Source organism: Lithobates pipiens, unplaced genomic scaffold (genome assembly GCF_037356315.1).
Source record: "Lithobates pipiens isolate NorthernLeopardFrog02 unplaced genomic scaffold, aLitPip1_a1.2 Scaffold_10, whole genome shotgun sequence".
NCBI classification, from domain to species: domain Eukaryota; kingdom Metazoa; phylum Chordata; class Amphibia; order Anura; family Ranidae; genus Lithobates; species Lithobates pipiens.
In genome coordinates, this window is record NW_027507686.1 from 136,362,592 (window position 1) to 136,506,770 (window position 144,179).

Consider the following 144,179-nt stretch of genomic DNA (forward strand, 5'->3'; position numbering starts at 1 on the left):
GTTGTGAGAAATCAGAAATAAATTAAATGGAAATAAATTATCATGGCTTGATACCATCAAGCAGGTGTCCAAAAAAAAAAAGGAATTACCTGAATGCTAGTGAGACTGGGCAATAGAATCAATCAATAGTAGCTTGTGGGCTTAAAAATATAGAGTATCTAATGTCTCCAAGATGTAATATCAAGATTAGTATTGCCAGTCATGTCAAAACAAGCAGCCAGGCACCACATATCTTCTCCATTAAACAGTTCAAAGAGCACTGGCTCATCAATCACTTGCTCTACAGTGGAAAAAATAGAGACTTGTGAGCACACTAAAGCTGCAACATTCAGCGCCTAATGAAAATCTAATACAAAACGGACCATCAGTGTTTCAGGAACACAGCGATTTATCAAGGTGACAGTCAGATTGTTTATTACTATTATTATTTTTTTTTCACTTTTTTCACTGCTTTTTTTTTTCTGTGAAAAAAGTAAACTATTAAGGCTAATGAGGGGGCATTTCTTAGCACAAGAACATATTAAAGATAGCTAAAAGAAACAATTTAATTATAATATTAAAAAGCCATAAAACTCGCCTTAACTTAGCCTTTACAAAAATGGGAAAGTTTTGCTAAAATCCTCCCAATTTTTCTTAAGATTTTTGGGAGATAACATAGTTTCACTCATCCCTTTCCACAAGCCAAACCGCATTGCCCAAATTCAATTGCCAATGGCAGGGACCCTTAATTAAATGCATTTGAAAAGCTGCAGAGAAAAGAGAAAAAGTCCTCATCATCATTAGCTACCCTTGAGTGCATGCTGACAGTACGTAATGGGTGATAAGATTGCACAGACAGCTTAAGTCTTCATCTCTCTGCTGGTTCTCATAATGGGTACATTTATATTAATACCAGGAAGACTATAATTTTTCTTTCAAATGTCATACATTTAAAAGCATTAAAATGAAACTCCACATTTGCTTATGAAAACAGCAATATTTTCTAGGTCAATGTATTACATTGAAAGAGTTTTAACAAACATTATAACAAATTTCTAACAGTTTTTGCTCTGCAGATACTGAAACATGTTATTCCAGTAGCTTCCTCAAACTAAAGGAATTAGGAATGCTAAATGGGAATGGTAGTGGAGGGTGCGGCATAAAATGTCCCCACCCGCCACATATGGGATACTGGCAGACCAAATAGTTAATAATTTAAAAAAAAGCAGTTTAACATATTTTGTCATTGTTATACTTACCTGTGATTGGCCAAACTCTGCCATCAATGGTCAAGGCACGAGCAGTCAACTGTAAAAGAAGAAAAGGGCATCATTATTTGTGCAGTCGGCGGGAATTTGAAGAAAAAAGCACTTTTGCAGCTGTTCTTACTGTGCAAGTTGATGGAGTGGGCTGGTTCAGCGGACAGGGAGAGTTGGATGCTGCACTGCCTCGCTTTGCCTCTGGCCTCTTCAACATCAGTCAAAGCTCTCCCTCCTTCTGAAGATGTGTCACAGCTCCCTCCGGTCTTTCCCAGTCCTCCTGGCACTGATCTGCTGCTGCTTCCGGGACACTCTCTTCGTGATGCCACTACTTCTCTCAGTTGGTATCCCCTTCCATCACCGTGTCATCAGACACTCCCTGCAATGATTGCCGAAGAACTCCAGGCCCTCCTTAGGTCTCAGCTTCTTGAGCATGTGCAGAGCCACCTGTGACGCAGAAAAGGATCACTTCTAAGCGGCCACGCAGTTCAAAAACCCCGTCCCGGGCCAGGGATGGGGGATGCAGAGTGAGATCAACCTGCAGAGGTAGAGGTAAAAGGCAAATTATTCAACGTGATGACTACCCTAATGACACTTTTCACAATTTGTCCACTTACACAGCTCCATTGATTGATGATAACATACTGGTTGGCAATCTGATACCTGCGCTGCCTGACAACAATACTATTGCTATGATTACTGATACCATGCAAGCTTCTACAACTTCTGAAGTTGCCACTAAAGACAGGGCCATTACCCTTCAGTGTCCACTACACCAATGTCAAGAGGTGAGCCTTTTGATGCCTCTATGTTCAGAGAATTTTCCATATCTAATTCAATGACTAAATTGATGCCTTCTTCTGTATTGACGCAATCCTCTGCTTTGGGGCTTGCATCAGTTTGGGGAGAATCTCCCTAATGATACTAGTTTGCATATTGTACAAAATGTTTCTGTACCTGCACCTATGGTGTCTGCGGGGCCTTCCTCTCTTGTGCCAAAAGCTTGCATGAAAGAAGTTCTTTCCTGTGAACTTTCTCTGGTGGGGGTTTCACCTCAATAATACCGTTAAAGAGAGAATATGGAAAGAATATATCAAAATCCTGTCCTTACTTCCTACTACTAGAAAGAATAGAATTGGGAAGAGAGAGGGTGATAAATTTGATGATGACAGAAGTAGGAATTCTGTTGCTCATAGCTTTAATAACCGATTACAAGCTTTCAGTGTTTTTGTCCAGTGTTATGGGGGAACGACATCCAGATTTATGTACTGGTCTCTTCTATCTTGGAAGCATACAAGAATTTTCAAGGACTTTCATGGTTTTCTTATGACAAATTTTTGGTCAAAAACTTTCGGTGCACCATTCTTTGAAATGGGTCATGAAAGACATTGGCCTTTGGTTGAATCTGTTATTGCCTCAAAATTTTCTAAACCCTCTGTACCTGCGGCGGAACAATACGGCAAGGGCTTATGTTTTAACTTTAATGAGGGTCAATATAAATGGCCTCACAATTGAAAATACAAGCATGAATGTGCTCATTGTACCGAAGCACACCCTGCTGTGCACTGCTTTAAAAAATTAGTCCTTAGCACAGCTCCTACTTCTAGGGATATTTTTCTCAAAAGTGGCAACGCTGGTAAACTTGGTAAGCATGTTGCTGTAGCTTCAACTTTCTCCAAATCACAAGGCAGTGGACAGTAATAGAAGCAGTATAGTCAGTGTAGCATGAAGCAGCATGAAGCAGTATAGTCACTGTAGTCAGTGTTTATCTGGTGCTCATAATGGAGTAATCCTTATGGGTATAGTCTGTGGCTGTAAAAGCTGGATGGTGATGGAACCATAGTTTGGATGGTTGGAAAAGAAAGGGGCATTAAGGGTTAAAAAGGAAGACATGTAAGGAAAAAACAGGGGGAGGTGCCAACCTGGGTGTAGTATTAAAATTATCACTTTAATTGGATAAGATTAAAAACAGTTACAAAATAATAGAAGATGCATGCTCGTCAAAGTAAAGTGCAGTTCTGGCATTCCACATGGCTCTGTGGGTCCCACCACTGTTCCGGATAGCTGGAAAGGATTGAGCAGCTGGCTGGTAGGGATGAGCTTGGTGTTCGAGTCGAACGCATTTTCGACACGAACACCGGCTGTTCACCGTTCAGATAAGCCAGAACTCTATGGGCTGTTCGTGCCAAATTCGTGTGGAGCTCACGGCCCACAATGCACTGCGCCATTGCAGTGCATTGCTGGCTCATGATTGGCCAAACATGCTCTGTGACCCTGCATGCTTGGCCAATCACAGCTCCAGCAGCAAGGAGAGGCATAATTATAGCTCAGGGGGTTTAGTACATGCCCCACACTATATAAGGCCGCCAGCATGGTGGCCTTGTGTAGTGTATTCTGGCGTGTAGGGAGAGAAGGATAGGCAGGGACAGTTTGTTCTTTTCTCAGGCATCTGCAGGAGTTAGTGGGTGTTGTGTGCCTCCAGCGCAGTATACACCTGTATCTACCCTTTATTGCTGTTGTTCTCTAATACAGCCATCTGCAGGAGTTAGTGGGTGTTGTGTGCCTCCAGCACAGCACAATATACACCTGCATCTACCCTTTATTGCTGGTGTTTTATAATAAAGGCATCTGCAGGAGTTAGTGGGTGTTGTGTGCCTCCAGCACAGCACAATATATCTGTATCTACTCTTTATTGCTGGTGTTCTCTAATACAGCCATCTGCAGGAGTTAGTGGGTGTTGTGTGCCTCCAGCACATTATACACCTGTATCTACCCTTTATTGCTGGTGTTCTATAATAAAGGCATCAGCAGAAGTTAGTGGGTGCTGTGTGCCTCCAGCACAGCACAATATACACCTGCATCTACCCTTTATTGCTGGTGTTCTCTAATACAGCCATCTGCAGGAGTTAGTGGGTGTTGTGTGCCTCAAGCACAGTATACATCTGTATCTACCCTTTATTGCTGGTGTTCTATAATAAAGGCATCAGCAGAAGTTAGTGGGTGCTGTGTGCCTCCAGCACAGCACAATATACACCTGCATCTACCCTTTATTGCTGGTGTTCTCTAATACAGCCATCTGCAGGAGTTAGTGGGTGTTGTGTGCCTCAAGCGCAGTATACACCTGTATCTACCCTTTATTGCTGTTGCTCTCTGATACAGCCATCTGCAGGAGTTAGTGGGTGTTGTGTGCCTCCAGCGCAGTATACACCGGTATCTACCCTTGATTGCTGCTGTTCTATAATAAAGGCATCTGCAGGAGTTAGTGGGTGTTGTGTGCCTCCAGCACAATATACACCTGTATCTACCCTTTATTGCTGTTGTTCTCTAATACATCCATCTGCAGGAGTTAGTGGGTGTTGTGTGCCTCCAGCACAGCACAACATACACCTGCATCTACCCTTTATTGCTGTTGTTCTCTAATACAGCCATCTGCAGGAGTTAGTGGGTGTTGTGTGCCTCCAGCACATCACAATATACACCTGCATCTACCCTTTATTGCTGTTGTTCTCTAATACAGCCATCTGCAGGAGTTAGTGGGTGTTGTGTGCCTCCAGCACAGCACAGTATACACCTGTATCTACCCTTTATTGCTGGTTTTCTATAATAAAGGCATCAGCAGGAGTTAGTGGGTGTTGTGTGCTTCCAGCACAGCACAATATACACCTGTATCTACCCTTTATTGCTGGTGTTCTATAATAAAGGCATCTGCAGGAGTTAGTGGGTGTTGTGTGTCTCCAGTGCAGTATACACCTGTATTTACCCTTTATTGTTGGTGTTCTATAATAAAGGCATCTGCAGGAGTTAGTGGGTGTTGTGTTCCTCAAGCACAGCACAGTATACACCTATATCTACCCTTTATTGCTGGTGTTTTATAATAAAGGCATCTGCAGGAGTTAGTGGGTGTTGTGTGCCTCCAGCACAGCACAATATACACCTGCATCTACCCTTTATTGCTGGTGTTCTCTAATACAGCCATCTGCAGGAGTTAGTGGGTGTTGTGTGCCTCCAGCACAGTATACACCTGTGTTTACCCTTTATTGTTGGTGTTCTATAATAAAGGCATCTGCAGGAGTTAGTGGGTGTTGTGTTCCTCCAGCACAGCACAGTATACACCTATATCTACCCTTTATTGCTGGTGTTCTCTAATACAGCCATCTGCAGAAGTTAGTGGGTGTTGTGTGCCTCAAGCGCAGTATACACCTGTATCTACCCTTTATTGCTGTTGCTCTCTGATACAGCCAGCTGCAGGAGTTAGTGGGTGTTGTGTGCCTCCAGCGCAGTATACACCGGTATCTACCCTTGATTGCTGCTGTTCTATAATAAAGGCATCTGCAGGAGTTAGTGGGTGTTGTGTGCTTCCAGCACAATATACACCTGTATCTACCCTTTATTGCTGTTGTTCTCTAATACATCCATCTGCAGGAGTTAGTGGGTGTTGTGTGCCTCCAGCACAGCACAATATACACCTGTATCTACCCTTTATTGCTGTTATTCTCTAATACAGCCATCTGCAGGAGTTAGTTGGTGTTGTGTGCCTCCAGCACAGTATACACCTGTATCTACCCTTTATTGCTGGTTTTCTATAATAAAGGCATCAGCAGGAGTTAGTGGGTGGTGTGTGCTTCCAGCACACCACAATATACACCTGTATCTACCCTTTATTGCTGGTGTTCTATAATAAAGACATCTGCAGGAGTTAGTGGGTGTTGTGTGCCTCCAGTGCAGTATACACCTGTATTTACCCTTTATTGTTGGTGTTCTATAATAAAGGCATCTGCAGGAGTTAGTGGGTGTTGTGTTCCTCAAGCACAGCACAGTATACACCTATATCTACCCTTTATTGCTGGTGTTTTATAATAAAGGCATCTGCAGGAGTTAGTGGGTGTTGTGTGCCTCCAGCACAGCACAATATATATCTGTATCTACACTTTATTGCTGGTGTTCTCTAATACAGCCATCTGCAGGCGTTAGTGGGTGTTGTGTGCCTCCAGCACAGTATACACCTGTATCTACCCTTTATTGCTGGTGTTCTATAATAAAGGCATCTGCAGGAGTTAGTGGGTGTTGTGTGCCTCCAGCACAGCACAGTATACACCTGCATCTGCCCTTTATTGCTGGTGTTCTATAATAAAGGCATCTGCAGGAGTTAGTGGGTGTTGTGTGCCTCCAGCACAGCACAATATACACCTGTATCTACCCTTTATTGCTGTTGTTCTCTAATACAGCCATCTGCAGGAGTTAGTTGGTGTTGTGTGCCTCCAGCACAGTATACACCTGTATCTACCCTTTATTGCTGGTTTTCTATAATAAAGGCATCAGCAGGAGTTAGTGGGTGGTGTGTGCTTCCAGCACACCACAATATACACCTGTATCTACCCTTTATTGCTGGTGTTCTATAATAAAGACATCTGCAGGAGTTAGTGGGTGTTGTGTGCCTCCAGTGCAGTATACACCTGTATTTACCCTTTATTGTTGGTGTTCTATAATAAAGGCATCTGCAGGAGTTAGTGGGTGTTGTGTTCCTCAAGCACAGCACAGTATACACCTATATCTACCCTTTATTGCTGGTGTTTTATAATAAAGGCATCTGCAGGAGTTAGTGGGTGTTGTGTGCCTCCAGCACAGCACAATATATATCTGTATCTACACTTTATTGCTGGTGTTCTCTAATACAGCCATCTGCAGGCGTTAGTGGGTGTTGTGTGCCTCCAGCACAGTATACACCTGTATCTACCCTTTATTGCTGGTGTTCTATAATAAAGGCATCTGCAGGAGTTAGTGGGTGTTGTGTGCCTCCAGCACAGCACAGTATACACCTGCATCTGCCCTTTATTGCTGGTGTTCTATAATAAAGGCATCTGCAGGAGTTAGTGGGTGTTGTGTGCCTCCAGCACAGCACAATATACACCTGTATCTACCCTTTATTGCTGTTGTTCTCTAATACAGCCATCTGCAGGAGTTAGTTGGTGTTGTGTGCCTCCAGCACAGTATACACCTGTATCTACCCTTTATTGCTGGTTTTCTATAATAAAGGCATCAGCAGGAGTTAGTGGGTGGTGTGTGCTTCCAGCACACCACAATATACACCTGTATCTACCCTTTATTGCTGGTGTTCTATAATAAAGACATCTGCAGGAGTTAGTGGGTGTTGTGTGCCTCCAGTGCAGTATACACCTGTATTTACCCTTTATTGTTGGTGTTCTATAATAAAGGCATCTGCAGGAGTTAGTGGGTGTTGTGTTCCTCAAGCACAGCACAGTATACACCTATATCTACCCTTTATTGCTGGTGTTTTATAATAAAGGCATCTGCAGGAGTTAGTGGGTGTTGTGTGCCTCCACACCGCAGAGTTCTGCCTGTGCAGGGCGCTGCCTCTACACGTTATTCCATAAGTTCTTTGGTGTAGGCTTTTTTGAGATGAGTGCATCAGATTGCACCGCTGCTATTTGCAACATATGTGTCAAGCGTATCTCATGTGGCCAAAACATCAGCCGCTTTGGCATCACATGCTTAACCAGACATATGTTGACCTGCCATGCAGCTCGTTGGCAAGCGTAACTTAAAGACCCACACCAAAGAACAAAGCGGACCTCTCCTTGCTCCTCATCAGCTGGGATCTCCAACTCCACTAGACCTTCAGTCCTCTCTGAAACCTGCACTGAGAGGAATGAAGGTGTAGAATTAGGTGTGTCACAGCCAAGTACTTGCGGGCACTCTGCTAGCAGTTCACCCACGTCCAATTGTAGCAGGCAAATTTACCTGCCCCAGCTGCTGGACCATTGAAAGAAGTTCACTCCCAGCCATCCACATGCCCAGCGGTTGAATGCTAGCTTGGCTAAATTGCTAGCAATTCAACTGCTGCCTTTTGAGTTGGTAGCCTCTGCCCCCTTCTGTGAGTTTGTGCAATGTGCGGTTCCTCAGTGGCAAGTCCCCAAACACCACTTTTTCTCACAGAGGGTGATTCTGGCTCTCTATCGGCATGTGGAAGGCAATGTCCATGCCTCACTGGACAGGACGGTCAGTGCTAAGGTGCATATTGCCACTGACTCTGACTTTACCTATCTTTCACGGCCCATTGGGTCCCTTTTCTGGCAGCTGGGAAGGATGCAGGACAAGGTGCAGTAGTTTTGAAGGTTGTTCCGCCACCACGCCTCCAAAATGCTACTACTGGTTGTGACACACCTCTCTCCTCCACCCCCTCCTCTTCTTCTTCCTCCATGGCCTCTTCTAGTGCTCTGTCCTCGGGAACCAGTGGTGCTCCGTAGGCGTTCAAGGGGCTATGCAAGTACGCAAGCAAAAAGATGCCATGCCGTGCTTGCACTGGTTAGTTTGGGGGACAGGAGCCACACTAGGGCAGATATTTTGTCAGCTCTGCAGGGGCAGTCCAAGAGGTAGTTGACGTCATGCCAGCTTAAGCCAGGAATGGTGGTTTGCAACAATGGCACCAACCTCCTCTCTGCCCTCTGACAGGGACAACTGACCCATGTGCCCTGTGTGGCTCACGTCCTTAACCTGGTGGTGCAGTGGTTCTTGAGCAGGTACCCGGGCTTACAAGATTTTCTGAGGCAGGCCAGGGAAGTCTGTGTGCGTTTCTGCCAATCATTTAATGCCAGTGCTGGGCTGGCTGAGCTCCAAAAGGAGTTGAACCTGCCCAAGAACTTCCTTATATGTGACATGCCCACCAGGTTGAACTCAACGTTGGCCATGCTGCAGCGGGTGCACATGCAGAAGAGGGCCATCAATGAGTACCTGTGCGACTACGGCACCAGGACAGGGTCAGGGGAGCTCGGTTTTTTTCTCACTATGCCATTGGGGCATGATCAGGGATGCATGCACTGTCCTGTCACCGTTTGAGGAGGCCACGAGGATGGTGAGCAGTGACAGTGCATGCATCAGTGACATTGTTCCTCTTATCCACCTGTTGAAGCATATGCTGCGTGGAATAATGGACAGGGCACTTGAGGCAGAACAGAGGCAGGAAGAAGAGGACTTTCTTGCCTCTCAAGGCCACCTTTATCCAGAGTTTTCCTGCTGTCCCACCCATCACACAGGAAGAGGAGGAGGAGGATTGTGTCAGCATGGAGGTGAAGCCTGGCACTCAGCATCAGCAGCAGTAGTCTTTTAGGGATGATTTACAGTCCCAAGAAACCCGTGGACTTTTACGTGGCTGGGAGGAGGTGGCTGCGGTGTTGTCCTTAGTGACCCAGAGGACTCCAGACAGAGTGCCTCAGCTAACCTACGCTGCATGGCCTCCCTGATCCTGCAAATCCTGCGGAAGGATCCTCGTATTCTTTGGATCAAGGAGAGGGACCATTACTGGCTGGCTACTCTCCTTGATCAACAGTACACAGGTAAGGTTGTAAGGTTTAAACTTAAGGTTTTGCCATGGCCTTCACAATCTCATGACCTCAACATTATTGAAAATCTATGGATAGACCTTAAAAGAGCAGTGCGTGACAGACAGCCCAGAAATCTCAAAGAACTGGAACACTTTTGTAAGGAAGAATGGGCAAAGATACCTCAAACAAGAATTGAAAGACTCTTGCCTGGCTTCAAAAAGCGTTTACAAGCTGTGCTACTTGCCAAAGGGGGCAGTACAAGATATTAACTCTGCAGGGTGCCCAAACTTTTTCAGACGCCATTTTTTTGTTTTCTGTAATTTTCAAAGTGTAAATGATGGAAATAAAATCTAACTTTTTTGACATATTATAAGAATGTCTAATCTGTAATTTTATTCCATTTGGAGATTTTTCCATCTTTCCTTGGCTTCGTTATGCACATTAATACACATTTTTACCTGGGGTGCCCAAACTTTCGATCCCCACTTTAATCGTTCACAGCAAGGCACTCCAGCGCCCACCTAGAGTCACTTTGAGGGCTTACAGTGTTGTGGCAACACCAACACCTTAGGCCCCCATTTCTGCAGAACATATAGGGTAGGCTCCTACTTTCATACATCCAACTACTGTACTTGCAAACAGGAGGAGACAACAGGAAGTGAGATGAAAAAAGACGAACAGCAAAAAAATTATACATGGGTGATAACCCTTCCCTATGTTTTCCAAAAATTTTAAAAATGAATTTTTTGATTGGAGCTAGACTTTAAAAATGTACCAGTTCAAAATTACAAACAGATTCTACTTAACACAACAAACTTACACAGTCCCTGTCTTGTTTGCACCGCCTGTATACTGCTGTTCTGAGTATATAGGGCCTGGGGGCCCCACGTCGTGTTTTCCTTTTTTTAATATGGGTACGGGGTTCCCCTTAATATCAAGACCCATAGGGGCTGGTAATGGGCAGGGGGGCTACCCATGCCATTTTTCTCAATGATTTTCATCCATATCTTAAGACATACAGTGGTGTGAAAAAGTGTTTGCCCCCTTCCTCATTTCCTGTTCCTTTGCATGTTTGTCACACTTAAGTGTTTCGGAACATCAAACCAATTTAAACAATAGTCAAGGACAACACAAGTAAACACAAAATGCAATTTGTAAATGAAGGTGTTTATTATTAAAGGTGAAAAAAAATCCAAACCATCATGGCCCTGTGTGAAAAAGTGATTGCCCCCTAAACCTAATAACTGGTTGGGCCACCCTTAGCAGCAACAACTGCAACCAAGCGTTTGCGATAACGTGCAATGAGGCTTTTACAGCGTCCTGGAGGAATTTTGGCCCACTCATCTTTGCAGAATTGTCCTAATTCAGTTACATTAGAGGGTTTTCGAGCATGAACAGCCTTTTTAAGGTCATACCACAACATCTCAATAGGATTCAGGTCAGGACTTTGGCTAGGCCACTCCAAAGTCTTCATTTTGTTTTTCTTCAGCCATTCGGTGGTGGACTTGCTGGTGTGTTTAGGATCATTGTCCTGCTGCAGAACCCAAGTTCGTTTCAGCTTGAGTACATGAACAGATGGTCGGACATTCTCCTTCAGGATCTCTTGGTAGACAGCAGAATTCATAGTTCCTTTTATCACGGCAAGTCTTCCAGGTCCTGAAGCAGCAAAACAGCCCCAGACCATCACACTACCACCACCATATTTTACTGTTGGTATTTTTCTTTTTATGAAATGCAGTGTTCCTTCTACGCCAGATATACTTGGACACACACCTTCCAAAGAGTTCCACTTTTGTCTCATCGGTCCACAGAATGTTGTCCCAAAAGTCTTGGGGATCATCAAGATGTGTTGTGGAGAAATTGAGACGAACTTTGATGTTCTTTTTGCTCAGCAGTGGTTTTCTCCTTGGAACTCTGCCATGCAGGCCATTTTTGCCCAGTCTTTTCCTGATGGTGGAGGCATGAACGCTGACCTTAACTGAGGCAAGTGAGGCCTGCAGTTTCTTGGACGTTGTTGTGGGGTCTTTTGTGACCTCTTGGATGAGTCGTCGCTGCGCTCTTGGGGTAATTTTGGGCGGCCGGCCACTCCTGGGAAGGTTCACCACTGTTCCATGTCTTCGCCATTTGTGGATAATGGCTCTCAATGTGGTTCGCTGGATTCCCAAAGCTTTGGAAATGGCTTTATAACCCTTTCCAGACTGATAGATCTCAATTACTTTCTTTCTCAATTGTTCCTGAATTTCTTTGGGTCTCGGCATGATGTGTAGCTTTTAAGGATCTTCTGGTGGTCCTTACTGTGTCAAGCAGCTCCTATTTAAGTGATGCCTTGATTGTGAACAGGTGTGGCAATAATCAGGCCTGGGTGTGGCTAGAGAAATTGAACTCAGGTGTGGACAACCACAGTTATAGTATGTTTTAACAAGGGGGGCAATCACTTTTTCACACAGGGCCATGATGGTTTGGATTTTTTTTCACCTTTAATAATAAACACCTTCATTTACAAATTGCATTTTGTGTTTACTTGTGTTGTCCTTGACTATTGTTTAAATTGGTTTGATGTTCCGAAACACTTAAGTGTGACAAACATGCAAAGGAACAGGAAATCAGGAAGGGGGCAAACACTTTTTCACACCACTGTATCTGTTTGGTGCAACTGCTCTAAATTCTGACTGTGGTATACTTTACATTACCAACGTCCTTTGAGCTTTACGAATGGTGCTTCCCATAGGATCCTGCACCACTTAGGATTTTTCTACTGGTTGTACGTTTTGTTATGAGACCATACCTGCCCCTGTTATAGGCTACATTACAAACATATTCACTGAACCTGTTATTTGCTATCTATCCGGTTACAGCATGTTATACACATTCCACATATCTTGAATTTTTTCCGGCTATTGGATATTTGTACTTGAGGCATAACGCACTACAAGACAGTGAGATTAATTTCTCCTCTTTTTGTTACGTTTTGAACCTTTACCTTGTCCTGAGGAAGCCTTTCGGCAAAACGCGTAGACTCACAAGGGCTCATTGTACAAATTGTATCATTTTATATTATTTTTAGCCATGTGAACACTGTTACTATACTATGTACTTTTTTCAATAAATATTATTTTTTGCTGTTTTCATGCCTCAAAAGTCCAACATTTGGGTACCTATTTGGTATCCTTCCCCTGTGTTCCCAGTTATATAAATGGATGTGGCATTGTGAATGCTTTTTCCTTTCTCATTCTATGATGGATAAGGAAAAATAAAAATGAAATCAAATTTCAGACTATAAAGGGAAAGGGGAATAATTTGTCATTTAACATATTCTTTTTTTTTCTGTGTTTATACATACCCATATGATAGTGTCATATTGTGAACCTCTAATTTGCATTAATGCTGTCTGCCTGCTTTTCTAAAATATGTATGTTCTTATCACACAATAATATATATTAATACCATCTGTCTGTTCAATACATGTATGTTGCCAACTATAAATGACTTTTGTCTATGAGGATTTTTTTTAATGCTACATTGACATACACATATTTTTGGAAATTCTATATAATCTCTATATACTTTCTAATATTGCTTTCTTTTTTTATCCCCCTTTCATTCTCTTGTGCTTCGTGGTTTGACCAATGCGGATTGCCCGGCACACAAAGCCGCCTGATTGTCAGAAACTAAGGTGACGCTCTGGAATTCTAGATGATCTAACAGCTTTGTCTGTCCTCAATCTTGTCACTCCTGTGCACATGAGCAGTCCACCGGTGAGCTTCTCTTTGTCGGTGGGCTGGGTGTGCGTGACATTGCTCCGTGGTGATGATGCTTCACGCAGGTGCAGTGGGGGCAGAGCTGCATAAAAACAGCCCAGGGGGCATCCACAAATCTCTCTGCTGTCTTCCCCTCTCCATCAGCTCTTTGCGATAAGTTGCACCAGCTGATTGGAGAAGGCTTGACAGAAAGACAATGCCGGTGCAATCCCACACCCATCATTAATCTGCTGGATGTCGGGATGTGTGTCTGGCTTGTCTAATAAATCTGTGTCTAAGGTAAAAGTTATGGGCTTGGATAAGTTCCACTGTCATTTTTACTCTTTATCTATATCACATTGGGCATCATTTTATTACACTTCAGTATTACTGTACTTCCCCAGAAAGTTACGTTTATCTAAAATATGCCACAGGAAGGACCTAGAAAATAACTATTTATATGACTGTATTTAGTTATGTATATACAATTTAAAAAATTGTTTTTCAAATTAATGGAGCTTAAACATTTTTGTTGCTATTACAACTGCCATTGCAATATATATATTATGGTCATTCAAGCATGATATTAAATAAATATATTATGTATCTATACTGATATCACATAGTAGATACACATATATATATATAAACTCCTATTTAATATACAAATCACCTATTAGATTTCTGTGACTGACAGACTATCATTATTCATCCTGCAGCTGCTGTTACTTTTGTCAATCTTTTGCGGCTCTCCTGCCCTGTGCATTGACCATACTCAGGTACACTATACCTATTTACTTGTGATATTATTCATTTGAATTAATGCTTATACTAATTTACTTCCGCTCCCATTCGGAGTTACATTCGGGTACCATTCTTCATTTCAGGGTTTTTCATTTTGGGCCCCAGTATATCCGCAATTTCAATGTGAGAGACGCCCTCCTCTCGGGGATAACATTCACAGCACCAAGTCCTTTTGAGACTGTTTCTACTGATGCCTATATGCCTTAAAATAGCAATCCCATTGACACAACTCTTACTGTCATTTATCTCCTCTGTTTTTTAAACGTTATATAAAGGAATGTTGAAATTCGCCTTGCTATCAAACACTTTGTAAGTGAACTAGTTAAATATGTGATATAAATATGTATTATGACTACATTATTTTCTTTATTTGAAATTCATTATTCTTTAATTTTGTCATAGATACATTTTCACTCTTCACACACCCCTGAAGAAGGAGAAAAATTGTACTCTGAAATGCATTGGTGCAAAGAGGATATCCTAAGTGTTTTCTAACACGGTAACAATATTCCAAATTGTTTACACAATTTATTGTTTCATTTCTATATGTATATCTTTTTTTAATGATGATGTTTAATCATTAATAAAAATCTTTTTCTATTATAAATACTTTGTATACTCTTCAATTTTAAAGTCCACCTATGGGAAACCCCTCTCTCTTTCCAGAATGTAGAGTCAAACTTACTGAAGGTAGAGTTGCTGGCCCTTTTCCTAAGCCTCCTTTTTTGAATTTCCGTGTTTCACCGCTAGGGGTCATTCCAAAGAAAGAACCTAGCACATTTTGATGAATCCATTATTTATCTTATCAAGACATTTTTTCCCTTAATAATGACAACATTGATCCTAGTATTTGTTCAGTTTCTTACTCATCTTTTGATGAATCTATTATTTAAAGTTCAGAAGTTGGCGATTCTGCCCTTTTGGCTAAAGCTGATATAAAATCGGCTTTTTGTTTATTGCCCATACATCCATCAGCGTTCAATTCTTTGGGTTTTGTTTTTCAGGGTGAATACTTCTTTGCCAAATGCCTCCCGATTGGTTGTTCCCTTTTTTGTCATTATTTTGAGCTTTTTTTCAACTTTTCTAGAATGGGTTGTGTGTTATCGATTGGGTTCTTTTAGTTGTCTACTCTATCTAAATGATTTCTTGTTTATTGGTAAAGTAGACACTTTGGATTGTCTCTACCTATTCACAGAATTTCAAATAATCTGTCGCTTTTTCAGGGAAACATTTGGCTCCTGAAATATGCATGTTATGCATCCACCTGTTTAGAATTTTTAGGTGTGCAGATTGACACTGTAGCCATGGAATTATGGCTTCATATGACAAAGTTTGTGAAAATCAGAATGTTGTTGGATTTTATTTTCTCAAGAAAAAAAGTTCAATTATGGACAATTCAATCCTTATTAGGCTTATTGGCTTTTGCTCCAGAGTGATGCCTATGGGTCAGGTTTTTTCTAAACCCTTATACAGGGCTATATCTCATATTTCTTCTCCTGTTAGTTTTGTTAGGATCACTTCCAAAATTCAGGAAGATTTAGTTGTCTGGCACAAGTTCTTTGTCATCTTTTAATGGTTGATCTTTATGGCAAGCCCCTTTTTTGTGTTTCCTCTGCTCTTAATCTTTTTACTGATGCATCTGGAGCTTGTAGATACTGTAGATACGGGGCATGCTGACAAGGACATTGGTCTGCGAGTGAGTGGAACATCCTGGATTCGGAAGGGCTTTATGATGAATATCGTCCTTCTGGAGATATTTCCTGCTCACACATGTTCGACTCGAAAATTGCCTGTTCGCCGAACAGTGAACAAATTGGGGTGTTTGCAGAAAATTTTAAAAGTTGTGGAACACCCTGTATAAGTCTATGGGAGAACTCTAAAGTGCTAATTTTAAAGGCTTATATGCAAGTTATTGTCATAAAAAGTGTTTGGGGACCTGGGGACCTGGGTCCTGCCCCAAAGGACATGTATCAATGCAAAAAAAAGTTTTAAAAACTGACGTTTTTTCAGGAGCACTGATTTTAATAATGCTTAATGTGAAACAATTAAAGTGTAATATTCCTTTAAATTTCGTACCTTGGGGGTGTGTATAGTATACCTGTAAAGGGGCGCATGTTTCCCGTGCTTAGAACTGTCCCTGCACAAAGTGTCATTTCTGCAGGAAAAAAAGCCATTTAAAAGCACTCTTAAGCTATAATGAATTGTCAGCTCATTGTAATACAGATAACAGTCATTGAAAGTCATTGATAAAAAAAAAAAAAAGCGTGGGATACCCCCAAATTCAATTACCAGGCCTTTCAGGTCTGGTATGGATATTAAGGGGAACCGCATCATTTAAAAAAAAAAAATGACATGGGGTTCCCACCAAATATCCATACCAGACCTGATTTTAAGGGGAACTCCACGGCAAATTTTTTAAAAAATTGTGTGGATTTCCCCACAAAAATACATACCAGACCCTTTATCCAAACACGCAACCTGGTAGGCCACAGGAAAAGAGGGGAGGGACAACAGAGTGCCCCCCTCCTGAACCATACCAGGGTACATGCCTTCAACATTGAGAGGATGCTTTAGGGGTCTATGACCCCCTCAAAGCACCATGTCCCCATGTTGGGGACAAGGGCCTCATCCCCACAGCCCTGGCCGGTGGTTGTGGGAGTCTGGGGCTACCAGATTCTGATAAGCCCCCTTTAACAAGGGGACCCCCAGATCCCGCCCCCCATTTGAAAGTGTAAGGGGGTACAAAAAGTACCTCTACCATTTCACAAAGAAAGTGTAAAAAAAGTTAAAAAACACACACACCATTGGGAAAAGTCCTTTATTAAAAATATATATATTTTTTTAAAGATTCCAGCGGTGGTAATCCACTCTTGCTATCCAGCGATGGATGATCATCTTTCCGGGGTCCAGCGATGGGTGATTTCTCCCTCCAGCACAGCGTATCCATCCTACAGTGGTGTGAAAAAGTGTTTGCCCCCTTCCTCATTTCCTGTTCCTTTGCATGTTTGTCACACTTAAGTGTTTCGGAACATCAAACCAATTTAAACAATAGTCAAGGACAACACAAGTAAACACAAAATGCAATTTGTAAATGAAGGTGTTTATTATTAAAGGTGAAAAAAAATCCAAACCATCATGGCCCTGTGTGAAAAAGTGATTGCCCCCCTTGTTAAAACATACTATAACTGTGGTTGTCCACACCTGAGTTCAATTTCTCTAGCCACACCCAGGCCTGATTATTGCCACACCTGTTCACAATCAAGGCATCACTTAAATAGGAGCTGCTTGACACAGTAAGGACCACCAGAAGATCATGCAAAGGAACAGGAAATCAGGAAGGGGGCAACCACTTTTTCACACCACTGTATCTCCACTGGAGACACTGCGGGAATCCAGGCAGCCCGACACTTCTTAGCTAGGGAGGGCGGGGCGACCCGTCACCTGACCCCACCCCCTCTGACATAGGGGAAATCCGGGTTTCCCCAGTGACATGTGGGTGACCCCGCTCCCCTCTGATGTAACCTGAGGAGCCGACAATTCATTATAGCCGCAAAAGCATCATCTGTTTTTAAATGTTTTGACCTTAATACATGGCTTAAGGCTAAATTGTTCCAAGTTTTATCAATTTCATTGCAGACTCATTGTCTCATCTACATGGAAAGGTTTCGATTTTTTTTTTCTGAATGCAAATCCTATTGGCCTGTTCTGTAGACCCCATTTATGGCAGCTGATATGACTCCTGTGATGCTTGCTATTTGGAATTCTTTGGCTCCTTTCACGCGGGCAAGTTACAGAGCCACGTGGTCATTATGGAGTTCTTTTTTACAACAACGAAGGGTGGGCTTGATGAAGCAGATGGAGGTGGAGGGTATGCTTCATGTCCCCTACCATTGTCTCTGCTGCAGCTTGTATTTTGATTCTGCACTGTCCCTGGTTGTTTACGCTGGCTACTAGCATTCTCACCATGGTCACCGGCACCATCTTGGGAATGGAAGCGGCTCGGCTGGGAGAAGAAGTCTGTCATTTTTCCCAGTGTGGGGAGCTCCTTTCTCTTGCAGGATGTCCTCTGGCTCTGATCCTGCTCCGTGTGTGCTAATTGGTGGCATTAACGAGGCTTACAGTCACTGTTAGAGCCCTTTTCTGCCCACGATGTATCGGAGCTGTGCTAGTGTGCGACCATCCACTCTGCTGGCTAGCCACGCCCCCCTCTTTTTTTTTTAACATACAGTCAGCATTTAGTGTTCCTGATCACCACCACACCAGTCAAAAAATTGGCATAAATAATTACAACTTAAAAAAAATTGGAATGCCTCTTACTAAATACCTCAGACCAGTGGCGGCCGGTAAAATTTTGGGGGGACAATAAACAGTATGCCACCCTCCGGTTAGTCGGTCCATCTGTAGCACTTACACCATCACCTGCAGCTTCCCCTGCTCGGCGGCCTGTCATTCTCCTGCTCTCCACAGGTTATCACGGTGACGGCGGTGGCAGACTCCATTTCTTCTCCTTTTGACCAATCGAAAAAAGGGTCTCACTTCCGATTCTGATAGGCTGGATTGAGGATCAGTGTTTCAACAGCGAATATTCATTCTCTGTTGTAAGACACCTGGGTGGGATCAGAGCGCATTCTCTAAATAAGTATTGATCAATTTTAAAATATACTTACAATGCTAAGAACTGTGGGCTGGGATAACTAATAACACTAAATCCATCTCATCTTTTTTTTGTCTCGCCGGCTGCATGAGATGGATCTACATAGTGGGACATTTTTATTTTTAAATTTTTTTAACAAAGCACTTGTCCCAAAGTGTCTCCTATCTTTTTTTACTATTTTTAAACTTTTTTGTGAAATGCTAGGGGTACAATGTACCTGTCGCCAAGTCACATGGGGGTGGGATCTGGGGGTCCAGATTCTGATAATCCCCCCACCCGCAGACCCCCACAACCACCAGGCAAGGATTGTGGGGATGAGACCCTCATCCCCACAACTCCGGGGGCTACTCCGAAGCACCCTCCCCATGTTGAGAGCATGTGGCCTGGTACGGTTCTGGCGGGAGCGCTTTTAAATTGGCGCAGGGTTCCCCTTAATATCCACACCAGACCTGAAGGGCCTAGTATGGATCCGCACACCATTATTTTATTTTTTTTGGTTCAGGGCTCCCCTTAATATTCATACCAGACCCAAAGGGCCTGGTAATTGACGGGGGGGGGGGCTGTTTTTATAGAGTTCTATCTATATTGCCGAGACCTAAAAAATCCTTACAGCGGCAATCAGTTTAAAATGACTTTTTTTCCTTAGAAATTTATTTTTCCTGTGGTACTGTTCCAAACAGGGGAAAACTGTTACACTTTACAGGCATCCTATAGACACCCCCAGGCACGATATTTAAAGAAATATTTCATTTTTATTATTTCACTTTAAGCATTGTTAAAATCACTGCTCCTGAAAAAAATGTCAGTTTTTATATCTTTTTTTGCATTGATGCATGTCTCCTGGGGCAGGACCCGGGCCCCCAATCACTTTTTATGGCAATAATTTGCATATAAGCCTTTAGAATGAGCACTTTTGGTTTTTCATGTTAGTGTCCCATAGACTGTAATGGAGTTCCACAGCTTTCAAATTTGCCGCAAACACTGCATAATGTTTGCTGTTCACCAAACAGGTGAACACCCGATGTTCGAGTCGAACTTACGTTCGACTCGAACATTGGGCTCATCCCTAGTGCTGAATAGTAAAAAATGGCCTGGTCATAAAGGATGCAAAATCTTCCAGAGGTCAAGTGATTAAGCTCATCCTTCGTGTCTTGGACCCCCAATGTTTTCAGCAGAGAGTCAATGAACCTATTACCTTTAAAATACATAACGCAAAAAAAAAGATGATACTCTTTCACTAGTACATACCGTATAATTAGCATATAGTGATTGCTACAACAAAGTCCCTTGATCTATCATTTTGATTCCAATCAGTAAAAAAACTGTATCTTTGTGGTACTGTGCCCTTCAATAACAGAAAATAAAGTCACTGTATGTATTAACCTCCCAATAATAGGTAGGTTATAACAGGCTTAAATATTTTCTATAACTGTTTATAATTCCCTACCTTCAGATTCAGATTACCATTAAGATGTGCCAATAAGAATCAATTTTACATTTGAGTATTTAATTAATCTCAAAAATAAAAAGGAGCATCTCAGCTCAACAAAGCTTCATTATATTCTGTAAATATGTTTAAAATTAACTCTTTTTTGGTGAGTGCATACACAGCACTATTAGGAAAAGTGTGTATAAAACACCATTTGACAAACAACATCAGGGTCAGAGATCGGATGATATACAGTTCTCCCCAGAGCCATGTTTCATCTCCATCAAGCAAGGCAATGGGCTAGAAACGCTCCGTCACACATTTTACTTACTATGCTAAGGATAACTTACAAAAATGTAAGCGGTCATAAATGTTTACATAAGGCCTCAGAAATGGCTAGCCTCAGGTGATACACAATGATGAATAAAATCCTCACACATAAGCTGTACCTCTTTAATTTCAAAAAGAGTTTTATTGAAATATATCACATTAACAAGCATATGACATAAACATATTGTACACTACTTGCAGAACGACATTGAGTGGTAGAACAAATTGTACCTTAACACACTGAACATTCAAAGAAGAACATGGGTTGCTAGTACAAGAGATTGCGGGCCTGGTGCCCATCTGCTGTATTCTGCGGACTCTGGACTCTATGTGGTAAGGTCCGGTAATTCCGGAAGTGTCCCGTCCCCCCCGACACCCCTATGGGCTGTGTCCTGGGGGGACGCGACACCATAGAACAGTGGAGAGAAAAGTCTGACCATGGGTATAACTTAGTCCCATTATGTGAAAGAGGTAACTGAGTAAAATATCCAGGAGCTTCAAGTAAAATACAGCTAACTTATATATGATATACAAGAAAGAGTACATTAAACCAGTGACTTTCACTGCCGGCTCCGTCTGGTCTGGGTATGATGCTCAATGATGTTATGTAAGATTTATACAGCTTGGATGTATTAACCAGGAGGACCAATGTTTGTTGAATCTAGGTTCTGTCATGTTTACTTTAGAAAAAAGATATTCCATGCGACAATGATCATTAAGGGTAGTTATGAGCTCATTAAGGGTTGGGGGAAGGGGGTTTTTCCACGCACGAGCTATGAGCAGGCATGCAGAGATTAGTATGTGATGTATAATAGGTAAACTGGTGGCGGGCCAGTGTTGGGAGTCCAGACCAAAGAGAGCCATTCGGGAAGTCAGCTGTTGGGGAGAATTGGTCAAGGACCGTACCAGAGAAGAGACTTGGTACCAAAAGGAAGCGATAATTGGGCAGCTCCACCAGATGTGGAACATATCCCCGGTTGAGTCACAGTTCCTCCAACACTTTGGAGAATGGGTGGAGAAGATGGTTGCTAACTTGTCGGGTGTGTAATACCACTTATGGAACAGTTTCATGATCGTTTCCCAATGTGTGACATTTTTGTAGATGACTAGTGGGGTACGTAGTACTCGATGCCAATCTTCTGGGGAGAAAGAGCGTTGCAACTTCGATTCCCAATAGATCATATTCAAAGGTTTAGAAGATGTGGTAGGTCTGGAGAGAAGAGTATAAATGAAGGATATGCCTTATATACTAGGGGAACGGTTGTAGTATTTGAGAAGCTCCTTGGAGGTGGTTTCTGTAGAGGTCGAAATTTTTGAGAGAATGTGTCTGAATCTGAGGTATATATAGAAGTCTTTATGCGAGAGACTGAATTCCGATGTCAGCTGTTGAAAACTCTTTAGGTCCGGTCGAAGGTAAAGATCTCCAATGGTTTTGATTCCGGCGTCATACCAGTGTTGGATAGAGAGGTCTGGAGATAGAAGTTGTAGCGCCAGTAAGGGTAAACTTTTCAATGAGTCTCTATGAATACCCCGGTGGGTATGACATATTGCGGACCATTGCGCTAAACAGGCACGAACTGTAGGGAAGATAGACCGTGTGATAGGAAGGGACAACCAGATCGCTGCTAAAGTTAATTGTGGTATATCTGGGAATGCTGCCGCTTCTATTTGGTGCCACCTTGCGTCTGGGTCCTGCGACCATAGTTGTTTCCCTTGATCCAGAATGACGGCCTTGTAGTATTTTTTAACGTCTGGTGCCCCCATCCCACCTGAGACAGTGGGTGTACATAGGATGGAGGATTTCAAGCGGGGCTTACGTCCTGCCCATATGAATGAGTCTAAGGTACGCTGTATTTTAGATAGGTCTGCTGAAAGAATAGGGAGGGTCCGAAAAAAGTAAAGCACATGCGGGAGGAGAAACATTTTGGTTAGAGCTATCCTACCAACCCATGAGGCTTTTATGGAGGTCATATTCGAGGTCAGGTTGTTTAATTTCACATACAAAGAAGCAAGATTGTTTCGAAGCATTGCTGAGGAGGGGGAGATCAGTTGAATGCACAAATATAACATAGATGAACTGGGGGCCCAGGAGAAGGGTGAAATTTTGGAGATTTCTGATTTAAGCGCTGGCGGAATCTCAATGCCAAGCATGGCAGATTTCGAGTGGTTCAATTTGTACATTGATGCCTCGCTAAAATTATGCAAAACTGCAGTCAGGGCAGGCAAAGACTTTACTGGGTCAGTGAGAGCTATGATGACATCGTCTGCGTATAAACCTATCTTATGGCATGCATCTTTCACATTTATACCTTCAATATGAGGATGTGAGCGAATAGATTGTGCCAGTGGTTCCATTACTATGGCAAAAATCAAGGGCGAGAGTGGGCATCCCTACCGTTAGTGATTTTAAAGGGGTTGGAAAGAATGCCCGGGGTACGGATCCTCGCAGTAGGTGAAGAGTTTAGGCCTAGAATAGCTCTTAAGAAGTTGCCCTCAACCCCAAATTTTTTCAGAACTGCTTCGAGGTACCCCCAATGGACTTTGTCGAACGGCTTCTCTGCATCTAAAGAGATCAGCAGAGAAGGTGTTCGACTGTGTTCCGCCCAGTGGATAAGATCCACAAACCTACGGGTGCCATCGGAGGCCTGACGTCGGGGGATGAACCCCACCTGATCCGGGTGTATGAGGTGAGTCATGTGTTGTGATAGTCGGTTGGCCAGATGGCATACATTTTCAGGTCGGAATTAAGAAGCGAAATAGGGCGGTAGTTTGCTGGGTCGTGTGGCACTTTCCCTGGTTTGTGTATAGTGGAAATAGTGGCTTCTAAAGATTCTGTGGGGATCTCCCCAGTGGCTAGCATTCGATTAAAGGAGTTACATAAATGCGGGATTAGTGTTTCAGCAAATGTTTTGTAATATTCGTTTCCAAAACCGTCTGGGCCCGGGGCCTTGTGTAATGGAAGGCCTTTAATTGCATTCTTAATTTCCTGGGGCGAAAAAGGTAGGGCTAAGTCAGCTGATTGTGAAGGGGATAAGGAGGGGAGAGATACGTTGGAGAGAAAAGTCTGAATAATCGCATCAGTGGGCTGTGTCTCAGTCACGGAGTCTTTTAAGTTGTAAAATTGTTGATAAAACGAACCAAAGCAATTGGCTATATCCTTGGGGTTAGTCAGTCTGTTGCCCTTAGGATCTATCAAATATGAGATTGTGGATTGGGCTGTCTTACGTTTGTATTGTTGGGCCAGGGTTTTCCCTGATTTATTTCCCTGTGAGTACCAAGTAAGCTTAAGTTTTCACAAGTAGAACTCATGTTTATTCTGAAGGTAAGTACTCAGTTCTGACCTCAGTTTACCGAGTTCTGCGTGAGCGGAGGCAGAGGGTGAATGCATATTACTTTTCTCTAGAGACTTTATTTTGTCTAGGAGGGTGTTAAGGGTCTCAGAGCGCTTTTTCTTCTCCTGGCCCCCCAGTTTTAGTATAACCCCTTGTATAACCGCCTTATGGGCATTCCAACATGTAGTGTGATTGGAGACAGAATGTTGGTTCAGAGGGAAGTACACATCTATGGCAGTTTTGACCTGTTCCCTAATGTCCTTGGTGCTGATCAGGTTGGCGTTTAAACGCCAAAATTTGATTGGGGTAGTAGATGGGGATTGATGGAGAACCATTGAGATAAGGGCATGATCTGACCACGATATTACCCCAATACTGGTGGAGGCAACTGCTTGTAGCAACACTTTGGGTCAGGAACAGGTCAATCCTGGAATATGATCTCTGGGCATTAGAATAGTACATGGATATAGATGGATGGAGGTACCTCCAGCTCAGACATTTTGTCGCGTCACTGCCACAACCATTGAGATGTGGAACAGACCTCAACGTCCTAGAGCGGATGTGTGAGGGGAAAATAAAAAGAGTAAATATATCACAGATATATAAGTTGCTGGGAGAAGTGGACGAGACGGAGGTACCTACATATATTAAAAAATGGGAAGAAGAAATAGGGCCACGAGGGGAGAAACAGAATATAGGAAAAATTCTGCACTTAACGCACGGGACATCGAAAAATCTTAATACAATAGAAATGAATTATAAAAGCCTTGTTAGATGGTATAGGACACCAGACAAGATGAGGAGATACCAGGAAGAGCAATCTGGGATGTGTTGGAGAAGGTGTGGACAGCAAGGGAGTGCGGCACATATCTGGTGGGAATGCCCAAAAATTAAAAATTACTGGAGAGAAATATTAACTTTAATAAAAATAATAACAGGAATTCAGGTATTAGAAAACCCATGGACATGCCTTTTTCATGGAACAGACACCCCAACTCAAAAATACAAAGAAGGCCTCATAGGAAACCTAATAAATGCAACAAAGAGCTTGATACCCCAAAATTGGAGACAGGTGGAAGCCCCAAAATTGAGAGAATGGATAGGAAAAGTAGAGGACATGTATAGAATGGAGGGATGGGAAGAGGATGAGGAGATCGGGGAAAAGAAATTTTGAAAGAAATGGAAGCAATGGAAATTGTTTAAATCAACGAAGAAATATGAAGAGGTAGCAGAGCTATAGGGGGGGGGAGGGAGTAGGTTGCATATGTATATGTAAACTATGTTTTATAATTTTTGTATGAAAAAATAACTTAAATAAAGATTAAAGAAAGGGAAAAAAAATTAAAAAAAAAATAAAAAAAAAGAAAAGAAAAACTGCCACAATGATGTGATTATATGGAAGGGACGCTGAGCGTTAAGCTGAGGTAGGTCCTACGGCTATGAATTGGTTTCACTGAGTTGGCAAGAAAAAAAGAAAAAAAAAAAAAAAAAGAATAGAACGTATAATCTCTCTCAGTACCATGTTGACACCTCCAAGGGTCATAGAAGTCTTCTAAGTGTAGAATGGAGGAGAGGCCTGCGGGAGGTTGAGGAATCAAGTGTGTGATCTAGCACCGCATTGAAGTCCCCGCATAAAATGATTTGGTCTTTCGGATAGTGTTGTATTTTGGCAAGAATGGATTTAAGAAAGGGCTTTTGGTGCGAGTTAATTTGGATATACATATCTTTTGTGGCCACAAAAGATATATACTGTATTTATCAGCACTGCCTCAGAGGGGGCAGGGAGGGGATGGGATGGGTGCAATCGGATTACATACAGGAGAATCTCCTGTTTACTCGGTGGCATCTGTAATAGGAATCCCATCTCCTGGGTTGGCATCCTGGCTCCTTCTTTGTCTATCGTAGGAGGTGGGACTTTGTATTAGAAGCCACCGAGTAAACGGGAGATTCTTCTGCATGTAATCTGTTGGCGCTCTTCCTGCCCCCCCTGTCCCCTCCGGGCTGCACTGATGGCAATGGTGAGGCTGCACTCAAAGGAATGTGTGAGGCTGTAGATGGGCACTGATTGGGCTGCATTGATAGACACTGACCCTTATTTTGCTTCACCTTTCCTCTTTATTTAAAATTTTTTTTTTTTTTTTTTTTTTTTTTTTTTCTTGCCAACTCAGTGAAACCAATTCATAGCCGTAGGACCTACCTCAGCTTAACGCTCAGCGTCCCTTCCATATAATCACATCATTGTGGCAGTTTTTCTTTTCTTTTTTTTTTTTTTTTTTTTTTTTTTCCCTTTCTTTAATCTTTATTTAAGTTATTTTTTCATACAAAAATTATAAAACATAGTTTACATATACATATGCAACCTACTCCCTCCCCCCCCCTATAGCTCTGCTACCTCTTCATATTTCTTCGTTGATTTAAACAATTTCCATTGCTTCCATTTCTTTCGAAATTTCTTTTCCCCGATCTCCTCATCCTCTTCCCATCCCTCCATTCTATACATGTCCTCTACTTTTCCTATCCATTCTCTCAATTTTGGGGCTTCCACCTGTCTCCAATTTTGGGGTATCAAGCTCTTTGTTGCATTTATTAGGTTTCCTATGAGGCCTTCTTTGTATTTTTGAGTTGGGGTGTCTGTTCCATGAAAAAGGCATGTCCATGGGTTTTCTAATACCTGAATTCCTGTTATTATTTTTATTAAAGTTAATATTTCTCTCCAGTAATTTTTAATTTTTGGGCATTCCCACCAGATATGTGCCGCACTCCCTTGCTGTCCACACCTTCTCCAACACATCCCAGATTGCTCTTCCTGGTATCTCCTCATCTTGTCTGGTGTCCTATACCATCTAACAAGGCTTTTATAATTCATTTCTATTGTATTAAGATTTTTCGATGTCCCGTGCGTTAAGTGCAGAATTTTTCCTATATTCTGTTTCTCCCCTCGTGGCCCTATTTCTTCTTCCCATTTTTTAATATATGTAGGTACCTCCGTCTCGTCCACTTCTCCCAGCAACTTATATATCTGTGGGGGGGCTAGGGAAAAGTCTCTCTCTTTAAGGGCCCACCCCGTGATCATAGGATCCGGGGAGGTGCCCATGGGGCGCCGGGTTGGGGTCTCCACCTCAAGGGAAGAGGTGCAGACACCAGGATGGGGATATATCCAGGTTGGATGCAAGAGGCCCGGAGATGGGCCATGGGGAGGGTGAAGGTGGGAGGGTTGGAGAAGAGGGTGGGGAGATGGGCCATGGGGGGGATGAGGGTGGGAGGGTGGGAGAGGAGGTTGGGGGGGGTGGGTGGGGAGGGGGGGGAGGGAGAGAGGAGAATAACCTATAGCTCAAGATCTCGAGAAAAGGGCACTGATTGGGTCCCAGTATGATAGTGGTAAATTGTATGTCGTATAATGTGAGAGGTCTAAATGTAGTTAACAAACGGTTTAAGATATTAAGAGAACTGGAGCAGCTTAATGCAGAGATTGTGTTTTTACAGGAAACGCACTTAACCCATGAAAGTAAAGTTAGACTGTACTCCCCAAGATATCCTATCTGGTATTATGGAGACTCAGCCTCAAGTAGAACAAGGGGGGTAGCAGTGGGGATAGGCCGGGATATTCAATTTACAGTAGAGGGTAGGATGGGAGACCCGGAAGGGAGGTTCTTGTTTCTAAAAGGAAAACTATGGGGAATAAAATATACCTTGGCAAATATATATAGCCCGAATAAGAACCCAATAAGTTATCTGAGAAAAACGCTGGGGAAACTTTGGGAATTTAAGGAGGGGAAGGTGATTGTGGCAGGAGACCTGAATTTTCCGATGAATCCGAGACTAGATAGTTCGTCCCATGCACGGGAGACGGCGAACATGCAGCGAAATGTAATTAAACAATGGATGACCGAATTCCAGCTGATAGATGTTTGGAGAATACAACATCCGAAGAAACGGGATTACTCGTTCTACTCCCCCGTGCATGGGACGTACACTAGGATAGATTATTGGCTGGTGGAACATCAGTTATTGGAGGAAGTGGTGGATACGGACATCGGATCTAGGACTTTGTCGGATCACGCACCTGTAATTATGAGAATTAAAATCCCAGAGATAAAGAAACCCCCGTTTACTTGGAAGCTAAACAAAGATTTATTAGACGTAGAAGGAGAGGAAACAATAAGAAAGGAGTTGCAATTTTTTTTTGCCTCAAATGAGAAGGATGATATGGCGGAGAACATACTATGGGAGGCCCATAAGGCTTACATAAGAGGAATATATATCTCACTTGGGGCGAAAAGAAAAAAAGAAAGGAATAAAAAGGTAAAGGAATTAAGAGAAGAAATTAGGAGATTAGAATTAAAACACAAAATAGAGAAACAAAATGGAAAGGGAGAGATACAGGGGCTACAACGGAACCTAGCTATAAAAAAACTAGAGCTGGAGGAAACAATAGAGCAAGAAGTAAGGAGAGAATATCATAAAATAACGAAAGAGCGATATTTCCTGGGAAATAAGAATGGCAAGAGTCTAGCTAGGATATTGAGGAAAAAGAAAGCAAAAAATTACATTGAGAAAATACTAGATAAAAATAATGAGATCAAATATAAGACTGAAGATATAGCGGAGGTATTCAGACAATATTACGAGCAATTATATTGGGTGAGAAAAAAGGAGACAGAGCAACAAGAGAACATTAGAAAGGGGAAAATCAAAGAATATATAACAAGTACTAAGGTCCCTACACTACCACAGGAAATAGTACAGGAATTGGATTCCCCCATAACAATATTCGAAGTTAGTCAAGCAATAAAAGAAACAACAGGAGGGAAAAGCCCGGGCCCAGACGGCTATATAATTGAATATTATAAAAAATTTGGGGAAATTTTGTCACCAAGGTTATGTGCATATTTTAATGGCCTAGATATAAAATATGGATTGGGTAAGGAAGCCTCTCTAGCAATTATCTCCACAATATTGAAAGAAGGGAAGGATGGCACGATATGCTCAAATTATAGACCAATCTCACTGTTAAATACTGACATAAAATTATTTGCAAAAATATTAGCTACTAGAATGAAAAGAATAGTCCCGAACTTGGTCCACCCAGACCAAGTGGGGTTCGTGGGGGGCCGAGAGGGAAGGGATAATGGAGTGAGGACACTACTGCTTCTCCAGAAGGCTCAAGAGAGCAGAATCCCCAGTCTTCTCTTGTCAATAGATGCAGAAAAAGCATTTGACCGAGTGGACTGGGGATTTATGCTGGGCACGTTGAAAGAAATGGGATTTGGTACCCGAATCCTGAATTGGATAAAGACACTCTATGAGTGCCCAAAGGCAGTGGTAAGGATAAACGGCAGCCTGTCTGGCCCCTTTAGAATGTATAACGGGACTAGGCAAGGCTGCCCACTGTCACCCATACTGTTCGTGTTGACTTTGGAACCTCTGTTAGAGACAGTGAGGAAAAACCCTGATATAGGAGGAATTGAGCTGGGGGAAGAGGTACATAAGGTAGCCGCATTTGCGGACGATGTCCTATTTTATGTGACAAAACCTAGAATCTCTATGCCAAATTTGGTAAAGAGTATCGAGCAATATGGAGATCTATCAAATTTTAAAATAAATTTGAAAAAAACTGAGGTTTTAAGTGTCGGCACGGGCAGTGGGGAAGAACAGGATATCAAGGGCGAATTCCCCTTCCTATGGAAAAAGGAAATTAAATACCTAGGTATAAAGTTGGCAGCCTCATTAAAGAAAATCTATGAGATAAACTATATCCCCCTACTGGAGGAAGTAAGAGAAGATATAAAAAAAATAATGACGAAACCATTGTCCTGGTTTGGCAGGATCAATTCCCTTAAGATGATTATACAACCCAAAATATTATATAAGTTACAGATGCTACCGATATATATCCCTCCAGTCTACTTTAATATTATTAAACGCCTAATAACCAAGCTCATTTGGAAAAATAAGAAGCCTAGAATAGCCTTAAAGGTATTACAACTGGGAAAAGAGAGAGGAGGTCTAAAAGTACCGGATTTTAAGAAATATTACGAATCTATAGTATTAACACGGGTGGTGGAATGGACAAAAGTAGATAATGAAAAAAGATGGGTGACAATAGAACACAGCGCCGCAGAGACACGACTAGGAAAGGAAATTTGGATACCACCGAAACACAGATCACTTGGACCAACAACACTTGCACTCACAAAAAATGTTTTCAGGATATGGGATGGAATTCACAAGCACAATAAGTGGAAATATAATTCCCCATTAATGGCAATAAAAGAAAATAATCTATTCCCACCGGGGAAGAGCACTATGGGAGGACACTGGATTAGAAGAGAAGATACCCAATTGAGACATATAACAAATGCGGGTAAAATAAACACGTTAGAAACATTACAGGAGTACATGGATATAGATGGATGGAGGTACCTCCAGCTCAGACATTTTGTCGCGTCACTGCCACAACCATTGAGATGTGGAACAGACCTCAACGTCCTAGAGCGGATGTGTGAGGGGAAAATAAAAAGAGTAAATATATCACAGATATATAAGTTGCTGGGAGAAGTGGACGAGACGGAGGTACCTACATATATTAAAAAATGGGAAGAAGAAATAGGGCCACGAGGGGAGAAACAGAATATAGGAAAAATTCTGCACTTAACGCACGGGACATCGAAAAATCTTAATACAATAGAAATGAATTATAAAAGCCTTGTTAGATGGTATAGGACACCAGACAAGATGAGGAGATACCAGGAAGAGCAATCTGGGATGTGTTGGAGAAGGTGTGGACAGCAAGGGAGTGCGGCACATATCTGGTGGGAATGCCCAAAAATTAAAAATTACTGGAGAGAAATATTAACTTTAATAAAAATAATAACAGGAATTCAGGTATTAGAAAACCCATGGACATGCCTTTTTCATGGAACAGACACCCCAACTCAAAAATACAAAGAAGGCCTCATAGGAAACCTAATAAATGCAACAAAGAGCTTGATACCCCAAAATTGGAGACAGGTGGAAGCCCCAAAATTGAGAGAATGGATAGGAAAAGTAGAGGACATGTATAGAATGGAGGGATGGGAAGAGGATGAGGAGATCGGGGAAAAGAAATTTTGAAAGAAATGGAAGCAATGGAAATTGTTTAAATCAACGAAGAAATATGAAGAGGTAGCAGAGCTATAGGGGGGGGGAGGGAGTAGGTTGCATATGTATATGTAAACTATGTTTTATAATTTTTGTATGAAAAAATAACTTAAATAAAGATTAAAGAAAGGGAAAAAAAAAAAAAAGAAAAGAAAAACTGCCACAATGATGTGATTATATGGAAGGGACGCTGAGCGTTAAGCTGAGGTAGGTCCTACGGCTATGAATTGGTTTCACTGAGTTGGCAAGAAAAAAAGAAAAAAAAAAAAAAAAAAAAAAAAGAATAGAACGTATAATCTCTCTCAGTACCATGTTGACACCTCCAAGGGTCATAGAAGTCTTCTAAGTGTAGAATGGAGGAGAGGCCTGCGGGAGGTTGAGGAATCAAGTGTGTGATCTAGCACCGCATTGAAGTCCCCGCATAAAATGATTTGGTCTTTCGGATAGTGTTGTATTTTGGCAAGAATGGATTTAAGAAAGGGCTTTTGGTGCGAGTTAGGAGCATATATGTTAACTATAACCAAGGGCTTGTTATTAAAACGTGCGGCTAGTATTAGGAATCTTCTTTCGAGGTCTTGTTCTACATTGGAAACTGTGAGTCCTACCGTGGAATGCACTGCTATCAATACTCCCCTGACTTTTTTGTTTGTGTGGGAGTGGAAGATATGTGGGTATCGTTTATTAGTACATTGTGGAGGGTTCTCGGAGGACAGATGGGTCTCCTGGACGCATAAAATGTCGGATCAGGAAGTCGTCGCTTCCCTCCATAAGAGGGATTGCTTGAAGGACTATTTAATCCTTTAACGTTAAGGGATGTGATTGTAAGGGACATGAAATACTAAGTGCAGTTGTCAAGATGGTACTGAGGTTGACTGACCCTTATGAGGAGGCAAGTAGTAGTCAGTTACACAGTGTACATACACAAAATCGTAGACTTTTAGCAGAAACAAACAGTTGTTGCAAAAAAATAACAAGAAATCAGTAAAGAAAATAAATGGTGCTGAGGCTTCTATACCGCTAACCGGGTGATATAGAGGCGTGAGTCACTCTATTAAACAGTCCCTTCAGGAACAATGGGTGGGGAAAAATGAAGTGGAACGGTAATTCTGGTGTATAAGTATGGGTAATGCCGTGTGCCTAGCACACAGTGGCAGTCTGGCGTGGAAGGTTCGAGAGAAATAAGGTGGTCATCCACACTCACATGTTTAACTGAGCACCAGCTAATAAAGAGGGTGACCTGAAAGGTTACCCCCTTGTCATCGGAGAGTTATGATTTAATTTTTGTAGCCCGTTTAGTAGGGATCCTGGAGGATCTAGTATTCAAAGGCAGCACCGGGGGTATGTTAGGTGAAATGCCCCAGTTATGCAGCTGTTTGAATCCATCCTTGGGAGTTAGGAAGGCGACTTGCTGTTGCTGGTAGTTTACAAGGAGCTTAGTGGGAAATCCCCAATTGTATGAGATTTTGTGCTCTATGAGGATAGCAGTAATTTGTGAAAAAGCCTTGCGCGCCTGTGAGGTGGCGGCCGAGATATCATTATACAGCTGAATTTTAGTGAAGGGTTCAGGAAGGTTGCGTATGGTTCTCGCGGCCTTCATGATCTGCTCCTTAGAGTTAAAGAAGTGTATCCTAGCCATGATATCTCTGGGTAATGAATCGGGCAGGTGCTGCGGTTTGTGGATTCTATGCGCCCTATCAATGAGGAGATCCTGTGGTGTTAAGGAAGGTACAATCTTACGAAACAGTTGGTGCAGGTATGGAATTATATCAGGAGATGACACCGTTTCTGGGACCCCTCGGTTCTTAATATTATTCCGCCTCGAGCGGTCCTCGAGGCCTGCGACTTTAAGACGCAGTTGGTGGATAGCTGCAGAATGTTCATCCTGAATGTCAACCATAGTGTTATGAGAGCTGGTGGCAGCAGAGAGATGGTGCTCAATGTGATCTATACGGTCTTCCATGTCATCTACTCTGCCCAACAAAAGGTTAATGGAGGATCTAAGCTCCTTCTGCATATTTGCTTGTAATGAGAGTAACATGGCCTTCAGGGTATGTTCAGAAGCAGGGCTGTCAGAGGTGTTGTAAGCAGACAGAGAGGAGTTAGATTCACCTGGTGGTGCTGTGGAACTACAGGTGCCAGCGCTATGTTGCAGCTTCACTGGGGGAGGCTTAGAGGGAGAGTGTGCTGGAGACATCACTGATCTCTTACCTCTGTCAGCCGGTGAAATGATGGGCAAGCGCTGCTGTTCCTCAGATTCCTCCATATCAGAGAGGGGGTCCTCTGAGGCCGCCGAGGCCGCGGGTGTCTCCTGAGGCGCAGGGCTTTCATCCCGGTCGGTGCCATCTTGGGCCTGCAAGCCGGCAGGCTTCATATAGAATTCCGTGAGTTTCCTTGCTCCGTGGGCAGCGGATCTACCGCGGGTCATGTCCCCGGTGATGTGGGGTGATCCCTGGCTCTCCGTGGGACAAATCGAGGAGGTTGATGGCGCTGGATGCTGCTTATAGCTATGTGGATGTGAGGAGCTCTGTGTCTATGCGGCCATTCCGGTCAGCGGCCAAGCCACGCCCAAGCTGTACCTCTTTATCTGTAACCCTCCCCCTCAGACAGGAGCCAACAGAGTACCTTTCATTGTATTATGCATATTCAGTATGACTGCTACATGCATGTCCTAGTGACTGTGCCAGACTTGCAAGGATGGTTAGCTGTACATAGTGATTATGCACAACAAACTACTAGCTATACTTGAGACACAAGCCAAAAATAATACAAGCAACTAAATTTTATTATGGACCTGAAAAAAAGATAACTTTATGGAATACCAAGTGGCAATTGTGAATATCTATGGCATCATCAAAAAGCATGCTATAGCAAAAGAGCAATATATATATATATATATATATATATATATATATATATATATATATATATATATAGAATATAGTTACCTAATTGAAATAATATATTTTCTTTCTTAAAAGTACTATCATGGATGTGTTTAAACTAGCATAAAATAATAATGATACATTAATGTTCCACACTGTTTTTGTTTTCTTTTATCCATTTAGATAGTTGTCTTTGTGTGCTGGACCTTAAAGTGCTAATAAGAATACAAGCCATATGTCAGATCACAGTGGATGACTACACAACAAAGCTGATCTCCGCAGAGATGATCCAGGAATGAGGATTTTTAAACTTCAGAACTCCATGATAGCTACTGGATGTTCTGTCACCACAGAGATACACAATCTGTTATTCATTTGGGAAGTATAATTCTGTTTGTGCAATCAAGCAAGAATGAAATAAAAAAAGAAGAAGTCTATGGCAAAAGGTTAGGACTGTTACTGTAATTTATAGTGTAAATTAGTAAAAAAGTCATAATAGTAAAATAAAAAAAATGAAGGAAAACACAGGCATTATTATGACAATCTTTCAGTAAAATCAAAATATGTCCAGTCAAATTCTGAAAAAAAAAAGTGTCATGTAGTGTAGCTAACTTGGTTAAATAGGCTAATTGCAAAACGAACAAAGCTTTCAACAGCAATTTACTAACGGGTACTCCAGCCATACAGAAATGTGATAAGACTACAGAGTTTGTAAGAGAAATGTGTAGACTGCAATAGCTGATGTTTTCTTCTGAAATTGTTAGTTGCCTGGCTGTGATACTGATACTTTGGATTTAATACTTTTTTGAGACAATGAAAGCCTCTACATTGCCATGATAAGTGCACTCCAAGCAAAGGATCATTTTGGATAAGGGATAAAAGGGTTAGCTCTCTTATGAAGTTTTTTTCCATTTAAAATTTGTCCCAGGAACACAATATAAAGTAAAAGGAAACTTGATAGTGAAAAGAAATATCCCCTTTGACATCTGTCACTATGACAGGGGTCCCCACCATGAGATTTCCCATCACCTCATGTTCTAGCAACATCTGACAACAATGTGATTTCCCTTACTTTATATCCTAGTAACAATTTTCATTGGGCAGGACGCAGGACATCTGCAGCAATAAAAGCTTTAAAGGGTTGGTGGGTAAGGTACTGTATATATTTTTGCTGATGACACTAAGGTGTGCAATAGGATTGATATTCCTGGAGGTAGCTTTAACATAGAACATGATTTAGCATTGTCAAAAAATTGGTCAAAGCAGTGGAAACTGCAATCCAATGTTTCTAAATGTAAAATAAAGCACCGAAGGAAAAATACTCCCTTGATGGGGTACAGTTTTGTCCAAAAACTGTGGGCGTACTTATTTTCAGTTATTGGAAAATAAGTGAACAGTATGGTCAGACAGTGGAAAAGTGAATATAATTCTAGGATGCATCACTAGAGGGATCATCTTGAGAAGGAAGGTCCTGATTCTCCAATATAGATATTTAGTTAGACCTAATTTAGAATGGGGGGGGGGGCTTTTTTAGGCCCACCTTTTCCTCATGAGATTTCGGCATTGCCATTTTAGACATTAATATAAGGCTTTTAATGTGGGTCCTTCTAATTGGTCATTCAGGATCATGTAACTAAGAAGGTTCTGGAAGGTTATTAGATCAGGTAGGGATTGATCAGATGAAGTCAGATGATCTTTCAAAACCTTCTAGAAGGCTTTTTAGGCATATTTAAGGAGCTGCTTCCCAGGATTTTCTGACAGTCGCCAGAGAAGAGACAGCGCAAGGAGCTCCAGGCAAGAGAGCTATAATACTGTCGGTTATTGTGGTCCTCTCTGGTGGCATGAAGATGCTGGTACAGCAGCTTTTGGAATGAGTGGAGGCGGCAGGAGGAGAGGACTGGATCTGGAAAGGCCTTGCCTTACCTGTGAGTCAAGATGTGGAAGATCTAGAGGAATGGTGATTTGGAGCCAGCATTGCAGAGAAGCGGCATGGAGGGAACACAGCAGTGGCCATGCCAGACTGAAGAAGAAAAAGAGTTTCCAGCAGAGGAAGTTCCAAAGGTCGCTGGGCAGGAAGGCGTCATCCGGGAAGAAGAAGAGGGACAGCGAGCAAGCAAAAGGAGGCGTCAACAGAGGAGAAGCTTCAGCCCGGATCTGCCTACCATGGATGGCAGAGGCAGAGTGAGAGCGACATTTTCAGTGGGAAGAAGGCGCGCATGCGTGGCATAGACGTTTGGAGGGAGAAGTGGGAGCAGCCAGCAGATGGCGTCTCCGGGAGTTGAATCATCGTCTAGGCAATGTAGAATACCCAGCAATCAGCCAGGGCTGCAGGAGAAATGGGGAAAACGCAGTCAACAATTCCAGAGCTGGATTTCCTCAACAGACGGGGACAGAGCAAGCCGGCACTCCCATTCCTGTGCTGTGTACTTCACCCTTGCCTCCTCCTGTAGTCATCAGCAATCCTATGAATGATGGTGAGTTTAACACAGTGTCAAAACTCTCTGCTCTATCCTCTTCTCTACAACAACTTTTTTGTGCTTTGCATGAACGATCTAAGATGCCAGCTAGTATTGCTGGAAGGAATGAAAGTAGCTCTGCTGGGGTCTGGTCAGTAGTTTTGTCAGCCAATAGTCTATTTCTCAGAATCCTGTTGTTACTTTACAGCCTTCCGAATCCATGCTAGTTAAGAATGTAACAAGATAAGGGTGCTAAAGAATGCATACCTTGTGTACTTTCCACCTCAACGCTGCTTCAAAAGAGAGAATTTGGAATGGTGATTATGTAGATTTGAGCACAGTACTTCCTCCTGTTAGGGATTTTTCTAACAGATATGACAACAAAAATGAAAAGGACGTTGAAAGGAGGAAACCAGTGCTGAAATCCTTTTACAGCTTGTTACAAGCATTTGGAATTTATGCAAGTGTATTGTGTGAAAAATGTCCATAAAAGAGTCCATCCTTGTTCCAATACATTGATTTAATCCTGGAGGCTTCTGGAAGTTTTAGTGGTGTATCATGGTTAGCATATGATGAGGCATTTTGCCAGAAATTGGCAGTTCAACCTTCACTTCAATGGGGGTCCAAGGACATCGGTCTTTGGTTAAATTTATTTTTACCGCAAAAGCAGCCTTTCGTGAGGCAAACCACTATTGCTACTGTAAACACATCAGGAAATGCATATAAAAAAAGTTTGTGCTTTGCGTTCAATGATAGCCAATGTAAATGGTTAAACACATAAAATGTGCTTTTTGTTCTGGAACCCTTCTGATTTTTAAATGTTTTCGTAAAGTTCAAGCAGTACTTTGTGTAGCTTTGTGGCAGCAAGATTTTGTCACTGAGTGAATTCTGCCTAGCAACTGATGCAGCTGGCTCGGTTGGTTTTGGGTCAATTTGAAGGAACCATTCTAAGTGGGTGTCTAATAATGTTTTTTGCAAAAATGCAGATGGACTGATTTTTCTCGTTAATGCCAGCGGCGGATCTAGTCGGGGCGTCTAGAATCTGTGGCTGAATCTACTTGGAAAAATGATACTTATGCATGGCTATTGTGGTCAACCTTTTTTGTCTTCACTTAAAGATACTACAGAGCATCTTGTGCTTTTATTCTCTCAATATTTAATGAAAATTAAATATTCATGGCTGCATATTAGTAAACTTGTATCTGGTGTTTCCTTTTTCCTATGCCTTTATAGCTAGCCTACAAGTTTTTTTCTTAGTAAGACAGGCTCTAAAAGGATATATAAAGCAAACTTGAGAAAAGATAATAGGTTCCCAATTACCCCAGCCATTTTGGCACAACTTTGTGTTGCTACATTTATTATTTGTTCATCTAGGTATGAAGCCATCGTTTTAATTAATTTTTTTTTTTTTTTGCCGCATACAGAATTTCTGAAATGTTACCTCTGTCAAAGGCTAGTAAGTTGGGTATCTTATTATAAAATATTATATTACTTGAGGACAGTTTGAGGATTTTTCTGCAGTTTAGTAAGACTGATGCTTTAGGTATTGGATACTGAATAACATTGCAGACGAGTCAGGATGAAAACATTTTCCCAGTCAAAGCTTTACTATCTTATATTTGCTTAAAGGGGCTGTAAAGGTAAATGTTTTTTCACCTTATTGCATTCTATGCATTAAGGTGAAAAAACATCTGACAGTGCCTGCGCACCCAGCTCCCCCGTTTTACTTACCTCACCCCTCGAAAGTCCCGCGCTCATCCCCGACTTCCTCTTCACCACTCAGCCTGGCCGCTGATTGGCTGGAGTGGATGGATGGAAAGCAGCGCAACCATTAGCTCGCACTGCTGTCAATCACATCCACTGACGCAGAGCGCCGGGGGCGGGGCTGTGTGATACAGCGAGCGTCTATAGCCGCCGGCTGTATCACGGGAGCGTGCCCGCAGATGCTTCTCACCATGCGAGGGAGCTCGCATGAACGTGAGAAGTACCTGCGGGAGGAAGCTGAGACAGTCGCCGAGGGACCCCAGAAGAGCAGGTTCGGGGCCACTCTGTGCAAAAAGAGCTGCACAGTGGAGGTAAGTATAACATGTTTGTTATTTAAAAAAAAAAAAAAAAACTTTACAATCCCTTTAAGGTTGGATTTTTTAAATGTATTGTTTATTCACAGTGGCTGGGCTGAGTATGGTTTATTTCTGAGTAATTTTGATTAAGAACCTCAGAAACTCTATGGAACAATGCCACACATATGGCTCCAGAATATGCCCTTTCTGGAAAAAAATATTAGATTTAACAGATAAGCTAGTGGGAAAATAAAATACTTTGAAATTTAAAAAATAAAAAATTATAATCTTGACCTAGGAGGATGAGGTCCATATGGAGTAGGAGGTTTAGGTGGTGGTGGATGTGGCGGTGTAGGTGAAAGAGGCGGTGGAGGAGGATGAGATAGCCAACTCTGGTTCAAAAATACAACAATGGCTGGGTAAGGCTGATGATGTGTTGAATTCTGTCCCCTGTCGCATAGTATCTGCCCTGTACTGTGCTTGCTCAGTATGTAGGACAAAGGGATTTCGAAAATCTCCGAAGATGAACGGCGCTGCGAGGTGAGTCCAGGTTCAAGCCACACCATCCGAGGTTCAAGCCGAGCGAAACGCAAGGCCGTACCTGATGTGTGGCGAGCGAAGCGTGGCGAGCGAAGCAAGCCCCTTAGGGGCCCTGTTACTATGTGCTACCGTATGTCCACTTGGATGGTGGGGCTTGAACCTGCACTCACTGCGCAGGCGCCGTTCATCTTCTGAGATTTTGGGAATCTCCTTGTCCTCGGGCCAGACACTATCTGATGGCCAGACAGTTTTTGTCAGAGCAACGGTATACATGTTTATTCTGCACATGGTACCGACAAGTCCTGTGGGATCCATGCCTGGTTCATTTTAATGAATGTGAGCTTGTCCACATTGCGGCTGCGCTTGTCTGTGATAATGCCCCCTGCCGTTCTAAATACATGTTCAGATAATACACTGGCTGCAGGGCAGGCGAGCACCTCCAAGGTGTAAAGGGCAAGCTCAGGCCATGTGCCCAATTTGGAGACCCAGAAGTTGAAGGGGGCAGACCCGTCATTCAGTACGTGTAAGCATGTACACACATACTGCTCCACCATGTTGGTGAAATGCTGCCTGCTGCTAAGATGTTCCATCTCAGCTGCTGGTGCTGGTTCTTGTGGCGTGCTGACAAAGCTTTCCCACATTTCGGCCATGCTAACCCTGCCTTCTGAGGTGCTGGCATTGCCCCGACTACGTTAGTGACCTCTTCCTCCTCCTCTGCCTTCGCCTTGTGTTTCCACCGTACCCCCGCTGTCAGGTGGGCATTCCACCAGCAGCGCATCTACCAGCGTGCGCTTGTACTCGGGCATTTTACGATCACGCTCCAGTGAGGGAATTAAGGACGGTACATTCTGCTTGTAACGGGGATCCAGCAGGGTGGCCACCCAGTAATCAGCACCAGTTAGAATGTGGGCAACTCGGCGGTCGTTGTGGAGACACTGCAGCATGTAATCACTCATGTGTGCCAGGCTGCCCAGAGGCACCGAAAAGCTGTCCTCTGTGGGAGGTGTATCATCTGTGTCCTCACACACCAGTGATGGCCATGAGCTGGTCTGGGTGCCACCCTGCTGTGAACATGGTTCCACCTCATCCATCTCCTCCTCCTCATCCTTCACCTCGTCATCCTCCAGAACTGTGCCCTTGCTGCTGGACTATTGTGTACCTGGCGTTTGTTGGTGCAGGAACCCACCCTCATAGCCACTTGTGAATGACTGCCCTGAAAGCCTTGGAAATTATCCCTCTTCCTCCTCCTCCTCCTACTCCTGTGCCACATCCTCTTCCATCATCGCCCAAAGCGTTTTTTCAAGGAGGCCTAGAACTGGGATAGTAACGCTGAGAACGGAGTCATTGGCACTGGCCATGTTGGTGGAGTACTCGAAACAGCGCAACAAGGCACACAGGTCTCACATGGAGGCCCAGTTATTGGTGGTGAAGTGGTGCTGTTCCGCAGAGCGACTCACGCATGCGTGCTGCAGCTGAGACTCCACTATCGCCTACTGCTGCTCGCACAGTCTGGCCAGCATGTGCAAGGTGGAGTTCTCCCTTGTGGGCACGTCACATATGAGGCGGTGAGCGGGAAGGCCGAAGTTACGTTGCAGCGCTGACAGGCGAGCAGCAGCAGGGTGAGAACACCAAAAGTGCGCACAGACGGCCTTTCTGCAGCAGCTCTGGCATATGGGGGTAATTTTTTAGGAACCACTGGACCACCAAGTTCAGCACATGCGCCTGGCAAGGGATGTGCGTCAAACCGGCTAGGCCCAGAGCTGCTATGAGATTTTGCCCATTATCACGCACCATCAGACCAGGCTTGAGGCTCACTGCCACCAACCACTCATCGATCTGTTGTTCCATGTCCCTCCACAACTCCTACCCAGTGTGGGGTTTTTCCCCCAAACAGGAAAGTTTTAAAACTGCCTGCTGTTGTTCACCCCTGGCTGTGCTGAAGTTGGTGGTGAAGGTGATACGCTGACTGGATGAGGAGGCGCTAGAGGATGAGGAAGCGGAGTAGGAGGAGTTAGCAGCAGGAGGCAAACTGAAGCGCCCTGCAATCCTCGGTGGTGGAAGGACATGCGCCAAACTGCTATCCACCTCAGGCCTGACTGTGCTTACTGGTCCACACATCCGTAGTTAGGTGGACCTTGCCACAGATGGTGTTGCGCAGTGCACACCTGATATTGTACCCTACTTGGTTGTGCAGGAAAGGGATGGCTCACCTGGAAAAGTAGTGGCGGCTGGGCACGACATACTGTGGGACAGCCAATGCCATCAGGCTTTTAAAACTCTGTGTCTCCACCAGATGGAATGACAGCATTTCAAAGGTGAGGAATTTTGAAATGCTGGCATTCAGGGCCAGGGATCGCAGGTGGCTAGGGGGGTACTTCCTCTTCTGCTCCAATGTTTGGGAGATAGAGAGCTGAATGCTTCCGTGGGACATTGTGGAGATGGTTGGTGACCCAGGGGGTAGTGTTGCTGGCAGATCCTCTGTTTGCGGGTTGGCAGGTGCCACTGTCACTACAGAGGTGGATGAAGAGGCCCGAGACTACAGCAGAAGAGGAAGCAGGAGGAGCCAGAGACCTTTCTTGGTTTTTGAGATGTCTACTCCACTGCAGCTCGTGCTTTGCATTTAGATGCTTAGGTGCCTGGTCATGCAGGTTATACTCAGGTTGAGAACGTTTATGCTTCCTTCAGGCTCTGATTGTACAGCGTGCAAACCACTCATGTCTTGTCATCGGCACATTGTCTGAAGAACTGCCACACTAGGGAACTCCCTGGACCTGGCTTTGGTGTGCTTGGTCCCTTGCTGTGTTGGGCAGTAGCAGGCATACTGTCTAGGGGATGGACGATCCGCTTTTGCACCCTGCTCCCTCTTCTCCTGTGCTGGTGGCTCTGTGTGACCACCGCCTCTTCCTCCGAACTACTCTGGTCACCTGCATGACGTTGATTCCATGTGGGGTCCAGGACCTCACCGTCCTCCACATCATCTTACACCCAGTCTTCACCCCTGCCCTCCTTGTCGGTCTGCACAATTGCGAAAGCAGCAGCAGTTGGCACCTGTGTTTCATCATCATCCGAGACGTGCTGCGATGGTCCTCCCATGTACTCATCATGAAACAGAAGTGGTTGGGCATTGGAGCACACAATCTCTTCCACTTCTGTGGCAGGGTTAGGTGGATCGCCCTGGGAAACCTTGCTAACAGAGTCATCAAAAAGCAGAAGAGACTGTTGCATGATTTGGGGCTCAGACTGCTTGACTGATTTGCAAGGGGGGGATGTGAAAGACTGATGGACATCGGCTGCAGGTGCCAACTCTGATCTTTCATCAGGAGACTGGGTGAGAGACAATGTCAAGGAACCAGAGGCACTGTCAGCAACCCAATCTACTATCGCCTGTACTTGTCCTGGCCTCAACATCCGCACAGCCGCATTAGGCCCAACCAAATACCGCTACAGGCTCTGTCGCCTACTCGCACCTGAGGAAGGTGTTTCACTTGTGCATGTAGCTGGCACAGATCGACCACATCCTCTCCCTGCAACAGGAGTTCCACCAGCAGCACCACTACTGGAGCTACGTCCCTTCTTTGACGTTCTCCTCATATTTTCCAAATTTAGGATCTTGCCCTAAAATGGGTGTTTTTGCAATAGCAGAATACACCCAGAGTATGTAAACAGTGTATCTCAGAGCTACAGAAATGCCGAAATGCTATTTAAAAAAAATGTTTTTGCCCTAAATTATTATTTTTTGAATAGCACAATAGAAGAAAAATATAGAAATTGTGTAACGCACACCTCCACATATGCAGAAAACACTGCAAAATATATATCTTTTTGCCCTAAATGGGTGTTTTTGGAAGAACAGAATACACCCACAGTATGTACAGGGTGTATCTCACAGTAAGCCCTTGTACACACGGTCGGAGATTCCGACTACCAAATGCGTCGGAGTAATTCCGACGGATTAATTCCGGAAGAGGTCCGGAAGTGATGTTGCATACACACGGTCGGACTAAGTTGTCGGAAAATCCGATTTTACATAACATGATGACGTTATTTCTTTAGACATGACTACGTTCAGGCTAGTAGCCAATAGCTTTGGTCTAGGACTTTGTCCGTCGGAGTAGGCTACACATGATCGGAGTATGTCCGATAGAAGCATTTTGTCGGAAAATTTTACCGGCAAGTTGGAAAACTTGGTCCGTCGGATATTCCGACGGAAACAGTCTGATGCAGACCACACACAGTCGAAATATCCGAAAAAACGGTCCGATAGGACACTTTCCGTCGGAATCTCCGACCGTGTGTACAAGGGATAACATATGCAGTGCTGGTGCACTGAGCTTGCAGATAAAAGTTATATTTTCTCTGGCACTGGGCTCATGGCAGTTGTTAACCTTTAAAATCTATATTTCTGATTTATTAATCAGAAGATATGATATGGGTTAAATGAGAATTCTATGGACAAGGAGGAAAAGTTTTAACATAACAGCATTTATTAGAGTAAGTTACAGGTCTATCTAATACACAGAAAATATCTATAGTCTTAAGTAAGGGAGTAAAATATTAGGTTAAAATACAACAAGAAAGGCGCATGCGCGGCAGCTCGATGGTCGGACGCATCCCCTGAGAGCTCCGCTCTGCTCCAGCCTAATCCCCCCGCCACAGCTATTACCAGCGGAGGATCGCCGATCACCGGACCCCTCCACCAGCACACAGCTCCAGGGAACCCCTCTGTATGCCCGGAGGCTCTGCTAGACGGGATTTATCCCGCCAGCTCAACCCCGGAGCTTTGGCCTCAGACCAGTCCAAAATGGCGGCCGCCATGTCCCCGCGAGACCTACCTCAGGATCCAGGCCAATCCATCGCGGATCCTTCAGGCTAGGACACACTAACGGAGGGGCAGCATCCACAGACAGTGAGTAACCCCCAGGCCCCGTCATTTCTCTCGCACGCATCCACAGAATGGGCTCCCCCTCTCTCCCATGGAGGATATCATCAACACCCTGATCATGCAGGGGTCCGTCCCAAAGCTAGCCCCCATTCCCCTACGGACTTCTCCTCTCTGATGGACACTTTCTCCAAAATGTTAGCCAGAGGTCTAGCCCAAACTGCCTCACAAATCACATCTACCATACAGGCTGACCTACTCCACCTGGGGGCCAGAATAGAGGCAATCGAATTTAAAACTGACCAAATGGCAGCTGTAGCTAATCAAAACACTGACAGGACCCAAGATTTACATGAACAACTTGACATTGCATATGCAAAATTAGACAATCTCGAAAATAGATCTCGCAGGTATAATTTTAGGCTCCGAGGCCTCCCCGTAATCATTTAAAGACACAGACAAAGTTGTTTGCACGTTCATCAAAAACTTGATTCCTGACATTCCTGATCATCGCCTGGAGTTAGACCAAGCTCATAGAGCTCTCCAACCTCCGCGACAAGATGGCCTACCCAGGGACATAGTGGTGAAATCACATTTTTTCGGAGCCAAGGAAGAGGTCATGCGCAAAGCCAGGGAAGCGGAAAACCTCTCCATCCAGGGTCACCCGGTGCAACTATTCGCTGACCTCTTACCATACATGATACAAAAATGGAGATCGCTCAAACCCCTGCTACAAATCCTGCTGCAGAATTCGATCGCTTACAGATGGTCATTTCCATTGCATCTGAACTTCTCCTTCCAGAACAAACCCTAGAACTTATCCACCTTTGCAGAAGGGGAACGCCTACTACTCCTGCTACAACACCTGATGCAAGAAATCCGATGTCCACCAAAAGACCCCCCCCCCTTCTAGCCCCATCAAACCACTATGGCAAAAGCAGCAAGCCAAGAGGTCTAAAGACGGACGCCCACCCTAAGGCAGACTCTCCACTCACAATATTGTCCCTCTGTTAGGGCCTGCTCTATTCATGCCCTAGTCTTTCTTTGACTGTCCTGGTCATTTCTGCTCATCTCTTATTGACTTTCCTTTGGCCCCTCACCTTACTTCCCCCTTTTTTTGGGCGGTATGGCTGGAGCGGCTGCACTTCGCCTCCCAGTGTCCCGGAGTGGGTTCTTGTTTTTTCTGGGCCCACCCGGAGACTGCACTCTGCCACCCCCATGGGAACTTTCCAGGGTCGGGAGATCCTAGGGGGAAGGACGGCGGCTGTCCCGCCCATATGGGATCTTGGATCCAACCTAAGCCGCAAATTTACTTTTTGTGTGTTTTTATTTTTCTTTATAATATTATAACCTATTCAGATATGTTCTTTACATACCTTATGCTTGATTTCATGATTTTACTTTCTGTCACTACATATGTGATTGTTAAACATGTTACATTTGACTTATATTGTTCTTCTTCCACAGGCTCGGCCTCTTCTCTTTCCCTTACCTCTTTCTTCTTCCCTTCCCGTGGGACACCCAGCGACATGGTCATTGACCATCTGATGCTTCATCGAAACCCGTGGTTCGCCCTCATAGGACTCTTCCGTTCCCCTTCGACGATTGGGGTAAGGCTCCTGAGAATGATGCGTTTTACCTCCCCTCTGATCAATGCACTCTGACATCACTAAACCTAGCCCACTCATAATGTTCCAGGGATGAACTCCCCCATTAAGAGACGCAAGCTCTTCAACCATTACAGTTCTCAAAGAATTGATATACTCCTTTTACAGGAAACCCATTTCCCATCTTCTTATAACCTGCACGGCTCTTACCCCCAGTTTTACTTGTCTAATGCACACAATAAGACTAAGGGAGTGGCCATCTGCTTCTCTAAACACCTAAAATTTTCACCTTCGGAGGTGGTGAGGGATCAAATAGGCAGATACATTCTGGTTAAAGGCACGATTGACGGCGTGTGATACTCAGTGGTCTCTTACTACACTCCGAATAAAGGTCAGGCGTCTTTCTTCGCATCCATGATGTCCACCATAGGCCCACAGCTGGAAAGGAAAATCATCATGGGAGGTGACACAAATATCCCTTTTGATCAATCGCTAGACAAATTGGGGTCACGCAGTTCCTGTTCAAGGAAACCCCCAAAACAAAGCACCAGAATAGCCTCTACTCTCCAGGCACAGGGCCTGGTGGACATATGGAGGGAATTAAACTCGAGATCTAAAGACTACACGCACTACTCTGCCCCACACCACCTCTACACCAGGATAGACCATATTTTCATTCAATCACAGGGCATACCTGATGCCATAAAAGTGGTCATCAGAGACTCTACCTTGTCAGACCACTCTATAGTCCTCTTATACATGCACCACACACACAATTCGTCCAAGCATTTCACATGGCGTCTAAATGAGAGCCTCTTGAGCGATCCAGCCCAATGTGAGATCCTTGCACACGAAATCCAAGAATACTTTATCCTCAACAATACAGACTCAATGTCTCCGGAAACCCTCTGGGCTGCCCACAAGGCAGTGATTAGGGGCAAAATCATCCAGATTGCCTCACGACTTAAAAAAGAACGAGCGGCAGACATCCCAAACCTCAACAGGGCATATCAAGCCCTTAGTAAATCCCACAAACAAAACCCCACCAAGGATTCACTGGAGTCCCTGGAATCAGCCCAGGCAGCTTTAAATTTGGCCCTGACTACTGAGGCTGAAAAACAGCTACGGTGGTCCGGTGCTCGCTTTTACTCCCAAAAAGACAGAATTGGAGCCAAATTGGTGGCGAAACTGTCCCCTAGGCCTCACACTTATAATTTCCCTAAGATACGAATGCCAACAGGGGAGCTAACCCAAAACCCACGCCGTATCATGGAGGCGTTTCAGAAGTTTTATACTTCACTGTACAAAGCAGACAACGTGGACTCTCATCTCCCCCTAGAAGAATTTTTAAATACTATCCCTCTTCCGAAACTCTCCACGGAACACTCTGACTTCCTAGATAACCCCGTTACGGAATCAGGTAATTAAGCAACTTAAGCCGAACTCAGCCCCAGGCCCCGATGGCTTCTCCGTAGCATATTATAAAAAATTCTCAACCCAACTGGTCCCATATTTGGTCAGGTTCTTCAACCATATCAGGTCCGACTCTCCCTTGGATGAAGCTCTGAACCTAGCCTATATATCAGTCATACCCAAACCGGGCAAAGACGCAACTCTAGTATCTAATTATTGTCCAATCTCTCTAATCAACAATGACCTCAAAATCTTGACGAAAGTTTTGGCCAACAGACTTTCCTCCTACATCGCACTCTACATTCACAAAGACCAGGCGGGCTTCATCCCAGGGAGACAGGGACCGGACCAAATTCACAATGGGACGGAGGCCCTCCACAAGCAGGTTACCTACTGTCAATTGACCTTCAAAAGGCATTTGACACAGTGACATGGCCCTACCTCTTCAGGGTCCTTGAACGCTGGGGTTTTGGTCCACGCTTCCTAGGGATCTTACGTGCCCTGTACTCGAGCCCTAGTGTGTGGGTTCGTCTGCAGGGCTGCTACTCTGACCCCTTCCCCATAGAAAAAGGGACCAGACAAGGCTGCCCTCTTTCCCCCCTCCTTTTTGCTATAGCCATTGAGACCTTGGCCATAGCGATTAGACATAATCCTGACATCAAAGGAGTCCTTTGCGGGAAGCAAGAACACAAATGCATGCTATTTGCAGATGATATACTTTTATTCGTCATATCCCCACTGATTTCAACGCCCAACATTTTATACCTGCTAGATAAGTTTGGTAAAGTCTCGGGGCTCCTTGTTAATATCTCCAAATCAACGGCCTTAAACATCACTGTCTCCCCCAAATTACTGAAAAATATTCAGAGCCACTTCCCAATTCATTGGTGCACGACACACATCCCATACCTAGGGGTTAATCTCACCCCTAAATTTGAAACTCTTTTCCCTGCGAACTATCCCGCCACTTTTAAAAAACTCTCCTCTGATCTCGCTTCCTGGGCCAAACATGATCTTTCTTGGCTGGGTCGTATTAACTCAATCAAGATGACTTTCCTACCACACATTTTATATTTATTCAGGGCACTCCCTATCCCAATATGCAAGTCACAACTGCATAAAGTCGCATATTGCAATTTATATGGGGTGCCAAAGGAAGGAGATGCCCTAAACACGTCCTGTATCGTCTCAAATCACAAGGAGGACTTGCCCTACCTAATATTCGATGGTACTATCAAGCAGCACCGTTGGCCCAGATTTCCATTGTCTATGCTCGGGGTGCTAAACCTGATTGGGTCTCTATAGAAAGACAGGCAGTCCCCAGACACACTATTGACTACCTCATTTGGGCCCCCCCCCCAAAATGAGACCCCCAGTTTTAGCCCCCACGCTCTCCCACTCTCTGTCTCTTTGCGACCAAATTCATAAAAATTCAGCCCTGATCTCACCACTACGCCCGCTGACGCATATGTTGCACAATCCTAAATTCCCTCCTGGAATGAATATATTGGCCTTCAATTGGTGGCTCAATAAAGGATTACTCAGAATAGGGAATTTCTTCACCTCATCAGGCCCCTTATCCCTCACGCATTGCTTCAAGAAACTAGAGATGCCAAACACTGAAAGGTTCCGCTTCTCCCAGATCTCACATTTTCTCCACTCTATCTGGCCAGATAAATCAGTCCCTCCAAGAGTTACGAATTATGAAGCATGGTGCTCTGATGTCATTGATCAGAGGGGTGGGATCTCCATCATCTACTCCTCCCTAGCCTCAGCCTTGCCCAAACCACCTTATGCCCTTGCATGGGAAAAGGACCTAGACCTGCAATTGGAGAGGGACAGATGGTTCTCCTGTCTCCAACGGTCCTACAAAGGCATAATTAATGTTTCTTTTCTTGAAGCTAGTCTCAAAGTCCTTCTCCGATGGTATAGGGTTTCCTCTTTCCTCGCAAAAATTGACCCCGATGCATCCTCGCTGTGCTTTCGAAAGTGCAACCATAATGGTACCTTACTCCACATATGGTGGTCGTGCCCACTCTTACGCGGTCTCTGGAACAAAGTCTTCGCCTTACTACGCAAAGTTATGTCTGCCCAAATCCCTCAGCGCTACTTAACCTTAAAATTGAGGGTATAACCAAGCACTCACAAGCATTGATCTGTTTCATCCTGTTGGGCACGAAAATTACAATAGCGGCCCACTGGAAAAAGGCGACGGTTCCGTTCACAGCGGTAAAACATAACATTTCCTGGATCATGGCGCAAGAGAAAATAGTTAGTATCATTCAGGACAAAAAACGCAGTTTTGAACTTATATGGGAACCATGGGCCAAACATTGTCACATTCCATTATACCCGGGATATAAGTTTTCTAACTGATTGTGCCGCTGGGTGTCCCACACACCCCCCTCCTTACTGTTCCCCTCTCCCTCCAACTTTTCCCTTCTTTCTCTCCCTTGCTGATTATTCTACCCTCAACCTGTCACTGTTACCTGTTGGTCCAGGCCGACCCTGTCTTGGTTAGACTGTGCCGCATACTTACGGGGTGGGAGAAGGGAGGTATATCCTCCTGACCTCCACCTCCACAGTTTTTTATGGTATTGAGGCCTACACATGTTTCGTACTGCTGTGCTTTGAGTGGGGATACTGAAGCGAGATATCCCTTCGTCCCAGTCCCTTGGGGGATGCTGGGGTATCCATGTGTCACGTTTCGCCTGCTGGGGTGGGGGTTGGGGACACTCGGGGAGGGAGGGCGGGGTGAGCCCTCAGTCGCAGCAAGATCCCCTTTAGGGCAGCTGGGGAGGTCTCCCGTTGTCTGCTCTGCCGTGAGGATTGGGGGGCGGGTGGGGAGTGATACTTCCCTCGTGGCTGCCCCCCCCCTCTATGTCCCCCTCCACCCCTAACTCTCACTGTACGGTCTGATAGTTAGCCCTAGGGGCATGTTTTTCTCTGAATTTCCTGCTCAAGCAGTTTCTTTATGTCTTTAATCCGGCTTAACCTCTGTGCGAACTACATAATGTACTAGGAAGCTTTTGGCCTCGCGGCACAATTTGTATAATTCTGTACGTTTATTGTTTACAAAGTTGGCTCTGTTCATTGTTGTACCTGACAATGCTTTGTACTTACATGTATACAAAATAATAAAAATGTTTTGAAAGAAAAAAAATACAACAAGAATACATCACAATACAAAACAAGACATATGATGAGCAGGTATACCTTTAAGTGCTGGGAGATGATCTGATAATTTACCTATCTTACTCGTCCAGGGCCCTGGTCAGTTTTCATCTACCATCTATCTTTGTGTGAGTCCCACTAATAAAGGGCCCTCTCTCATTGACTTGCACAGGACCACCTTGATTGGTTAGCCGTTTCCGTCCCCGGGCGTATCTCTTCCAAGATTGGTCAATTTCCTTATAACTTAATTACCCCTCAATAGCACCTCCTCTTTTGGGTATAATTGGTTAGTGATAATTAGTCTGAAGCCAACTTAATTAAAGAGGAAGTCTTCTCTTGAATAGGGCACTTAACTATGCACAGTCATAGCCGAGGTACATTGTCCATTCCTGAACAGATCAAAGAAATATTTTAAGCATATCAACCATCCTTTGAAATGGATAAATGGTTGATTAGCATGGAAGAATACACAAGCCTTTATCTAGCAAATTAATTCAGCCCCGTACCCACTACACACTCAAATGGTATCTTTTCCCGGGCCTTAGAATAGCAAGTTAGGTAAACAGCAGGGCATCTCCCTAACACACACTTAGCATACCTGTAAGCCAAAAGGAACTGTTAATTGAATTACATATTCAAGCCAAAAGTCTGTTCATGTATTTGCTCACATCCAGCCAAGTTAACCTAACATTTATTATAAACCGTCTTTATTTCTTATCCTAATATATACATCTATAATACAAATATTCCCAGTTGCTAATGGAGATTGCTCATAAACTCCTCATAAGGCAACACAGTGTAAAAAGACTGTGCACTGCAACCCAACCAGGTAAATCTATGTAGATCGCTGAGTTATTAGAATAGATTTCTGAATCTGGACTCCTAGATAATTCTCTCTCCCTCAAAGCAGCAACAGGAACCTTGCCCTACACTGTCTATCTTTTCTCTAAGTGCAGTGTAAAATCGCTGACTAATTAGAATAGATTTCAGAATCAGGACTCCTATCATGTAATGCTCTCCCTCACAGCAGCAGCAGCCAGGAACCTTTCCCTACAGCAGAGTAACGTACTGTGCTGTGTGCTTCTAGTTTAAATAGAGGCTGGGTCACATGCTGCACTGGCCAATCACAGCCATGCTATTAGTAGGCATGGCTGTGATGGCTTCTAAGGGCACACCAGTTAAAAGAATGTTGATTGGCTGCTGCAGGGCTTTTTAAAATGCGCTATTATGTTGCTGAACACCAGACCCGAACCCGAACATCAGTCATTTGTTTGGGTTCGAGTTCGGGACCCAAAAATCCAAAAGTCCGGTACAAACCAGAACAAACCAGAACAAACCAGAACTTTACAGTTTGGGTTCGCTCAACCCTATATATAACATAAAATGAACTCAGAGCCTTGATAATAAGAATTCTTTTTTTTTAAGCAGTGTTGAGGAAGGAAACCTGTCAAAATATTAACAAAGTATTAACCATTTACATCCTCCAACTTGATATAAGCTGAAATGCTAGTGATGATCCTATGGCAGTAAGCAGTTCTTATTTTCTTTTGTTTTAGAGGAGCTGGCGATAAAGCATGAAAAACTGTGTTTGAGGGTTAGAAGGCCAAATGCACATATTTTTTTTTCTTTTTTCTTTGTTTTGGCAAGGCTTCTGGTGGTGGTGCTGTCAGTGGCGAGCATTCACCATTTGTCAGCATGGACCTGCGGAATATCACACTACACTGAGATGAGTCCAAATATGTGTCTCCAATGTATTGTGGAAGTGTGTGTGAATGAAGTGCTGCTGCTGCCACCATGCTTAGCCCACTCTGACAAGGGTGGGAAGAATGCAGTTAGTTTCTGTGGACCGGGAGCGGGTGTTATGCTGCTTGAGCATATCCAAGGAATGTCCTGATCCTGAGTGCAGTTTTGAGGAGGGGAAAAAAAACCTGCCCCTTAATGAAGCCACAAGATTAGGGGAAGTGGAGCTCTATCAAATCCCAGCCATCACACACCCAGCCGGCCACGCCCTGCCCCCCCCCCCCCAGATGTGTGGTTTAAATGCATAGCTTAGTTTGCGCATCACAATTCACTCTCCAGTTTTCTTTTTTTCCATTGTGAGGAGACATTTGCTTTAGTATATTTTTGTTATAATTTTTTGATAATCGTTGTATATTCTCTTTTCATTGAGTTGAATATTGTTAGTCTGTATTTCTATCCTTTTTTCTGGGTGATAAAGCTAAAAATTTGTGCTAGGATATTTTTGTTATTATTATAACTAATTAATGTCAGAATTATGCTGTGTTTTTTAGGTACACTTCCCTGAATGCTGGTATCTTGCTGGCCTTTTTTTCCATTTTGTATCTCCCTCCTTATGGGGCCCTTAGGTTGACCCTGTCATGTGGACCAGTAACACCTCTTTTCAACCACCTTCAGCCTTTTTCTATGTTTACAGTATTCAAGTTTCTTAGAGAACAGCACTAGAGCTTCTACAGATTGGCTATGTCATTATGTTGACTGGTTTCAACTACCTGATGTCCATATTTCCAGTGATATAAGGAGTCTTCTCTGAGCCTTTCTGGAATGCAGGGTCATATGTTATTATAATTGTTGTGGAAAAAGGGAATGACCCAGCACCTGCTATTACACAGTTGTCCTGTACATTCTAGGATTACTCGCTTCACTCATAGTAGTTATTTATGGATCTGTTGCCATCTTGAGATGGTACCGCCACAACTGTTACATGATAATTACATCCTTATTAAACATATATTATATGTTTGATGGAAGCTGATTGAGTATCGTTTAGAATGTATTTATATATTTCTTTGAAGATCATTTTGGGAGTTTTTATGGGTTTTAATAGATATACCACTGTTTAAAAAAAAAAGCAAAGGAAGAGGCGCCTCTGGCTGTAGAGATAACATACACTTTAATTATAAAAAACATATTTAATACAGGCAACTCACATTTTGGATGTGATGTGAGAGCATTTAGTCACTTTAAAAGCTGAGCATGAATGTGGTCATCTGATAGTCCGTCAAGCTGGACGTCCACCTCATGACGTTATCTCTTTGAACTTTGACTTCATTCTGCTTTGAATTGCGCTCCCTGGCCAGTGTCTGTGCCACTTTCTGGCCTCTAGTGGCTTCAGCGCCTCAGCTTGATGGACTATTAGATGACCACATCCATGCTCAGCTTTTAAAGTGACTGAATGCTCATACATCACATCCAAAATGGGAGTTGTCTGTATTAAATACATTTTTATAATTAAAGTGTATGTTATCTCTACACCCAGAGGCACCTCTTCCTTTTCTTTTTTTCACAGACTTTGGAACATGGTTTCTGTCCTTTACTGATGGCAGCTCTGAATATGGAGCTCCTGGTTTTAAATGCTTTACTTTGTTCTACTGGATGGCAGCTTTTATTTTTTTTAATCATACGGATCTTAACATAATATGGACTCTCATTCATATAATTGGATTTTTGGTTTCAATTGGTGAGAGACTGGTGGACATTGGGAAAAATCTTTGACCCTGTTTTTGTGCATTTATTTGTATATGTATTATACCACTGTTTTGATCTGTGTTTTGTACCCTTAGAATTTTCTGTTTTTGTAATAAAACTTGTTTGTTACACGTTAGCTAATTAAGAGTCAGATAATTTTTTTCTTTATAGATACTTTTTTATTTTTTCAGTGGAAGCCCTATGAACGTAGAGGTTTATACAGCAGTCGCATCTTTAAAATGGCAACCCCTGTGTCTAACAAAGATTGTGCCAAACAACTAAACTTTACTTATTGAGCTCTGCAAAGTATGAGATTAAATATATATTTTGGAGGACAAGGAGGCCCTTGATGGATCCACTTGCTAAATAAACAGAGGTACAAATGTTTTAGATCTACTGGCAAGAAATGACATTTGTTAAATAAGTTTTACTTTAAGGAAATTTGCTCTATACAAGTTGAATTCAAGTTTGAGTGAATGAACCGACTCATCATTACTAATTACCTGCTGAGGGAATATGAAAAATATTGGAAATGTCAGCTTATGTATCCGTTTCTTTAAGAGTGCCTTTGAATACAAAACTGACTATAATTCATTGTACTCATCATGACAAAGATCCAGCATGAAATGGCACCTTCATGGACAGCACAATTAAGCTTTCTTCTGGGAGAGAGGGAGACTGACACTTTTGTCACAGGGCAGCTGAGTTTATTCAGTTATCAAGTAGCGCTGACAGGCACACTCTACTTCCCTGATTTCCCTTTATCAGACAGACTCCATTTAATCCACTGTCTAACGTCCATTTCAGGAGTGGAGAAAAAGAGGAATTCTATATGAGAAGCCATAACAGCTCATTAAAAGAAAATCCTTTATACCTCTATCTAGACCTCTTTGGTATTATGATGGTCAACCTAAGAAATGATCGGAAAAAAAATTAGTGCATCACCTGGAAGATCTTTTCATTTTTTTCTGCTAATAGGACTGAGGTATCTTAGTTTTAGAGAACTGACCTTTCCAGTACTTTTATGACAGAAAGCATTACGCACTGCATTTTTAAATTCTAATTATGGAAACTTTTTTTATTATATCAGACACAGGAAACCTATTTTTGATTTACTTCATAAAATTAAATGTACTGTTCTACCTGGCAATGTATTGATGTTTAATATAATCTTATGTACCGTATTTATGAATTGCACACTCGACAATACAATATTTCTGATTTAATGTTCAAGCACATAGGCAGTGCAATAGAGACTTATAACTTATATGTTTAACTTTACATATGACTAGTTTAATCTAATCTACATGTCTGTTGTATACAACATAACTCTTAAGAAGGTAATTGTACTTCTATTTTGGCAAGTCACCAGCAATGGCAGGAAGCTTAAAAAAAAAAACAATTAAAGGTTTTTGCTACCTTATTGATGCTCTCTTCATTAGTTGTTGACAGCTTAAAGTGGTTCTAAAGTCTAGGTGTTTTCTTTTTACCTTAAAGGGGTTGTAAAGGTTTGTTTTTTTATTTTCTATAGCTAGTGCATTGTTGGTTCACTTACCTTTTCCTTCGATTTCCCTTCTAAGTGTTTTTTTCTTTTGTTTTCTTTGTCTGAATTTCTCACTTCCTGTTCCTCCTCATTAAGCTGTCAGTAAGCTGTTCTGGCTGACTAAACACGGCTCGGATGATGGTGTGAAGTTTACTGAGGAGAAATAGGAAGTGAAAAATTCAGACAAAGGAAAAAAAAACATTCAGAAGGGAAATCTAAGGAAAAGGTAAGTGAACCAACAATGCACTAGCTTAAAGGAACCTATTTAGAAAATAAAAAAACAAACCTTTACAACCCCTTTAATGCATTCTCTGCATTAAGGTAAAAAACATGTCCTGAGCTGCAGAAGTGCTCGTCTGCTTCCTCTTCTCACAGGAGGCTCTGAGAGAAGTGGGAGCCATAGGCGCCTGGTGCTGCCAGTCAAACTCCTGTAAGGAGTGAGAGGGGGTGGGGCATACCAATGTTGTATGTGTCTATGGAAACGCACAGCCCAGATTGGGAGTGAACCCACACAGGTACCCCTTCAGGTGAGAATGAGGGGACAATACCGGTGGGGGACTCCAGAAAAGGAGGCAGGGGGCTGCTCTGTGCAATATCATTGCACAGGGTAGGTGAGCCTGGGTAGGTAGGCTAGAAAAAAAAGGACAAAAAAAAACCACTTTACTATCACTTTAAATGATGTGATTAAAAGTAACAGCTGTTGTCGCAAAAATGTGGATAACAAAACAACTAAAACAATGTTCCTCTGAAGTAAATTTTAAAAGATAAGGTAATGCATTATTGACATTTTAGATATGGGAGGTAAAATAACTGACTTTAATCTTTTTTAGACATGCTGTAGCAAGGTCTATCAGCTGAATTTACAATATTTGACCCAAGCTCCAAGATTTGAAACAAGCTACTATCACTTCTGGTATTACCATTGAACACAGGGTTGATTTAAAACATCTGGTGAGAATTTAAAAATAATTTAAAAATAAAACATCACTTATAGACTTTGTCTATAACTTGTGACTGTTTGCATGGTATTTCCAGTTGCTGAGGAGGATATTTGTGTTCCCAAAAATTCACATAGACTGATTTAAAACAAATTTTGCATGGTGATCACAGTTTGGTTTAAAAAGTCTAACCTCTAACAGATCATTTTAAGTGCACTAGAGACAATTTTTAACTGGTACTAAAGTGCAACAGTAACAAACAGTTTTTTAATCTTTTTTAATTCTGGCCTGTTCTGGTGATGTGATAGTTGGCTGCTTATTTAAAAATGATTTAGTAGTGATTTAAAAATGTATTTCTTCAATGAATAAATCCTGAGATGTTCAGATAAACAGTTTGACAGACAGACTTTCAAGAGAGGTAGAAATGGAATAGGATTGAATATTGCTTAAGATATATGGCCTCATATATTTTGAACACTATTTCACCACTTGACCTCTGGAAGGTTTTACCTCCTTCCTGACCAGGGCAATTTTTGCTGTTCGGCACTGAGCTACTTTAACTGTCAATTGTGCGGTCAAACATACATCTTTTTCTGTTACGCTTGCTGGGGAGAAACTGTTTGAATGCAAGTCGGCCAGAAAAATGTATGAGGGACTCATCTATATAGGGGCATATACACATCAATCTATGTTGGGGCATATACACATCTACAAATTTCTAGTTAAGGCGATTTATAGAGAGCCAAATTTTGTGAAGCCAATGGAGCTGATTATATTAACCACTTAAGAACCAAACCTTTTTTTGAGATGTTTTGTTTACAAGTTAAAAACTGTTTTTTTTAACTAAAAAATTACTTAGAACCCGCAAACATTATACATTTTTTTCCTAAAACCCTAGAGAATAAAATGGCATTCACAACACTTTTTATCACACTGTATTTGCGCAGCGGTCTTACAAGCGCACTTTTTTGTTGTAAAAAAAAAAATTTTTTTAATTAAAAAATAAGACAACAGTAAAGTTAGCCCATTTGTCTTTATATTGTGAAAGTTAATGTCACACTGAGTAAATTGATACCCAACATGCCACGCTTCAAAATTCCGCCCCCTGGTGGAATGGCGACAAACTTTTACCCTTAAAAATTTTCAAAGGCAATGTTTAAAAAATTCTACAGGTTGCATGTTTTGAGTTACAGTGAAGGTATGGGGCTAGAATGATTGCTCTTGCTCTAACGATACCTCACATGTGTGGTTTGAACAACATTTACATATGCGGGTGGTACTCACGATTGCGCTCGCTTCTGCACGTGAGCTCCGCGGGACTGGGGTGCATTTCATTTTTTTTTTTTTACACAGTTAAAAAAAAAAGAAATTGTCACTTTTATTCCTATTACAAGGAATGTAAACATCCCTTGTAACAGAAAAAAAGCATGACAGGACCTCTTAAATATGGGATCTGGGGTCAAAAGACCTATAACTTCATATTTACACAAAAATTGATAAAAAAATAAATAAATAAAATTGTCGTTTAAAAAAATAATATAATAAAAAAATGGCCCTTTAAGAGCTATGGGTAGAAGTGATGTTTTGACGTTGCTTCCGCCCTGCAATGTTTTGGAGAGAGGTGGGGGCCCTCACTCATCTCCATACCCAGCAAGGGCTCCCGTAAGCGGCAGAGGGCACCAGAGCATGGCGGGAGAGAGATGCCCCTCTCCCGCCACCAATCTGCTTGCTTGGTCTTGTGACACAGTCATGGAAGCAGGAGAATAGGAGGAAATGCATAAATCAGTGACAACTGATTCCCCGAAAATACTAAGGCATCTGTTCTGCATGCTAGCGGATCCCTTGTTCTTGACACAAAGTTGTTTATTCTCTTGTTGAACCTGGACACAAATAGATCTACACCTGGGATCCCCCATCTTCGATGCATTGCCAAGAAGATATCGGGGTGAAGGGAACATTCTCCTGGGAACAACTGCTGGCGACTCAATTAGTCCACCTGCCAATTTTCTATTCCAAGAATGAAGACTACCGATGAGCAAGGTACATTATGTAAAAATAGAGGGAAGGGGGTTGTTGGGACTTAAAATGAGGCGATATATGGGTAAATTCATCCACCTCCATCCCTATGTCAATAGAAGGAGTGGGTTGGGACTTTAAATGAAGCACAACTAGAAACATAAGGTCACATGATAATGGATTCCATATAAATATACATAGATTAAAAACATAACATGATAAGATAAAGAGCACCTTAACAATTTATTGTACATAGTAATATCATAATTTACAACCATTTTAAGGATAATAATACATAAATATACAATAATATAATTGTAGGGGTTCATGATCAACACAATTATTTGATAACCATAATAAAAAAACTTAAATATCTAATAGTATTTTTAAAGCGGGAGTCCGCCGGGACTCCGCGTTTTTTTTTTTTTTAAAGCCAGCAGCTACAAATACTGCAGCTGCTGACTTTTAAAATAGTGACACTTACCTGTCCAGCGCGCCCGCGATGTCGGCACCCGAAGCCGATCTCTAGATCGTCTCTCGGGTGCTGCCGCTGCCATCTTGGGTATGGGAATCAGGAAATGGAGCCTTTCGGCTTCATTTCCCGGTTTCCATACTGCGAATGCGCAAGTCGCGCTGCGCAATAAGGACGGTCCCCGCTGCCTCTGGGATCTGTGTGTTTCCCAGCAGGCAGCGGGGCACTTGCGGAAAGGGGCGGGCACTTGCGGAAAGGGGCGTAATCTACGCCCCTTTCCGCAGAGAGTTATCCCGGAAGTGGGTTCAGATACCTGTACTGTACAGGTATCTGCACCCCCTCCCCCCTGAAAGGTGCCAATTGTGGCGCCGGAGGGGGGGAGGGTTCCGATGAGTGGAAGGTCCACTTTAGGGTGGACCTCCGCTTTAATGTGGAAACTCAGAATTGCAGACTCAGATTTTCTGCTGACTTTTTCCTTCAGATTTACCAAAACCATGTAGTAGAAGGGCCTGCCTGATTGCATACAAATTGAAATTCCTAAGGTTTGACCTCATATTATATGGTTTTGGAAAAACTCAGCAGAAAAAACTGATAGTGTATTTGGGGCTTAAGGCAAAGCTCTGCCTGTTGTGTGGAATCTATCCACTCATCGGGAGCATTTATAAATACAGAGATCTATAATGGAAAAGAGAAATTGATGAGGTACATCGTTTTCTGCCCAAATTACAATATGATTCACCGCTCTCTGGGCTGCACAACTTCTTGTGCCCCCCTTGGTGATTGATATAGGCCACTACTGAAGTATTGTTGGATTGGATCCTGATAGGACAATTCCGTAACCTGAACGTCCAGGCCCTCAGGGCCAAGCGCGCTCCCAGATCTCTAGAATGTTGATGGGCAAGGTCATTGTTATCATCTTCCAGGTAACTGGTAGGAAAGATTTTCCCTTCTGCAGATTCTTGGTTATCAACCACCAACTGAGGCTTCAGCACACCCTGGAGACAGATACATTGTGAAATCTAGAGCTTGGATCTTCTTGCCCCAAGCTGATAAGATACTGTTTTGCAGCAGCCTCAAATGAAGCTGAGCATAAGGAACGGCCTCAAATAAAACCACCATCTTTCCCAACAACCTCATGCAAAGTTGAATAGAAGGATTCTTCTTTGCCTTGACTACCTGAATCAGTTCCTTTATGAACCTGTTCTTTTCCTGGGGCAAGAATACCCTTTTGTGGGCTGTATCAATAATTATACCCAGGTATTCTAATCTCCTTGATAGCTTTTAAGGAGGATTTCTCTAGGTTGAGAATCCAACCTAGGTATTCCAGGTAGTTGACTATAGATCATACTTTGGTCTAAGCAGGCTACTGACTGGTCTATCAAGAGCAGATCATCTAGGTAAGCTATAATTGTTATACATTGGGTCCTTAATCCGGCTACAAGAGGGGCCAGGACCTTTGTAAATACGCGAGGTGCAGTAGCTAGATCGAAAAGCAAAGATAAAAACTGAAAAAAAAATATTTTCTTCCTCGAAACGTAGATATTTCTGGTGAGCGGGAAATATAGGTACATGGAGGTATGCATACCTGATGTCTATTGATGCCAGGAGTTCTCCACCTTGTAGGACAGACACCACTGATCGGATTGACCATGCGAAAAAAGCGAATATTCAGAAACCAGTTTAGATCTTTGAGATCTAGAATGGGTCTGACATACTCATGTGGTTTTGGTAACGTAAAAAGGTTTAAATAAAACCCCAAACCCTGTTCTTGCATGGGAACCACTAAGATAATTTTTTGAGACAAAACATGATCCAATGCTTGAAAGAGAGACTTATTTTCCTCTGGAATTTGAGAAAACAAGGACACGGGGACTTTCGAAAGTCAAGTTTGTACCTTAGAGTTATTGAGGAAGTCACCCATCTGCAGCCTACAGAACCTGGTATTCCCAGGTGGTCCCCCATCCAGGTACTGACCAGACCTAACCCTGCTTAGCCTCTGAAATCAGGTGAGATTGGGCGCTTTCAGGGCGATGTGGCTGTAGGCTCCTGACACTCTTCCTACCATATCCGTGAGAACTGCAGAAGTCTTCCCCCCACTAGAGCTAGCAGGGGCGCCCCTCATATGGAGGCTCCAGTTCCCCTCTTCTTCCTAACTAGCTAAAGGGTACTTTTTCCACTAGAAATTGTTTGGATGTATTTATACAAATCATCCCCAAATAGCTGTAAACCAAAAAGGAAAACTAGCCAGGAGCTTTGCATGACGCTTCTGCTGACCAATCTTTCAATCACAAGATTCTATGCCTATGCACCAGCCCAAGCGTAAGGCGTGAGGCTCGAAGAATAGAATCACTCATGGCGTCTATTGCCAAACATAATGCCCGTGGTAACTCGACTAAATCCTGAGCCTGCTGATCAGAAATAACCTTGAGCACCTGTTTAAACTAGTCTCTCAATAAATTGACATATACCAATTGCTGTCAGCGCAGGTCGAGTCACCATTTTTTATAATAGGAATTCCAACTTCTTATCTGTTGGATCCCTAAGCATATGAGCATTGCCTACCGGACAAGTCAAACTTCATTAACAGAGGATATAGCAGCGACAATTGCTGGTATCTCCCACTTCTTAGTGAACTTTTTCTCCATAGAATAAAGTGTTATAGGAGGAAAAAAATGCTTATCTGGGTGATCCCACTCAGAATACATAAGCCTTTCCAGCAATGAATGGACAGGAAAGGCATGCGTAGCTTGGGGAGGCTTTAGTGAACCCAAACAAAAAGTGGGCATATCAACCGACTCGAAGAGTAGCAAAAAATGCACCATCAATCTTTCAGATTGTGAAGCTGATCCCCGTGAATTTGACCACTCAGAAGAGGACTCATCAGCCTTTCCAGAAGGAAATTCATCTTTTCCCACTCCTAGATCCTCAGTTTGAGGGTCCTGGGTAATGGAAAGGGAACTATCGCATTTTATACCTTTCATAATGATTTCATCCATGAATAAATCTCTCCAGGTACAGTAAGTTGTAATCTATCAAATTCCCAGAATATGTGTAAGAAGGAACCGGGGAGAGAGCACAAAAGTAAAAAATAATTTTAAATTCAAAATTCATAGACTTGAAACTCTCCTTAAACACTCAGTCACAAAAATCCTTGCAGGACCTACTACACACTTGTTCCCTTCCGCTGGAAGAATTAGGTAAACATACAAAACGCATACAGAACCTCTCTCACAATCCACCACATATGCAAGATGGTACATTACATGCGACTAATGAAGAAATAGCTAAAAACTTTGAGAGGTACTACTCTAAGCTTTATAACCTAAGCTCAGAGGACACAAACCCAATTTCCCTGGAATCAAGAAGGGAGGCAATTGCAGATTTTTTAACACAGTATGGCACACAAACAATTACTAAACAGAAAGCTGAGGAGATGGAAGGCCCCCTTTCGAATCAGGAGTTACAGACCGCCATGAAACAAATGAAACCAGGTAAGAGCCCAGACCCTGATGGGCTCTCATTACAATATTATAAATGTTTCATGGATGTCTTGTCTCCTAAGATGATCTCGACTTTCAATGCCATCTCAGTTCCTAATATTTCCACAGGGCACATGTTAGATGTGCATATAACAGTCCTCGCTAAGGAAGGTAAAGATGTCACGCAAGTATCAAATTATAGACCCATCTCTCTACTTAACGTAGGCATAAAACTATACTTGAAGATGCTGGCCAATAGACTGCTACCCCTCCTTCCCAACCTCATATCCTTAGACCAGGTAGGTTTTGTTCCTGGTTGAGATGCCAGGGACAACACTATACGAGCATTAAACATCCACCATTGGATAACCCCCCGAGTTTGTTTTTTTGTAGTTGGACACGGAGAAGGCGTTCGACAGAGTGGCCTGGGACTACTTGCGTGAGGCTTTGAAAGTGATAGGACTTCAATCATGCTTGCTGACCCATATCCTGGCATTATACTGCAACCCTATTGCATGTGTACGGGTAAATGGCCACCTGTCGGACACCTTCATCATTAACAGCAACACCCACCAGGGTTGCCCCTTGTCCCCCCTGATTTATTTCCTTACTCTGGAACCTTTCCTAAACAAATTGAGATTGAACACTAACATCACGGGAGTCCAAATACGGGACAGGGAATTTAAAGTAGCCACTTATGCGGATGACATTCTATTATCACTGAAGTCACCTCTCATTACCCTGCCAAACTTGTTGAAAGATAAAGAATATTTTGGCACCCTATCAAATTTTAAATTCAACTATGTGAAATCGCACCGATTAACCACTTGCCGACCGCCGCACTACGATGTACGTCGACAGAATGGCACGGGCAGGCATATGGGCGTACCTGTACGTCCCTGCCTTCCCGCGGGTGGGGGGCCCGATCGGGCCCCCCCCGGTGCCTGCGGCGGTCGGTATTCGTTCGGGAGCGATCCGGGATGAGGGGACGGCCATTCATTCATGGCCACCCCCTCGCGATCGCTCCCGACGAATGGAAATGCTCCGTGACATCACTTCCTCTCCTGTAATGTAAACACAGGAGAGGAAGTGATGTAATCTCTCCTCCGTGTCGGTATTTTTCGTTCCGGCACCAAGGAGAGAGGATCGGTGAGTTGCACCAACACGACACTTCACAGTAGAACATGCCAGGCACACTCACACCCCCCCTTCACCCCCCGATCACCCCCCCAATTACCCCTGCCCCCCCAGTCACAGTGACACCAATTGCATTTTTTTTTGCATTGGTGTCATTTGTGACTGTAATAACTGTTAGGGCAGTTAGGGTTAGCCCCCTTTAGTTCTAATGTACCCCCCTAACCCCCCCAATAAAGGTTTAACCCCGTGATCACCCCCCGTCGCCTGTGTCACTAAGGCTGGGTTCACATTGCAGCGGTTTATGAGAATGGATGTGATTCGCACCGCACTGCAGTGCAAATCACATCCGATCTCTGTGCGATTCGAGTTCAGCCATACAGATAGTATGGCTGAATTCGCGCCGCACCCGCCGCACCCGCCGCAAATTCGCACGGGACCCTTTTTTTGGTCCGCAGCAGAATCGGATCGCATGGGTGTTCACACCATGCGATCCGAGTTTGCAGATCGCACTGCGATATGCGAACTGATCTGGGGGTGTCATTAACATTTCACTGACACTCCCAGCAGTTCGCATAGGGCAGTGTGAACTGCCGCCCGGAGGCATGCGATGCGGGAACCCGCCGCGGATTCGTGGCGTTCCCGCATCGCTCCAGTGTGAACCCAGCCTAATAAGCGATCATTTTTCTGATCGCTGTATTAGTGTCACAGGTGACGCTAGTTAGGCAGGTAGGTATTTAGGTTCGCCGCAGCTTTTTATAGCGCCAGGGACCCCCATATACTACTGCATAAAGCCCCCTGATTGCCCCCTAGTTAACCCTTTCACCAGTGATCACTATATAACTGTTACAGGTGACGCTGGTTGGTTAGTTATTTTTTTATAGTTTCAGGGCACCCGCCATTTATTACCTAATAAAGGTTTAACCCCCTGATCACCCGGCGGGTGTCATTTGTGACTGTAATAACTGTTAGGGCAGTTAGGGTTAGCCCCCTTTAGTTCTAAGGTACCCCCCTAACCCCTTGGAAAAAAAGAAATAATGGAACTGCGCAATCCTTAATATTTAAATTAAGGTGTGAATAAACAATGAAGTGCATGTGTGCTCAATGTTGTGCAGAGTATTAACATAAACCCCAACATAGAAAATGCATTAGCGACATATACCCATGCAGATTCTCCAATCACGCCATGGGAGGGGCGGTACCAGGCTGTCGGCTGAATATAGAGAGATGGGCGACGACGCTGTTGCGCGTCACTTCCGCCGCTCCGACCCCTGACCTCGTATCCCATTGGTGGTGATATGGAGGCTTGGTTGGACCTCGGTAACAACGAGGCTCGTCTGGACTGCTCTACAGCATATATACTGTCAGGATATTGGCCCCACGAGGAGGACGTACGTCGTTCTCCGTTATTATTTTTTATTGTTTATTTTGTGATTTATTTAGGTCCCTGTTTTAATATTTACAATTGACCCGCACACGTCACTTCCGGTCTATACCCGGAAGTGCGGCTGAGTGGTCATACGGAGGAGGTGATTTGGGCCAATTTGTATACATATATATTTGGGGCATCTTGGCGTGTCACCCATACCCCAGGACGACGTGATCTTTTCACGAAACGCGTTGGGTGGCGTGACACGCTTTCTGCCTCATTAGAAGTTGCAACTGAATAAGGATATCGTTTGGAGTTTGCGATCGGCCGACGCTTTTCCATTGACGATATGCTCTGTGTCCATTTACTTCTGTAAGTGCACTCCCTCTTATGCTCTTTTTTTTAATAAACGGTGTTACACTATTTTGGATTGTTTGTTTCCTCCTTATGGTGAACATCTGCTTCTTGGTTGAAATTCGTTTGAGTCCGGCACCAGTGGTCTCTTATCCTTCGAAGATCTGAGTCTGATGCATACCTTGTCTTGACCTTTAAGATACGCACTCCTTACTGGGGCATCTGGTAAGGAGCCATTTGTTATCTACACGGTGGTGGTGCACCTTAAATTTTGCTTCACGACTACACCTGTTTTGGATTTTTGGACAAGTCACTGTGGACATTTGTTCGTTTTGAACTCACTTACCTGGACTTTTTAACGAGTTTTTTATGTATTTTTGTATTTTTTGCACATATTTCTTTGAAGCACTAGCACCATTGAGATTTCAGTATTGATTTATTAGTGCTTATTTATAACAATTGGTGTTATTTTATATGTGGTCTTACCTGTACTGCATGGGTATATGTCGCTAATGCATTTTCTATGTTGGGGTTTATGTTAATACTCTGCACAACATTGAGCACACATGCACTTCATTGTTTATTCACACCTTAATTTAAATATTAAGGATTGCGCAGTTCCATTATTTCTTTTTTTCCAAGTCCTTTTTATATAGCATCTTTTGGTATATATTTTGAATTGCTGCATGACTAAAAAAAATTTTTTTTTGTTTCTTTTTTCACTGTAGCGCAGATTTTCTCTTCTCTTTTAAACCCCCCTAACCCCCCCAATAAAGGTTTAACCCCGTGATCACCCCCCATCACCAGTGTCACTAAGGCTGGTTTCACATTGCCGCAGTTTATGAGAACGGATGTGATTCGCACCGCACTGCAGTGCAAATCACATCCGATCTCTGTGCAATTCGAGTTCAGCCATACAGATAGTATGGCTGAATTCGCGTCGCACCTGCCGCAGCCGCCGCAAACTCGCACGGGACCCTTTTTTTGGTCCGCAGCAGAATCGGATCGCATGGGTGTTCACACCATGCGATCCGAGTTTGCAGATCGCACTGCGATATGCGAACTGATCTGGGGGTGTCATTAACATTTCACTGACACTCCCAGCAGTTCGCATAGGGCAGTGTGAACTTCCGCCGGGAGGCATGCGATGCGGGAACCCGCTGCGGATTCGTGGCGTTCCTGCATCGCTCCAGTGTGAACCCAGCCTAATAAGCGATCGTTTTTCTGATCGCTGTATTAGTGTCACAGGTGACGCTAGTTAGGCAGGTAGGTATTTAGGTTCGCTGCAGCTTTTTATAGCGCCAGGGACCCCCATATACTACCGCATAAAGCCCCCTGATTGCCCCCTAGTTAACCCTTTCACCAGTGATCACCATATAACTGTTACAGGTGACGCTGGTTGGTTAGTTATTTTTTTATAGTTTCAGGGCACCTGCCATTTATTACCTAGTCTCACTAGTGTACTCCTAAATTTAGGGGTGTCTACTTTCCAAAATGGGGTCATTTGGGGGTGGTTTGTGCCATCTTGGCACTTTATGGCCTTCAAAACTGTAACGCCCTTAGAAAGCCTGAAGGCGGTGCTTGGTTTTCGGGGCCCCGTACGCGGCTAGGCTCCCAAAAAGTCCCACATATGTGGTATCCCCATACTCAGGAGAAGCAGCAGAATTTATTTTGGGGTGTCATTTCACATATGCCTCGTGGCATGCGTGAGCAATATATCATTTAGTGACAACTTTGTGAAAAAAAAAAAAAAGTTTGTAATTTTCCCGCAACTTGTGGCAAAATATAAAATATTCCATGGACTCAACATGCCTCTCAGCAAATAGCTTGGGGTGTCTACTTTCTAAAATGGGGTCATTTGTGGGGGTTTTGTGCCATCTTGGCATTTTATGGCCTTCAAAACTGTAATAGGTAGTGAGGAGTGAAGTCAAATATTTACGCCCTTAGAAAACCTGAAGGCGGTTCTTGGCTTTCGGGGCCCCGTACGCGGCTAGGCTCCCAAAAAATCCCACACATGTGGTATCCCTGTACTCAGGAGAAGCAGCAGAATTTATTTTGGGGTGTCATTTCACATATGCCCATGGCATGCGTGAGAAATATATCATTTAGTGACAACTTTGTGAAAAAAAAATAAAAAAAAATTAAAGTTTGTAATTTTCCCGCAACTTGTGGCAAAATATAAAATATTCCATGGACTCAACATGCCTCTCAGCAAATAGCTTGGGGTGTCTACTTTCTAAAATGGGGTCATTTGTGGGGGTTTTGTGCCATCTTGGCATTTTATGGCCTTCAAAACTGTAATAGGTAGTGAGGAGTGAAGTCAAATATTTACGCCCTTAGAAAACCTGAAGGCGGTTCTTGGCTTTCGGGGCCCCGTACGCGGCTAGGCTCCCAAAAAATCCCACACATGTGGTATCCCCGTACTCAGGAGAAGCAGCAGAATTTATTTTGGGGTGTCATTTCACATATGCCCATAGCATGTGTGAGCAATATATCATTTAGTGACAACTTTGTGTAAAAAAAAATATATATATTTTTTTTGTCATTATTCAATCGCTTGAGGCAAAAAAATAAAATATTCAATGGGCTCAACATGCCACTTATCAATTTCCTTAGGGGGTCTACTTTCCAAAATGGGGTCATTTGGGGGGGTTTTGTACTGCCCTGCCATTTTAGCACCTCAAGAAATTAGATAGGCAGTCGTAAACTAAAAGCTGCGTAAATTCCAGAAAACGTACCTTAGTTTGTAGATGTGACAACTTTTGCGCAAACCAATAAATATACAGTTATTGACTTTTTATTTACCAAAGACATGTGGCTGAATACATTTTGGCCTAAATGTATGACTAAAATTGAGTTTATTGGATTTTTCTAATAACAAAAAGTAGAAAATATCATTTTTTTTTCAAAATTTGCGGTCTTTTTACGTTTATATCGCAAAAAATAAAAATCGCAGAGGCAATCAAATACCATCAAAAGAAAGCTCTATTTGTGGGAAGAAAAGGACGCAAATTTTGTTTGGGTACAACATTGCATGACCGCGCAATTACCAGTTAAAGCAGCGCAGTGCCAAATTGTAAAAAGACCTCTGGTCATTGACCAGCAAAATGGTCCGGTCTGAAAGTGGTTAAATATATCGCTTACCCCACAGGACACAGAATGATGCCAGCACTCTTTTCTATTTCTATTTTGAAAGGGAGATGCAAACACATACCTGGGTATTGAGATCACTACTAAATTGGCCACTGGTACAAACACAATTTTCTTGTAACTTTGAACAAAACAAAAGCAGATCTAAAAGACTGGGCAGGTTTAAATGTCTCATGGTTTGGCCATTTGGCCTTGCTTAAAATGACTACTCTCCCATGTTTTTTATATTTGATGCATACTTCCGACAGCCTTCTTTGTGACGTATAGGCACTGGAAGGACTCCCCACCACGTATCAAATATACTTGGTTGACTTGCTCCAAGATTAAGGGAGGGATAGGCTTGCCTGACTTCTATAAATACTATTTAGCTTGCCATCTCACCAGAATTGCTGACTGGAATATCCATTATGATAAAAAATCATGGGTACATATAGAAAACTCTTTTTCACGATTCCCAATTCATGATCTCCCTTTGCTCCTGCCTAGACACTAGCCAACAGGGTCTTTGATACACCCACGCATTCATCTATCCATGGTGGCCTTCACACAGGAAGCTAAATCTACAGCCCTTTCCTCTGCTCCAGGGCCCCTAACCATGCTAAAAGGATATCCTGATTTCCCACTAGAAAACATAGGCTCATAGGCAAGATATGAGGGTGCAACACTTCTTCTCGAAAGGCGCCCCTTGCTCCTATGACAATCTGGTAGACGTTTCACTAACCAAATCCTTCCCCTTTTGGACTTATAGGCAGGTACGGAACTTCCTGTCTACACAACCAACATCATAAACATAGACAAGGCAGCTCACACCATTTGAATCCCTCTGCATAAAAAAATGCCACAAAGGCATTTAATATCCTTTATCTACACATTGTTATTAGAAGAGCCTAACACCACTAGAGAACCTGCACGCAATGCATGGGAATTGCAAATTTCCTTTTCTGATTAGGAATGGGAAACCATACACGAATACACACAAGGGCTCCATTAACGTAGCTATTAAGAAAAATTGCTATAAAATCGAAACACGTTGGTACAGAACTCACTCTCTCCTGCAAAAATTCTCACCATCTATACCTAACACGTGCTGGAGGTGTGGTACAGCAGAAGGCACTGTGCTTCACGTTTGGTGGGACTGTTGTTCCATGCAACCTATCTAAAAAAAGTTAATGATATCATCACTAAGGTCACCACATACACCTTAAACTATACTTCAGCGCAATATTTATTGCATCACATGACAATGTCTAAAAGTAATTACTGCAAATCACTAGCTATGCACATGGTGAATGCGGCAAGACTTTGTGTTCTGATACACTGGCGATCTAGTACCCCCAACTGTTAAAAAGTGGTTTGCCAGGCTCTCCAAAAGAGAAGAGATGGAGGAACTGATACATATTTCCAGAGAGCGGATGCGAAAATTCACGAACATATGGGCATGCTGGACCCACTTTAGGATAACCAAACACTTTCAAATTGCCAATTCTTAAATAATGAACCGACAAGTGCATTATGTATATTGCTCACAATAAATTGGTCATGGAGGGGTGGGGCGGGGGGGCAGAGATGACAGGACATGTCATTTTTACCCCTCTAATCCATACCCCGCTGACTTCTCTTTCCTGTGTCCCTCCCTCCAGTTTCATTTGCCCATTATTTTCCTACAGTTTCCCTCACCCCCTCCCTCCCCCTCTCTTTATTTTCTCTCTTCTCTTTCTCTCCCTCTCTTCAATCTTCAAGTCTTTTCCTTCTTCCTTCCCTCCCGTTTTCATTCTTAAAGTTGGGTTTCTGATAATCTTAACGTGCCAGATCTAGCAGGGTTGTTGTGCATTTGCATATAGAAATGATTAGGTTTCAGGTGCGCATGCGCGGGACTTCCGGAACGACGCACTAGCCGGGAGCTCCGCACCGCTCCGGTCTTTCGCGGCACCTCACGAGCGCTATTGTAAGCAGCCAACTCTGGGGAGACCTCCCCCGTACAGCGGAACACCCCGGGCACCTACACCTATGCCGGGAAAGGTCTCCAAGAAGGACGTTAGCCGTCAGCTGGACTTTGGCCCGAAGGCCCCACAGCCTCCCAAGATGGCGGCCGCCATTCCCACATGCGGTGAGAACGTGACGCTGACTAGCACAGCTACCTATGCTACGATCGCAGCTTTGCCTGTGATCCACCAACAGAACCCCTTACCCTCTCCAGCCTCCACAGAATCACTCCTGGGCAGACTGCAAACAGAGAATCCATTCTCCCCGCTGGCTGGCACACCTAACAGTGCTGTGGACTCCCTGCTAACCTCCCCCATCCTACCTGATCATCCCCCTGACATGACCCAGCTATTGAACAGCTTCTCTGATATGCTAGCTGTCGGTCTTGCCCAAAACGCTGCACAAATCACCTCTGCCATTAAAGCTGACATCCAGAGCCTGGGAGCCAGAATGGATGCCATTGAACAAACCGTTGATAATGCAGCTGCTCGCACAGACCAGAACACGGCCTGTATTCAGACCCTACAAGATCAGCTCGACACAGCCCTCTCTAAAATTGACGATTTAGAGAATAGAAGTAGACGTTATAACTTTCGCATCAGAGGCATTCCAGAATCGCAAACAGATACTCAGGCGATTGTCCGAGCTCTAATTAAGGATCTCATCCCTGACATCTCTGACAGCAGACTTGAGCTTGACAGAGCCCACCGTGTTTTACAGCCCCCCCGCCAGGATGGCCTTCCTCGGGACATTGTGGTCAAGCCGCACTATTATAGTGTTAAAGAGGAAATAATGAAAAGCTCCAGAAACAGGGGAGACATCTCCCTCAACGGCGCAAAAATTCAAATCTTTGCGGACATATCACCTACTACTATCCAGAAACGAAGAGCCCTCAAACCCCTACTGGATATTCTCTCGCAGAAGATGATCAAATATAGATGGGCCTTCCCTTTCCGTCTGCAGTTTACCTTCAAGGAGAAATCGTATAACATCACGAATTTCCAGAATGGCGAACGTTTACTTCTACACTTGGGGCTCATCTCTCAGGAACTTTCTCCCCAACACATGGAGACCCGTCCGAGTTCCTTCAAGAGGCCATCGCCGACCAGCCCTCTGACCCCCCTCTGGGTTAAACAGCAACCGAAGAGACAGAGGGACGCCGTCCCACCAAGATGAACTCCCGCCCTTCCCGACCCCTTGGGGTCTGACCCTTTCTCTCCACCCTCGCCAGATCCTCTCTGGGCGCAGGATTCCCCAACTCAACCACTGAGTCCACCCGGGACATTTTTCCAGTAACCCTTTATTCCCTGTTTTCTACTCCCCTCTCCCCCCCCCCCCCCTTCCCCCTTTTTTTTTTTGATTTATCAGGGACATGCATGCACGGCCAAGAACCGTGTGTTTTTCAACGTGTCACGTTCTGAATCCTGGGGGCCTCCCCCTAGGGACTCTTTTGTTTTCAAATACTTTTTGCTGTTTTGGTTAACCATTTTTTGAAGTTAATGTTATGTTGTTATTTAAAAGGTGCAGACCGCCGCTCGACCGGAGCGGGTATGCCTGCCACTCCACCTGTTGTAGCCCTGGGGATTTATTTTCCCATGGTGGCACCAGGAATGCAACCTTCTAATAGGTTGCCCTTCTACCGATCCCTACAATCCAAAGGGATCCGGAGCAGGCTCCACCCTGCCTTTCCCTTCCATGGGGAACCCAGGTCTCCTTTCTTCCTGGTCCTTCCCCCCTTCTCCTCACTCTTTTCTTTCCCTTTCTGGTTTCCCTTTCTTCTCTCTACTCATTTGTCTTCTCCCCCACAGATGCCTTCAAGGAGAGCTGGACGTTTTGAACCTCCCCGGTTTACGAGAACTGAACTTGCCCTCAACCTTGAGACCAGGACCCGCTCGGGACAGGTAACCAAAGCCAACACATGCTCGCACCTTACACCTCATGTCTATGGCTGATGATATACCCCATACACAATCCCTTAAAGTAGCATCCCACAACACCCAAGGTCTAAACTCCCCCATCAAAAGACGCAAGGCCCTACATAGCTACCATTCTAAGAACTTTGACATTGTTCTTCTACAGGAAACACACTTCCCGAAAAGTTTTAATCCCTCCTTCCTCCACCGTAATTATCCCACCTTTTACCTCGCCAACGCTGACGATAAGAAAAGAGGGGTTGCTATCCTCATTTCTAAACGCACATCCTTTACCCTATCTCATACGATTAGGGACACAGAAGGACGTTACATTCTTGTCAAGGGACTTATTAATGGGTCTCTTTTCTCCCTCATTTCTTATTACGCCCCCAATAAAGGCCAAACTAGGTTCTTTTCTTCGATGCTGACCTCCCTTTCCCCTCACCTGGAGGGTAAGGTGATTATGGGTGGCGACTCTAATGTCGCCTTCGATCACGTGCTAGACAAGTCCTCCTCGAAGAGGTCTCTCTTGAAGAGGCCTCCCAAGCAGAGTCTTCGCATTGCGAGGCTCTTTCACGCTTTGGGCATGATAGACTCCTGGAGGGAGCTGAATCCCTCAGCCCAAGATTATACGCACTTTTCTGCGCCCCATAGTACCTACGCCCGCATAGACCACATTTTCATTCACTCCACTGATATTCCTCTAACCTCCCATGCCGCCATAGCTGATGTCCCTTGGTCTGATCACGCAATAGTCTCCTTGAAGATTTCCGGGTGCCTGATTCGATCAACTCCTCCGCAATGGCGGCTGAAAGAGTCCTTGCTTTCTCACCCGGCACATCGCACTAGCCTTGAAATTGACCTAAAAGAATATTTCCGTACGAATGACACTGAGGACATTTCTCCCAGTGTTTTGTGGGGGGCACATAAGGCAGTTATGAGGGGTAAGCTCATTCAGCTCTCCTCCCGCCTTAAACGGGAAAAACAAGCAGACATTGTCAACTTGGAGAAAAACTTCCAGATCCTATGTAAAGAGCACAAAAAACACCCCTCTGCTTCCTCCCTTGCTCGCCTCGATGCTGCCAAGATCGCTCTTAACACCGCCCTCACATCCAGCGCCGAGAACCATACCCGATGGGTGAGCGGCAGATTTTATCTTAATTCAGATAAATTCGGACCACTCCTCGCAGCGAAACTCTCCCCCAAATTTAGAGCTCAGGCCCTCCCAAAAATCAAATCACCATCTGGTGCTCTTACACAAAACCCCAAACATATCCTGAAGGCCTTCCACGAATTCTATGCTAAGCTTTACTCTAGCCCGAACCATATTAGCTCTCAGTCCACCGAAAACTACCTAGATGGCGTCCCTCTCCCAAAGATATCGGATTCTCATCGTTCAATCATGGAGGCCCCCATATCGGAAACAGAAGTTAGAGCAGTCATTAAAGACCTTAGGAAGGGGTCTGCCCCGGGCCCTGATGGATTTTCAACACATTATTATAAGACCTTTTCCGACATATTATCTCCTTATCTGGCCCGATTTTTTAACTCATTGTCCCAAACTTCACCCCTAGACCACGCAACAAATTTGGCATATATCTCGGTTATCCCTAAACCGGGGAAAGACCAGAGTCTAGTTAGTAACTATAGGCCCATCTCCTTAATCAATAACGATCTGAAAATAATGACCAAAATTCTCTCCAACCGTCTGGGATCTTTCATTAGCAACTATATCCATAAGGACCAAGTGGGATTTATTCCCGGAAGACAGGGACCGGACCAGATAAGGAGAGCGGTGGATATTATTTCCCTTCTCAACTCAGGGTGGGATGGAGGGCCTCCTCAGGAGGGCTTCCTTCTTTCTATAGACTTGCAGAAAGCGTTCGACACTATCACATGGCCTTACTTATTTGGCGTTCTACGAAAATGGGGTTTTGGTCCCCACTTCACTCACCTCCTGGGGGCTCTCTACTCTCACCCTCGGGCACAGGTTAGACTCCAGGGCCACCTCTCAGACCCCTTCCTAATCAGTAAAGGAACCAGACAGGGATGCCCACTCTCCCCCCTTCTCTTCGCCATTGGTATTGAAACGTTAGCTATATCCATCAGGAATCATCCGGACATTCAGGGAGTACGTTGTGGCGATACGATTCACAAATGCGCTCTGTTCGCAGACGACGTCCTCCTTTTTATTACCTCCCCCACAGTCTCGACCCCTCATGTCCTTCAACTCCTCCAAGAATTCGGACAAGCTTCAGGACTCCAAGTTAATATGGCCAAGTCAACAGCCCTCAATGTTTCCTTAACCCCTGAAGTAGTGAATAGGTTAAAAGAACACTTCCCTTTCGCCTGGAGCTCTCCCTCTATCCCATACCTAGGGATTCAACTTACATCTAACTTTGGCCAGTTGTTTCACCAGAATTACCCACCCATGATCAAAAAACTTAAAAATGATCTTGAACAATGGTCCCTTCATAAGATATCCTGGATAGGGAAAATTAACGCTGTAAAAATGACCCTTCTTCCTAGGTTACTATACCTCTTTCGCTCTCTACCCATTCCGGTACCTAAGTCTCTTATACAGAACTTTCAATCGGCAATTATTAAATTTACCTGGGGCAAATCCAACCACAGACTCCCCAAGAAAACATTATTTAGACCCAGAAGAAAAGGCGGTCTAGGTCTGCCCAATCTTTGGTGGTATTACCAAGCAGCTCAACTCTGCCAGATATCTAATGTTTACTCAAGCGGGCCTAAACCCGAATGGATGGAGATGGAAAGACAGGCTATCCCTAAATTTACTATCGATTACCTCTTATGGCGCCCTCCAAAATCTAGACCCCCAGTCATGTCTCCTACCCTCTCTCACTCCCTTGCTCTTTGTGATAAGATTTACAAGTCCACTACGCTTACCTCCAGGTGGCAACCTCTCGCACATATCTTCAATAACCCTTCATTTCAGCCGGGGCTGAATATCAAAGCATTCCAATGGTGGATAGACAAAGGTCTTTATAGAATAGGACATTATCTTAATCCGGCAGGACCACTTAAGTTGAAACAATGCATCTCTAAGTTGGAGATGCCTCCTACAGAAAGGTTCCGGTTCCAACAATTATCCCACTTTCTGCATAAACTAACTTCCCAATACCCCCTTCCCCTCACAGTTTCGCCTTACGAACTCTGGTGTTCTTCAGCCATAGACATGAGGGGAGGGATTTCGCTGATCTATTCGGCATTTGCCGAACCAACGGATAAAGCGCAGTACATGCTGAGCTGGGAACGCGACCTAGGAATCGAGTGGGACCTGGACTCCTGGCACACCCATTTCAATACTGCATTTAAGGGAATCCTCAACACATCTCTGGTGGAGGCGGACGTCAAAGTCCTTACCCGTTGGTACCTTGTACCCACACGCCTTGCTAAGTTCTACCCTCAATCCTCCCCCTTATGTTTCAGAGGGTGTGGGCACCTGGGATCGCTCATTCACATTTTGTGGGAGTGTCCCAGGATTAGAAACTTTTGGAATAAGACGTTTGCACTGATCCGCAAGGTCACCGGCCAAGCAGCTCCCCAATCCCCAACATTCGCCCTCTTAAATGAAGGAATCCCCCACATCTCCAAACATACTCAATCTTTGATTCACTTCATCCTATTGGGTGCTAAATTGACTATAACCAGGTCCTGGAAATCCCCTAGGGTTTCCTTCCCGAATCTGAAACAAAAAATTACCTGGATTATGTTTCAAGAAAAAATTTCCTACACTATTCTGGACAAAACGAGTAAATTTAAAAGGGTTTGGGAGCCCTGGGCTAGTCACATTGGGATCCTTATTTAGTTTTTGGTCTCGGTGTTTTGTTCTAGTGATTGCTCTATATTTTGAGCTACTCTCCCTTCTGTTCGCCTCCGGCTCTCCTTGACCCAGGCTCTTTCAGTTTAACGTGGTTCCCTCCCCCTCTTCCCCTCTCCTTTTCTCTCTCTTTCTTTCTCCTTCTTGTCCCTCCCCTCCCCCTCCCCCTGGTCAGGCCAGGCTGAGGGGGGGTGGGGGACGCTTTCCTGAACATGCTCTGGCTTAACAATTATATTTAGGCATGTATTTATAACAATATCCTTTGTTTGCTTGGCTCTCCCAGGGGCCTGACATCATGTCCAGCTGGGAGCTATGCCTTTGAACAGGACCCCCTTGGGGACTCCCCCCAGGTTCTTCCTATTAGTCTTTATGTTAGTCATGTTTTCAGTTTACACTAAACGGGGTATGATGTAACCTGACATTAGCTTATCCTCGGTCCCAGGTGAGCCATGGGGCTCCGACACAGTGAGATCCCTGTCGGGGTGTCGGGGCACCAGGCCGCCGGGAGAGGGGGTTCATTTATGCTTATTATTTTTTAATTTGTCTTTTCTTTTGTGCACGCCTAGTACTCCTAGTTCCTTTTCCCTGTCACATCTCTACCATGGTTTTCTTCAGGAGTTTATTTTTCACTTTAGTTGCGCAGGTTAAACTATACTCCTGACCCGCCCCGGTACTAGGCTCTCCCTGCTGTTACCCCTTTAGTTTTATACCTGATGACGGAGTAAGAAACTTACTCCATATTGTTCATGTGTACAACATGTTTTGTTATCTATTCTTTTTTTTATGGCTTTCCCCTGCGTGGGAGCTTCAACTCTGTTATGCCAACTATTTTTCAATAAAACTCTTTTAAACTCAAAAAAAAAAAAAAAAAAAAAAAAAAAAAAAAAGAAATGATTAGGTTTATAACTAATGTGCTAAATGGAGAATATGCTTATATGATTCTCTGATTGTTTTGCATTTTGTTTTTCTCTCTGGTACACAATATGACCCGAAGAGAATTTGTAGTTCACAAAACCTTTTGGAATGATGTTCATGATGTTCGAATTGTAACATTTGTCTGTTATTGACTTCAATAAAAATGTATGGAAAAAAAAGTATGTAAGCACAAAGGAGTATAATACTGGCTTGTGAAGAGTTTTATCGCGGTTTCCTGTATCACTAGAGATTTTGTGCAATGGCACATTTTAAGCAAGTTGGTCTCCCACTCCTTTTTGTCATATCGTATACCCAACTCCCATTCCCAGTTAGACATATATAGTAATTTGGACTAATCTCCAATGGTAGCCATAGATTTATAAAGATTGGAAAGTAAGCCTTTTTATCTGGAAGCATTCCTGCAAATGAATTCAAAGGAGGTATGGAGTCTGCTGGGCCTAGGAGATAATGCGTTAAAAAAATAAATATTACGTATTTGCAGATAATGATATAATTCCACAGAGGGGATATTTCTTTGGGTCTGCAGTTGAGCAAAGAAAATAAAATTTGTCTCAAACTGGAGATCCATTACCGTTGTCAGTCCTTGGTCTATCCACCATTGAAATAAAGAGATGGACCCATTTCCGCACCACTGACCAATACAAACTACTGACAAGCCAAACCATTTCAAACAACGCAATCCCAAGATGATGACAACCCCCAATGACTTACTCACCTCATTTAGAAAGTAATCACAGTGAAACATGAGACAAGTGACCTCCCTTACCTAAACAAGGGGAGACCGAGGGAGGACCCTTGTCAAATTATCTAAAAGAACACCCAAATATCTTCAGACTAGATTCCTCTACTTACATTATTTCAACCCCCCCGTGATTGGTGGCGGAGACTGTGAGGTACCCCAAACTTCACCCATCCCCTGCTGACCACCCCCCTTTTTTTTCTCTCTCTTTCTCTCTCTCTCCTTCCCTCCCTCCCCCTATATCTCCTCCCCCTCTGGGTTTACACCACAAATTATCTCTTACATCTGACAAAACTCCCTGCTCCCAAGCACTGTCAGGTAACCGACTTTGGCTACTTAGTCCTTAGATACAACTACCTAATCAAAGTTGGTTAATACTTTAAGATCCAGCAATTGTCCAATCAGATCCACGTAACGAACATGCTGACTATCTACAAGAAGTTCTATGAAACTGATGGACTTAAGTGTCTACCAGACCATCGACAATTATACTTCAGGCCTTTGACGAGTTTGGTTATAAATGACATGAACTAGATAGTATCCTGCAACTGGTATTGCTGATTATTTCAGCCCATCGCTTCTGTGATATCTTTGTATTGCTTTTGTCTACCTATCTAAAGATGTTGTAAACCTTATTTTGTGTGTTTTTTTTTCTCTCAATAAAATATTATGGAATAAAAAAAAAAAAAAGAAATAAAGAGACGAGGAGGTCGCTCCCCAACCAAACCCCCAGAGCAAGGGAAAAGTGGATTATCGCAGGACATGTTAGATCAATGTAAATTCAGTTTATATGAACAATAAATAATGTTTAATAACCACTTTGCACCCCCGCGCTATAGCCAAAATATGGCTACAGCGTGGACGCTAATTGCCGGGAGGGCGTCCCTGGACTTCCTCCTGTTTACTTCCCCTCTGCGCGCCGCCGCAGGCATGCATCGGGGAAGTTCTGTGTTGGCCGTGTCCCTTGGACACACTCAATCACAGATCATGCTGAATGGCCAATCACAGTGGCCATTTATCATTCGATCAGCCTGTCCAATGAGAGGTGATCTCTTATGTAAACATATGAAATCAGCTCTCATCAACGGCTCTTCCTCTTCACACAGAGACAGCGTGTGAAGAGGGAGAGATAAACGGCTGCAGCTGCAGAGTCAGTGAGAACACACACACACACACACACAGTAAAATACACACAGTGAAACACACACACACACATGCCCAGCTGTCCCCAGTGCCACCTATCAGTGCCATCTGTCCCCTGTGCCTCCTATCAGTGCCATCTGTCCTTAGTGCCACCTGTCCCCAGTGCCACCTATCAGTGCCATCTGTCCACAGTGCCACCTGTCAGTGTCATGTGTCCTCAGTGCCACCTATCAATGCCACTTGTCCCCAGTGCCACCTATCAATGCCACTTGTCCCCAGTGCCACCTATCAGTGCCATCTGTCCCCAGTACCACCTGTCCCCAGTGCTACCTATCAGTGCCACCTGTTCCCAGTGCCACATGCCACCTGTCCCTAGTGCCACGTGTCCCCAGTGCCACCTGTCAGTGTCACGTGTCATCAGTGCCACATATCAGTGCCACCTGTCAGTGTCAGGTGTCATCAGTGCCACGTATCAGTGCCATCTGTCATCAGTGTCAGGTGTCATCAGTGCCACGTGTTAGTGCCATCTATCATCAGTGCCACGTATTAGTGCCATCTGTCATTAGTACCACATATTAGTGGCATCTGTCATCAGTGCCACATCAGTTTCACATGTCATCAGTGCCACATATTAGTTCCATCTGTCATCGATGTCACGTGTCATCAGTGCCACGTATTATTGCCATCTGTCATCAGTGTCACATCAGTGTCATGTGCCATCAGTGCCACGTCAGTGTCACGTGTCATTGTCCTGGTGCTCCAGAGCCTTCAAAAGTGTAATAGGTAGTTCAACAAGTTAGATGTGTAATTTATGCTCCTAGAACACGTGATGGTGCTCCCTGCATGTTGGGCCTTTCTAAGTGGTCAGGTTGTGAAAAAGTCCCACACAAAGCAGAATGTATTTTTGGGAATTATTTGTGGTATACACAGGCAATGTGAGAGAAATAACCTATTATAATGACAATTTTGTGGGAAAAAAAATAAAAAATAAAAAAAATCTTCATTTTGCAAAGAATTGTGGGAAAGAATGACAACACCAAAAACCTCACTATGCCTCTTACTAAATACCTTGGAATGACTACTTTCCAACAAGGGGTCATTTGGGGGGTAGTTGTACTTTGCTGGCTTGTTTGGGTCGCAAGAAATTAGTTAGGCCACCAGTACATCAGGTGTGATCATTTCACAAAGACCAAATAATATCCACTAATTTGGGTTATTTTTACCAAAGATATGTAGCAGTATAAATTGTGGCCAAAATTCATGAAAAAAAATAATAATTTGCAAAATGTTATCACAGAAACAAAGAAAAATGTGTTTTTTTTTTCTAAATTGTCGGTCTTTTTTCATTTATAGCACAAAAAATAAAAAACCCAGAGGTGATCAAATATCACCAGATGAAAGCTTTATTTGTATGAAAAAAAGGACAAAAAATTAATTTGGGTACAGTGTTACATGACTGAGTAATTGTCATTCAAAGTGTGAGAGCACCGAAAGCTGAAAATTGGTCTGGACAGGAAGGGGGTTTAAGTGCCCAGTAGGCAAGTGGTTAACCACTTCAGGACCGCCGTATTGCCAATGTACGTCAACACAATGGCACAGGCAGGCATAATCACGTAAATGTACGTGAATGCCTTCTAGCGGGTGGGGGGTCCGATCGGACCCCCTCCCGCTAGATACGGCGGTCCCTTTCGGTGCCGGAGCGATCGGCGATGAGGGGATGGCCGCTGGTTTCCGCCCATCGCCTCTCGATCGCTCCTGGCCAGTGACGAACTTCCTCCCCTGTGAAAATGTAAACACAGGAGGAGGAAGTGATGTCACACTCCTCGTGGCGGTCTTTTTGAACCGGACAGCGAGGAGTGAAGACGCAAGTAAGTGCACCAACAGTCCACTGACACATAGGTACACACAGGCACACATTTCACCCCAGTCACCCCCCGATCACCCCCCCGATCGGCCCCCCGCCCCCCCCCAGTCACAGTGTCACTAATGCAGTGTTCATTTATTTATTGATCACTACATTTAGTGTCAGTTGTGACTGTAAAAAGTGTCAGGGCAGCTAGTGTTAGGCCCCTTTAGGTCCAGGGTAGCCCCCTACCCCCCCCTAATAAAGGTTTAACCCCTTGATTGCCCTCCCAGTTAACCCTTTCACCCTCTTTTACCAGTGTCACTAAGCGATCGTTTTTCTGATCGCTGCAATAGTGTCACTGGTCCCGCTAGGAAGCTAGTTTTTTTTTAGGTTCAACGCCAGGTTTTTATACCGTTAGGTACCCCGATATATAACCTAATAAAGGTTTTAACCCTTTGATTGCCCCTAGAGTTAACCCTTTCACCAGCGATCGCTGCATAAGTGTCACTGGTGACGCTGGTTAGCCAGTTAGTTATTTAGTTATTTAGGTTCCCCGTCAGCTTTTTATAAAGCTTCAGGTACCCCCATATAAATACCTAATAAAGGTTTTAACCCCTGATTGTCCTTAGTTAACCCTTTCACCAGTGATCACCGTATAAGTGTTACGGGTGACGCTGGTTTGGTAGTTCGCTTTTTATAGCATCAGGGCACCCGCCATTTATTACCTAATAAAGGTTTAACCCCCTGATCACCCGGCGGGTGATATAAATTTGGTTTTAGGGTCAGAAAGGGTCTGCGTCGCCCCAGGCAGTGCTAGGTTAGTGCCAGCACCGCTAACACCCACGCGCAAAGCATACACCTCCCTTAGTGGTATAGTATCCGAACAGATCAATATCTGATCTGATCAGATCTATACTAGCGTGCCCAGCAATTTAGGGTTCTAAAAAAACGCATTGTTAGCAGGATCAGCCCAGATACCTGCTAGCACCTGCGTTTTGCCCCTCTGCCCAGCCCAGCCCAGCCCAGCCCAGCCCACCCAAGTGCAGTATCGATCGATCACTGTCACTTACAAAACACAACACACATAACTGCAGCGTTCGCAGAGTCAGGCCTGATCCCTGCGATCGCTAACAGTTTTTTTTGGTAGCGTTTTATACAGTCGCTGACAGGCTAGGTGCTTTTTTACCTGTGAGTCTCACTACTGTACCCCTAAATTTAGAGCCCAAAATGGCAAAGCGAAGGTACACTAGTGAAGAGGCCTACACGTTTCTGAGCATGACAGATAGTGAAGAGGAAGACACTGATCTGTCAGAATCAGGCTCAGAATACGAACCTGTAGAGGACAGCGCCTCCATGTCAGATAGCTCTGACGACGAAGAAGAGGTCCCTGCTATTGTCAGGCGTACCCGACCCCGATTTTCTGATGTTGTTGAGGTGCAGGAACCGCAAGTCCCTCGTATGGAGTATAGAGCCAGTACTAGCGCCGCTCATCCTTTTGGTGAACTGGCAAGCACCAGCGGCCTAGTACACCCTGGACGTACATCCAGCACTGCAGTATCACGTGGTGACGTGGCGAGTCCCATAAGTGCAGTTCAAGCTGGCGAGGTGGCAAGCACAAGTAGTGTCCCGCTGCCACCAAGAAGAAGAAGACAAAGACAGGCCCGTCGTACCCATAGTGCCCTTCCTGCAGAATTCGCCTATCCCAATTGGGTGCCCACCACTTCTGCAGAACCCGTACTTCCCCCATTCACTGCCCAACCCGGTATTCAGGTGGATACAGATGATTTTACGCCACTCGATTTTTATTCTCTGTATCTCACGGAAGATCTCTATAGATCTATTGTGGACCAAACCAATTTATATGCTGGTCAACGCATCGCCGCTAATCCCCAGTTGCCGTCTCTTGCCAGAGATTGGAAACCAGTTACGGTTTCCGAATTTAAGTCGTTTCTGGGCCTTTCCCTCAACATGGGCACACATAAATTTATGCGGATGCGGGCTTATTGGTCCACGCATCCGGCTGACCACATGCCCGTGTTCTCTAACTCCATGCCCAGGGCACGATACGAGCAGATCTTGCGGTTCTTGCACTTCAGTGACAATGAACTTTGTCGTCCACGTGGAGACCCTGAATACGATCGGCTCTACAAAATTCGGCCCCTCATAAACCACTTCAACCAACGTTTTGCAGACTTGTTTACTCCCCAAAAAGTTGTCTGCGTTGATGAGTCCCTGGTTAAGTTTACTGGTCGCTTGTCATTCAAACAGTACATTCCCAACAAGCGTACCAGATACGGGGTCAAGCTCTATAAGTGCTGTGACAGGGCCACAGGCTATGCATGGAGCTTTATGGTTTATGAGGGTAAAGATAGTTACGTAGAGCCGGAGAACTGCCCTGATTACATAGGAAGCGCTGGCAAGATAGTGTGGAAATTGGTGTCACCCTTATTCGGAAAGGGGTACCACTTGTACGTGGACAACTATTACACCAGCGTGCCACTGTTTAGTCATTTATTTGATAATCAGATTGGAGCATGTGGCACCGTGCGACCTAATCGCCGGGGCTTTCCCCAGCGGCTTGTAGATTCCCGTCTTAGGCTGGGGGAGAGAGCCTGCTATCGGTGTAATAATTTGCTCGCTATGAAGTGGAGGCATAATAAGAATGTTTTCGTTCTTACCTCCCTTCATGCAGACACGACGGTCCAAATTTCTACGGCAACTGGTATTGTGGAGAAACCCCTCTGTGTCCACGAATATAACAAAAATATGGGAGGGGTGGACCTCAATGACCAGATGTTAGCGCCGTATCTAACTTCCCGTAAGACCAGACGCTGGTACAAAAAAGTGTCTGCTTACTTATTTCAATTGGCTTTGCTGAATGCTTTTGTGCTATACAAAGCTTCAGGCGGAACATTAACCTTTCTTTTCTTCCAAAGAGAGGTTGTCACAGAGCTTCTGTTTCCAGACGGTTCTGTACCTCACCATTCCCAACCAAATGCAGTAAGCCGGCTGTATGAGAGGCATTATTCTTATGTCCTCCCGAGTACCCCTACCCAACGAGCCCCCCAAAAAAGATGTCGTGTCTGTAGCAAGCGCGGATATAGGCGTGACACCCGTTCTTATTGTCCACGCTGTCCTGGCAATCCTGGTCTTTGTCAGGGTGAGTGTTTTGAACGCTACCATTCACTAGTGAAGTATTAGCGTAGGGTACAGCATTTCACAGGCTAGGCACACTTACACAGGGTCTCCCAAGATGCCATCGCATTTTGAGAGACCCGAACCGTTACAGTTACAGTTTACAGTTCAAAAAAAAGTGTATAAAAAAAAAAAAAAAAAAGTAAAATAAAAAAACCAAAAAAAATATAAAATATAAAAACCAAAAATAGTTGTCGTTTTATTGTTCTCTCTCTCTCTCTCTCTCTCTCTCTCTCTCTCTTCTCTCAAATTTTTTATACTTTACTGTTTACTGTGTTATTGTTAACCATTTTTCATGTTTTCAGGTACGCCATTCAGCTGCAGCGTGGATTTATTTATCTTGACAGCAACAGCGTTTGCTCCCACGATACATAAAGCCGCGACTCCAGTGCTGTAGGAGGTGATTTCACCACCACAGTTAAAAAAGAGCATATATGCCGAAGCATGGGGGCATAAGGGGTGGAGGAGTGATTTTGCTCCTAATGCCGCGTACATACGGTCAAAATTCCGACAGGGGGCTTGCCCATGGAAAAGTTTGAACGTATGTACGCGGCATAACTTTTTTGCGGGAGGATGCCCCCATGCTTCGGCATATATATATTTTAGGCACAGGTTGTGTTAAAAAATGTTTTATTTTTTACTGTTTTTTTTGGCAATTGCTTTGCAGGTATGGTATGGTAAGGTTTTACTGGGATGTTACTTTGTTTTAACGTTAACCATAATTTGCTTAGCAGGTACGCCATTCAGCTGCAGCGCGGATTTATTTATCTTGACAGCAACAGCGTTTGCTCCCACGATACATAAAGCCGTGACTCCAGTGCTGTAGGCGGTGATTTCACCACCACAGTTAAAAAAGAGCATATATGCCGAAGCATGGGGGCATAAGGGGTGGAGGAGTGATTTTGCTCCTAATGCCGTGTAAATACGGTCAAAATTCCGACAGGGGGCTTGCCCATGGAAAAGTTTGAACGTATGTACGCGGCATAACTTTTTTGCGGGAGGATGCCCCCATGCTTCGGCATATATATATTTTAGGCACAGGTTGTGTTAAAAAATGTTTTATTTTTTACTGTTTTTTTTGGCAATTGCTTTGCAGGTATGGTATGGTAAGGTTTTACTGGGATGTTACTTTGTTTTAACGTTAACCATAATTTGCTTAGCAGGTACGCCATTCAGCTGCAGCGCGGATTTATTTATCTTGACAGCAACAGCGTTTGCTCCCACAATACATAAAGCCGTGACTCCAGTGCTGTAGGCGGTGATTTCACCACCACAGTTAAAAAAGAGCATATATGCCGAAGCATGGGGGCATAAGGGGTGGAGGAGTGATTTTGCTCCTAATGCCGCGTACATACGGTCAAAATTCCGACAGGGGGCTTGCCCATGGAAAAGTTTGAACGTATGTACGCGGCATAACTTTTTTGCGGGAGGATGCCCCCATGCTTCGGCATATATAAATGGTGCATGTATGTCCATCATTAGAAGTGGGTGGATGAAGGGAGGTATCTAATGGTGGGCATACCCACCGATCAATCTCTTTTTTTTCGTTCAGACAACATGACTCTCAGTAAATAGCTTGGGGTGTCTACTTTCCAAAATGGGGTAATTTGGGGGGGTTTTGTGCTATTTTGGCATTTTATGGCCTTTGCACCCTTAGAAATCCTGAAGGTGGTGATTGGTTTTCGGGGTGCCGTACGCGACTAGACTCCCAAAAAGTCCCACACATGTGGTATCCCCATACTCAGGAGAAGTAGCTGAATATATTTTGGGGTGCAATTCCACATATAACCATGGCATGTGTGAGCAATATATCATTTAGTGACAACTTTTTGTACATTTTTTTTATTTTTTTTAGTCATTATTCAATCCCTTAGGACAAAAAAAATAAATATTCAATGGGCTCAACATACCCATCAGCAGTTTCCTTGGGGTGTCTACTTTCCAAAATGGGGTCATTTGGGGGGGTTTTGTGCCATCTTGGCATTTTATGGCCGTCAAAACTGTGATAGGTAGTGAGGGGTGAAATCAAAAATTTGCACCCTTAGAAATCCTGAAGGTGGTGATTGGTTTTCGGGATGCCGTGCGCGACTAGACTCCCAAAAAGTCCCACACATGTGGTATCCCCGTACTCGGGAGAAGTAGCGGAATATATTTTGGGGTGCAATTCCACATATAACCATGGCATGTGTGAGCAATATATCATTTAGTGACAACTTTTTGTACATTTTTTATTTTTTATTTTTTTTAGTCATTATTCAATCCCTCAGGACAAAAAAAATAAATATTCAATGGGCTCAACATACCCATCAGCAGTTTCCTTGGGGTGTCTACTTTCCAAAATGGGGTCATTTGGGGGGGTTTTGTGCCATCTTGGCATTTTATGGCCGTCAAAACTGTGATAGGTAGTGATAGGTAGTGAGGAGTAAAATAAAAAAATTATGCCCTTAGAAATCCTGAAGGCGGTGCTTGGATTTCGGGGTCCCGTACGCGGCTAGGCTCCCAAAAAGTCCCACACATGTGGTATCCCTGTACTCAGGAGAAGCAGCAGAATGTATTTTGGGGTGTCATTTCACATATGCCCATAGCATGTGTGAGCAATATATCATTTAGTGACAACTTTGTGCAAAAAAAAAAAAGTTTGTAATATTCCTGCAACTTGTGGCAAAATATAAAATATTCCATGGACTCAACATGCCTCTCAGTAAATAGCTTGGGGTGTCTACTTTCCAAAATGGGGTCATTTTGGGGGGTTTTGTGCTATTTTGGCTTTTTATGGCCTTCGAAACTGTGATAGGTAGTGAGGGGTGAAATCAAAAATTTGCACCCTTAGAAATCCTGAAGGTGGTGATTGGTTTTCGGGATGCCGTGCGCGACTAGACTCCCAAAAAGTCCCACACATGTGGTATCCCCGTACTCGGGAGAAGTAGCGGAATATATTTTGGGGTGCAATTCCACATATAACCATGGCATGTGTGAGCAATATATCATTTAGTGACAACTTTTTGTACTTTTTTTTTTTTTTTTTTGTCATTATTCAATCCCTTAGGACAAAAAAAATAAATATTCAATGGGCTCAACATACCCATCAGCAGTTTCCTTGGGGTGTCTACTTTCCAAAATGGGGTCATTTGGGGGGGGTTTGTACTGCCCTGCCATTTTAGCACCTCAAGAAATGAGATAGGCAGTCATAAATTAAAAGCTGTGTAAATTCCAGAAAATGTACTCTAGTTTGTAGACGCTATAACTTTTGCGCAAACCAAAAAATATACGCTTATTGACATTTTTTTTACTAAAGACATGTGGCTGAATAAATTTTGCCCTCAATGTATGACTAAAATTTAGTTTATTCGATTTTTCTTATAACAAAAAGAAGAAAATATCATTTTTTTTCAAAATTTTCGCTCTTTTTCCATTTATATCGCAAAAAATAAAAATCGCAGAGGCAATCAAATACCATCAAAAGAAAGCTCTATTTGTGGAAAGAAAAGGACGCAAATTTCGTTTGGGTGCAATATTGCATGACCGCGCAATTACCAGTTAAAGCAGCGCAGTGCAAAATTGGAAAAAGACCTCTGGTCCTTAAGGTATTTATTGGTCCGAGGCTGAAGTGGTTAATAAAAAATAAAACAACATATAGTCAAATACATGTTAAAATGCATGGTAACAATCCATGTATGTCACCAGTATAATGGTCTCCAAAGGGGGAGGATCACATTGGGATAGTTGATCACGGATAACATATCTTCTCCTATGGGTCACAGGGGTGCAATTTGTTTTGCACTCCTGTGAACCATTTTCAGCAAAGAGCAAACTGCTGACATCACTGATCTCTGCTGACATAACACTAATCAGACCAGGCACTGTGTTATCACAACAATAAAGTCTGGATCCACCAGATGCTTAGATTGATGCCGTCTCAGCCTGTCAGCGACCTGCTGAGAACCTGGGACGGCCACTTCCTGCCCCTCCACAGCTCAGCACTCCAGTGAACAAGGAGGAGAGAGGAGAGCTGCTGATTGACAGACAGCAGATCTCCATTCGGGGATCTGTGTGAATTGAGCCATCGGAGGTGTTCGATCACTTGGTTCTCAGTGCAGAGGCGCCGGGGAACAGATGCAGCATCGGACTGATGCTGCATCCAACTAGGAATGTATGAATGGGCAAAAAACAACAACCCATACTTTTCTTTTAACTACTTGCCGACCGGCTCATGCCAATATATGTCAACAAAGTGGCACGGGTACACAAAACGGTGTACCCGTATGTCATTCCATCATCGGCAGCCCGAGATTGCAAGGAGGAGAGGAAGAACGGGGAGAACAATACATTTCCCTGTTCTGCCTAGCAACATGACAGGGATCTACTGCTTCCAGTGATTGGGAGCAGTCATCTTTGTCATTTTCTAGTGAGCCCAGTTAGAACTCACTGAGGGATCACATGTAATCTCTTGATCGCCCTCTAGTGCTTAACCCCTTCCCTGCTTATTTTCAAATTTGTCGCTCTTTTTTGTTTATCATGCAAAAAATAAAAACCACAGAGGTGATCAAATACCACCACAAGAAAGCTCTATTTGTGGAATGTCAATTTTGTTTGGGTACAAAGTCACATGACCACACAATTGTGAGTTAAAGCGACACACTGCGCCGTATCGCAAAAAAGGGCTTGATCAGGAAGGAGGTAAATCCATCCGGGACTTAAGTGGTTAAGAGCTTGTTGGAGGAAAATGTACATTGGTTTCTGCAGTTAGAGCTTCCTGATTTTGCTGATTTCATACTTCTGATTTGTGCTTTCAGCAACTTATCTGCTACTGCTCTATTTATTTTTTTCTTCTTCTTTCTTTACAAAAGGCTAATAACTCAAAACTTAGAAAAGCCTTATATAGTCATAAACCCATCTTGTGTGGCAATTGCAGATTGTTTGAATCTACAAAAGATAAATAAATTGGATGTTTGGTCCCCAACCAAGCATCTCAGAGGGACAGGGGCAATTGGACTAGCTCGGTACAGTATATGAAAATTAGTTCAAATGTATACACAGGTAAATGGAAAATTCATTGCTATAAAATGTCTTAATACACACAATAGGTAATCAAATACAAATTAAAAGTATGGTGACAATCCATGTATAGTATATCACCAGAATAATAATCCCCAAATAGGGGAGATCACAGTGTGAATCTAATAAAAAAGGCTAATAGGCTATTTAATAGAGATCAGTGAATGTGGTGAAAACAGAAAATTGTACCATACTTACCGTAATTTTCTTTTCCTGGTGCCTATCCATGGCAGCATACCCGTGACAAGCTGCGCCTTGGCTCCTCCCTCAGGACTAGTGAATATTATAAAAGAAATGTTTAGCGCAACCCCAGCATTCTCCGTAATATAGAATACCGACGGGTGGGATGATGCTTAGAAGTTTATTTTAAAGAAATTATTATTTAGAAGAAGTGAAGGCTGATATGACTGCCTGTCTGCCAAACTCCACCGATGAGAGAGCTCCTGGGTCCACCCTGTGATGTTTCAGAAACGTTTGTTGGGACGACCAAGTCGCTGCCCGACAAATAGTTTCAATTGACACATTCGCTCTTGCCGCCCAAGAGGCAGGAACCGCTCTGGTGGAGTGCGCCCTGACCGCTGAAGGGGGTTCCAGTCCATTTGTCCTGTACACCTTGTGGATGAGTTTAACGATCCATGAGGCAATCTTTCTTGTTGACGCCTCCTTGCCTTTGTTTTTACCCCAGGGAATTATAAACAGCCTGATGGAACCCCTGAATGATGCTGTGGCCTGCAGATAGCATCTCAACGTGGAGGCAATGTCTAGCTCATGAAGAGAACCAGAGTTCTGTTCCGAAAATGTTGGGAGTGCCCAAGGTTCGACATGTTCAAGGATGATGCGACCTTGGGAATAAATCCTCACACTGTTCTGAGTTCTACTCTGTCCGGATAGAATATGATATGATTATGATCTGCTCCTAAAGCTTGGAGCTCTGAAACCCGTCTGCCAGAGGTTATAGCTATCAGGAAGGCTAGCTTCAAGGTTAGATTCCAGAGCGCTGCCGACTCTGAAGGGGCAAAAGGTGGATTGGCTAAGGACTCTAGGATGATAGCAAGGTCCCAAGTGGAGAAAAGATAATTTAGTTGGCGGACAGAACTTTCTGACAGCTTTGAAGAACTGGATTATCAATGGATCCTCAGCCCATCTTCTACTGGTTGCCATTGAAATTGCTGATACCTGTACCTTTAGTGTACCTAGTGCAAGACCTAGGTCTAGGCCTGCCTGCAAAAACTCAAGAATTTGAGAGGATGATGGGGAATCTGGATGACAGCTTCTGCCAATCATGAAGGCCCTGAACTTGTTCCACAACTTATCGTGTATACCGTTTGTGGATGGTTTTCTTGTTTTGAGCAGGGTTGCGATCACTTTGTTGCAACACCCTAGGGATTGGAACCTTTCCCTTTCAGCTGCCAGATGTGAAGCTCCAGCCTGCGGGGATCTGGATGGGTGTGACATCCTTGCGACAGGAGAAGAGGTATTATTGGAACCTTGACTGGAGGCCGGGTACTCAGATACATTGCTGTGAGGAACCAAGGACGTCTTGGCCAGTACGGTAGGACCGCTATCACCGTCGTGGTTTCCCTCATAAGTCTTGACAAGAATCTTGAAATGAGAGGCCATGGAGGGAAGGCATAGGCCCGATTGCATGCTCAGGGGGCTGAGAGGGAATCTATTGCCTCCGCTTGGGGGTGAACAAACCTTGAGATGAACCTTGGGAGTTTGGTATTGAATGTTGTTGCAAATATGTCTAGCTCGAGGGAACCCCACTGGTTCACTATCCAGTTGAAAATCTCCGGGTGTAGAGACCATCCGTTGGTATCCACAAACTTGCGGGAAAAGGCTGTTGGCCCTTGAGTTGAGATGACCAGGCAGATAGACTGCCCTCAGGTCTTTTAGATTCCTTTCTGCCCAGAGGACTATGGGTTCCACCTCCTTCAGGAGAGACCTGCTGCGTGTCCCCCCTTGTCGGTGTACATAAGATACCACAGCCCTGTTGTCCATTCTGAGGAGAACTGGTTTCCCCGTAATCTCGAACTCTAGGACTAGTAATGCAAGGTAGGCCACTCTGACCTCCAGGACATTTGACACCACGCCTGCTGTATGGAAGAACCATCTTCCCTGCACTGAGATCTGGTTGCAGTGTGCTCCCCAACCTGCTGCACTGGCATCAGTAGTAATTGTGATCCAGTCGACATGCCCTAGCGGGTGTGATTTCAGAAGTGTCTGTTTCTTCATCTACCAATGTAGACTCCTGAGCATCAAGGTCATCAAGTGTATGGTTTGGGATAGATACCGTCTGTTCCACAGTCTCAGGAACTCCAGCTGGAAATGTCTCAAATGCCAATGGGCCCAGGGGACCATAGGGATACATGACAACATCCGGCCTATCAGGCTCAAACAGTTTGAGGCTGCCAGGTAGGATCTCGTACTCACTTTCTTCATTTGTTGAATAATGGATGTCACCTTCTGTGGTGGGAGAGCCACTGTTCCGTTCCTTGTGTTGAACAGAGCGCCCAAATAAACCATCTCCTGAGTTGGAGAAAGATGACTTTTCTCCTGGTTTATCTTCCATCCGAATTCTGTTAGAGTCGTCAAAAGAATGTTCCTGTGTTCCACTAACTGGGCTGGATCCTTCGCCGGGAGTAGAAGGTCGTCCAAGTAGTGGTATACCCGAAGCCCCAATTCTCTCAGAGGGCTATGATGGCAATCAGGGTCTTTGTGAAGACTCTTGGCGACGTGCAGAGGCCAAATGGAAGGCTCTGGAACTGGAGATGTACCTGCCCACTGCGAATCTCAGATACTTCTGGAATGGAGGGAGTATGGGTATATGCAGGTAAGCGTCCTGCAAGTCTATTGACAACAACCAGTCCCCTGGTTGGACTACACAAATAATCGTCTGTAGTGACTCCATCTTGAATTTTTCTAGAAAGATATAGCGATTTAGTCTTTTTAGGTCTATCACGGGTCTCCACCCACCGTTTATCTTGGGGGTTAGAAACAGGGTGGAGTAAAAACCCTAAAATCTTTCTGATGGAGGCACTGGGACTACTGCTTGCTTTTCCTGCCAGGAGAGAAGAAATCTCTGTAGCGCTTCCGCTTTTTGGGGGGACCTTGACACCCTTGTCGGCGAGAAGTCCTTGGGAGGTTTGTCTAGGAAAGACCAGAAATGGCCATATTTGACTGTGGAGACTACCCAAGGATCCCTGCACTTTTGTTCCCAGGTCTTTGAGAAGTGTTTTAACCTGGCCCCTACAGGAATCGCTTGGGCTGGCCTGGAGACAAAAGGATTTAGTGGAATCCTGTGGGGTAGGCACTGGTCTCTGTCTTCAGGTCTTGAGGAACGTGGACTGTGTGCTTTTCCAATTATGCCTAAAACCTTTCCCTTGCCTGGACTGTCGGTAATCCTTATTCTTGGAGTATTGGAATCTGGGTGAGAATGTCCTGGAGCGTCCGGATCGCCTGTCTTGGGGTAGTAGGCCTGATTTTCTGCCAGTGACTCGAGAGATGGCCTTGTCCAGTTTTTCTCCAAACAAGGCTTTGCCGTCAAAAGGTATCTTGCACCAGTTTTGTTTTGAGGCAATATCCACTGCCCGCGGTTTCAGCCACAGGGCCCGTTTGGCCATCACTGTGTGGAGTATTGCCCTTGGGGATCAACTAATTGAATCAATGGCAGATTCACCAATAAAGTCTGCTGAGAGCTTCAGCTCATCCAAGGCCCTGATTATTTCCTCCTTTGATGTGCCGTTGGATTGCCGACTCTATATTATCCGTCCAGACGCGTAGTGCATTGGACGCTGATGTCAGGGCTATCGCAGGCTTACAGGCATCACCTGCTATCTGGTAAGCCTTCTTGAGATCGAGATCCATCCTTCTGTCCAGTGGATCCTTAAAAGAAGTTGAATCTTCTAGGGGCAACGTGACATTCTTTGCCAACCTTACCACTGCTGCATCGACCACTGGAGAACCCTCCAGCATTGCGGAATCAGCTTCTGAGAGAGGGTATAACTTTCCCAAGCGATAAATGGAGAATCTTTTTTCTGTCTTTTTCCACTCTTCCTCAATCACATCCCTGATCTCGTCCGTGAGAGGGAAAAAGGATATCTGGCGTTTGAGAAAGGGGAAGTATGATTTAGACTTCTTAACCTCTGTGTTGGTCACTTCCCAGCCAATCACTTGTTTAACTGCCTGTACATAAGGCTGGGCCATGGCGAAAGCAAAGCCAGAGGAATCTAGGTCATCAGATGATTCCTCTGAGATAGCATTCTCTTCTTGATGTTTAGAGGAAGGTGCAGGCGTCAGATGAAAAATTCCACTTTTGGACAGCCCGGGAGTGGAAGCCTCAGCCGTTTGCTCCTGAGAAGGGGATGCTGGTTGTTGCGTCGGCATTGCATTGACATTGTGGCTACCAATTCCGCAAGGGAATCTTTTACTGCTTTTTGAGTAGGTCTGCCACTTTCAGACCTTCAGATTCTCTGTCCGCTGCATAGACCTTGAGGCAATTTTCGCAAGATCAGTTTGTCTGTAAGTTGGGTAGCTCCACAGGCCTGACATCCTGGAGATCTAGGTCTCGTGGAGCGCGAATTACGGCGCTTTTTGGCCGATGCTTTCCTGTCACTTCTATAATCCCCATGCCTGGATGACCTGTCTCTGCTGTGACTAGAGTCATCGTCGTCTTCATGATGCTTTGAGGTCCTCTTAGACATCTTCTGGCGTACAGGACTGAAGTACATAAAAGTACCAGCCTCAGTGCACTCTTTTTTTTTTTTTTTTTATATAAACTTACCTGGACGTAGGTCCTTGCCTTGGGAGTAGAGTAGGATCTTGTGCGGGCGGAGAATGGCTCATGCTAGACAGAGGCAGCAGCTAAGAAAAGAGTCATAGGAGAAGCATCAACTGGCCATGTCCCGACTAGAAAAAAAGGGATTACCTCTAAAAATAAAGGGTTGTCTCTCTTTTTTTTTTCTTCCCCCTGGGACCCCAAATAAACATTTATTTAATTTATTAATTTTATTTATATTAATAACTTAATATATATTATTTTATTTATTTATTTTATATTATTTAATTACATTTTTTATTTATTTATTTGCCTTACCTGAAGTGAATGGTTTAAAGTCTATGGGACACTAATATGAAAAATCAAAAGTGCTAATTTTAAAGGCTTGTATGCAAGTTATTGTAATAAAAAGTGTTTGGGGACCCAGGTCCTGCCCCAGGAGACATGTATCAATGCAAAAAGAAGTTTTAAAAATGTCAGTTTCTTCAGGAGCAGTGATTTTAATAATGCTTAAAGTGAAACATTAAAGATGAAGTATTCCTTTAACCGCTTTAGCCCCGGAAGATTTTACCCCCTTCCTGACCAGAGCACTTTTTGCGATTCAGCACGGCATCGCTTTAACTGACAATTGCGTGGTCGTGTGACGTGGCTCCCAAACAAAATTGATGTCCTTTTTTTCCCACAAATAGAGCTTTCTTGTGGTGGTATTTGTTCACCCCTACGGTTTTTATTTTCTGTGCTATAAACAAAAAAAGCGACAATTTTGAAAAAAAACTCATAATTTTTTACATTTTGCTATAATAAATATCCCCCAAAAATATATTAAAAAAAAATATATTTTTTCCCCAGTTTAGGCCAATATGTAATCTTCTACATATTTTTGGTAAAAAAATATCTCAATAAGCGATTATTGGTTGGTTTGTGCAAAAGTTATAGCGTTTACAAAATAGGGGATAGTTTTATGGCATTTTTATTAATTTTTTTTTTGTAATTTAGTAATGGCGGCGATCTGTGATTTTTATTGTGATTTTTATCATGACGTCTTCTGCACATCTTGGTGTTTGTGTTTCATCATTGTATTTGAATGGCTCTTTAATCAAAGACTGTTTTTTTATGAAAATTTTGTTCATTACTAGGGATAAGTTGAACACCCCCCGATTCGGTTCGCAGCACAACATGCGAACAGGCAAACAATTTGTGCGAACACCGTTAAAGGTGTTCACGAATGTGAACGGACATGAATGTGAAAAATAAAAAGTGTTTATTTTAAAGGCTTATATGCAAGTTATTGCCATAAAAAGTGTTTGGGGGCCTGGGTCCTGCCCCAGGGGACATGTATAAATGTAAAAAAAAGTTTTAAAAGGGCAGTTTTTTTCAGGAGCAGTGATTTTAATAATGCTTAAAGTGAAACAATAAAAATGAAATATTCCTTTAAATATCGTGCCTGGGGGTATCCTTAATCTACCTGTAAAAGTAGCGCAGCTTTCCCATGTTCATAACAGTACCACAGCAAAATTAAATTTCTAAAGGAAAAAACGACACTATAGATAAAAATCATTAAAAAAAAAAGGCGTGTCCCTCCCCAGTCCATTACCATGCCCTTTGGGTCTGTTATGAATATTAAGGGGAACCTTGCGCCCAATTTTTTTTTAAATGGCGTGGGGGCCTCCCCAAAATCCATAACAGGCCCTTTAGGTCTGGTATGGATTTTAGGGGTACCTCACGTCATTTAAAAAACAAATTGGGCACAAGGTTATGGTAATGGACTGTGGGGGGCACACCCCTTTTTTATGATTTTTATACCATACCAGACCCTTATCCAAGCACGCAACCTGGCAGGCCACAGGAAAAGGGGGGTGAGAGAGTGCCCCCCATCCTGAACCGTACAAGGCCTCATGCCCTCAACATGGGCAGGGTGCTTTGGGGTCCTCCCCAAAACACCTTGTCCCTATGTTGATGGGGACAAGGGCCTCTTCCCCAAAACTCTTGCTCGGTGGCTGCAGGGGTCTGCAGGCAGGGGGCTTATCTGAATCTGGAAACCCCCTTTAATAAGGGGGCCCCATATCTCGCCCCCTATGTGAATAGGTAGCAGGTACATTGTAGCCCTACTCATTCACAAAAAAAGTGCCAAAAAAGTAAAAAGTCCCTTATAAAAAATTGTCCTGTGATGTAAATCCATCTTTAATCACAGTGCTGACCGTTCCAAAAAAACTCTGGAAAAAAACTCCGCCTCCACTCCATTGACTGCAGCCTTTTCACAATGACAGTTGTTATATAGCTGAGGACAAGGCCAGCCAGCTACGTAACTGGGTGACCTTGCCCCCTTCGGACATCATGTGATGGCAGATGGGGGAGGTCACCCAGTTATGTCACCGGTTGTCCCTGCCCTCAGCTATATAACAACTGTCATCTCAAAACTTTTTCCATCTTTTTCTTCTCTGGACCATCAGACCATCAGCGTGATTGAAGATGGATGGACATCGCAGGACACTTTTTAAATAAAGGACTTGTTCAAAACTGTCTATTTTCATTTTTACTTTTTTAACACTTTTTTTGATGAATGAGTAGGGGTACAATGTACCCGATTCACATGAGGGGGTGGGATCTGGGGGACCCCTTGTTAAAGGGGGTTTCCAGATTATGATAAGTCCTCCATACGCAAACCCTCACAACCACCAGGCAAGGGTTGAGGGAAGAGGCCCCTGTTTCCATCAACATGGGGACAAGGTGTTTTGGGAGGACCCTAAAGCACACTCCCCATGTTGAGGGCATGTGGTCTGATACTGTTCAGGAGGGTGGACATTCTCTTGTCCCATCCTCCCTTTTCCTGGGACCTGCCAGGTTGCATCCTCGAATAAGGGCCTGGTATGGATTTTGGGGGGCCCCAACGTAATTTTTTTAAAATGTTGGCACGGGGTTCCCCTTAAAATCCATACCAGAACTGAAGGGCCTGGTATGGACTGGGGGGGGGGGGGGGGCTCATGCCGCTTTCTTTCAATGATTTTTATGTATATTGCTGGGATCCGGCAATACATTACAGCCACTAGCAGTTTTAAATGAAATTTTTTCCTTTGGAAATGTAATTTTGCTGCTCTCATTCATTACATAATGTACGGTTGCTATGTAAGCAACCTTACATAGTGTGGGGTGTGGACACAGAGCTTGCTGTGATTAGCCAAAGCAGGCAGGGTCAGTTGCTTTGGCTGTCAATGTACTCAGATCTGCACTGTGAGCATTATGGGACGTTTCGAAGGTGCTCGAATTTCCTGCAAACACCCCATAATGGTCTAAATTCGGCTCGATTCGAACATTCATAATAGACACAAAAATAACAAGAAGCTTTAAAGACAAAACAATTTACATCAAGATATCCATTAGCTCTGCTTTTTTACCATCATTAACATAATATAGTTCATTAAAGCATCAATTAACCTGCAGGAAACTGTATGGGAAGTAGAATAGGACTTCCAAAAACAAAACAGCCATCCTGACAAAATGTTTGACTAAGTCTGACTGTCTCACAAGTGAAAGTATTTTTAAATGGGTGAAAAATAAAAAATAAAAACAACACAAAAATCAGCAAATTGAAAAAAAAGCTGTTCACTTTTTCAGTCTCATGATACTGTTTTCCAACACTCATGGACAAAAATCCAGGTAAATCTTTGAGATGGAATTTTCATTGCAATAAGTTTTTATTGAGGTTTAACGTGAAGACATGTATATACATACACAGATGCAACATTTCGGTTTACAGTGTATAACAATAAAATAGGACATCTTATATGTATTATAAAGAAAGAAACAGAAAAGACAGTTCTGCATCACACTGCCTGACAAATTCAGTAGTCAGGGGGGCTACATGAACCGTCCGTGTGTTCAATAATTTCCCATTATGAAGAGGAGGCTTCCCCTCTGGCACCCCTAGTGGGTACTCGCTGTGCCTAGTGAGGGAAAACCTCCACCTTCCCCTGGTTCGGCAAGCTCTGTCCCACAATGTTAAGCATCACCATCAAGTCCGTAAGGCTCCAAAGCAGATGTCACTTATTAATGCATATTGTATGTACATCCCCCATAAAGGTATTGTACTATAAAAGAACAAAGTTGTTGCAGCTTGTTGTTGCTCGTCATGCAAACTGCAACATCTATTGAGCAAGACGCCATATAGGCAAGTAAAGAAGAATGATGGATGTTTGACATAAAAGAACGTTAATGAGTAAAAAATTATAACTTATAAAATAAGTAAATAGAAAGAAAATAAAGAAAAGCCATGAGTTCGGAGCCATAACGCAGTTTTCCTCATACCTTCCCTTAGGTCTTGAGCATTATTGAGTAATAATCATATCAGTTTTGTATTATTAAACCAGTCAGTCCACGGTTTCCAGTTCGCTTTAGCTACGAGAAATTTGCCCTGGGTTGATGCAAACATGGTTTCATACATGGCATGTGTGTCAGTAGTCATGATGACTTCCTTTATCGTTGGTGCATTATGATCTTTCCAATGGCGCGTTAGAGCCAGTTGGTACTTAGAAGTATGTGGGATACAATCGTTCTAGTGGGTTTGGGAATCAGATCTATGTTTAGGGATAAAATGGCCAGTTCCGGGCTAGTGGGGATGTAGGTCTTCGTTATTTGTGAGCATATATGAAATACTTTGCCCCAAAGTGTTTGTATTTTCGGACACTCCCAGAGAATATGGTACAAGGTGCCAGGATGGTTACAATGTCTCCAGCAGAGTGGGGAGACATTGGGGGCAAATTTGGAGACCCTATAGGGGGTAAGGTACCAACGTTGTAATATTTTTTGTGTCATTTCCCATAGATTAATACATTTGGTTTAAGCATAGGTTGTTCGCAGTGCTGTTTGCCATTGGTCTACAGTGAATATTTTACCTAAGTCTTTTTCCCATGCACTGACATTAGGGGTCTTGCTGAATGTTAATTTATCGTTGAGGGTATTATAGAATAGGGAGATCCCCTTCAAATTGGTAGAGGGCTTAGTGAGATATAAAACAATCTTCCAGGGGAGTTGTATGTCTGGAAGATTATTCGTTTGGAGGAGGTGTTTGATTTGAATATATCTGTATTTATCAGACTCTGCTAGACCGTATTCAATTTGTAATGCTCGGAATGTCTTTATTGCTGGTCCTATCCTAATGTCATTGATGTATGTATTACCCATTTCCCATCAATGAGATAGTTGCAAGTTGGGGATGAGTCCGATAAGACTGCTAGTAGGGATTTTTAAGTTAGAGGTAGGGGTGGTAAAGGTTTGTTTAAGGAGTAACTTCAAAGCTCGTAGGGATGCTATGATGGAGGGTGCCAAAAAACGTAAAGTCCCTTTCAGCGGCATGTAAGCATCTCCAAACATCAAATATACCTTCTTTGTGCAATGTACTGCACAGAGGAGTAGTCAGGCGTTTAGGTTTGGATGTTGTGTCAATGGACGGATCGGGTACTACATTGAAGTCACCACATAGTACTAGAGAGCCTCTTTTGTACTTTTGGGCCTTTTTCAGAATTTTGTGAAAGAAGCGAATTTGCTGGGAATTAGGGGCGTAAACATTCACAATGGTATATGTCGCTTGATTGATATCGCATATCAGAATCAAATAGCGACCCTGAGTGTCTGCAATTTCCTTATGTAGAGTGAATTGGCATTCGCAAAAAAGGTGTGTGGGAAATTTTTATGTTTGCAGACTGGTGCGGAATTTTGACAAAAGTGGGTTTCTTGGGCACAGAGGATGTCCGACCCATTAGATAATGCTTCCTTCCACATAGATTTCCTCTTCATGGGGTGGTTAAGCCCTTTAGTGTTGATAGACAAAAAATTAATGGCCATGGAGAGGGATGGTGATGGAGATGTGTTTAGGTGCTTTGTACATGAAGAGAAGGCCAAAACACCCCCTCGAAAGTTCCAGTGGGAGTGAGATGGCTAATCCGCGATATAGGTACTCACAGTTAAGCCGGGGTTGGATCCGCTGAATGGGCTGTGTTTCAGGCTGCTCGTGGTGACTTCTATTCGTGCGATGAATGGGCGCTCCTGAGGTAAACCGCCGATCAAGAGAGTGCTGGTATGGCTCCGAAAGGAAAAACAAAAATTGAATAAGGAGAAGAAAAAAACAAAGAAAGTCCAGTTTTTACGAACATAACTGAGAAAAAGAGAACAAGTATTCATGGTAAAGTCCAATATAGGTCTAAGCCACCCTACAGAGGGTTAGGGGTGGTCCGTATGCAACTAAGTGCTGCTCAGGTGATTCGGGGTAAAAGTTCAGGTCTAGCGGTTGTCCCGCTTCCCCGTTAGGAATAGATGATGACTCCGTCAGTGTGACATTCAAGTGTGTGAACTGGCATTTTTTGGTGTCACTTTCTTCCAGTCCGGGCTGGGTATTCGGCGGTTGGAGGCATCTGTGTTATTATCCCTAGTGTCAGGAAGGATCCCCCATTCGTTTAGCAAGGCGATACCCTTATCCAAGGAGTCCACGACAAACGGTCGTTCCTGGTAAGTAATTGTGATTTTGGTGGGATAACCCCAACGATAGGGTATTTGATGGTTTCTTAAAACATTTGTGATCGTATTCAAATTTCTCCGCTTTTGCAACGTGTGCTGTGACAAGTCAGCATAGAACTGCAGATGTTGGTGTTGGGGTGGGAGCTGTCCTTGTTTGCAGGCGCATTGCATCAGCTGCTCTTTTGTATGGTAAAAGTGCATGCGGAGAATCACATCTCTAGGGATTTTTTCTGGGAGGTGTGTCGGTTTTGGCAACCGGTGTATCCTATCTATGGTCAGTTCAATGGCGGAGAGACCAGGTAGAAGGGAGGCAAAGAGGTTGGTGGCATAGGAGCGTAGGTCTGAGGTTTGGACTGACTCGGGGATACCTCTAATCTTGAGGTTGTTCCTCCTAGACCTGTCTTCGATGTCTGCCAGTTTGTCTCTCACCCATGTCGATTCCCCCTCCTGCACCTCGTGGGCGTCCACCAGGTCATTTATGGTGGATGCGAATTCCCCCATCTTGCCTTCTAGGTGATCCACTCTTTCTTCCACTACTTTTACTGCCCCGCTGATTCTGTTCATACAGCCCATTATGTCCACCTGAAGTGTGCTCCTCAGTGAGACTAGCATGTCTTTCAGTACCGTGTCCAGTACAGGCTGATTTGTAGTGGGATAATTTGTTATAGAATCATGGAGTTCCCTGGTGTCATCCTCAGAATCTACCACCGGGCTCAGCATGGGGCTGCATCCAGTGCCATCCAGCTTTAGTTTGGCTTTAGCTGGGCTCCCCGAGGGAGAGGATGCTGATTGGGAGGTCTGGTCACTATAAGAGTCCTGATTTCTAGGGGATGAGGTGCTGGTGAGTTGTTTCAGCCTGTGTTTAGTGATCAATGAGGGTGGAGGGTCAGCGCCATCTTGCCTACCGTCATGTCGCGGCTGAAGGAAGAAGTCCGTTAGCCGTTGTGGCTTTGACGAACCTTTTCGTTTGCCCATCATGCTCTACGGATGTGCCCCTCTTGAAACGCCAGGTGTAGGTGGTCAAAACGGGGTCCTGGTAGCCGCTTGTCGCCGTTGTATCCGCGGGGAAGCAGGAGCTCTGGAATCAGGCTTCCATTCGGTTCCGCGGCAGGCCATGCCCCTTTTGAGATGGAATTTTATGGTAATTTTAAAATTTACAAGTGCCAATCTGAGTTTATGCTCTATTATGCTTTATATTAACCCCAAGAAAGACAAAGTTGTACAGAGGGGGGGGTGGGAGTGGGAATGGGGGTGCAAAGGGCGTATTTGTAAAGCTGTGGCATTCAGAAAACATTCGCTAGCAGGTGAACCATATGAAAGCACATGCAACATGATGATATCCCTGCAGCAAATGTTTGGTGAATGTCACATTTGCTGTTTTATAAATATGCCACAAAGTGTGAATAGTTTATTTCCATATTCTCACTACTACATTTATTTTAAGTGATGTCTGTTTTTTTACATGACCAATTTGTATTATATTAGCATTATGATGTGCCCACGTGTTTAGCGTGTTTTAGTTTTTAAAAACATTTTTATAACTTAAAATATTCTGACAATCTTTTTAAATATCCATTTTGTATTTACATAATTAATAATCATAAATTATGACTTTAGGAATATAAGGATGCAGGAAAAAAAAAAAAACATACACCTGAATGAGACTAAGGTATCATACAGAAAAAAATTTTTTTATTAAAATTGTATCTGTTTATGTATTTATTGTTTACCTGATAATAAAAGCTTATTTCCTGTGATACTTTAAATGTTATATAAAAGGCTATTAGCAGAAATTAAGAAATGTTGCTAACATTTTGGAACGTTTACAAACATCTTCTGCTTTAATAACCCTTGCTCAGAATGTTAACCTTTTCCTGTTGCTAAGCATCTCCGGGAAGACTCTGCTTAGTTACCAGTTTTGAACTATACAAAATAATATGACAATTTTTGCTATACAATTAGAAACAAATGCAAAGGAAACCAGGCAGTGAGTGGTGCTACAACTTTACAGTATCACTCACTGTAAAACACACAGGAGCATCTGGCAGGTTCTGTAATTGTATTTTGTGTCACACCACGCAGGAAAGCACCCTGAAGGGAGCAGATGGCAGAGATATAGAAATCCGCATGTTACTAGTAAAACGTAGCCAGTATTGTCCTTGCCGCTTAATGTTCATGTAGCTGATAGAGTGTAGTATTCATCTCATTATTACTGTTTCTGTTAGATTATTGAAGCTATATTTCCGTAATTACTGATACATTCATCTTTCTATAACTTTTGCTGTTTGTACTGAACTACCAATGAATTTTTACGCCAATGAATTGTAAGGAAGACTATGGTGGAATTTGATAGTGCTAATCGGTTTTATGTATGATTACCAGAAACACATTTAAAATCCTGATAATTACTGAATACCTTAAATGCAAAGGATGTCAAATTCAGGTTCATAGTGGAATCAATCCAAAACATTGGGATAATTTAGAAAAAATACATAAAGCACTTTATCAATAACATCACCTAATAATAAACACTGAAAACATACAAAATATACCATAGAAAATTAATTAAAAAACATAGAAACAAATCCTAATTATTATTTAACCCCTTGGGTATCTCTTTGGTAGGAGTAGGATACTATATCACCCTAACAAGGGTTTCCGATATGATCAGTTACTTGAAAACTCATGGACGCATGTTCTGCCTCCAAAAAAATTCTCAATTGCCTTGCAGTTCTATCACTAACCTTCTAAGTGGTTTCCCCAATATATTTAAAGCCACATAGGCACTTAGTCAAGTAGATAGCATAAGTTGATTGAAAACATGTGAAATTAGGAATTTCTTGATATTATCAACATTTCTAAAAGTGGAGCCCTTCACTATACTATCACATTCATAAGAAATAATAATATAACTAACATAAGTTTATTGTTAGGTCAAGAAAGATCAGCTCTAACGAAACCATTTTTTTACAGAAAGCCTGTATAGGTTATGCCTGGAACCCCCATATAGTGATATAAAGGTGATCTATAAGGGGAACATGGACCATCATTCCCTTAACCCTTTCACACCTAAGGGTAAAACAAATCTAAATGCCTAAGCACAACTTAGCAATTTTGACATGCTGTATGTTAGTAAAACCATACATATCATTACAGCTGCATTGACCATCCAGGTGGATTATAGCTTGTTTTTTCAGGACAAATTCGGCTTTCATTTGGTAATAAATGGTTATGGATATCTCCTGATTTTTTTTTTTATTATCAAAGGGACACTGGCCCAAAATAGTAAAAAACAAACAAAAAAAAAATTTATTCAGCTATATATTTCTTGTTACTACAATAACCTACCACCAATAACAATCTAACATAAATTTGCCTGCTCATGACGATCGCAATGTTACCAGATATGTGTATGTTAGTTGTTGTATGTACCTTGTGATGGTATGCGAGGTGAGATACACAATAATAGGTACATTTCACCTCATATTCGTTCCATTATAAGGGACTGAACCGGAATCTGGCCTGGTTTTTCCAGCCTCTGTGGCAGGCTGGGTTGCGGTCCGGATGTTTGGGTCCACTGGAGTCCACAGTCAGCTGGACTTTAAATATCCAGGAAGAGAGCACAGCAGGGAGCTATGGTTTTGAGACTCAGGAAGGAACCTGAGTGAGAGGAGCTCTGGGTGCACTAAAAGGTTTTTTTTTTCCCTGCATGCTTTTGTAGGTGATGGGACCAGCCCTGCACTGTATAGAGAGGAGACTATTTGTTTAGTTAGCACCAGACAGCAAGGATTTAATTTACTGTTTGTTTTTATTTTGCAAACTTCCTGCAAATAAACCTGCCATCCACCAGATTTTTATGAAAGTGCCTGTTTTGCTGACTGTCACTCAGAAAAGGTGATCTCCACAAACAAATTCCCCCACAACCTGTAGTCCTACCTTAACCGCTTCACACTCGGCCAATGTACATATACGGCTGGTGGGCACTCTCTCCTTCTCGATGCGATTGTGTCACCTGGACACGGCGCATCTCCGATCGGCAGGAGGGCTCTGTGATTGGCCCTCCTGATCACATGACAGCTGTGTTCAATCACAGCCATTGTGATGTAAACACAGAGCCGGTTGCTAGGCAATTGGCTCTCCTCTCCTCACAAGGAAGTTGTCTTTGAGGAGAAGAGAGCAGATTGCTGCAGCTGTTTTTTACATTTTTACAGCTTTTTACTCACTGATCACCAACCTATTGTAAACACAATGTCCGAAAACATATGTCCCCAAATAATAAAAACACATGTCTCCCGCATATGTCCCACTAAAATCACATGTCCCAATGATTATCGGCACACATATGTCCGTGATCACCTGTGCACATCTGTACATGATCATTTGTGTACATATGTCCGTGATCACACAAACCAATTATTATACACTTAACTGAATTTTTTTTTTACCAAAAACATGTAGCAGAATACATTTTGGCTTACATTTAGGACAAAATTCGATTTTATTGGATTTCTTTTAAAATAGAAAGAAGAAAACATTGTTTTTTTTCCAAATTTCTGTTATTTTTTCGCTATATATAGCAACATTTTTTAAATGGAGTCATGAATAAATACCACCAAAATCAAGCTCTATTTGTGTGAACAAAATGATAAAAATTTAGTTTGTGTAGAGTGTAGCATGACTGCACAATTGTCATTGAAAGTGTGAGAGCGCTGAAAGCTGAAAAATGGTCTGACAAGAAAGGGGGCGAAAGTGCTCAGTATTGAAGTGGTTAAACAAACTGACACTGATGCTAATTGAAAAAAAAATCCTGCCCAAAATATACTGAGCCTGACCTTTGACCCTGATCTTGAGCCAAACACTAATCCTGGCACTGACCTAGATCAAGCATTGATTTGAGTATATTTCCTTTATTTATATTTTCTTTTTTTTCTTGAAACATATTTTATTAACAAGCATCATAACAGTTACACAGTGTAGTTCACTTGTTGGTGTGCAGAATTACAGAACATTTTGCGACAATGTATCAAGTACTTTGCATATACAACGGGTGTCAAGACCCGAACAGTAAAGTAGAGTAGGCATGAAAAGATACATTACAAATGCACAACAAATATGAGAACAGGAAGGTAATAAGATAATAGAAACTTCAGAACGAGGGAAAAAACCTTCCTAAGTTTGTGGGTCAATCCCAGGTAGGGATTGTTGGCCTGTGTAATAGACAATTTTCAGTGAGGGGGACATATTAGGAGAAGGGGAAGAAAAGCAAGAGGTGTGAAAGTAAGACTGGGAGAAACAGGGAAGGGGAAGGGGAGTGAGACAGGAGGGATAGGGCTGGCCGACCCACCCAGGCACGGGGGCCTACAAAGAACAAGAGTTCGGGTAGTATTGAACATGCTATATCAGCAGTCCAATGCATCTAAGTGGACATTAACAGGCAAAAAGTGATCAGCCCATGGTTGCCAGATTTTATTATGCTTGGGGAGACGGTCAAGGAATTTGGCTTCAGTCCTACTGTGGATCATGGCCTGCGTTACCCTATTCTTAACGGCAGGCAGGGGTAAAGTTGGGGTTTTCCAGGCGTGTGCTATGGTTTGTTTCGCTGCAGTTGTAAGCTGGAGAAAAAGTTTCAATTGATTGCGAGTGCAACATTCAGGAGACTTATTGAGTAAAGCGAAGACAGGGTCTGGCTGTAAAGTGAGTTTGAATAAAGTGGATGCCATTTGGAACACTGCTACCCAGAATTGCTGGGCTACCGGACACGTCCACCAGATGTGCAGGTGGGTGCCAGCAGTGTTACAACCCCTAAAACAGAACGCAGAGTATCCTGGAACGTATTTGGCGATTCTAGCTGGCACTAGGTACCAACGCATTAATACTTTAAAATTGGCCTCAGAGGCAACAACATTTTGAGATGCGTTCTTGGTATTAGTCCAAATCTCGCTCCAGGCGTCAACGTCTAGGTCTATAGACAGATCGGCCGACCACCTCGTTGCGTATGGTGGGAGGGACGGGGGGGGGAAATTGAGGTGAGCATATAATTGCGATATGACACCTGGGGCATGTGGGTCTGAGTTGCATATTTTTTCAAAAAATGATATGTGGTGTTGGGTCGGACTGGGCTTAGGGAGAGATTGTAAGAAGTGTAGAATCTGAAGGTAACGGAAGTATTCCACACTGGGAAGGTGATATTGTTCATGGAGTTCATGGAATGTTTTTGGCAATCCGCCCCTCAAGAGGTCTAAGACTCTGGTTATGCCTGCTCCGAACCAGGTTGTAAAAAGGCCTGGTTCAGTGAGAGCCGGGGGGAAGAGCGGGTTACCAAAAATAGATAACAATGGAGTATGCGTGGATATGAGTGCGGAGGATTTACGAGAAGCGTCCCAAATTTTCAGGGAATGCACGGTAACTGGATTTGTGAGGGGGCCTCTCTTGGAATGGGGTAACCAGAGTAGGTTGGAAATGGCAATGGGGTGGACATCTACAGCTTCAAGGCTAACCCACAAGGGAATTTCTGATGTAGCATGGTAAAGAGCTAGTTGGGCCACTTGAGCTGCTCTATAATACTGTAAGAAGTTGGGCACCCCTAGGCCGCCCTGTGTCTTGTGGCGGAAGAGAACAGATCTAGCAATCCTCGGTCTGGTCGGCTCCCAAATATATTTAAAGGTTTTATTTTGCATGATACGATGGAAATACGGGGGAACCGTGGTGGGGAGAACTCTGTAGAGGTAGAGTAATTTAGGTAGAAGGGACATCTTGACCGCTGTAATTCTACCCAGCCACGAGACACAAAGCGGCTGCCAAGAAGCCAAGATACTCGTAAATCTCTTGAGTAAGGGAAGGTAATTTGTACGGTAGAGGGAGGACGGGTCGTTCGTCAATTGGATGCCTAGGTAAGGGATGGAGGATGAGGACCATAAGAAAGGGAAATTATTTTGTAGCCGTTTAAGGTCATCTGTTGGCAGGGACACATTGAGGGCCTTGGATTTAGTTTGATTGACTTCTAGGCCCGATATAGTAGCGAAGCTATCTAGAAGCTTACAGAGGTTAGGTAAAGTAATGTGGGGGGTTGTGACGAAAAGTAGGGCGTCGTCGGCAAACAAGCATAACTTATGTGATGTTGAAGCTAACTCGAGACCGCGTATATCGGGGTGTGCCCTAATCAGAGCCGCCAGGGGTTCTATTGCTAATGCAAATAGGATGGGGGAGAGGGGGCATCCCTGTCTCGTCCCCCTTTGAATGGGAAAGGGCGATGAGCGTGAACCAGCATATCTAACGTAAGCTTGGGGATGGGCATACAAAGCGTTTATCCAACTTAGAAAATGGGGGCCGAAGCCCCAACGTTGTAAAATATAGTGAAGGTATGGCCAGGATACCGTGTCGAACGCTTTGCATATATCAAGCGAGAGCAAATGCATAGGGATGTTTCTCGATTTTGCTATATGTTGGAGGAGAATCACACGACGGATATTGTCACTAGCTTGCCTCTGGGGAATAAATCCCACTTGGTCTTTATGGATCAATCTACCTATAATCGGGTTCAGGCGTAGGGCCAAGACCTTGGCAAGGATCTTGATGTCCACGTTGAGCAGAGAGATGGGCCTAAAATTGGACCAAATTGAGTGGTCAGAATTGGGTTTGGGGATCATGGTGATGATGGCTGTCAATGTGTCCCTGCCCAGAGACTGACCCTGGAGGATAGAATTAAAGGAGTGTGTAAGGATTGGGGCTAGCGTATCAGAGAATTTTTTGTAGTAGGCTGCAGGTAATCCGTCGGGTCCGGGACGCTTATGAGGTTTGAGAGATTTGATGGCCGCCAATACTTCAGATAAAGCAATGGGGGCTTTGATTGTGTCGAGATTTGTAGGAGATAGCTGGGGTAGTTGTAGAGGGCGGAGCAGGGCATCAGCTTGAGAAGTAGGGAAGGATGATGTGGCTGCGTATAGCTTTGACAATTGAGTGGAGAACTCAGTGAGAATTTTAGCGGGGTTACTGGTGGGACCTCTTTGTGATATTCGAAGTCTTATGGGCTTATATGATTTCTCGGGGTTCTTTAAACGCATCGCCAAAAAAGTATCGGGCTTGTTGGCTTTAATGTAAGCAGTGTGGAAGGATCTACGAAGTTGCTTGTCAGCTTCTTCAGTTAAAAGTAGGTCTAGCTCTAGTTTAGTTTTCTCGAACGACAACCTATTAGAAACCGTAGGGTCAGATTGGAAAGAGAGATAGTGTTGGTGGCCTCTAGTTGGGAGGAATGCTCTTGCCTGATCTTCTGGAGGTGTGAGGCGACAGAGATACACGTGCCCCTAATAACCGGTTTGTGAGCCTCCCAGAGGAGAGTGGGGGAGATACCTGGGGTGGTGTTGTGGGTGAGGTATTCCGTGAGGGCTACTTGGATATCTAGACAATATGATTGGTTGGAAAGGAGAGTTTCATTCATGCTCCATTCTCTGCTAACGGGAGGAGGGATAATGGAAGAAACAGTCGTGATTGTAGCGCAGTGGTCTGACCAAGTAATGGGGTAAATGCGTGAGTGGAGGAGAGTGGGAGCAGATGCTACGGGTATAAAGATATGGTCTATTCTAGAGAAAGACTTATGGGGATTAGAATAGAAGGTATAGTTTTTCTTAAGGGGATTACATTCCCTCCAGGTGTCTACCAGTGCCGCCTTTTGAAATTGTTTGCGGAGTTTCATGGAGGGGGCCAGTTGTTCCGGGGAGTAGGGTGACCTATCCAGGTGTGGGTAAAGAACTTGATTGGAATCACCGCACATGAATAGGGCACCGACGTGGTGTGTTCGGATGACCTGAAGGAGGTGGGAGAAGAACGGGTTGGGATTCATATTAGGAGCGTAGTAGGAGACTATTGTGACAGCCGTGTCCTGGAGTAGACCTGTGAGTATAAGGTATCGACCCTCAGGGTCTTTAATTTCGGTTCCGGGGGTGAATAGAAGGGTATGGTGAAAGGCAAGAAGGACCCCTCTGTGTTTCGTGTCTGCGGAGGCTGTAAAGACCTGAGGATATTTGGAGTGAAAGAATTTGGGGGTAGCGTGCTTAGAGAAATGGGTTTCCTGAAGGGCCACTATGCCGGCCTTCAGGGTAAGAAACGTGCGAAATGCCTTGACCCGTTTTTGTGGTGAGTTAAGTCCTTTAACATTTAAGGACAAAATGTTCAGGGGGGCCATTGCGTGAGGGAAAGAGTATGTTCGGGGGACCCGTTAGGGCCCGAGTGGGCCGACCAGCCAAGGAGAAAGAAAGGGAGGGGAGGGGTATAGCAGAGGAAAAGAAAAAGTAAGAGCAGGAAAAGTTTGTGCAGGGAGGGGGGAAGAGGTGTGAGGCGGTGCGAGCAAAGGCACACCGCCCAACAAATTGGTGTTGCGGTCCGCCCGACCAGAGGGCGGGCAGGCGGAGTGTGCATCAACAAATGGGGGGAGCAGTGACTGCTCACCGCCGCGTACCCGTTGAAGTAACATTTAACAGTATAGTTAAAAAACAAAACTTAATAACAACAAACTCTACCAGATGAATGTGGCAGTTCAAGTATACATAAAAGAGGTGTAAAGGGGTTTCAATCACAGTAAAAAGTGAACCGTGAAGTAACAGTATGGGGGGTAAAAATAGATCAAAAATTATATATATATAAATATAAAAAATATATAAAAAAAAAAAAATGGGGGGAGGGGGGGGGGGAAGGGAAGTATATGATTCGCTTTACGATATAGCTGTGGAGAAACTATCATAAGAATCGTATGGTTGGTAGAGGTGTCCATGCTAAAACAAAAAAACAAAAAGAAAAAGAGATAAACAGAATACTGTGAGAAGATCAGGGTTTGCAAGTCCCAAGAACTGACGACTCAAAAAAATGAGGACGCCAAAGCAAAAAGTAGGGCAAAAAAGCTGGTAAGAGCGTTTCTCAGCGGGGAATAAAGACCTTCGGGCTAGGGAAGCCTACGCTGGAGGAACGTTTCGGGGTGTCCCGCTTAGCAGAAGAGGAGCTTGGAGTAGCTTGACGATTCCGTCTTGGTGTAGCTGCATAGGAGTAGGGAGCAGGATGAGCTGGAGTGCGTGGGAGAGATGTGTCTCGAGGTTCAGGTGCCACAACGTGGAGAGATTCCAATAAATTCTGTAGGGCTTCGGATGAAGAACAGGTATGTTGTTGACCTTGAAAGGAGAAGTGGAGCGCAAAAGGGAAGCGCCAAGCATATTTTATCTGATGTTGCATCAATATTTGGAGCTGCGGTTTCATGGCACGTCTCTTTGCAATCGTCGAGGGTGCAAGATCGGTGAAGAGCTGATATGCGTGGCCTTGGAATAGCAGATCTTGTTTGTTTCGTGCGGCCGAAATCAGTTGCTCTTTCGTTCGGAAGTAGTGAAGTTTCACTATGATATCTCGGGGAGGGCCTTCGGGTTGACGACGCGTTAAGGCTCTATGAATCCGATCGAATTCAAGACGTTCGATCGGGATCGACGGGGACAATTCCTGAAAAAGAGCGGTCGTAAAAGACTGCAAGTCGTCTACCGTCTCGGGGATGCCACGAAGGCGAAGATTTGATCTCCGTGAGCGGTTTTCTGCGTCCTCTAAACGGGATAGGAGGACCGCGTTGTCATCTCGGAGGCTTGCTTGGTCACGGACCAATTCTTGTATTGTGAGTTCCGTGTCGTCTGCCTGTTATTTGGTCGGATGTGGCTTTGAGGGCTTTGTGAAGCATGGCCTCCATGTGTTTCAAGAAGTCTGCTTGGGACATACCTGTCTGTGAGGTAGGTTGCGGTATGTTCATACACTCCGTGGAGGTGTCCTCCTCATCGCTGCTCCCATGATGTTGCGGGCTGGTAGTGAGCTGGGCCGCCGCTGAGGCCTTCGCCGCCATTTTGGAGGAAGCACGCGCCAGTGCTTCTTTGATTGGTTTCGGCTTATTTTTGCCCCGGTGGCCGGTCAGAACCATTCCGGGAGAAGCACAGGGCGGTCCGCTACGTGGGTCCTCAAAGATCGAGGTGATTGCCGACTGGGAATGCAGTGCTATGGCTCGGGATTGCGGCGGTGAGAGCGGAGCTCTAACGGGATGCGTCCGTCATGGTGAGCTTCGCGCATGCGCCCCCTATATTTTCTTTTTTTTAACAAACTTTTTACCCTCTCTGAAAGGAAAGTGAAAGATACATTGTATTTTTCCTCTCCATTTACAGAAAGAGAAAAATACAGGGGCGAGCTTCATAGTGACTGATCACTGTGGTAGCCAATCAGAGGCTACCACAGTGATCAGGTGATCCAGGATAGGGAGATCCAGCTCCCGATCATTAGTACAGGGCCCAGAGCTGTTGGTGAGACCACGGTCTCTGTGCTGGGAGGGTGCTGTTTGGCATGATCCAAGCACAAAGGGATAGATGCATATATGCGGCCCATGGAAACAAATGGCCACTTCTGTGAGGCCGCATACACTGTATGTGTTACGTCAATAGGAAAATAGTTAATTACATAATGCCTACAATGAAAGAGACAATTATACTAATAAAAACACATAAAAAGGGGGTGGAGCCCGGTGCCTAGGGAGATGGTGGCTTAGAACTGCAGAATCAATGGCCCACACTGACTACTCAGGCACTTATTTTAGCTTGATTCCACAGAGATTAATGATCTGGTTGATGCCTCAGAGGATAAAGATGAGGAAATGGATTGGGTCAAAATGAAACTTGCTGATATAGAGGACTAGAAGAGAAGGAACAACTTAAAATTAGAGGCATATCTGAAATTATTCAACAAGCAGACCTAAAATCCTTTGCTATAGATATGTTCAAAAGCTAGTCTTCCTGATCTTTGTGATATAGATGTTACAATTGATAGAATTCACCGTCTCCCAAAATCAGAACATCGTCCTTTCTACATTTCTAGTAGGGATGAGCTTCGTGTTCGAGTCGAACATACGTTCGACTCGAACATTGGCTGTTCGTCCATTCGGCGTAGTCCGAACATTTTGGTCCGTTCGCGTCAAATTCGTGTGGCGCTCACGGCCCACAATGCACTGCGATGGCGCAGTGCATTGCTGGCTCAGGATTGGCCAAGCATGCACTGTGACCCCGCATGCTTGGCCAATCGCAGCGCCAGCAGCGAGGAGAGCCATGATTGGCCACAGGCAGAATGCCTGTGGCCAATCATAGCTCAGGCTGTGTAGTGCACGCCCCACACGATATAAGGCCGCCAGCGCGGCGGCCTCGTGTAGTGTGTTGGCGTCTGAAGCAGTGGGTGTTCTGTGTACCTTCAACATAGTACACACCGATCGTTTTCGGACGATTTTCGATCTTGCTGTTGTGTAGTGGTTATTGTCTGCGTGCCCTGACCGCAGTATACACCGCTATATTCACCTCACCTATATAGCTAGTGATCTATCTTTTATAATAGAGCTTGCAGTCAGTAGTGTTAGGAGATAGTAGTGCTGTCTGTGTGCTCTGTACCCAGTACATACCGCTATATCCACCTACATAGCTGTTCTCTATTTGAGCCCACTTGCCATCTGCAGGAGTTATTGGAAGTTGTGTGTGCTTCCAGCACAGCACAGTATATATCTGTATATACCCCTTTATCTCTGGTGTTCTATAATAAAGGCATCTGCAGGAGTTAGTGGGTGTTCTGTGTACCTTCAACACAGTACACACCGATCGTTTTCGGACGATTTTTGATCTTGTTGTTGTGTAGTGGTTGTTGTCTGCATGCCCTGACCGCAGTATACACCACTATATTCACCTCACCTATATAGCTAGTGATCTATCTTTTATAATAGAGCTTGCAGTCAGTAGTGTTAGGAGATAGTGCGTGCTGTCTGCGTGCTCTGTACCCAGTACATACCGCTATATCCACCTACATAGCTCTTCTCTATTTGAGACCACTTGCCATCTGCAGGAGTTATTGGCAGTTGTGTGTGCCTCCAGCACAGCACAGCACAGCATACATCTGTATATACCCCTTTATCTCTGGTGTTCTATAATAAAGGCATCTGCAGGAGTTAGTGGGTGTTGTGTGCCTCTAGCACAATATACACTACCCAACTGCTTTTTTACCCAACTCCCTTCAGGCCATTACCATGTCTGGAAGGCCAGCAAGGAGAGGCAGACAGGCGCGAGCCGATAAAAGAGGGCAAGCAGGCTCTGTGTCTAGAGACAACAGTGCTGGTCGTGGACGCGGTGCATTGTTATCAGCACGTGGCCATGGGACACGCTTGTCCTTCTTTTCGGCAGCTGGACATGTTGAACCACAACATGCCAACGACTTGGTAGAGTGGATGACCAAGCCCTCTTCATCCTCCTCATCCTCTCTCACCCAGTTTTAGGGTACTAGCAAAGCAGCTGCCAACGCATCGTCTTCTCTCCTCTCAATGTCATCATCAGTGACTCCTTCTCTAGACCCACCACGTCCTCCTGAGGAGTCTCCTGAACTCTTTGAGCACAGTGTTGGGTACATGCTCCAGGAGGATGCCCAGTGTTTTGTGGGCTCTGATGATGACACGCAGCTAGAGGAAGGCAGTAGCGTGAGCGCAGAGAGAGGGGATGCTCAAGAAGGACAGCAATCTGGCAGTCATGTTCCACAAGCTGCAGCATACTGCCAGGTTTGCTACAGCGATGAAGAGGGAGGGGATGATGAGGGCACTGACTCCACGTGGGTGCCTGGAAGGAGAGAGGAGGAGGAGGAGGAGGAGGAGAAGGCACATGTCCAACGAGGCAGGATGCCCTCCGGGGGCCAGCTTAGGGGCAGCACACCGACTGAATCACACCGCAGAGCTCCGCCTGTGCAGAGCGCTGCCTCTGCGCGTTATTCTAAAAGTTCTTTGGTGTGGGCCTTTTTTGAGACGAGTGCATCAGATCGCACCGCTGCTATTTGCAACATATGTCTCAAACGTATCTCACGTGGCCAAAACATCAGCCGCTTGGGCACCACATGCTTGACCAGACATATGTTGACCTGCCATGCAGCTCGTTGGCAAGCGTACCTCAAAGACCCACACCAAAGAACAAAGCGGACCTCTCCTTGCTCCTCATCAGCTGGCATCTCCAACCCCACTAGACCTTCAGTCCTCTCTGAAACCTGCTCTGAGAGGAATGAAGGTGTAGAATTAGGTGTGTCACAGCCAAGTGCTTCCGGGAACTCTGCTAGCGGTACACCCACGTCCGATTATAGCAGGCTGTCCCAGCTGCTGGACCGGCGAAAGAAGTTCACTCCCAGGCATCCACATGCCCAGCGGTTGAATGCTAGCTTGGCTAAATTGCTAGCACTTCAACTGCTGCCTTTTCAGTTGGTAGACTCGGCCCTCTTCCGTGAGTTTGTACAATGTGCGGTTCCTCAGTGGCAGGTCCCCAAACGCCACTTTTTCTCACGAAAGGCGATTCCGGCTCTCTACCGGCATGTGGAAGGCAATGTCCTTGCCTCGCTGGACAGGGCGGTCAGCGGTAAGGTACATATTATCGCTGACTCATGGTCCAACAGGCATGGACAGGGACGTTACCTGTCTTTCACGGCCCATTGGGTCACTCTTCTGGCAGCTGGGAAGGATGCAGGACAAGATGCAGTAGTGTTGGAGGTTGTTCCGCCACCACGCCTCCAAAATGCTACTATTGGTTGTGACACACCTCTCTCCTCCACCCCCTCCTCTTCTTCTTCCTCCATGGCCTCTTCCAGTGCTCTGTCCTCAGAACCAGCGGTGCTCCGTAGGCGTTCCAGGGGCTATGCAAGTACGCAGGCAAAACGATGCCATGCCGTGCTTGCGCTGGTTTGTTTGGGGGACAGGAGCCACACTGGGGCGGATGTTTTGTCAGCTCTGCAGGGGCAGGCCGAGAGGTGGTTGACGCCACGCCAGCTTAAGCCAGGAATGGTGGTTTGCGACAATGGCACCAACCTCCTCTCCGCCCTCCGACAGGGACAACTGACCCATGTGCCCTGTGTAGCTCACGTCCTTAACCTGGTGGTGCAGCGGTTCTTGGGCAGGTACCCCGGCTTACAGGATGTCCTGAAGCAGGCCAGGAAAGTCTGTGTGCATTTCCGCCGATCATTTAATGCCTGTGCTCGGCTGGCTGAGCTCCAAAAGGAGTTGAACCTGCCCAAGAACCGCCTTATATGTGACATGCCCACCAGATGGAACTCAACATTGGCCATGCTGCAGCGGCTGCACACGCAGCAGAGGGCCATCAATGAGTACCTCTGCGACTACGGCACCAGGACAGGGTCAGGGGAGCTCGGTTTTTTCTCACCACGCCTGTGGGGCATGATCAGGGATGCATGCGCTGTCCTGTCACCGTTTGAGGAGGCCACAAGGATGGTGAGCAGTGACAGTGCATGCATCAGTGACACTGTACCTCTTGTCCACCTCTTGGAGCATAGGCTGCGTGGAATAATGGACAGGGCACTTGAGGCAGAACAGAGGCAGGAAGAGGAGGACTTCCTTGCCTCTCAAGGCCCCCTTTATCCAGACAGTGTTCCTGCTGTGCCACCCATCACACAGGAAGAGGATGAGGAGGAGGAAGAGGAGGAGGAGGATGATTGTGTCAGCATGGAGGTGGAGGCTGGCACTCAGCATCAGCAGCAGCAGTCTTGTAGGGATGATTTACAGTCCCAAGAAACACATGGACTTGTACGTGGCTGGGAGGAGGTAGCTGCGGATCATGTTGTCCTTAGTGACCCAGAGGACTCCGGACCGAATGCCTCAGCTAACCTACGCTGCATGGCCTCCCTGATCCTGCAAAGCCTGCGGAAGGATCCTCGTATTCTTCGGATCAAGGAGAGGGACCATTACTGGCTGGCCACTCTCCTTGATCCACGGTACAAAGGTAAGGTTGCCGACCTTATCTTGCCAAGGCAGAGGGAGCAGAGGATGAGACATCTCCGGGAGGCCTTGCAGAAAGGTCTGTGCAACGCGTTCCCAGAGACTGGGAGGTTACAAACTCCTGGTCCTGGACAACGTGTTGCTGAGGCATCGGTCAGAAGGAGCGGTGGAGAAGGTGGCCGTCTGACTGATGCTTTCAGACAATTTTTTAGTCCGCAGCCCCAAGGTATGATCGGTTCCAGCACCCATCGCCAGCGTCTGATTTACATGGTGCAGGAATACCTAGGGGCAAGGTCAGACTTGGACACCTTTCCCACCGAAAATCCTCTGGCTTACTGGGTCTTGAGGATGGATCACTGGCCAGAGCTTGCACAGTATGCAATTGAGCTACTGGCCTGTCCTGCATCCAGCGTTCTTTCGGAACGCACCTTCAGTGCTGCTGGTGGCTTTGTTACCGATCACAGGGTGCGCCTGTCCACCGAATCAGTTGATCGACTGACCTTCATCAAGATGAATCAGTCTTGGATCACCCACAGCTACCAAGCACCTGAAGCTGATGTAACAGAATAATTTTTTTTGAAATATCACATCCCTTCAAGACTGCCTATGCTGAGTGACTGTCCTGTTATGTTGATTGTCTATCCTCTTCCTCCTCCGCTGATATGTTGGAAGAACATTTCTGGTTCTGGTTGATGCCATCAGCCCAATTTTTCTGCCCCTGTTTAACAGGGGCGTTTAAGTACAATTTTTGATGCAATGCTTTGCAGCAGGGCTAATTCCTGCAATAAAACTAGAGTATATGGAAGAGGTTGCAGTGTGGTGGCACCAGCAGCAGTGCTTAAGGCCAAATTTTTCTGCCCCTGTTTAACAGGGGCGTTTAAGTACAATTTTTGATGCAATGCTTTGCAGCAGGGCTAATTCCTGCAATAAAACTAGAGTATATGGCAGAGGTTGCAGTGTGGTGGCACCAGCACCAGTGCCTAAGGCCCAATTTTTCTGCCCCTGTTTAACAGGGGCATTTAATTACAATTTTTGATGCAATGCTTTGCAGCAGGGCTAATTCCTGCAATAAAACTAGAGTATATGGCAGAGGTTGCAGTGTGGTGGCACCAGCACCAGTGCCTAAGGCCCAATTTTTCTGCCCCTGTTTAACAGGGGCGTTTAAGTACAATTTTTGATGCAATGCTTTGCAGCAGGGCTAATTCCTGCAATAAAACTAGAGTATATGGCAGAGGTTGCAGTGTGGTGGCACCAGCACCAGTGCCTAAGGCCCAATTTTTCTGCCCCTGTTTAACAGGGGCGTTTAAGTACAATTTTTGATGCAATGCTTTGCAGCAGGGCTAATTCCTGCAATAAAACTAGAGTATATGGCAGAGGTTGCAGTGTGGTGGCACCAGCACCAGTGCCTAAGGCCCAATTTTTCTGCCCCTGTTTAACAGGGGCGTTTAAGTACAATTTTTGATGCAATGCTTTGCAGCAGGGCTAATTCCTCCAATAAAACTAGAGTATATGGAAGAGGTTGCAGTGTGATGGCACCAGCAGCAGTGCCTAAGGCCCAATTTTTCTGCCCCTGTTTAACAGGGACATGTATATACAATTCTTGATATAATATTTCACAGGAGGGCCCCTTCCTGTGCCCACCCAGAGTAACGGTGAGGACTTATAGTGTTGTGGCACCAGCACCACAACCACCAAAGGTAAATTTTTCTACCACTGTTCAACAATGGCATGTAATAATTCTTGATATAATCGTTCACAGCAGGGCGCTCCAGCGCCCACCAAGAGTCACTTTGAGGGCTTACAATGTTGTGGCAAAACCAACACCTTGTTCCACCATTTCTGCAGAGCATATAGGGCAGGCCCCTACTTTCAAACATCCAATTTACGGGGGGCGTGGCTACCGAGCTACTGCATGGACGTGTAAGCAGTTAGCTCCGTGCTAGAGTCCGGGAAAACGACGCCTTACGGAGAGCACTTCAGCTCCAATTTTACACTACCTGCTTGGGAACCATCCCTCAGTCCCTCGCCATGGCCAAGAAGAGAAAAGGAGTCTCGCAGCTCCATAAACTCCAACATTTCTTCCCGCAAAAAGACCGAGGCCTAATCCAAGATGGCGCCGGAGACGCTTCGTCGCCTGCCTCCAGCGGATCCTCAGCATCCTTGCCTAGCCCGGGACCCTGCGCATCCGCTTGCCGAGATCCTCCGGATGTCTCCACTCCGCTATCCCGGAGCCCGGCGAAATCTAAACCTCGACTGACGGAGGACACGACCGCCGACAAGGTGAGCGGGGACCATGATGGCCTAGATGACACCAGGGAACTAGCCGAAACGCTCCAATCCTTTCCCACTACTAACCAGCCGGTGTCTGACACCACGCTGAAAGACATGTTAGTGTCCCTTCGCAGCTCCCTCCACGCGGATCTGATGGACTGCATGAGAAGCTTTAAGGCAGACATGGGGGAGCTAGGCGACAGAGTGTCACATGTAGAGGAGAAAATGGGAGACTACGCTACCTCGTATAACTCACTGGTCGATGCCCATAATGAACAGGCTGACGAAGTGTCTTGGCTTAGATCAAAGGTCGCTGACCTCGAGGACAGATCCCGCCGCAACAACCTTAAAATTAGGGGGGTCCCTGAAGTGGTCACCCCAGGTCAATTATTGCAATATGCTCAAGCTATGATGAGATCCTTTTTGCCGGACGCCACTGAATCTGATTTAGTGATTGATAGGATTCATCGTATCCCCAAGCCGTCCCATCTACCAGACAACATTCCTAGAGATGTTCTTATGCGGGTACATTTTTACCACATTAAGGAAAGTTTCATGTCTGCTCACCGCAAAAATAACCTGAATGCTATGCAAACATCCAACTTTTTGCGGATTTGTCCCAGTATACCATGCAGAAACGCAAAGCCCTGCTATCCATTACTAAAGCCCTGCGTAACCACGCCATCTTATACCGCTGGGGATACCCGGCTAAATTACACATTACCAAAGATGAGCAGGTGACTGTGGTGAATTCGTTGGAAGAGGGACTAACGCTTCTCCGCGCCTGGGACATCCTTCCAGCTCAATCAGAAGCACGCGCTTCTTCACCATCTTCAATGGATGTCAGTAAAACCTGACAGGTTGTATCCAGGAAACACAAAGCTGCCTCCTCTAGGAGACACACTTGATCTCTCCATTACATATTTCCACCACAAATATGAATACCCGGCTCTCCTGGCACGTATGCCACTAAGTGTTTCTACACCCCATGACATTTAGTGCAGTAATTCTGCCACGGGCTCCTGAGAAGGGCCCTTTTCTTAATATTGAGCATGATATAGCTCTAAGTTCTTTCTTTTTTATTTTTTTTCCTGTATGCAGCTATGTTGGTTTTGTTTCCCCCTGCTTGCTGTTTTTCCTTTTTTTCTGCTCTACTCCCTCCCCCATTTCTTCCCAGGATGGACCCGCCATACTTCTCTGATTTTCCGTCTTATCTATGAAGACCACTTCCGCAGCTGGACATTCGATGACATCTGTCTGCCCAGTAATACATTGGTATGCTTACTCTTATCTTTCCCCTGTAATTGTTGCCAATGGTAAAAGTAGTCACCTTTAATGCACATGGGCTTAACCACCCGGCTAAAAGAGCTGCCCTCTGGAGGGAGGCCGGTAGACTGAGGGCCGACATCCTATGTATACAGGAATCGCATCTCACACTGCAGGACCAGCATAGACTTAATCACAGAAAATTCCCCCATGTTTTTCAGGCTTCAGTGTCACATAAACATAAAGGAGTTGCTATTGTTATCAGTGCTTCGGTAACCTTCACCCTCAAGTCTCTTGTCACCGATCCAGGAGGTCGTTGGAGACATTAATAACAAACTCTATACAATAGTCAGCCTTTACGCTCCAAACTCTCATCAGCTGAGATTTCTAAAACGGCTATTGAAAAAAGTTGATGCAGTGAAGCAAGGTACTCTACTAATTGGGGGCGATTTCAACATCACCACGGACTACACTATTGACACTACATCTAAATCCAAAAGGCCTTTACCTACACTCCAGTCCACTCTGCACTCCGAAGACCTATATGATATCTGGAGATGCCAACATCCTGGTGAAAAAGATTTTTCATTCCATTCGGCTAGGCATAATACTTATTCCCGCATTGACATGATTGTTGGGGATAGAAGCCTGTTAAGGGCAACATCCTCCTCCGCTATCCATGATATATCTTGGTCGGACCATGCACCGGTCTCGATAGTGGTGGCGGAGAGGGATGTCCCATTGGGAGATTTTGTGTGGAGGGCCGACTCGAGTCTGCTTCGGATACCCAGATATGTGACCTCTTTAACAAATACACTACAGGAATTTTTTGATATCAACAAAAATTCTGTCTCTGATCCTATGACCTTGTGGTGTGCCCACAAGGCATATATGAGGGGTATTTTGTTACAACTCAGCTCCAAACTTAAAAAACAGAGATCAAGCAAATTAGACTCTCTGCTTCAAGAAATTAAAAACATTGAAGCTCAAAATAAGGTCACTCCTGGGGCTCCCCTGGCGGACAAGTTGACGGCCCTCTGTTATGAACTGAGGGGCTTACTTTTGAATTCTCATGACAAATATATCAAAGCTCTGCAGCTTAATCACTACGCTTATGGTAATAGGGCTGGGAAATTACTCGCTAACAAATTAAAAGAACATAAAACCCGTAGTAGAATCCCCTTTATCAGAAATGCTCCTGATGGTACTAAAATTTCAGACCCTAGAGGTATAGCAGATGCTTTTGCCACATATTACTCCTCTCTCTACAATATAGATAAAGACCCTGACACAGTTCAACCCTTGGAAGATGATATTCAAGCCTTTTTACAGACCCTTAATCTCCCAGCCCTATCCAATTCACAGCTGACATCTCTTAACGCCCCTATATCTGTGAAAGAAATACAAACAGCTATTCATACGTTACCCCTAGGCAAGTCACCTGGCCCTGACGGCCTCCCGAATGACTACTATAAAGTATTTAAGACAGTACTATCTCCGACATTACAAGCCGTTTTTTCCAGAGCAATTTTGAACGCCTCTTTCCCTCCAGAAATGCTTAGAGTAGTTACTATCCCCAAGCCTGGTAAAACTCCAGATACCCCTTCAAATTTCCGCTCTATATCTCTCCTAAACACTGATGTCAAACTGTATGCAAAAATACTAGCCCTACGACTTTTGGACATTCTGCCTTCCCTGATCAACCCTGACCAGTCGGGATTTACAACTGGTAGACAGCCCTCGGACGCGACCCGGAGGGTTGTCGACTTACTCCAACACGCAAAATCCTGTCGGACGCCTTCTCTGCTCCTCTCTTTGGATGCGGAGAAGGCGTTCGACAGGATACACTGGGGGTATATGGTTCATGTCCTTAAAAAATTTGGGTTCACTGGACCCATATTATCAGCTATTCTAGCTCTTTACTCGTCACCATCTGCCCAGGTATATACTTCAAGCACATTGTCCCAGATTTTTAAAATCACAAATGGTACGAGACAGGGGTGCCCCCTCTCTCCTTCCATCTTTAATTTACTTATTGAACCCCTCGCGGAAAAAATTAGATCACACCCGGATATAATTGGCTTCACCTTTCAAACATCCAATTTACAAACATCTCCTACTTGCAAATGGAAGGAGACAACAGCAAGTGAGATGAAAAAAGATGGACGACAAAACAAATTATACAGGGGTGATAACCCTTCCCTATGTTTTCCAAAAAGCTTAAAAATAGTTTTTTTGACTGGAGCTACACTTTAAAAATGTACCAGTTGAAAATTACAAACAGATTCAACTTAACACAACAAACCTACACAGTCCCTGTCTTGTTTGCACCGCCTGTATACTGCTGTTCTGAGTATATAGGGCATGGGGGCCACACGCATTTCCTTTTTTTAATATGGGTACAGGGTTCCCCTTAATATGCGTACAACACCCAAATAGGCTGGTAATGGGCAGGGAGGGCTACCCATGCCATTTTTCTCAATGATTTTCAACCATATTGCAGGAACCAGATATAACATTAAAACCGCAAGCAGTTTTAAATGGTGTTATTTCCGTTTAATGTCATTTTGTGCAGGGACTGTTCTTTTTTTTTTTTCTTTTTTCTTTTTTTTTGCTACTTCAGCGAATTTGTCAGCGAGGCCCCAATCAACTTAACGTTTATTTAATGTTCCTCGTTTTCACATCATTGTAGCTTCCTTTTTTTTTATTAATATTACAAACAAAGGCCTTTATTCAATATCCAAAGGGCCAATAAAGAATAAATATAAAAAAACAAAACAAATTCAAACTATAGCCTACTCTATAATCGAGTTAGTCAAAACTATCGCTCTCCTTCTTTACATGTTTTCGCCCCTCCCTCCATCCCCCCCCCTCTAAATCCTATGCGGGTAAAAGGGTCAAAACCGCCTCCCATTCTATCTTATATTCTAACATGCTCTGCATAGCTCCACGTTTTTTTGAAGTTTTCCCATTTTTGCCATTTATCTACTGTCAACAAATCTTTGTCACCGTGGCTAACCCTACGCCTAACCATTCAGTAAGTTTCTTCTACTGCATCAATCCATTCCCAGACTGATGGGCTTTCTTCTTTTTGCCAATTCTTGGGTATCAATCTTTTTGCTGCATTTAAAAGATGCGGGACTAATGACTCTTGATACTTTTTTGTTTCCCCTTTGGTTCCGTGGAATAATACAATCCAAGGATCTTCTAGGATTGTAATGTTAGTGATTTCTTTTACATAATTTAGGATCTTTTTCCAATAAATATTAATTTTTGGACAACTCCACCACAAGTGAGTCATCGTCCCTGCCACTTTACACCCTCGCCAACAATCCCCTGACTTACTCGGTTGGAATTTATGGATTTTATCTGGTGTAGCATACCATCTAGAGATACATTTGTAATTCATTTCAGCTGTAAAGCTATCCGCCGCCGATCTATGAGTTAGTTTGAAAATGTTTCCCTGTGTGCTTTTATCACATTGTGTGCCCAATTCCCTTTCCCATTTCTGTATAAAGGGCGGACTCTCCAGTCCCTACCCCCCGGTCAGGAGCCCATACAGCCTCGAGACGGTCCCTTTTGGGCTATCTATCAGGCATACCTTCTCCAAAGGAGATAGCTCATTCTCCGTTCTCAATGGCTGTGGTAGGCTCCCCACAAAGTGGGCCAGCTGGAGATACCTCCACTCATCTATTTTCCCTATTTCTTCTTTGTGTTTTAATTCGTGCAGTGACAAAATCTTCCTATTTTTTGTGATATCTTTAATCTGAACCTTTTCCTTTTTTTAACCAACTCCCGCTATTAACTTTTAACCCAGGAGGAAAATATTCATTCTCTTTTAACTCTATAAGTGGGGAATTATACTGTCCATTCAGTTTCTTATAAACCCCATTCCAAACCTTAAGTGCGTTTTGTGTCAGGACATTTGTGTTCGGGTCCAGTGTCCTAAACTTTGGTGGATTCCACACTATCTTATTCAACTGTGCCTTACTAAAAGTATATTCTAAATTAACCCATCTCTTCCCCTTATTATTTTCCCTTATCCACTCAACTACTCTCGAGAGCACAATTGCTTTATAATATTTTTGGATATCCGGTACCGCTAAACCCCCTTTGTCCTTGCTTCGTATTAGTGTAGTAAAAGGTACTCTAGGTTTCTTATTATTCCAGATGAACCCCATTAATAGGGATTTCATCTTGCTGAAGTAATACTTGGGTACCTCTAATGGGATCATTTGAAACTTATACAAGATTTTTGGTACTATAAACATCTTTAATGCGCTAATACGACCCATCCAAGTTAGTGATTTATTTATTAATCTATTACTTTCTTTCTTTACTTCGTCCAATAAGGGGATGTAATTTAATTTGTAAATTTTTTCTATAGAGGTCGCTATTTTTATTCCAAGATAGTTCAATTCCTTCCGCCAAGAAAACTCGAATTTTTTTTGAAGCTCACCTTTTTCCCATTTACCTATATTTAAATTCAGTATCTCTGATTTTGCTTGATTAATTTTAAAATTCGAGAGTTGGCCATAGTGTTCTATCACGTCCATTAATTTGGGCATGGAGACACTAGGGTTACTAATGTAAAATAATAGGTCATCGGCAAAAAGCAGCCAATTTATGTTCTTCCTTTCCTATTTCGAATCCCCTAATCTGTGGATCCTTTACGAATTGTGGCAAGCAGCGGTTCCAGGGACAGTACGCACAAAATGGGTGATAAGGGGCACCCCTGCCTCGTTCCATTTTTCATCTCAAAAGGTGAGGACAGCCTACCATTTACCCTTACTCTAGCAATCGGGTGATTATCTAATGTCCCAATCCTCTTAATCATTTTGGGGCCCACTCCCATTGCTCCCATTGTCTGAAACATAAAGCCCCAGTCTACCCTGTCGAAGGCCTTCTGGGCATCAATCGACAGAAGCAGACTGGGGCCTCTCCTTGCGTCCACCTGTGACAGAAGGAGCACGGTTCTCACTCCATTGTCCCTTCCCTCTCGTCCTGATGTGCAGGGACTGTTCTAAACACAGGAAACACGTGGCACTTCACAGGCATACTACAGACACCCCCCAGGCACCATATTTAAAGTAATATTTTACTTTTTTTTCACTTTAATCGTCATTAAAATCAGTGCTCCCGCCAAAACGGCCATTTTTAAAAACATTTTAGGCATTGACCCATGTCCCCTGGGGCAGGACCCAGGTCCCCAAACCCTTTTTAGGACAGTATCTTGCATATTAGCCGTTAAAATTAGCACTTTTCATTTCGAACGTTCGAGTCCCATAGACTTCAATGGGGTTCTAAAGTTCGTTCGAATTTGGGGTCCGTTCGAAAGTTCTGGTGCGAACCGAACCGGGGGGTGTTCGGCTCATCCCTAATTTCTAGGGATGTAATATTGAGGCTCCACTTTTACCACTTAAATGAAAGGTTCGTGGCAGCCATGCTCAAAAAATCATCCCCTCGTCAATATTCCGAACTTCAAATATATACAAAGAGAAACCTCAATACTATTAGGAAGCTCTTTGTAATCACATTCTTACCTACAGATGGGCATATCCATCCAAGCTCACAGTCACAAAAGATGGTTCCTCATTCATCATTTACTCCTTGGATAGGGGGCTCGACCTGCTCAGGTCTTGGAAAATACTTATTGAATCTTCTAATTCTGTGCTCTTAGTCTCTAACACCAAAAGAATTGAACTGGAATGGCAGTTGGTGTAAGGTAAACCGGACCTCCACCACTAAAAAGGCCAGTGCGGATACTTGCTCATGCTCGTAGATATTACATTCATGCTAATGTTCATAAGCAAAGGGCCAACATAATTCCTGCAATGCCAGTTCATCGTGCATGGGTATGTTCACGTGCGCACATCTGGGCACGAACACGTGTGCACACGTGCACACACCAATTATCACTAGGCGCCTAGTGGCCTATATAAACGTCTGTGTCACTGTAAACAGTGCTGGATGTTCTTCAGCTTCTTCCTGATCTACCAAGACCTTATCTTCTGCTCCTGTTTGTTCATGTATGACCCGGCTCGCCTTTGGACTCCGCCTCAGCTTGTTCCTTTACTCCGATTACCTGGTATCCTGACTTTGGTTTACTGGAGTAGATCTGCCTACTGATTTGGTACCATATTGCCTGGTTGCTCCCGACCCTGGCCTGCCTTCTGGACTTGCTTTGCCTGCTGATTCAATACCCTGCTGCCTGGTTTTTGCTGACTGCTGCTCTTCTCCTGGTTCTGCTCCTGTCCATGCTCTGGTGCCAAGCTGCTTCTACTTCCTGCTCCAAGGACCATGACTGCCACTCCTTGCCTTTACACTTTCTGTTCCCATCTTCAGGAGTGTAGGCAGGAGGAGCAAGGGAGGCCTCCATCACATTCCAGTCACCCCCAGGTACATGACAGTATCATCCAGCCATGACTGAGACTGGAGGAGGTACCTCTCTGCCCGAAGCACTATGCCAGCAAATAACAACCTTGATCCAGGAGGCCTATGTCCAGCTTGAAAGACATTTACCCTCTGCATCTCAAAGTTCATTGTCTGGGGAATCCGCTTCTGCTCCTGCTCCTGCACCCACAGTAGTAGTTCCTATCCTGGACCCTTGAGTACCTATCCCAGAACGCTTTTCAGGGAATCTCTACAAGTTTTGAACTTTTCGCAGTGCCTGCCAGCTATATTTCTAGTTACAACCACAGACTTTCTCCCCTGAGTTCACCAGGGTGGGTTTTGTCATTTCCCACCTGCGGGAGGAACCACAGATATGAGATCATCACCTTCAAGAACAAACTAGCCCAGTCCTTGTATCAACTATTTCTTTCTTTACGGCCATGGCTGAGATCTATGATGATCCCCAGCGAACCTCCACAGCGGAGAATAACTTACATAGGCTTCGGCAAGGATCTCAGCCTATGGAAGACTATGTGGTTAAGTTCCATAACTGGAGTTCTGATACTGCTTGCCTCTGCTTGTTCATAGTTACATAGTTACATAGTTAGTAAGGTTGAATAAAGACACCAGTCCATCCAGTTCAACCTGAGTGTGCGTCTACAATAGTCCCTATCCCTGTACACTACACACTCACATCAGTCCCTACCCTCAAGGAGCCCACAATCCAAGGTCCCCATTCATATACTAGGGCCAATTTTTGTACAGAAGCCAATTAACCTACCTGCATGTCTTTGGAGTGTGGGAGGAAACCGGAGTACCCGGAGGAAACCCATGCAGGCACAGGGAGAACATGCAAACTCCAGGCAGGTAGTGTCGTGGTTGGGATTTGAACCAGCAACCCTTTTTACTGCTAGGTGAGAGTGCTAACCACTACACCACTGTTCCTTTACTCTGATTACCTGGTATCCTGACTTTGGCTTGTTTACTGGCGTTGATCTGCCTACTGATTTGGTACCACATTGCTTGGCTGTTCCCAACCCTGGCCTGCCTTCTGGACTTGCTTTGCCTGCTGATTCGGTACCTTGCTGCCTGGTTGTTGCTGACTGCTGCTCTTCTCCTGGTTCTGCTCCTGTCCATGCTCTGGTGCCAAGCTGCTTATACTTCCTGCTCCAAAGACCATGACTGCCAGTTCTACCCACCTACAGAGGGGATATCATCAGCCAGCTATCCGGCACTCGTGCCACTCCTTGCCTTTACACTTTCTGTTCCCATCTTCAGCAGTGTAGGCAGGAGGAGCAAGGAAGGTCTCCATCACATTCCAGTCTCCACCAGGTACATGATAGTGTCAGAATGTTTATACTGAAATACTCAAATGTATTGTTTTTATGAAAATATGCAAATCTTTGATTTGGGAGATTTACAATTTTCTACCAATACCAACAAGAAATTTCAAGTTTGTTTATTCGTGCTATTTTGAAGACAAGTGATACAAATGATGTTGCTTAAAAATATACATTTATTAACTAAAAATACAATGCAAAATTATATCAGATATATTTTGTGATAAAACAAATAAATGGATATATAAATGTATACTTCTACATATCAGATAAATGATGATTGATTATTCACATTTTCTATACAAGCTCTATAACAAAATACTAAATTTCAATTCTTGAATAACTGGGTATATTTTAGACTTAGTAACTTGAATAGCCTCCATGTCTTCACAGGCTTATGTAAACAATCTCTTATCCTAAACCTCTGATGTGATCTCTTCTCAAAACCAACAGACCTTAAAACTTACACTCTTAAATGTGCACAAACAAAAGGTTATATTGCTTGACAATACAATCAAGGCTTCTATTAAATTTAGAATGACTCAATGGTTTAACACATACTATAACCAATCCAATTCTAAAACTTTTTTTTTTTTTTTTCCATAAAAGTTTTATTTTTCATAAAGGAAAAAAAAAATACAGATTGCGTTACATAGTATGCCAGAGGTATAATCAGGTAGATAACAAACAAGTAACCATCCAATACATAATAAACTGTGAAGCAAACTTGTTTCTGGGTATGTGGTCTAACGAACAATCAAAACATTTCGACTGGAAAAAAAAAAAAACCCTTACCCCAAGAGTTCTGTCTAAAAAAGTGAGTTTAAACTACGGAGGGGAGAGAGGAGAGAAGGAGATTCCTAGATGTCTGCCTTTGCGCCGAAAATAATTCTATCCGAAGTCAGGGGAGAGGAAAAGGCACCGTGGCGCTTGGCTTATTCGGGGTCTGATTGGTCATTTCCGTGGGATAGGGTGAGCTTTCCTGGGTTTAGCGTGTGCCAAATGGCCTCAGATTTTCCTGGTAATTAGAGCGGTCGTGTCAGTCTTCCGTGTATGGGAAAGGAGGGTAAGCATCTGGCGTCAAGTCATAAAGCACGAGGGTACAGTCGGGGGGTCTGGGATGGGAGGGGAAGGAAAGGGGGGAGAGGACAGGGGGAAAGGGGAGCACATAAGAGGGGTCAGAGAGAGGGAAAGGGGAGAGGGAATAAGGACCTTTGTGGTCCACCCTCTGACTCCCACCAAGACAAGTCATTCATAGGGGCTAGGTATGGTAGCTCCAGTTCCGGGTGTGAGAAGCCCTGTTAGCTTTGGGGCTGATATGAGGGTGATATGAGGGGCCCCCTCCAGTCCCGGGCGCGTCACCATGTCAGGGGGTCAAAGGATCAGTTTCAGAAGCTTGGGCGTTCCTGGAATCATGTGTGATTGGGCTTGTAAGGGACCCGACACCCGCTGAGGAGCGGAATTGGGTCCAGCGTTCCCAGGTACGCGCGCATTTGTGGGGGGAGTCTCGAGCAATATGGATGAGCTCCTCCATTTCCGCTATCTTCCCTACCCTGTTCAGCCATTCAGAGATGGTCGGGATCTCTGTGGATCCCCAATGTACCGGAATGCATAACTTGGCTGCGTTCAGCATGTGCATGCCCAGGGACTTTCTGTAGGAGGGAGTAGAGTTGGGGGAGTGGTGGAGAAGGAGCCTAGCTGGTAGAAATTCAATTTGCTGATTCGTAACTTGAGAGGTGATTGTGTGGACCTGCGCCCAGAAAGTCTGGATTCTGGGGCATGACCACCAGATATGAATGAAGGACCCCGGTTCTGTCTGGCATCTCCAGCAAGTTTCCGGTATTGCGGCATTAAATTTATGTAGGCGAGTCTGTGTACGATACCACCTGGAGAGAAGTTTGTAGTTGTTTTCTTGTGTATGTACGTTTAGAGATCCCTTGTGTGTGGTGATCAAAATGCTTTCCCAGTCAGCTTCTGAGAATTCCGCCTGAAACTCTCTCTCCCAAGCAGGACAGGCCCTTCCATCCTTCGGAGAGTACAGCCAGAACAACATAGCGTGTATACTTGATATCAAATGTCGTTGTGGAGTGGCTTGGGAACAGAGAGTTTCAAACGGGGTAAATGTCCGAGATAGAGCTTACGCTCGGTTAGACGCTCTAAGAAAGTGGCGTATTTGGAAGTATGACCAAAATGGGAGAGGCTCACTATCGGGCCTAGCAGGGAGGGCATTATGATCTAGAAGCTTTCCACCCTGATAAAAGTGGTGAGCTTGTATATCTTCATGGGGCCATTCAGATTTCAAAAAGCCTTTGGTCATGCCGGGAAAAAATGCAGGGTTCATGCGAATCGGCGTAAGTGGTCCTGGATTTGACGATAATTGGAATTGTTTGCAGGCTAACCTGAAGCTATTAAGGGTAGCTCCTATGAGGGGGTGTTCTTTCGCTAGCTTAGGTACGTGTGAAGGGAGAATCCACGGCAAGGTCTTAATAGGTAGGTTGGAGAGCAGGCTCTCAAGATGAACCCAACCCTTGGATTCCTCTTGGGTAACCCAATCCACGATTCTACTCAAGTGGCAAGCAAAAGAGTAGTTCCGTAGATTTGGGAGGCCGATGCCACCCAAGTGTTTGGGCTTTGTGAGTTGGGCGAAGCTTATCCTAGGCTGTTTATTCTTTCATAGGAATTGTTGGGACAGGCGTTTGATGCGTTGGAAGAACGAATTGGGGATCGTGATAGGGATTGTCTGTAGCAGGTAAAGAAAGCGCGGGAGAACGTTCATTTTTAAAATGGCCGCGCGGCCAAACCATGAAAATTGGGGTTTGTCCCATCTGCGTAAATCTTCTGTCATTGTGTGGGCTAGTGGGAGATAATTTTTTGAGAATAGGTCCGATAAGTGGGTTGGAAGCTGTATACCTAGGTATGTAATCGAGTCAGTCTTCCAGGAAAACGGGAAGTTCTCTTTGCATTGTATAACTATATCTGGAGGAAGGGAGATGTTCAGGGCGTTGGATTTGGAAAAATTAATTTTTAGATTAGAAAGGCGGTTAAACAAAGCAAAGTCTTTCAGCAAGTTGGGGATAGAGGTTCACTAAGGAATAGGAGAATATCATCGGCGAATGCCGCTAGTTTATGAGTGTGTCCTGCTACGTGTATTCCTTTGATATTGTTGTTCGCCTGGATGCATCGTAATAGTGGCTCGAGTGTCAGGATGAAGAGGATGGGAGAGAGAGGGCATCCCTGTCTCGTCCCGTTCCGGATGGGGAAGGCGTCTGACAGGTGGCCATTGACCCTGATTCTTGCTGTTGGGGTGGTGTATAAAGACATAATCAAATTGTATAACCTATCTGGTAGGCCCAGGTAGCGTAGTACCGCCCCTAAATAGTCCCAGGCCAACCTGTCAAATGCCTTCTCCGCATCCAGAGACAGGAAGAATCCCTTTTGTTTATTGGATAATAACCAATGATGAAGGTTGATCGCTTTTATGGTGTTGTCCCTAGCTTCACGGCCAGGGACAAAGCCCACTTGATGGTTGCCAATTAACGTGGGGAGAAAAGGAAGGAGGCGGTTTGCCAGGATCTTGGCGAATATCTTAAGGTCTACATCCAATAATGAAATTGGCCTGTAATTAGTGACAGCTGTTGCATCTTTTCCGCTTTTCGGAATCACCGTAATGTGAGCCTCCAAAAGCCTGTGTCACGTACCTGGTGATGGAGCCTGATATGCAGAGGACGGCCTCTCTTACAGCTCTGACTCGGAGTCCCTGATAGAGCCGACAGGAAGCACCGAGATGCAGAGTCGCACGAGTGCCTGGTAGGATCGCTGAACCTGGAGCTGGATCGGAGCACTCGGCCGGGCTGTAGAGGTGTCTGTAGAAATCCCAGAGAAGTGGTAGGCAGGTAGCTGGAACAAGTAGACAACTGATCCCTCCAGGCAGGAGTGCAGATGCAGCAGAAGGGATGGTGGCACCCTCAAGGCTGAAGAGAAGGCAAGTACAGGCAGGCCGGGTCATACACAACGGGCACGTCAGGAACAGGGGCTGAAGCGGAAGCAGAATCAGATTACAAGCCGGGTCGTCAACAGGCTGGCAGCGGAGTGGCAGAAGGAGCAGGCAGGTGCGGAGTGGGGGACGAGCCGGGGTCAGATGCAGGCAGGAAACAGGAACGTCAGGAAGCAAGCCGGGTCACAACAGGAGCAGAAGTCAGGTAGCTAATTGCAGGTTACACAGGGAACGCTGTAGAGCAGACAGCACTGAGCCTGGAAACTGGCTGAGTTTAAATAGCCCGTTTGGGCGGACAAAGCTGTCACATGGTGCATGCACACCAATGGCATCCTGACAGGGGCAGAGGTAATAGGTCATCTTCTTCTGCAGCCATCTTGGGTGCTGGAATGCCCTTCCTGACATGAAGAGGTAACAGGTCGTCTTCTTCGGCAGCCATTTTGGGTGCTGGCATGCCCTTCCTGACACTGCCCCTCCCCAAAGGGCAGCCTCCGGATGCCCAACTTGGCCCACTTGTCAGGATGGGAGTTCTTAAAAGCCTGAACCAAATCTTGGGCATGGATATTACCTTCGGGTTCCCAGGAGTTGTCCTCTGGCCCATATCCTTTCCATTTTATCAGGAACTGGATCTGATTTCTTCTCTTCCTGCAGTCTAAGATTGTTTCTACCTCAAACTCTTCCTCCCCGTCAATAATTACAGGTTCAGGCGGGCCAGAACTTCGTCCTGGAAAGGGGTCAGGAATGGCAGGTTTCAACAAGGTTATGTGGAACACAGGGTGGATTCTAAATGACTGAGGCAACTCTAATTCATACGCAACCTCATTGATCCGTCTCTTCACCGGAAAGGGTCCTATAAATTTAGGGCCCAGTTTCTTCGAGGGACAGGCCAGTTTTAAATTAGTAGTTGCTAGCCACACTTGGTCACCAGGGTTCAAGATCAATTCTCCTCTTCTTTTCCTGTCAAAAACTTCCTTATTGTATGCCTGTGTCTTGGCCATTGTTTCCTGTAGTAGTCTGTTATTGGCGTTGAAGAAATTTATAGTTTCGGAAACAGCTGGTACAGGGGAATCTGGAATTGTATTAGACAAAAAAGAAGGGTGGAAACCGTAGTTTGCAAAAAATGGAGATTTCTTTGTAGCAGAGTGTACTGAATTGTTATAAGAAAACTCGGCCAGGGGAAGCAGAGAAGCCCAATCGTCTTGAGAAAATGAGGAGAAACATCGTAGGTACTGTTCGAGGGTCTGATTAGTCCTCTCTGTTTGCCCATTTGTTTGTGGGTGATATGCAGAAGAAAATGAAAGTTCAATCCCGAGCGAATCACATAAGGCTCTCCAGAATCTGGATGTAAACTGCACCCCACGGTCGGACACAATATTGGCCGGAATCCCGTGAAGCCTTACGATCTCCTTGACAAAAATTTGAGCTGTTTCTCGTGCAGATGGTGTGCCCTTCATGGGCAGGAAGTGTGCCATCTTAGACAGCCTATCGACAACTACAAAAATGGTGTTGTGGCCCTCAGATGGGGGGAGTTCTACAATAAAATCTATTGAGATCATCTTCCAAGGTCTACTGGGAACTGGTAAGGGTTTTAGAAGACCCCAGGCTCTGGATCTGCTGGTTTTATTGCGGATGCAAGTGGTACAAGATTCTACATATTTCCTACAATCCTTCTCCACCCCCGGCCACCAAAATGTCCGTTGTACTAATTCAGTTGTCTTGTCAATGCCAAAGTGACCTGCCAGCACATGATCATGGCATCGCCCCAGGATGGCCATTCGGAGGTCTTCTGGCACAAAGACCTTGTCTTCGTGCCAAAGTAGCCCATCCTTTGCCAGTAGAGAGACCCCAGCTGGTGAAGGGTTCCTTACTAGAGTTTGTTTAATTAGTTTTATTAACTCTCCTTGAAGCAACATGAAGTTCCCAGGGGATAGAATGGTATCAGGAGATGAGATTTCTTCAGGTTTGCTGAACATGCGTGATAGTGCATCGGGTTTTGTATTCTTCGATCCGGGCCTGAATGTTAAGTGGAAAGTGAATCTAGAAAAGAATAGTGCCCACCTGGCTTGTCGGGGTTTCAATCTTTTTGCTGTTCTTAAATACTCGAGGTTCTTATGATCTGTATAGATCAAGATTGGGTGTGCAGCCCCTTCTAGCAGGTACCTCCATTCCTCCAGAGCGGCTTTGATGGCCAAAAGTTCACGGTCCCCGACGTCATAGTTCCTTTCAGCATTAGACAGCTTGCGGGAAAAAAAAGCAACTGGATGCAGTAGAGCCTTAGCTCCCTGCCTCTGAGATAATATTGCTCCGACCGCTGTTTCTGAGGCATCCACTTCCAAGACATAGGGTAGGGCTGGATCAGGGTGTTTCAGGACAGATGCAGATGTGAAAAGTCTTTTTAGGGTGTCAAAAGCTTTCTGAGATTCCGGAGACCAAGAGAATCTTGTACCTTGCTTGGTTAAACTTGTAATGGGGGATATGATTGCAGAAAAATTTCTGATGAATTTTCGATAAAAATTTGCAAACCCCACGAAACGTTGGACACCCTTCCTATCACTGGGAGCAGGCCAATCCAGGATGGCTGTAACCTTCTGGGGATCCATCTGGATGCCTTCAGTGGAAATGATTAAACCCAGGAATTGGATGCTTTGGCGTTCAAATACGCATTTCTCTGGTTTTGCATAAAGTCCGTGTTGTCGAAGGCGACTCAATACATTTTTGACGTGACTACGGTGGTGATCTAGAGAGGGAGAGAAGATTAGTATATCATCAAGATAAACGACAACAAAAAGATCCAGGAAATCTCGAAAGACATCGTTGATGAAGTGCTGAAAAGTAGCGGGAGCATTGCAAAGTCCAAAGGGCATTACGAGGTATTTGAAATGCCCAAACCGAGTGCGGAACGCCGTCTTCCATTCATCCCCCTCTCGTATGCGAACCAGGTTATAAGCACCCCGAAGATCCAATTTTGTGAAAATAGTAGCCGTACCGAGTCGCTGGAATAGTTCAGGCACAAGTGGAAGAGGGTAACGGTTTTTCACAGTGATCTTATTAAGTTCACGGTAGTCCACACAGGGGCGTAATGAGTGGTCCTTTTTTTCTACAAAGAAGATCCCCACACCAGCAGGAGACGTGGAAGGGCGAATGAACCCCTTTTTAAGGTTCTCATCAATGTAGTCTTTCAAAGCAGCAAGTTCAGATTCAGATAGAGGAAAGATCCTGCCAAAAGGAACTTCAACCCCAGGGAGGAGCTCAATTGGACAGTCATAGGCCCTGTGGGGAGGAAGTGTTTCTGCCCCCTTTTGGCTGAAAACGTCCAAAAAGTCATGGTATGCCACTGGAACAACTTGGCGAGCTTCGGACTCCACATCAATGCACAGCAGGGGAGATTGGTTCTGATGATTCTCTTGCCAGCAATGCTGAAGGCAACAGGGGGAAAGAAACTTGATTTCTTCCGTAACCCAATTAATGTGAGGGTTATGAGCTTTTAACCAAGGCATACCCAGAATGATTGGGAACAGAGGGGAGGCAATGGCATCTAGGCGTAAAAGCTCTTGATGGTTCTTGGCAATGGTGGTGGATAACGGAATGGTTTCATGAGTAACCAATCCAGATTTAATGGTGGATCCGTCTGCCAGATGTACAGAAAGTCTCTGAGCCTTGGGTAGTAGAGGAATGTGATGTTTGGCAGCAAAAGCTAAATCTATGAAACAGCTGCAAGCTCCAGAGTCAATTATAGCGGGAGTCTGGATAACTCCTCCTGGGAGCTGCAACAAAATGGAAAGAGCAAGATGAGCAGAGTTATTGGGTAGAGATGGAGGAGAAGCGGATGTAACTGAGAGGCACTTATGGATTTTGACTGGGCAAGACCTCACATAATGTCCTGATCCTCCACAGTACAGGCAAAGATTTAGCTGGCGTCTGCGCTGGTGTTCTTCCGTAGTCAAAGAAGGGTGGAGGAGACCAAGCTGCATGGGTTCAGATGCATCTGAAGCAGATGCGGCAGGAGCAGGTGAAGCAGGACTGAAAGAACCAGGCACTCTTGGAAGCATCCATACTGGGCGTGACTGGTCAGTAGCTCGTTCCGACCTACGTTCCCTTAGGCGACGGTCAATCTGGATTGACAAATTTATAAGTGTCTCCAAGGTGGAAGGAACACCTGTTCGTGCTAGCTCGTCCTTGAGCTGATCAGAAAGGCCCATGCGAAACCGGTAACGCAGGACAGCATCGTTCCAGCTGGTATCGGAACTCCATCGCCTAAATTCAGAAACATAGTCCTCCACGGCCCTGCGACCCTGCCGAAGCGTGTGAAGAGCAGCTTCCGCAGTAGCAGCTTGCTGGGGGTCTTCATATAACTGAGCCATGGCTCCAAAGAAAGAGGCCAAGTCCATCAGAGATGTAGCCTTTTGTTCAAGGAGTCGGTGGGCCCAGGCCTGCGGTTCCCCCTGAAGCAAGGAAATGACAAACCCGACTTTGGTGGCTTCCAGGGAGAAGGTGCGTGGTTGTAGCGAAAAATAGAGTTTGCATGCGTTGCGAAAAGCTCTGAACTTGTTGCGTTCTCCTTGGAACTTTTCAGGAGTTGGAACTCTGGGTTCAGGTGGTAGCATAACAACTGCGGGGGTTGCTGGCATCCCAGAAGTAGAAGGTGCTTGAGCAGGAGCAGAGGCAGACAAGGTCTGTATTTGGCCTTCCAGCTGGGTATAACCATGTTGTAAGTCTTTTACGGCTTGGGTTAATCCGGCGAGGTGTTGGCAGAGTTCCTCCATAGGAGAGGGTCCTCACACAGGCTCGGACATGGCTGTCTGCTACTGTCACGTACCTGGTGATGGAGCCTGATATGCAGAGGACGGCCTCTCTTACAGCTCTGACTCGGAGTCCCTGATAGAGCCGTCAGGAAGCACCGAGATGCAGAGTCGCACGAGTGCCTGGTAGGATCGCTGAACCTGGAGCTGGATCGGAGCACTCGGCCGGGCTGTAGAGGTGTCTGTAGAAATCCCAGAGAAGTGGTAGGCAGGTAGCTGGAACAAGTAGACAACTGATCCCTCCAGGCAGGAGTGCAGATGCAGCAGAAGGGATGGTGGCACCCTCAAGGCTGAAGAGAAGGCAAGTACAGGCAGGCCGGGTCATACACAACGGGCACGTCAGGAACAGGGGCTGAAGCGGAAGCAGAATCAGATTACAAGCCGGGTCGTCAACAGGCTGGCAGCGGAGTGGCAGAAGGAGCAGGCAGGTGCGGAGTGGGGGACGAGCCGGGGTCAGATGCAGGCAGGAAACAGGAACGTCAGGAAGCAAGCCGGGTTACAACAGGAGCAGAAGTCAGGTAGCTAATTGCAGGTTACACAGGGAACGCTGTAGAGCAGACAGCACTGAGCCTGGAAACTGGCTGAGTTTAAATAGCCCGTTTGGGCGGACAAAGCTGTCACATGGTGCATGCACACCAATGGCATCCTGACAGGGGCAGAGGTAATAGGTCATCTTCTTCTGCAGCCATCTTGGGTGCTGGAATGCCCTTCCTGACATGAAGAGGTAACAGGTCGTCTTCTTTGGCAGCCATTTTGGGTGCTGGCATGCCCTTCCTGACAGCCTGTGAAAGGGCGGTGTTGTCGCGTTTAGTGAGTTGAATGCTCTAAGGAAAGGTTTTGTTAAAATATCGGAGAAGGTTTTGTGATAGGGAGCTGAAAGGCCATCTGGACCAGGGCTTTTGCCTGGTTTAAGCTGTTTAATAGCCTATTTAAATTCTTCTTCAGTAAGTGGATGGTCTATGTCTTGAGCAGTCTCTCTAGGTAACTTAATAGGGCTATATTTTTGTAAGAATTGCGTGATGAGTGTCTCTCTTTGTATGCGTTCCTTATCATTTGCGTATGTAGGGGGAAGATTGTAGAGCCCTTTGTAATATCACTCAAACTGGGTTGCTATGTCCTTAGGAGAGTTGTATGCAATACCTTGGGGATCTTTAATGGTGTGTATGTTTGTGCTAGCTTTTTGAGCTTGAATTGCTCTCGCTAGTAATCTCCCGCACTTGTTGCCTTGTTCGTAGAACAGTTTGTGAGTAAGGGTGATTTTACGACGTGCTTTGCAATTGAGTATTTCTAGAAGTTGCTTTCTGGTTTCTATCAGGTCTTGAAGGGTTTTCTGCGCTTGAGTGTGTTTGTGAGAAGATTCCAATCCCCTAATTTTAGTGATTAATGTGGTCAAACACTCTTGATGTGCTTTTTTCCTAATGGCTGCGAGTTCCATGAACTTCCCTCGAATGGTACACTTGTGAGGTTCCCATATCGTCAGGGGCGCAATATCTGGGGTGTCGTTCTCCCGAAAGTAATCAGTTAGACTGCTATGGATCGAATTGATGTCAGTCTCTGACGTGAGAAGGGAGGTATCGAGTCGCCAGGTTTTTGTGGACCAGTTTTTCTCGTTAAATGAGAGGAGTAGAGTAACAGGGTGGTGGTCTGCTATGAGCAGGGGCTCGATCGTGGCTGCTTTCATTAAGGGTAGATCTTTTTGGGAAAGGAACAGGTAATCGAGCCTGGAGTAACGATTATGTGGTATTGAAAAGAACGTATAGTCCTTTTCGTGTGGGTGCAAAGTGCGCCAGGAATCATGCAAGGCTAGATTATGAAGGAGCATTTTGATCTGTCTCAGGGTTTTATAGGGGAGAGAGGAGGAGCCCGAGGAGGAATCTAGGAGGGGCTGAAGCGCCACGTTGAAGTCGCCTCCCAGGATAGTGATCCCAGATTGGAAGTTTGTCAGATGTTCGGTAACCGAGCGAAAAAAACTGGTTTGGGCTGCGTTAGGACTGTAAATATTCGCCAGGGTGACGGGCCGGTTGTGGATGGTACCCTTAAGGAAAAGATAGCGACCTTCTGGGTCTATGAAAGTGTCGATCAGTTGCCATGGGGTAGATTTGGATATTAGAATTGAGGCCCCCTTAGTTTTCGCTAGCGGATTGGTGGCGTGGAAAGCTATTGGGTATCTATGGTTTGTCAATTTGGGGATGTTTTTTGAGCAGAAGTGGGTCTCCTGTAGGAATATCACATCTGCCTTTAGGGCATGCATCATGTTTAGGATCTGGCTACGTTTTTCGGGTATATTTAACCCTTTAACGTTTTGCGATACTACTTTAAGGGTGGTTGATCGGTCCTGTGAGCGTGCCGGGGCCATGGTGTTCAGATTGGATATGAGTATTTGCTTGGAGATGTCAGGAGCCCAGGTTATAGTATCTTGACGCGCCCGGGAGCAGAGGGAGCCACGAATGAGTGGGAAGTGTATGGGAGCGTTCTGATCAGGAGGCCCAAAATGTCTCGGCAGGAGTCAGAGGGGCCAGGCCCAGGTATCGGGGAAGTGAAAAAGGAGGAAGGGTAGGAGTGAGGGGGAGGGTACGAAGTGAGGAGTCAGGGGTAGGGTTTGAGAGGAGAGGAACAGTCCGTAAGGGGAGTGAAGAGTAACCGGAGGGGTGTGTAGCACTGCTACCTTACCCTAGGTCAAGATGAGGAGTCCGGGGTATGTCAGCGGTCGGGTCGTTTCTCCCGCTGTGTGGAGGTGTGGAAGGTAGTCCGGGATGAATAGGTGCGATGTCCGGTCCTACGGGAGTCCTCTTAGTTCTTAGTTGGATAAAGGGAAAGAGCCTGCTAGTAAAGAAAGCATATCATCATATGGGGAAGCCATTAGTCCAGTCTAACGGAGATCTCAAGATATTTAAAAAAAAACAAATGAATCATTAACAAGAGTAAAACGTTAACCAAGTATAACATAACAACCTGCGCATTAAGAGGGAGAATGCATAAGAGATACTAGCGAACTGTGTACGTTCTATAATAATTTCTTGAAACACTAGATGGAGAGAGACGTGAGTCGTACAAACTAGGGGGAGGAGGAGGGAGGAGAAGTGAATCTACTGATGGACTTACTCATCCCCTCCAGGTAGGTGGTCAAAGCAAGGATTAGGATTGCAAGTTGCATAATAAAGCGGATTGAGGTGACCTGACTGACAATGGTACAATATGGGAATTAATAGCCCAAAGGACGGATCTAAGGTCTATTCTATTAGATGAGGCCTGAACCAGCAATACAGTAGTGATATTACGACACAATTTACAATATCAATAAAGACATCCTATCTTGCCAGATGTTATAACGACCAGCTAGGGGAGAGAGAGCCAGCCGCCTCCGGGTAAGAAGTCGTCACGGAAGCAGATCGCCTCGTTCAGGAAAGGAGGCAAGTCGCTTACCGAGTATGGACTGTGGGTCTGTTGTCCTCCCATGTTGCCAGTGAAGGGTAGGCCGTGGGGTGTGAGAAGATGGCTGGCTGTCTCTTTGCAACCCTTTTTTTCCATTTTCAGTCTATGGTATCGTACTCCCTTTGTTATAACGTGCCTGTTATTCCCCTTCCCCCCCCCCTTGTTTTTTGAATTATTTCCCTCCCGACCCCGCCCCCCCCTACTGAGGGGGGGTCACCTGAGTCCCGTAGCCGCAGAGGCAGTCACTAAACGGTGGGGTCAGTTCTCGAGCACTTTCCAGTGCGGACGGGTCATAGCTTGGTAGACAAGCCTGTGGGGTGTAAGAGACAGGTGACAGGCGGTGAACTGTGACCTCTCCCCCTCCCGCGTAAACGATTACCTGATCACCTGGTAAAGCTTAATCGGGGGCAGATGAGAATTCCACAGGATAGCTGCAGCAATAAAAAAAAAAGGGGGGGGGGAAAGGGGGGGACAGGCAGTCCCAGATGTTCGAAGTGGGTCCTATGCTGTGCAGAATGGGTCTCTTACAGATAGGGGTGATGAGTGATTCTTTGAGGGATAAAGCTGCTCAGGGGTTCCACCGTGATCGTAATGCGACTTGCGCTATGCAGGATCGAATCAACAGGGATCACACTGTCAGCGTTCTTAAGGATGTCGGTGTGTCCTTGCAAGGTCCGTTGAAAAGCTGTAAGTGATTACAGGGGGAGTTTCTTTGTTTTTCAAACTGTCGGAGGGTGCTGCCTCTTGTGGCGAGAGTCTGTAGAAAGTCGCCCACCACCATGGTGCTACCGGAGTATCTGGAGCAGTTGTAGATCGCCTGGAGGGGTTAGCGTGTTATGTTGAGCTATACTTCCCACCTCCTCCTCCTTAGTTCCTTGAAGAATGCTTGATCAAGCGTTGTCGGGCCTGGCCCTTCTGTGTGCAGGGGAGGCCGTGGGGCTTGGGCATACTCTGTCTCCATGACCTCTCTGTGTGGGTGGTCTCGGTGAAGAGGATCTGCGCCTCCTGATGTGGAAGTCATCCCTTTTTGGAATGGTGTCCATCGAGGTGGTTCTTTGAAGATGAGCTGTACGGAACGCTTTGTACCAGTCCGGGAGCTCCACAGGTGGTATTTGTAGCGTGGTGCAGAATCCTCTGAGGTCTTCAGGAACCCTCAGGTTCGCGGTGCGGCCTCCTGCAGAGGCTGACAAACAGAACGGAAATCTCCACCTATACTGTATGCCCTTGCGGCGTAGCACATCAAGCAACGGTCTTAGATCGCGCCTGTTCTGGAGGGTCAGAGGAGATAGGTCCTGAAATATTTTATTGTCTGATCCCTGTAAGAGCAAGTTGGGACGATCCCTGGCTCCTCTCAGAATGTCCTCTTTGAGCTTGAAGTTGACAATGCAACAAATGACATCCCTAGGGGGATCTGTATCTCTTACTTTGGGTTTAAGGGCTCTGTGCAGTCTCTCAAATTCCACGGGTGTCTCGGGTGGTCTCCCCAAAATGTCATTGAATATCTGCGTCATGGCTTGTGAGAGGGCGGTTTGCTCCACAGTTTCAGGGATACCTCTGATCCTTAAGTTGTGGCGACGTCCCCTGTTGTCGAGATCCTCTAAGTGTCTGTGGACTTCTCTGAGCTGGGAGTTGTGGGCCTGGGACGTGTGATGTAACTGCTGTAGAGCAGTGTCATGGCGGTCAGCTGCCTCTTCCAGGTCAGACATTCTGACATGCATCGTGTGGATATCTCTCCTCAGCTCCGAGATTGCTGCAGTGAAGGAGCACTTGATATCTGCTGCGACCAACCGGAGATCAGCCATCGTCAGCGCGTGAGTCTCATGTGGGTGTTCTGCTCCCCCCCTGGCACCTTCTCCCGGCGGGCTCCCGCTAGGGGAGCGAGGCTCCATGCAGGCCTGTGGTGAAGCCTCGGCCTCGCGTGAACGGGGCCGGAAGATTTCCGGTAGGCTGCGTCCGGGATGTGTATCGGGTCCCCACGGGGATCGTGAGCAGGATGGCGATCCCTTACCTTTGTTTCTCCCCATAGTGACAGGGAGAAACGGCTCTCTGGCTGATGTTTCGAGGACTCCCGAGGACGGAGCTCTGCACTCAAGCGGCCATTCACCTCGGCTCCAAGCCACGCCCACCCAATTCTAAAACTTTTAAGTCAGTATAGTGAGATATCACAATTCGTATGTATCTCCCTTGCTCCCTTGTTTTAGAAGCAAAACAAATTCATACTGCAGTTAGAATTCCCTTCACTTCAAAACAGAACTAACAATAAATTGAATAGGATACAGAATTATAATACAAATATTTATTGAAAGTTAAAATCATTAACAAATTATGCTTGAAATATAAAAACACAGGACAATGCAGTGCAGTGGTTGTTCTCATTAAACACACATAATCCCGACATGTTTTGCAATAGGTTGCATCTTCAGGGGATGTGTGAATATTTCAACGAAATCTTAAACCACTACGTAGATGATAAAGTAGGGAATTTGTCCACCTCAGGAGTTAACCACAACCATGCTGGGTCGCAGGGGGCTAAAAAACCAGCTGATAGGAGAAAGTATATAATGAAAGAAAGATTGTTGGCAAGTCTCAGTAGATATAGGTAAAATTAAAAAAAATATATAAAGGTTGCTAAAATAAGTCAACCTAAAGGGGGTAAACACCCTCCCAAATAAAAAATAAAATAGCAGAAATAGTAAAGATATATTTATATTTCGATGAGTACTTACATCAATTGAATAATTATGGAAATATGGGCGAGCGTTGATAATTTAGTACTCAAGAAGACAAACTACCGAAAGAGTACCAGCTGAACAAAAAATATCAAAAAAGAGACAAAAATGAAAATTAGAAAAAAAAAAAAAAAAAAAAAATATATATATATATATATATATATATATATATATATATATATATATATATATATATATATATATATATATATATATATATATATAAAATTGAAATTAAAAAGTGGAACCCCAAAACATAAGGTTTTAGACTAATAGATAAATACAGAGGTGGTAAAAACCATGATGGTAGCCCAAGTGTATAGAGTGTGTGTAGCAAAGCCAAGACCAAACCAAAGAGAAAAAGAAATTAGATGTGCATGTTAAAAAGGAGCTGAGTAACAGTGCAAAGCGTAAGAATCGGAAAAAAAAAAAAAAGAAAGAAAAAAAAAAAGGGAAAAAAGACGAATCCAGACAAATAGAGAATGTCAGCTATAATAGTATAAAATAGATGTAGCAAATAACTCACTGGTAAGTACAAGGTCTTGAGAATAAAGCGTCACCCTTGGCTGCAGCTAGCAAGGAATGACAGTGTAACGCTGGCTTTTTATAAGCCCCGCCATCACGCCGGCGTCTTACGTCGCCAGCTTGATGCGGACGAAGAGAGCGCTATTGTGCATGCTCGCCAGTGGGACGAGGCTATGTAAGCCTACAACTCCCATAGTGCCTCAGGCCGGCGGGCGGGGGAGGAGGGAACAATCAATGCCTTGGTCGCAACCCTCCCAGAGGGGTGGCGACGTGCAAGATCGCAACCACCTAGCCACCCGCCCACTCAGACGTAGAAGGACAGAGAGATGAATGATGGAGAAAACAGGAGGGGAGGGACGGCCTGAGTGTGGCCAGTCCCTCCGAACCAGCCAGAGGGGAGCATCGCAGCGCTGAAAAGGGGCAGCGGCACTCAGGGCACCTATGCCCCTGGGCGTCCGAGCGAGCAGCATTGGTAGGGGGACCAGAGAGGTGGACAATCACGGTGGGAAAAAAATAAAATAAAAAAATAAATAAATAAATAATATAAATAATAAAATAAAAAAATAATAATAATATAATATAATAAAAAAAAAAAGGGAAATATAAATAAATAAATAAAAAAGGGAAGGGGAGACTCCCACCAAGTCAGAGAGATTCAACAACATAAAAATATTTCTCAGGAGCTGCACATCATAATATTACAAACAATAATATATTGTTGTTTATTTATTTTACAGTTTATTACAAATAAATCAATACACACATATAGCAGATTATGAAAAAATGCAATTAATAATAAAAAAAAAATAAAGGAAAAAACGAAAAAAGAAAAAAAACTAATTATATTCACCCCTCTCACAAGGCGGTCACCAGAACTAGAGGACCGGGAAAAATTCACAAAAACGGTTTGAAGCTTAAATTTTCATTAAAGCCAGGAGGGATTGTGGCCCTTAGATTGAAGATCCATTCAGCTTCATGCTGAAGTAGAATATTGTCCACACTACCCCCTCTCGAATCCAGAGGAATGTGTTCTAATGCAGAAAAAGTGATAAATTTAGGATTGAAGGCATGGAAAAGGCCAACATGACGGCTGATGGCCGTCTCCATTCTCTTTTTGATAATGGGTTTAATATGATCCTTGATTCTAATGCAGAATTGTCGCTTTGTTTTGCCTACGTAGAATCCGCCACAGAGGCAACGGGCAAGATAAATGACGCCCTGTGTTTGACATGTGACTCGGTGTCTAATAAAATGCCATCTGCCATTTGGCAATTTAAATTTTGTATGAGAATTGACATAACAACAAACATCACAGTTTCCACATGGAAAGGTGCCTTTAATTACTTTTCTAGCATTCAAATCTGTTTGTTCAAAATGACTGTGCACTAGTTTATCTTTAAGAGAGGGAACCCTCTTGAAAGTGACTTCGGGGAAGTCTTTGATGTATTTCTTGGTGGTAGGATCGGCCAAAAGAAGTGGCCAAAACTTATGCAAAATTTCCTTAAACTTGTGATGCTGATTGGAGTAGCGAGTGATTATTCTAACCGATTCATTTGTGTTGGAACGTCGGGTAGAAAAGATAAGAGATGTTCTAGTTTTGTGTTTGACACGGTTGTAGGCTCGTTTCAAGCATTTGTGGCTGTAGCCTCTTTTTCTCAATTTCTGATAAAGATCATCAGCTGCTGATTGGAAATCTGAGTTTTTGCTACAATTTCGCTTTAAGCGCAAGTATTGACTATAG

At 44.4% G+C, this 144,179-nt stretch overlaps 1 pseudogene; it reads right to left on the reverse strand.

The window, feature by feature from the left end:
* Positions 1-60,394: 60,394 nt before the first annotated feature.
* Positions 60,395-60,513, reverse strand: LOC143947017 (5S ribosomal RNA; annotated as a pseudogene).
* Positions 60,514-144,179: the final 83,666 nt, after the last annotated feature.